We start from the raw sequence: 110,038 nt of genomic DNA on the forward strand, positions 1-110,038 counted from the left end.
GCCTTGTCCTCTCGGATTCTGTTGCATCTACTCCGACGACCGTAGTTCCCGAGCCAGACTTCAACATAAATCCAAGTCTCCCCGTGATTAAGCAGCAACAGCTCAGAAGTCTTCTTCGACGATACAAAGACTGCTTTTCGACGTCATCGAGGATTCGACAAACACCAGTCGCAAAGCATCGCATAATAACCGAAGAGTGCGCTCGACCACTACGCCAGAGCCCTTACCGAGTTTCGACGCGAGAACGCGAAGCTATAAGGCAACAAGTCGACGAAATGCTGCGCGACGACATCATCCAGCCGTCGAAAAGCCCGTGGGCGTCTCCAGTTGTTTTAGTGAAGAAAAAGGACGGAACCCTACGTTTCTGCGTCGATTATCGTCGACTGAACAAAATCACGAAGAAAGACGTATACCCCCTCCCACGGATAGACGACGCATTGGATCGGCTCTGCAATGCTAAATACTTCTCATCGATGGACCTCAAGTCTGGCTACTGGCAAATAGAAGTCGACGAAAAGGATCGCGAAAAGACCGCCTTCATCACGCCAGACGGCCTCTATGAATTCAAGGTTATGCCATTTGGACTGTGCTCGGCGCCTGCGACGTTCCAGCGCGTGATGGACACGGTTTTAGCAGGATTGAAGTGGCAGACCTGTCTTGTTTACTTGGATGACGTCGTCGTCTTCGCCGGAAATTTTGACGATCACCTTAAGCGGCTTGCGACAGTATTAGAGGCCATCAAGTCATCAGGGCTCACTCTGAAGCCGGAAAAGTGTCGCTTCGCTTACGATGAGCTTCTATTGCTAGGCCACGTCATCAGCAAATCTGGAGTACGCCCCGACCCGCAGAAGACAGCTGCCATTGCAAAGTTCCCGCAGCCAATCGACAAGAAGGCAGTGCGCAGATTCCTTGGCATGTGTGCCTACTATAGGCGCTTTGTCAAGGACTTTTCACGCATCGCTGAGCCGCTAACACATCTAACGAAATGTGATGTCGAGTTCAAGTGGGAAACGCCGCAGGCCGACGCATTTCAAGAACTCAAACGACGCATGCAGTCACCGCCGGTACTTGCACACTTCGACGAGGACGCCGATACTGAAATCCACACTGACGCCAGTAGCCTAGGCCTCGGTGCCGTCCTAGTCCAGAGGAAAGACGGACTTGAACGGGTGATATCTTATGCTAGCCGGTCGCTGTCAAAAGCGGAAGGCAATTATTCTACGACTGAAAAGGAATGCCTCGCCATCATTTGGGCTACAGCTAAATTCCGCCCTTACCTCTATGGCAGGCCATTCAAAGTCGTCAGCGACCATCACGCGTTGTGTTGGCTAGCTAACTTAAAGGACCCTTCAGGACGGCTGGCGCGGTGGAGCCTCAGATTGCAAGAATATGACGTCACCGTAATATACAAGTCCGGACGAAAACACTCTGACGCCGACTGCTTATCACGCGCCCCCATCGATCCCCCGCCGCAAGACGACGAGGACGACGACGCCTTCCTTGGAATAATAAGCGCGGAAGACTTCACTAAACAGCAGCGAGCAGACCCGGAGCTAAAAGGCCTCGTCGAGTACTTGGAAGGGAACACCGACGTTGTCCCTAGGGCATTTAAGCGCGGGTTGTCTTCGTTCACGCTACAAAACAACCTGCTCGTGAAGCAGAACTTCTCACCAGTCCGCGCCAGCTACCTTCTTGTTGTACCGTCAGCGCTGCGTCCAGAAGTACTGCACGCCCTACACGACGATCCAACCGCTGGGCACCTTGGATTCTCCCGGACGCTGTCGAGGATACAGGAAAAGTATTACTGGCCGCGTCTGACCGCTGACGTCGCCCGTTACGTCAAGACGTGCCGAGACTGTCAGCGGCGCAAGACACCACCGACCAGACCAGCAGGGTTACTACAGCCGATCGAACCTCCTCGTCGACCATTCCAGCAGATTGGGATGGATTTGTTGGGGCCGTTTCCGACGTCAACATCCGGGAATAAGTGGATCGTCGTGGCGACGGACTACCTCACCCGCTTCGCTGAAACTAAAGCTCTACCAAAAGGCAGTGCAGCCGAAGTGGCGAAATTTTTCGTCGAGCACATCCTGCTGCGACATGGTGCCCCAGAAGTCCTCATCACCGACAGAGGAACGGCTTTTACAGCAGAGCTCACCCAAGCCATTCTGCAATACAGCCAGACAAGCCACAGGAGGACAACTGCCTACCACCCGCAGACGAATGGTCTCACGGAACGCCTGAACAAGACCCTCGCCGACATGCTAGCAATGTACGTCGACGTCGAACACAAGACCTGGGATGCAGTCCTGCCGTACGTAACATTCGCTTACAACACGGCGGTGCAAGAAACAACACAGATCACGCCGTTTAAGCTGGTTTACGGCAGGAATCCGACGACGACGCTCGACGCCATGCTGCCGCACGTCACTGACGAGGAAAATCTTGACGTCGCTAGCTATCTCCAGCGCGCCGAAGAAGCCCGACAGCTCGCCCGCCTGCGGATCAAGAACCAGCAGAGGACCGACAGCCGACACTACAACCTCCGACGACGCTTTGTCGAGTACCAGCCCGGTGACCGTGTTTGGGTTTGGACCCCTATACGCCGACGAGGACTGAGCGAGAAGCTCTTGCGTCGCTATTTCGGACCGTACAAGATCATCCGACGTATTGGCGCACTGGACTATGAGGTCGTGCCAGACGGCATTTCGCTGTCACAGCGGCGCCGCTCACGACCTGAAATTGTCCACGTTGTGCGACTCAAGCCGTATCACCAGCGTTGACGAACTTTGGGACTTCGCATAACTGACCTTTGGACTTGATTTCTTTTCGTTGTTTTGTTACTTATGTTTAATAAGTGTCCTTTTGTGTTTCCCTCTCTGATATTTGTAGCATCGGGACGATGCTATTTATGAGGGGGGTATTGACACGTGTACTTTTATTTATCGGGCGACCACGTTCCGCCGCCTAACAAATCTTATCGCACAGCGCGGGACGCGCTTGCATGTATCCGAAGTTTCTGGAAAGTTATCGATGCTTCTATCCGCAGTCTGTTGTCGCCGAAGCTTATGTTATCTGATTTCATCACCTGACGCGAATGGTGTAGAACTTGTGGAAGGCACGCGGGTCCGAACGATTAGTCTCGAACATTCGACGACTGTTCTTTAAAAGCCGACGCGATTGAGCCGCTGATCAGATTTCCGACGATCGCCGACTGTGTTCGCCGCTTTCGTTGTGCTATAAGTGTAGCCTGTTTTGTGGGCACAAGTTCGCCCAATAAAAGTTAGTTTTCTCGTTCACAGTATTGCTACTGTGTTCTTCTACGTCACCACCACGTGACAATATTATGGATGTCAGTTTTCGCTCCGTGGCCACAGGTCGTCTCCTTCCTGACCCTCCATCCCACGGCGCAGCCGCTGGCGACAGCTATGCACGTCTCCTCGAAGCTAACAAGGTGCTCACACGGCAAGTAGGCCGACTAATGGCTGAGGTCCCTGCCATCCAAACGTGCCGGCTGCTGTCTTCGTCACGTCCTCGCCACCCCAGCCCCGGTCACTCTGAACGCCGTTCTCCTACTCCCGCTACGATTTGCTGCTGCTACCGTCGCTATGGCTCTCGCGCAAACCCGTGCCGCCTGCCCTGCTCCTACGCAGGAAATGGTTGCGCCGACCAATGACGGCGAATCCTGTTTCCAGCACCACATCCAGTCGCCTTTTTCCCGTCACCGACCGCTTCCCCAAAAGCCGCTATTTCGTGCACACAGTCGCCGAGATTTGCGTCCTTCCTCCTACGTTGGCTGAACGCCGACATCTCCCACCCCCCAATTGCCTCCCCTCTCCGCGGTCACCCGATCAACCATACGGACTTATGGGAAAAAGTTAGTGACTCTTCACATCGGCCTCAAACGTATTTTTCCTTGGATCTTTGTCAATGTGGCCGTGCGCCAGCCCATAATTGCAGCTGACTTTCTTTGGCACTGCAAGCTCGTCGTCGATGTGCGGCATAACCGCATCTTGGACTGAGACGAGCTTAACCATCCAAGGAGCTTACTGTGCCATCGGATTCCAACTTGCGCCTGCAAATTTCCTAATTTCAACACCCCACCTAGTTTTCTGCCGTCCTCGACTGCGCTTTCCTTCTATTAGCATCCATTCTGTAACTCTAATGGTCCACCGGTTACCTATCCTGCGCATTATATGGCCTGCCAAGCTTCATTTTCTCCTTAATGTCAATTAGAATATCAGCTATCTCTGTTTGCTCTCTGATTAACAGCGCTCTCTTCCTGTTTCCTGTTTCCAAACATTCTTCGTTACATCGCTCTGTGCACGGTCCTTAACTTGTTCCTGAGCTTCTTTGTCAACCTCCAAGTTCCTGACCCATTTGTTAGCACCGGTAGAATGCATTGACTGTATACGTTCCTTTTCAACTCAAGTTCCGCGTCAAGATCTGGCAATGCTTGTCGTATGCCCTCCAACCCATGCTTATTGACATGTAAATTTCTTATGATCAGACGCCCCTGCGAGTAATGGACCTCGGTAAACGTATTGCTTCACAGACTCTATAGGCGAACTGGTGATCTGGAACTCTTGTTCCCTTGCCAGGTTATTGAGCAATATAATTACCTTCTGCATGAGAAGCTTCAATTCCACTTTTGCACCTTCTCTGTTAACGTGCTCAATCATTTGTTGCAATTTGTCCCCAGCGTTGCAGAGCCAGACAATGTCATCTGCAAACCGAACGTTGCTGAGATATTCGCCGTTGATCTTCACTCCTAAGCCTAAGACATAACAAGCCGCAATGGGCTGTACACCTGTTGCGCTAAGGACTAGTGGCACGCGCTTCTGCCGCAGTAGCGTACTTGCGCAGCCATCCTCGCCCCCCACAAAAGCGCTCCTCCGTCGCTCGTCGCCGACAACCGCAGCCGCCGCCGCTGCGACTGTGACGTCAATGCGTGGAGGTCGTGGGCCCGCTTATCTGCCCAACAACACCTGGCGCGAGAGCAATTATTAAACTTAACATTTGGCAGACACTTAAGACTGCTTATGGGTGGGAATGTGAAAGCATTATACCGTTTGTAGACCTCGGAATGTCATCAACACACTCATTTTCCACACTCATGACGTGGCATCACCTCCTCCGCACAGTCACGTGTGCCGCCTAATGACACACGCAGTAGTCAAAGCGATGGCAGTGACGGGGCGTGTGCAATCAGGTACGAACGAGGCACACCTTCAGTAAGCCAGAACTGAGGAGCAGCCCCGGCTTCAGGGAAGCGTGCTCGTCTCGCATTCCGTAGAGCCGGGTCTCTCACCCAAATGTACCGTATTTTGTTTTCCAAACCACAGATTTTCATTGTTTGCAGGAAACTCCATGAGAAATGTGACATCGATCAGGGAATTTTTGGCGTGCTATTACCGCATTCGGCGTCGGCCATTTTCGGTTGCGGCGAAGTTTCGCCAAAGGCACGACCAACATAGACACCAAAAGCTTTCGCCTCAAAGCTACTGTAATACAAACATCGCGAACTGGTTTCCTCCGTTTCATTTTGTGTTCACTAGTTTTCCTATGTGCCATGAGACGTTGTCTTTCATTGTACTAATTTTAATATCTCAGAGTATGAATTGTGCTTTTTCTGGTCAGGTGCCCACCCATATACAAATGTTTTCTTTTTCTGTTGCGGCCGTTAGAAAGCGACGCTCCCGACGCCGTCGGACTTAAAAGAACGCTGATGCCTCAATGAAGAGTACGCCCCATCCGACACCTCCTCTTCTGCCCCCTAGGCTTGGGGCAATTCAATCTAAATCTGACAAGGTCATAGCAGAGAACAATACAACTTGGTCCTCACTACTAAAGAAACAGCCAAAGCCATAACAACAGCGGAAGTCACAACCGAAGGCACAGCTGATGCCACAGCTGATGCCACAGCCGATGCCACAGTCGGTGGCACAGCTGATGCCACAGCCGATGCCACATCCGGAGCCGGAGCCACGTCAAGTGATACAGCTGCGTACGGCTGTAGAGTGCACAGCATGGGTTCCTGACAAATTGCCCGAAGAAGACCGGCAAGTGGTTATGATGCTCCGGTTTCTGATGAATACTTTTAGAATGCTCCTAAATAACCTGCACACTCCGTCAGTGCGAAGTGCATTGCAAGTGCTGGATGCTCTCAATTCAGTACTTGCAACTCTTGAGTAAGCATCATGACTCATCCGCATCATTATATTTGCACTGAAATGAGAACGGCTGGGGTTTAGCTTAAACATATACTGCCACGCACTGCAACGTACTGCTGACGCCCACCAGCTCCATGGGCTTCACTGGTGACTTCAACGTGCATCACCAGCTAAGAAGCACCAAGATTAGCTTCAGACAGCAGAATGACGGCAGCGTAACGTATCGACGGAGCACTTGCTCTGACTTGACTGATTTCCAGGCATTTTGCTGCGTGCACAGACAGTGATCCCTCCATCCCGTTTTTCCCTTTATGTTCCCCTTTCCCTTCCTTCAGTGTAGGCTTGCATACCGGATGCTCGTCTGGTTGACCTCCCTGCCTTTCCTCTCTTTGCTTTCTCTTTTCTTTCAGTGTGTAAAACAATGTCAACCGACATTTTCACTTCTTTTTATATTCTATGTATTTTCTACGTCCGTATATTCTGTGGGGCAGCTTAGTGCATTTGTGGTCTGGGCATCAAGCATTTACTAATAAAAAATATATCGCGACACATTTGGAGAGTTTCGCTATGACTCACTATTTCGCATGGATAGTATGAGTCAGAAGCCTTACACATACCTGATACAACACGTATGCGCTTACATAAAACATAATAGTGAGGTTATAACAGGCATTCTGGCATTTTCCATGTACGCCACAATAACCTGGTTCCAACAATAAATTAACCATTTATGTTTCGTCAGTAGATTTTGCTATTACCGCGCCATTTCAAAATAATAATGTACTGCTTCTTCCTCACAGCACATTCTCACAAGACCAAATACTCCAGCATATTGAATTCGTCTACAATGCAATGTAGCACCTATCTAGGAATAGATCGGTTCTCTAACCATGAATAACGCCATAAAATCCAGCCAGCTGCGCTATTGTAGAGCTGACATCTGAATGTAGCTTAGTCGACTCACGTACACGTGATGTCCGAATGACGAAGCGGAAATAAAACAATGAGCGTGTTTTGCGAAAAAAAATAATATGTGATCTTGTTTGTGTGTCTGTCAGTGTCAAAAGCGCTATTTGCATGGTGGCATTTTCTAGAATCTTCTTCTAGAAAGCTTCTCCATTTTTGATGTAAGAAAAAATAAATACCTAAGATGTGTTATAAGGAGAAATTTTAGTTGCAAGCCGCAGTCTTTTCTATGACAATTACTGAGCGTTAAGCTCCCTATAGAGAACAACACCGTTACAAGCATTTAGGTCTCCAAAGCCATGCGCATCTTCACAACTGGTGAGTAGGAAGTTTATTACCAGATTTACATCTCAATGCGCTTGCTCTGCCGTAACCACGCAGAAACTGCTAAGTCAGAGTACACGCGTAATCTCACATTGAAGGCTAACACCTGCAACAACGGTAGCCAGACCTACTCTTCGACAATAAATAGACAATAAATAAATGTGCAAAGAAAATGCAAGAGTGTACACATTGGGAATTGGCACAAGACGCTTGTGGATATGGCTGGTTGCAATCAGAATCGTGCTCAACTCCTTGATTTCCGCGAACAGTGACGTCGCTCTACTGTACTCCGGAAGGGTAGCGCAGCGATTACGGCGTTGCTTACCACACTATTGATTGCAGGACATCCTTCGAGAAATATATGAGAAAAAGAATTTGGGATATTCGCGCTTCTTTCCTCACAGCGAAGCTCTGAATACTATTTCCGTAAAGGTTGTGCAAAGTTGGAAAGTTGCGTGGCACTCCATTATAGAATTAATGTTGACTTTTATACGACACTCAAAAAGACATACTTTTTTACGTTTTAGCTAACTAGTAATTCATATTTCTGCAGCTTAATGTCTGTTTCACCGGTTCCTTTTTAAGAGGTCAACTGCGAGGTGTCTCAATGTCGGTGTTTTCTGATAACGTTAGTTTCAGTTTAAATTATTTTGAGTGCGTTTGTGCCACAGCGTGTGTTACCACTTTGTTTCTTACTGACTTTCAATGCGAAACGAAAGCTTCCGTACGAAGTGCGGGTACAGTGACGCATAGGAAATGGCTTCGATATAGCGAAGAAATCGCTCCAAACATAGATAAGTGCATGGAAAGTCTTAGTTATGTTTTCAGTCCATAACCGACTATTTGGCCTTCCGAAGGGTGCGAGAGCTGTCTCATAAAGCTTCGCTGCCTAGGATGTATGGGTTGCTTCGACGGGCATACAGCTGCCAAGTTGTATGTGTTGTTTCTCCTGCCGTCTAATATGAATTTGTATATCATGTGGTTGTTGTCACCTGGCTCAATGTGAGCAGCTTTCTTTGAATCCTTTCCACTCGACAGTGATTCCTCATTGCTGGGTAGAGCGTAGAATACATCATCGTGGCTCTTATTGCCCTGCTGCGATTGTAGATTTCGGGCCTGGAATACTGAAAATGCCTACCCTAATGTGCAAAAGTTCAACAGCTATTTAAAAAAATGATGTCCATGCGCCCCCTCTCGTTTTGTAAGGTACAAGATTCGGTAATACGGGTATAGATCAGCGTCATTACTTAGCTCAACGTCACCTCAAGAGCAGGCAAGCAGCGGATATATACCGTCAAATGCTGGTGATGATTACTCTTGGTGAGATGCAATCAACCTTGCCACTACAACACATGGTGATCGCGACTACTACCACTGCAATGTCAACCCAGTAGCTATTGCTGAAATGTAACATGTGGACTAGCGGGAAAGCTTCTGTAAGTGAAATGCGAATACGAATAACGGGCTTAATATTTATGTTCATAGCAGCAACCTTTGGGAACAGTTTGACGAGAGCGACAAAGAAATACAGAGTTATTTCTTGACAGTAATCTATGCGGTGCCTACGAGGGTTTCCCTCTTGTGTGGTATTCGGCACAGTTTCAGCGATGGCTAGCAACTTTGCCCGTGCGAATGTACACCCGGCCACAAAACATTACGGACCGTGAGATGTGAGAAAAAGCTCAATATCTCCGCAACCTCACAATGCAGCCTGGTATTTGCATTTCGCGCATCGACTAGAATATGCTAACAACATTTTCGTATACAGTTTTACTGGCTACTACTACAAGCTGCCCGGGTATTGAACGTTTTCTGACATCGCGTGGTCCGTAAACTTTTGTGGCCGGGTGTACATAGATAGCTAGTGTAATGCCAATCATACACGGAGTCTTTAAATTGTACGTAGATGAGTGTCCTGCTGTGTTTTTTTCGAACACTGAGGTCAACACATACTTGTCTGAAAATGCCTCAATGTAGCGGCACCCACAGAACTTGCGCTATAGTTTAACCGCGCCGGTTATATTCCAGGCTTCCGTTTCATGCGGTTGCCCGAGACATGAAGCTGTGTTCATATGCGTTGCCCTCTGGCTATTGGGACCTGCAATTAAATGTAATTGCGCGGTAAACGATTGTGTCATTTATGGAGTGCCACCTAATCTAGTCAAGCCATCTCTACGCAAAGTCGGCAGCTTCCCAAGCATTTCGGGATGACACCAAGTTAGGTGTTGCGCGGTGCCCTAAATACTCCACAGAATTATTGAGGTCAACGTCTCTTTTGACTACAGACTGAACAAAAAGATTTCCGCGGAGACGTTTGAAATATGACGTATCTTACATGCGTTAGAATAATTTCCGAATACGCTTTCACAGTTTTTTATCCATCCCAAGTATGCTTGATCTACAAACTTCGAAGGTTGCAAACTTAGCAAGCAGGCTAGTAAAGTTGAAAGGCACTAGAGTATTGTTACAATTAAACAACAAGGTGATTTGAGAACGTAAGCAGAAAGCAACGAAAAAGTAATATACAAAATTCATGCTGTCGCCTATTGAATATCCGCAATATTACGTAACGCCAGGTAATATCAAACGCAATGTGGATTTCTCTTTTCTTTTCTAAATTCATATAAGCAGCGGAATGCATCCTAAATAAGGAAAAGTAAAGTGTCAATGAGTGCACAGCTATATAAATTTTCTGGCGCCTTATTTTAATGCCTTCTGGTGAAGCGGAGAATTCTGCGAATAGAATGTGCAGAATATCGGGCACTACAAGGGTGTTTTTTGAGTAAATTCAGAAAAGTGTGAATAATGTTCACGAGGGTTACAATTTGGGCTTGTTCGTAAGGCATATCAACATGTTGCAGGCCTATTCATGGCACCATCACAACTTTCATATTTGATCTCACGGCATTTAGGGAACATCTTATAAATAGTGCTTGCCATATTAGTTGCTGTAAGCGACGGCTCAACAGGTCAGCTGGAAAATATGTGCACTCATTAGAAACGTGTCCCATACTTTGCATAAGCTGCTGAAAACATCACGGCCTGCTCACCAATATACAGGGAAGACAACCTTTATGGAACACTATGAAAAAAAGTACATCAGTTGGTCCACACTAGTACCTGAAAACCAAAAATCACGTGTTCTTACGCTGAACCACCTGTCGCATTTCTTGCTCAGCGTCTTCCGTCTTATAGGTGCACTCTCTCTTATGGCACAATATGGTGACCTTATTTGAATATAACTAATTTAGGAGGAAATTCTGCATTCGCGCTTTTGTTGTGGAAACCTTCAGCAGCAACGCGAATGCAACTTGTAATCAAGCAATGAAGTCTTAGAAGTAAATGCAAAGTGAAATATATGCTTGCCTATGTGGTGGCGTCCCGAAATAACAGGAATATTTTCTTACAGCCAGTACACTCGTTCTGTTCCTGATCGCGCTTCCTCGGGATGTTTCCTCGCGATCGCTGATGCCGATGGCACTCCCAGCTGGGCTCTCCTCGGCAGGGTCTTCCGCGGGCGGTGCCGGTGCACTGCTTGAAGAAAGGTCTCTCAGCGAAACGAACCTAGCCATGGAGCGGTCCTTACAAGACGAACACTCCAAGTTGCCCCTGGTGGCTTATCCACCCTTCGAGTGAAGATGTTTGTTGGACGCACCTAACGTTCGCAAATATTTACTGCGAAATGCTTAGGGGGCTCATGACCCGTAAATAAATAAACATGCCTGTATTTGTGCACCTGCAGTGCATCTCCATTCCTTTTTAACGCATTTTTAAACACTTTCGGGGTCTGTCTGTCTGTCTGTCTGTCTGTCTGTCTGTCTGTCTGTCTGTCCGTTTGTCCGTCCGTCCGTCTGTCTGTCTGTCTGTCTGTCTGTCTGTCTGTCTGTCTGTCTGTCTGTCCGTTTGTCCGTCCGTCCGTCTGTCTGTCTGTCTGTCTGTCTGTCTGTCTGTCTGTCTGTCCGTCCGTCTGTCTGTCCGTTTGTCTGTCTGTCTGTCTGTCTGTCTGTCTGTCTGTCTGTCTGTCTGTCTGTCTGTCTGTCTGTCTGTCTGTCTGTCTTTCTGTCTGTCTGTCTCACGTACCTGGATTACGGCGTAGTCCGTGGTCGTAGGGTAAGAGCATCAGGCTGCTGTGCGGAGATAACAGGGTTCGGAGGCAGCCATGGGACCGCCTTGGGTCTCAGCACATGTCATCATCATCATCATCATCAGCCTGGTTACGCCCACTGCAGGGCAAATGCCTCTCCCATACTTCTCCAATTGCCCCGGTCATGTGCTAATTGTGGCCATGTTGACCCTCCAAACTTCCTAATCTCATCTGCCCACCTAACTTTCTGTCGCCCCCTGCTACGCTTCCCTTCCCTCGGAATCCAGTCCGTAACCCTTAATGACCATCGGTTATCTTCCCTCCTCATTACATGTCCTGCCCATGCCCATTTCTTTTTCTTGATTTCAACTAAGATGTCATTAACGCGCGTTTGTTCCCTCACCCAATCTGCTCTTTTCTTATCCCTTAATGTTACACCTATCATTCTTCTTTCCATAGCCCGTTGCGTCGTCCTCAATTTAAGTAGAACCCTTTTCGTAAGCCTCCAGGTTTCTGCCCCGTACGTGAGTACTGGTAAGACACAGCTGTTATAAACTTTTCTCTTGAGGGATAATGGCAACCTGCTGTTCATGATCTCAGAATGCCTGCCAAACGCACCCCAGCCCATTCTTATTCTTCTGATTATTTCACTCTCATGATCCGGATCAGCAGTCACTACCTGTCCTAAGTAGATGTATTCCCTTACCACTTCCAGTGCCTCGCTACCTATCGTAAACTGCTGTTCCCTTCCGAGACTGTTAAACATTACTTTAGTTTTCTGCAGATTAATTTTTAGTCCCACCCTTCTGCTCTGCCTCTCCAGGTCAGTGAGCATGCATTGCAGTTGGTCCCCTGAGTTACTAAGCAAGGCAATATCATCAGCGAAGCGCAAGTTACTAAGGTATTCTCCATTTACTCTTATCCCCAATTCTTCCCAATCCAGGTCTCTGAATACCTCCTGTAAACATGCTGTGAATAGCATTGGAGAGATCGTATCTCCCTGCCTGACGCCTTTCTTTATAGGGATTTTGTTGCTTTCTTTATGGAGGACTACAGTGGCTGTGGAGCCGCTATAGATATCTTTCAGTATTTTTACGTACGGCTCGTCTACACCCTGATTCCGCAATGCCTCCATGACTGCTGAGGTTTCGACTGAATCAAACGCTTTCTCATAATCAATGAAAGCTACATATAGTGGTTGGTTATATTCCGCACATTTCTCTATCACCTGATTGATAGTGTGAATATGATCTATTGTTGAGTAGCCTTTACGGAATCCTGCCTGGTCCTTTGGTTGACGGAAGTCTAAGGTGTTCCTGATTCTATTTGCAATTACCTTAGTAAATACTTTGTAGGCAACGGACAGTAAGCTGATCGGTCTATAATTTTTCAAGTCTTTGGCGTCCCCTTTCTTATGGATTAGGATTATGTTAGCGTTCTTCCAAGATTCCGGTACGCTCGAGGTCATGAGGCATTGTGTATACAGGGTGGCCAGTTTTTCTAGAACAATCTGCCCACCGTCCTTCAACAAATCTGCTGTTACCTGATCCTCCCCAGCTGCCTTCCCCCTTTGCATAGCTCCCAAGGCTTTCCTTACTTCTTCCGGCGTTACTTGTGGGATTTCGAATTCCTCTAGACTATTCTCTCTGCTATTATCATCGTGGGTTCCACTCGTACTGTATAAATCTCTATAGAACTCCTCAGCCACCTGAACTATCTCATCCATATTAGTAATGATATTGCCGGCTTTGTCTCTTAACGCATACATCTGATTCTTGCCAATTCCTAGTTTCTTCTTCTCTGCTTTTAGGCTTCCTCCGTTCCTGAGAGCTTGTTCAATTCTATCCATATTATACTTCCTTATGTCAGCTGTCTTACGCTTGTTGATTAACTTCGAAAGTTCTGCCAGTTCTATTCTGGCTGTAGGGTTAGAGGCTTTCATACATTGGCGTTTCTTGATCAGATCTTTCGTCTCCTGCGACAGCTTACTGGTATCCTGTCTAACAGAGTTACCGCCGACTTCTATTGCACATTAACAAGAGGGTGGCATGTCTTGTTCTGAAACTTAATAAGAGGTACAAAATGAAGGTTGTACAGGTCTACGCCCCTACATCCAGTCATGATGACCAGGAAGTCGAAAGCTTCTATGAAGACGTGGAATCGGCGATGGGTAGAGTGAAAACAAAGCACATGTGCGAGTGTGTTAATGGGTGCTACCCTTGAACGAACCTCTTTCAGGCTCACATGCGTCACTGTAGATGGGGCACAGGGTAGGCATCGCTGTTGCAAAGAACCGTTTGACGCCGACTTGGAGGACTAGGTGTGTGCCCCTCGGTCCACGCTGGTCTCCAATCAACCTCTTGTATACGAATTCGGGTCACTGGGTATATGCATGTAGGTCTGTGCCACCATTCAATAATGGTATTTTACGCCAACTTGGCTAACTAGCCGTGTTTCTCTGGAAATGTGCCATTCCCCGATGCAGATCGGAATAAAACCCCACATCACGAGGGTTCCTCAATGACAGCAAACCGACGCATTAGCAGGCTGTGCTACAAATGCACTGGGTGTTTGCCGAGTTCAAAAAAAAGCTTTTGCGCCAAGGCTTCAGCGAGCTGCGCCATGAAAGCACTGGGTATATGGCGCTCTTTAATGAAGTTCCCGTCCACTTGCGTCACTGAGTAGGTGACACTCGGTTTACGGCAAGTGAGGGAAAAATTCTTAGAGTTTGCATAGCCCAGCGCGCCACGCTTGTTCTGTCGGAGGCCACGTGCGACTTCGCGGCAGCGTCACCGGATGGCGAAGTTTGTCCAAAAAGAAGCGCGAGAGAGGAGCCCGGTCGCGGGCGTGGCGCACTTGTCAGCGTTCGACCGCACCGGTGCGCCATGCATCTACTAGGCCACGCGCACGCTCCGCGGTGGTTCTAGCTGGCGCCAAGTGTTTTAGGAAAACAAGAATGAGGAGTGAAATATGAGCGAAATATCCAAGCGATGGCGGCTCCGATGCTATCTGAATAGATAGCATTATTTTTTTTTGTCTTGAGGGAAACCTAGCGGGCGCTTTTCTCGCTTGAGCAGCATGAAAGAAATTCCACGTAACCCACTCGGCACAGTGCACCGTGCACAAAAACACATGCATGCTCACCAAACGGAAGGAGCAGACGAGAGTGTGCTTGTCCACTGCAAAACCACACCAGCCACCGCTATGGATCAAGAACCGAGTAAAGGCAACGAAGACGGGACTTGGTTTCTCGTGGCCCGAAAGCGCAAGAAACAGGTCTAAGCTACATCGAGCTTGCCACCCTACACCGAACCCGCACAGCAGGACCACCTACATCTAACATTGCGCATTAAGAGCTCGCAGCTGCCCCCGCTACCGATCGACGACGTGAAAGCGGTCTTCCGACAGAGAGATGGACTGAATCTCGGTGAGTAGCCGCAGCACTCTATAGCCAGAGCTACACGCACGGCAGCTCTATTAAACGAGAGCACGCTCCACCAGCTAACCAACCACATGCGCCAAGAGCAGAACGTCGCAGTGGTCAGCAAATATCACGAAGAACTAGCGGCAAAGCCGGCAGCTGATCAAGTCTATATGCCTGGAAAACAAGCAGTACGAGTCTCTGGCCTATGTGGCTGCTCCGGTTGCTTCCTGCAAAGGAGTCATCTCCAGCATAGAAAAGAACGCAACGCCGATAACGCTGATGACAAATATCCGATCACCGATGGCTCAGGTCTTGCATGCAAGAATGATTGAAAATTCAGCCACGGCCATCATCACATTCTCTGGCATTTGGGTTACCCGGTACATCTACTATTTCGGAGCAGAATACCGGTGCTACATTCATAAACCCACACAGCAGCTGTGCAGCGTGTGCCTCTCCACGGGTCATGGAGCGGATGTTTGCCCAACCCAGGATAAACCCCGGTGTGCTGCGTGCAGAGCTTCCAAGCCCTCCGAAGGACATGATTCCACGCTGAAATGTTTTCATTGTGGTGGTGAGCACACCGCCACTGACTATCGATGTCTAGTAAGGCAACGCAAACCCTTTAACAAGAGCCACGTGTTCCGAGAGCAGCAGAAAATGGCGGATCAACAACTCTAGCACGACAAGAAGTCCAGCAAGGTAGCGACATTCAACGGTGCGGCACCTACGACTACTGATGCAACACGTGGTCGTCCCCGCTACCGATCCAGGGTACACAGCCTCTACCAAAGTCGCAGTAGGTCCAGGGTCCGCAGGCCGTCCAAGGACCAGAAGCAATCACGTGGTCGAAGTCGATCTGGGAGCCGCAGCCTCACGCAGCAGAAACAGCTACAGAAGGAACCTCAGGCCGCGTAGACGAAAACGCCCGACCATCACACCAGGAAGGGGACAGCGGTGAGTTGGGGAGCGCAGCTTCCCCCTCTTTCCTCCTCTCTTCCCTCACATCCGTCCGCACAGTAAACAAACAAACAAAACAAACTGTGTCCTACAGCGACGCTTTCACTCACCCAGACACTCACACTCGCACCTGAGAAACTCCCTCACAATTCCTGCACCGAACAAGAAGTGTGCGAAATGATAGAGAAACTGTCGACTGTTTTGAGAGCGGAGATGAAAAAAATAAAGGAAGAGATCATGGCTGATGTCAAGCACATGCTACAACAGGTCATACAACAAGCCATGACTGGCATGAAACAATTCATCAGTGCAACTTTTAGCTCAACTTTCAGCCATCAAACAACTCACTTCCACATGACACTAACGCCACTCCAGAACCAAGAAGGTCACCCCCTTATATCCGTCCGGCTCGTACAACACCTGGTCTCACCAGCGAGGTGGCATCACAGTTCCTAGCCACACAGCCTCACCCACCAGACGTTATAGCACTTCAAGAAGTAAGTTGTACTCCCACACTCACTGGATACAATGCATACACCGACAAGCATGGCACCACCAAACCACCACTAGCTGCCACCCTTGTGTTCAAAGAAATCACAGTGATCGAGCACACGCTCAACAGCTCCCATATTCCGCATGTGCTCCTAGAAATTCTACGTAGGAATCAATATGAAACCAGTTTGTTTTTACTTAATATCTACAGTGCACCCAAATCGCGACGAGACGACTTCGGACAACTTTCTTCGGCCACCAGTAAACAAGCCAAAAATTAATTATTCTGGGAGATTTCAATGCGTCCCACCCAGCCTGGGGGTACCAAACAGAAACTCCAAAAGGCCACCGTCTAGCCCACGCCATGAACCTTCATCAATTCACTCTGCTGACAGAACCTGACGCACCAACCAGAACGGGCAACAGCGTAAGCAGGGATACCTGCCCTGACCTAACTATGGTCAAGGGGTTGACTCAATGCTCCTGGAACAACCTAATGGAGAAGCTGGGCAGTAAATACAGCATTGTAGCCACAGAAGTCCAACTGGTGGTCATAAGCACCCCAGAACGTCCAATTAAAATAACGAACTGGGACGCTTTCTGGCGCAACAGAACCAAATCTCAACAACACGACGTGCCATCTCTACACGAGTGGACACAACAGCCACAAGCAGATTTTAAAGCTGCCACTAAGAAACTTACTGCAACAACGGAGACACCGGATGTGGACAGACATCTGCTCCATCTCTGGGATGCTCGAAGAGGCCTGACCAAAGGATGGAAGAGGCAGCGGCACAACCAAAAGCTGAAACAAAGAATCGCCCCGATCACAGCAGAAGCTGAAGAGCACGCCACCATCTTCACAAACAGCAATTGACACAACCTTTGCGACCACCTTAATGGCACACTAAGTAGTTACCAAACGTGGTCCCTCCTCAGAGCACTACTAAGCCCAACGCACACAAAAACTCACACAACTAACACCGTCCGCACTATCATCCACAAAGAACAAATGGATGATGACGCGCTCCTCCAAACACTGCAAGAGAGATACATTGCTACAGGTCACCGGGAGTACAAAGACTATCCACACGAGGAAGAAAGCCAATTCGACGGTGACATTACAGAGACAGAAGTGAGGGCAGTCCTACACGGCATAAGACGTAACACGGCGCCCGGAGCAGACGGCATTCACTATGCAGTGCTACGCAACTTCGACGACCAGGCCATACGGCAACTCACTGAATACTACAACGACAATTGGAAAAACGGAACGCTTCCACAGGAATGGCGACAGGCCGATATCTCCTTAATTCTGAAACCCGGGAAACCGCTGTCCCTCCAAAATCTCGGACCCATTTCTCTGATTTCGTGTATTGACAAACTCTTCGAGCAGGTAGTTCTAAATCACCTGCAGCCTCATCTCCAAGCGAACCAATTCTTCCCCAATACCTTATTCGGCTATCCACCTGCGCAGGATATACTCCTACAACTTAAGGAGGATGTTGTGGATAGTCCAAGTAAAGCTCAAACAAGATCCATTCTGGCGTTGGACCTCAAAGGGGCCTTCCATCACATGACCTCATTCTAAACAATCTTGCATTTTACCGATGCGGAAAACGCATCTATGATTATGTCAGAGCCTTTTTATCTGACCGCACAACCACCATCGGCCTAGGTGATATTCGGTCGGATATCATAAACCTTTTCGGCAGAGGGACTCCCCAGGGTTCAGTTCTTTCACCCACCCTGTTGACCGTTGCGATGGCAAAGCTACCACCGCTCCTCGACAAACTTCCGAATGTGCAGCACGCCCTGTGCGCCGATGATGTTACAATCTGGGTGACCGCAGGGTCACACGGCGCCATTCAAGACGCACTAGAGGAAGCTATAAATATAGTACAAGAGTATGTAACAGCCGGAGGACTTACATGCGCAGCTGAGAAGTCGGAGCTCCTGATTGTATTTAAAAAACGCAATAAGGCCGATATTCCACCAGCCATCGCATTTCATCTCAATGGCAACGTTATTCCAAGGGTAGACAGAATACGTATACTAGGCCTTCACATACAGCACAACGGGAAGGCCATACATACCCTACACGTGCTCCGCCAACAACTTACCCGAGTAACGCACATGGACCGAGTAACGAACCGCCTACAAGGACTGCAAGAAAAAGACGTACTCCGAATTGTGCAAGTCGATTAACCTACCACCTTCCCTCTCATAATCTGACTGAGACTGAGATGCACCAGATGGACACCCTCCTCCGTACGGCACTAAAGGCAACGCTGGGGCTACCCCAACATGCGTCTGTGCAGCTTCTACTACGACTGGGGGAGGGGGGAGGCACAACACCATCCGCGAACTAGTTGAAGGTCATCTTAACAGCCAATTGCAACGTCTGCAGCGAACAATGCAAGGGTGCCACATTCTATCCCGGCTAGGATACCAAACACCAAGAAAACCACAACAGGAAAACCGAACAATTCTTTCACTTAGCATTCGCAACAAAATTCTCGTGGCCCCAATTCCCCGGAACATGCACCCTGACCGTGATAAAGGCCGAAGAAAGGCAAGCGCACAAGCCCTGGCTCGAATCTTTGGCGATGACACATCGAACACACCGGTCCTATACACCGACGTGGCCTGCTACCCACAGAAACGTGCCCTATGTCTGGCCGTACTAGATAGTGCAGACTTTTTGAGGTCTTGTGCCACGCTCACCACTGTGGACAGTGGCACGGTGGAAGAGGCTGCCATCGCCCTAGCCATCGTACACGCTTCAACCATGCTGGCACCAGATGGACTCATCACAGTGGTAAGTGGTTCACCGACCTCCTGCAGGACTTTGGTACAAGAGAGGGCGACACCCTACACACACTGCATCCTTACATCATTACACCCCACAGCGTTACGCAGGGTGCGTATCGTCTGGACACCTGGACACACCTCTCTCCATGGTAATGAACGCGCTACTGCGGTAGCCCGAGAGCTCGCTAACCGGGTGCCACTGGAAGAGCTGTCCAACCCAGACGACGCACCAACAGAACCACTGAACTACACTGAAACTCTACAATATTACAGAGGTACAAGGAGACACTTCCCTCCACCACGTAATTCCCTTAATCGAGAAGATGCCGTCGCGTGGCGACAGTTTCCAACTAATTGATTTCCCTGCCTCGTTTATCTTCCCCTCTTCCACCCCACGCAATATCCCTCATACTGTCCCTATTGTGGAGCAAAGCCCACAGTATATCATTGAACCTGGGAGTGCCCACACTCTCCGGGTTACTCCCCTATTCCTTCACCTTCATCTTCACCTTCCTCCTGGGAGACTGTGCTGACCAGCTCAGACCCGCAAGAGCAGCGACGGCTGATGCCGCGGCACGCGGAGTGGCGCGAGACAATGGGGCCCTGAACTAAGGGCTCCACCCTGCGAGAAAGTCGCCCAATCTCACGATGACAAATGTTTCTCTCTCTCTCTCTCTCTCTGTCCAATGCAACCAAAACGCAGACCAGAAGATCGAGAAGACAGCAAGATCAGCGATTGAAAACCTACTGGCTTATGCGCTGTTATTGATGTATCCCAACAGTTTGTATCGTTTATTTCTTGCAAATTATAATAATTTCAGATGTGTTTTGAGAATGCTTTAGTTTATAAATGCAGAAAGTTTTGCACAGCATACTGTCATGGCCCAGTAGGAGACGGCATTTAGATTTTGCGCGCTAGGTACACCGGTTGATCACGGCGTCCGTCTGATGGCGTCATCGTAGAATGGACCGAAGGTCTCCCATTGTTTTGCTATATGGCGACATACCGCCCCATTCTAGGACGAAAATATTTAGAGGGTGCTTAAGCTTCGCCTTTAAGAGTGGAAGGCAACAGCATTCAATGATCCCTAACTGCTTCTTACGCTACCCAGCAACTGTGGCTTACACAATACTAATGCTTACCGAGAAATGCTGGAGGCGAACGCTATGCACGAAGTAGAGCTTCCTGGTAGAAACGCGGCCTGTTGCATGGGCCGATCTCTGAATTAGTGCGGAACTGCGGCAAAAAATAAATTATATAATTTCCCGGTTTCTGTTATTGTTTCGCACTTTTAATATTTAAGTTTGAGAACGTGCGAAAGACTCTAGAGGCATGTGCTGGCGGTGTTTTCTTTCACGACATTTGTTTGTGGGCTGTCGTTCTCAAAATTCTGAGGAAGAAGTTTGTCAAGAAAGTAAGAGAAGGTACAGGCAACTTTATTGATAGAGTGGTATGGCAATATAACCCGCATGAACAGCCATGTCATATAGCAAGCCTTGGTATACATACAGACCTAAGTATCTGCGCAAATTTTGGCTCAGGAACAACGCTCCCGACGCCGACACCGGATCTTCAGCTACACGGGGCCGCTATCGCTTTAATATCGGAGCCACCTTTGTCAGAAGCCGACGACCAGCGCGCGAGCAGTGGCACGAGTGCGGTTACGGCGAGGGGCGCCGACATTCAACGCAGGAAGGAGAGCCTGAGCTGCGCTCTAAAAAGCTCCACGTACACCAGATTTTTTATAGCTTCGTAGTGCAAGTGTCGGGCGGCATTACTCACGACACCAGGTGTCACCTTTTCTTGAAACACAGAGCGCCATGGGGATAGGATAGGAGCGCGGTGCACCGGGGTATGTGGAAACGTGTAATGGTTCCAGGATTTAGTTTCGGAAATGCGGTTGTTTGCGTGAAATCAAGGGTACAATCAGGACTCGATGGCGATCAAAGGTCACTGGGACGCCTCGCATAGGGCGCTCACGGGAGTACAACAAATGGAGTTGTGTATGGTCATATGGGATGGAAAGATTTTGAAGTGAGGGAAGCTCACAGTAAAATTGATTATCAAGAACGGCTGATGCAAGAAAGTAAATGGGCTGTGATAGTGTTGAGGTATTTGTACAGAAAAAAGAACATTGAATCACAGTGGAGGAAAAGAACTAAGAAGATTACCAGCAAGTATGCGACCTGTATGGCGAGCAACATGGCAACAAAGAACGTCAAACGAGAAGTCAGAGAAGCTGAAATAATCTCACGGGTGGCGGCAATGGAAAAGAAACCTGCCATGAGTAACTACTTAAGAGGAAAAAAACGAAATCAGGAAAGAAACAATTCATGATAACTTCTTGAAGCGAGATCAGGATGCTTTAGAACACGCACCTATAAGGCGAGATATAAGAAGGAAGAAGCATGTGCTTGCTGCAGTAAAGCTAGGGAAACGATGGAGCCTGTTTTATTAGAATGTGAAGACATCTGCCCAGTGGTCGATTTAGGCACCACTGGCATCCTTGAAGCCCTTGGGTTCAGCGAGAGCAAGGGAAAAGTAAACATGTCCGCAATAGAGATTAGTAAGGAGCGATTGGAAGATTGGTGGAAGAAAATTATGGAAACGAGAAACAACGGAGGCGTGCAAAAAGTTTACAATAGGAGTTCAGAAACTTTGGTTATAGGAATTAATCGTAGTTCTCTCTTCTTGCCTTTTTTTCTTTTTTAACATAGGTATGACATTAAGCAATGTAATAGCAAATGCTTGGTGGCACAACCCACCGCCCCCGTTCATAGGGGATGCTTACAACATCCATCCATGCATCCATGCGGAAACTGCGGGAGACGGGACATGGGCTCTGACATTTGCGCGCGCTGGCTGGTTTTCCTCTGGGTTTCCTATTTGCACGGAAAGAGCGTATACTTATTCTCGGTCTCCGCACAGGAGCGCTTGAACCCGAGGGCACTCGAGGCGTTAAGGAGGTTTTCACGTTCTCTCGTGCTCTTGCTGCCACATGGACGAGGCGACGAAAACACGGTTTTGGACTACAGTATCCCTTACCGATTAGGAAATGACGGCTGAAGGCGTACGACGAGCAAAGTGCGTGCTGGCGATTAATTTCTCAAATGCGTTGATCTTTGATGCACACATATTCTACTATATTCTCATGGATATGTAGAAGCGGTATATCCCTGTTAAAGTTAGTCATGAGACCGGTAGAAAGTGTGAACAGTCACGAACCGGACCGTTTGATAGACTTTTCAACTATGTATATATGTAGTGTTGGCTTTGTCAGCGAACAAGCAAACCTAACTTGCAGGACTAAGTGTGGTATTTGAAAGGCAACTATTCAAGCTGAAGTGCTATTGAAAGTACGAACACATATTGATTGTTTTAGCTAAAGTGCAGCAAGCTTTAGGAAAAGTTTCACTGAGGAATAAAGAAAATGAGTGTGTTCCGCATGCGTTTGCGTGTCTTCGGCTGCATGGAGCAGGAAGTTGAAAGTTGAAATGAGTAATTATGCAACAACTTACTCATCATCTATTAGTATAGTACAGCAGTCGTCGAAGCAGGCAATATGATATTCAAGATCAGTAAGATTGAAATGGTAATAACCCCTAAGACACACACACACAAAAAAGCCGGGTGTCTCATCTCAACCGCACGTCGGTTTACATCTTTCAACCCACCACGCCTACGATCTCAGTGACTTCACACTTCAGCATTATGAATCGCCTTTTCCTCATTTAATCTCACAACGTCTCCGCCCTAACACGCAATCACCGTCCCACATTCGTGATCGCACTATTGCTGCCATGCCGTCGTCATCACGCTGTCGTTTTACCATCGTCATCATTTGAGTAGCGCCATGTAACTGTCCCCGTATGGCCGTCACCATACCGTCTTCCTCGATCAATCAACGTTGTTCCTGTATCGTCGTTCCATCGTAATCATCCCATAGTAATTAATTTCTTGTTGTGCCACCGTTGCGATGCCATGTTCGTCACTGCGTCGTCGTCAGACGGTCGTTATCATGGATCTCTTATCTCACCGTCGCGCTTATGCCATCTTGGTTATATAGTTAATGGTCTAGCTTCGTTATCCAACTTTCGTCATGCCATCGTCGTTGTATCGACTTCGTGATACAGTTGTCGTCATCCAACTTTTCTGATGTAATTCTTTTGCCATTCTCGTCATGGCGTCATCGTCGCACAGCACATGAACATGACTGAAGGACTAGCAATTAACAACAACGTCCACATTGACATGTTAGGACGTTGACGCCGGGTGATTCGGTGGGGCCATTGTGGTGAAGCACTATATTCATGATATTCACCGCATCTGTCGCTTCGGAAATTTTTGTTATTTTTTCCTGTGAAATTGCCGCTGAAATCAGAGCGTCATGAAGATACGATATCCAACCAGGGTGCTTTGACTTACGTGCTGTAGAACAATCTGTGTGGTATTTCGCTTCATAAGGATTACAGCTTCATCTGGGACCCCGAAAAACAAGGGCCGCAGTGTGTAGATAGCCGAGCGGAATAATCTGGCAAAATATAAGCGCACTCGTTTTTAATTTGAATATATAATGTTTTGCATGCGCACCCCTGCAAAACGTTGTCAAATTATAATTAACTTTTAGTGCAGTCGTTTGAAAAAAAAAAACTTTCTGTGGCTATTTCAACTTTATTTTACAGTGCATCGCCCGATCCCAAGAACAGCCGCACTGCACACTCAACACCCGCACATTCCTTTTATGTGGTTAAACTTATCTTCTCACTTTCCCTTGTGTTGTGGTTTGGTATCTATTTTTGTACTGTGCTTTTCCGTTAGAGTTGGCATTGCGCCGCCATTGCGTTTCCAGTGTCACCACTTATTTGAAAAGGTTTGTATTTGACTCACTATTTCATGTGTATTATGAGTCAGAAGCTGTAAAAATACGTGTGCGCTTATTTAAAACAGAATAAAGAGCCACAACAAATCCTTCTGGCAGTTTCCTAGTGCGTCACGATAACACGCTTTCGAGTGTGCATTAGTCCTTGATGCTTTATCTGTACATTTCACTATTGTCGCATTAACTTAAATATAATAGTGCACTGCTTCTTCGTCACAAAACTTTTTTCCATAGGACCAAGTGAACCAGTGTATTGGATTCGTCTTCAATGCACCGTGACACCTGTATTGTATTGTATGTTTTGCATTCATAAATAACGGCATATACTCGAGCCATCTGCGCACATATCAAGCAGACATCTGAATAGAGGACAGTCAACTCCCGTACAATTGAAGTCCAAATGACAAAGAGTAAATGGAATGACGAGTGTGTCCTGCCAAATTTCTTATATGGACCTATTTGTGGGTGTCTAAGTGCTAAAGGCCTATTCGTTTCGTTTTCTAGAAGGCTCCTACAAAAAACAATTTCATTTTTGATCTAATAAAACAAATTCAATTTATCAAGAAACATGAAAGGGAAAGTTTTATTTTTGAGTGTCAGTCGTCGTTTGGAGAATTACTGAGACCTAAAGGTACACTAAAGCGAAACAATAAATCAGTTTAGACTAATGAACGATTGTTTGAGAACCCTGTAGGCAGTCATCTCAAAAATATAGTTTGATTATTAGATGAGAAAATGAAGGTCCAAGTATCAGTATTTGAATTTCGCGCCGAAACCCAAGCGCCGGTACCTCAGCGCGACGTCAGGGATTCCAAAGTATGTTTTCCCAATTGGACCGCGTTGGCTGAGTAAAGGTTCCCGAAACTTGCCATGTTTAATATTTGGTTACTTTAGAACACAATGTGGTCAATCTGTACCCCTATATATAATTAGTAGGCCCTAGAAAATTCCATCAAAATTCAAGACGTCACAGCCACCAGGTGTGGGAACTTAAGTAGGCGTCGCCATCCGTATTTCTTTCTTGAGCTTTTTCTAGCTTACCAAATGTCTTACCGCTGTAAGACTGGTGTTTTTGGTGTTGTAGAAAGGTAATCTACTGACTCAGAAGAAATCATTTTTCAATTTAGCGTCCCTTTAAGCTTCTCGTAGAAAACAGCACTGTTAAAGGCATTTAGGACGCCAAAACATGCGTATGATGACAGCTTGTGAGTATTCTTGGGTGAAGTTTAATTCCAGCTTGGCCACTGAATGGTCTAACTCTACAGTAATCTCATAAAATCTGCTACGACAGACAAGAGATGCATATTCTTGGCTTAAGTGCTAAACGTCGCAGTTTCGCCCGAGAGGGAAAGGCATCGATTGCGATAGCAATCCAGGGGGTAGCCATATGAAGTAAGAATAGTAGTTTTATCGACCCTAGAAACTTGTAAGCATAAGCATACTAACTAAATTAACAAGCACGGTGTCGCGCGCGCACATGCAAGATGGGTAGCGCCGTAACTGTCAGGTTCCTTCTTGTGCTTGCAGCAGCGTGTGAGAAAATTAACTTGTGGCAATTTGCATGTCCTTTATCGTAGCCCCGTAGGGAATTGTAGTTGCATAAATGTTCTGTTGTGGCGATGATGCAAACCCACGAAGGCTGGCGTACGACAGCGTGTTGGGTATGAAATGTCTCCTAGGGAAGAGCTAGCTGCACAGTCTACGTCGGGACCCTGAAGTTGGGAGGTTGCTTCGGAGCGCCGCTGATCGTTATAGATTAAAGGTTACCAATTATATACGTCACTAGAGTAGAGAATCTTGTCTGCATGTTTTTGTTAAGCAGTAATCCACATTTTATCGAATAGTCCGCGTTTCCACGGCTCCTCTCTCCAAGGTCACCTATAGGAGAGCCGAAATATCGTCTCCGACTTTGCCATAAGTTTATTATTTAGTATCAGCACTTCTCGTACGTATTTGCCACGGCGTATAACACCACTTCGTTTTTTTTTGTTTTTTGTTTTAAAGATTTTAGGCGCAAAATGCAAGGCGCCGTACAAATCTCTACAAACAGGCTCGGATATAGCGAAATCTCTACGAAAATGGCGAAGCACAGCAGAGTGGTAGGTTGGCTTTTGCTTTGCTTCTTTTGCCGTCTAATACGAACTTGTGCGTCCTGTCTTTGCCACCTGGCTGAATGTGAGCAGCTTGCGTCGAGTTCTTTTTCGTCGACATTTATTTGTTTTTATTCCGTGGAGCGTCTCACTAATCACAATGACTTTTGTTACCCTGCTGCGACTGGAGCCTCTGGTCTGGCATACTGAAAACGTCTGCCCCTAATTTACAAAATCTCAACAGCTTTTAGTTAAGAAAAATGTCTCCGCGGCTGCTTTGTGCATGTCAGGAACTAGACTGCGTAATACCGGTAGATAAGCGTCGTTTGCTTGCTCAGCGTTACTTCAAGAGTAGTTAGGCAACGAGTGAGCGAACCGAAGTGGTGGTGACCATTACAGTTGTTGACGCGCCATCAATCCTGCCACTATGATACCAGGTGACGGCACGCGCTGCCGCAGCCAAATAGTTATTGCTGTAGAGCACCATGCGTATAACAAGTGAAGGCGAAACATTCGTACGCCGAATGCAAAAATAAATGACAGGCTTAATATCAAAAGCCCTAATCAGAAACTTTGGGAACATATTTATGAGAGCGAAGAGGCAGGATGGAGCTATTTCCTTACACGAAGCTCTGCGGTGTGCGCGCGGATTCCGGTCTAGTGAGGTATTCGCGTTGCTGCAATCCACAAGAAAGGACACCGACTGCTCCAAGAAAATTATCGACTAGTTTATCTACCTCCTATTCGCTGCAGATTGCTAAAGATGTCATCGTACATTTCATTACAAATTTTCGTGAATCCAATAATCTGCTATCAGAGTTTCAGCTTAGCGTTTGAAAATGTTTTTTAAATTATGGGGTTTTACGTGCCAAAACCACTTTCTGATTATGAGGCACGCCGTAGTGGAGGACTCCGGAAATTTCGACCACCTGGGATTCTGTAACGTGCACCTAAATCTAAGTACACGGGTGTTTTCGCATTTCGCCTCCATCGAAATGCGGCCGCCGTGGCCGGGATTCGATCCCGCGACCTCGTGCTCAGCAGCCCAACACCATGGCCACTGAGCAACCACGGCGGATTTGAAAAGGTTTGTCGGCAGTCATACAGCTGGTGTGTACCGTTCGATAAATTGGCTTAGCTGTTGACACAGGGCGTCAGATAGATCTATCTCTTTCTCAATTTGCGTAAAGCTTTCAAACGCATGCTATACTGCAAACTTAAAAAAAAAAAGAATTCAAATGTTGCGGCTTACCTGCTTTAAAATCTAATGGGATAAAATCTTAATTATCGCACATATCACAGTTTGTTTTAGTACGTGGCTGTTCCTCCAACGCAGTAATTGGTTCATTCGGTGTTCCCGAGGGAAATGTTCTCGACCCCACTCTCTTAATTGCACAATAATGACAAAACAACACCTGAGAATTCTGACATCCACATCCGCTTATTTTCGGATGACTGTTAATTTTTCAAAGTAGTGCACTGTACAAATGACCAAATCAGTTTAAATTGCAGCTTTACAGGTGTACGTGAGTCGTCCACTTCATGGTCCATCATGTTGAACTCTAAAAAGAGGGTGCTGCTTCGTGTGGCGAACAAAAACCAACCACTGATTGCCTCTTACTCTAATGATGATGAGCTCTTTAGAGAACTATATCAGCATAAGTACTTAGGCATCCCATTTACAAATGCAATCTAATGGTCAAAGCACATTACAAACATAGGGGCTAAACAACCTCTCCTAATCTAGGATTATTTATGCAAAAGTTCAGGTTGGAGCCTGCTGCTGTTAAACTCTTGGCATATAAGGCTTACGTTCTACGAAAACTGGCGTATGCTAATTTAATATGGGACCCTTTCAACAAGAAGGAGATACAAACTTAACGTTGTTCAACGGCGTGCGGTTCGTTTCATTTTAACAAATATAGAAAAACCGATTCGCGTTCTGCTCTCATGCTCCAAAATAACATTTCTAAGCTAACATTGTGAAGAAAGGGTGCTAGGTTGAAATGATAATACTCGATTTGGCATAGGTCTTTTAATAACAGGGTACACACATATGCTCAACCGTTCCAGACGCGCGCTCTACGTAATCGTCATGCGCACAATCTTTTCGCCTACATGTCATGCACCCGCCCCTTGTCGCTTTAGAAATTCATTCTTCCCGCGTACAATAAGTGAGTGCAACTATTTGTTTCATCAAATAGAACAGGCTGTGTTAACGTCATGGTGTTAACACAGCTTGTAGAGTGATACATTCTTGGCTTCGTTTTCCTGCTGTTGCTCAATATATGACGTTGTGTTCGTATGTGCTGCCCTCTAGATTATATGATCTTCAATTAAATGTTATCGCGTTGTAAGCAACTGTGCCGTTCACAGAGTACACCTCATTCGTTCAGGTCACATCTGTACAAAATCGACAGCTTCCGGAGCCTTTCTGGACTACACCAAATTCGGGAGTGCAGGGTGCAATAAAAACTCCACAGATCTATAGATGCCGAGCTCTTTCCAGAGTAAAGCTTGAACAAAAATGTTTGCAAGGCGACTTCGCAAATACGGCTTATGTTACATGCTCTAGACTAACTTTGGAATTTCCTTTTGCTCTTTTTGATTAATCTTAAATGTGCGTGATCTAAAACCTTCAAATGCTTCCAAACTTAGCAGCCAGGTTATTAAGGTTGCGATCTGCCATAGTATTTAGGCAATGAAAAAAGAAGGATCAATTTGCGTATTATTTTGGTACCGTTGAAAAATTATGACTCCCAGGATTATATCCAATATTTTAAGAGGCAACAGGAGAAGATAACCCCAAATGCCTAATCAACACAAATAATGTTCACGTGTACTAATCACATGTACTATAAATAACATGTTACACTAGGTCATGCGAAATCTGCGCGCGAGCTTTTCTTTTTTTTCATTTTTAGGCAAGTAATCGGTGGAGTACTATCTTAACTGAGCAGTGTGAATGTGGCTATACTGCTTATAATATGGTACCGGCCTATGTTAGCACCTCTAGGAGAAGTGGGAAATTCCCGGAATCGAATGTATGGAATATTGAACATTGCCAGGTAGTTTCGTGAGTAATTTCGGAAAGGTGCGGAAAAATTTGTCATATTGCCCAACCAACAAATTCAGCTAGCTCTGCTTTGGTGTACGAAGGCTTATTTAACACGCAGGAAATGGCCCGGATGCAGTCAGTATGTATGTGCTGGCCAAGTTATCAGCATCATTGAAGATTTTGTAATTGCTCTCGTGCTTGCCCAATGCTCCTTTTAAATAGTACTGGAAGTATTAGTTACTGTAATCGATTGCTCAATTCGTCATCTGAAAAATTTGAACACCGTTCAAAGTGCGCCTCATTCTTTGAATGAGCTCTTGACCGCACCGTTTCCTGCGGAGAACGATTTATTTGGCTGCAAACATTCAGTGGGCTGGCGAGAAAAAGGCCGTGGGTGCCGGCGGAACACTTGTAGGTCAGATGCTCTTGCGGTTGCGATGACAAATGTCCACTGAAACCGTGATAAAGCTTGTCGGCAACCGAAACCATCCGTTTTGCGTTTACACTACGACTATGTAAAATGAATGATGCCAAAAAACAGAAACAAGCTTTCTCTAGAAATCTGTTTCTATTAAAAGTTGGTTACAATTGTGCAAGCTTTCACAAGTCACTTCGTGAGGACAATGAAAAAGAACCGGCGTCGGTTGCGCGACTCTATTAACTGAAAACTAAAATCGCGTGCGCTTTGCCTGGATCACATATCGCATTTGTTGCTTAACGTCGTCTAATCTTATAAACTTGCCATACCTTAGGTCACAATAAAATGTTACTTATATAAAAACAATAATTTAGCAGAATTTTGCATCTGATAATTAAGCTTAGCAAACCTTCATAAGCCATGAGAATGGCACCTATATGGAAGCCATACATTTTTAAATATGAGTGCGAAATTGTGTGTGTACTTGGTCTTTGCCGCAGCAGCCTTGAATAAGAGAAACTTTTTCTTACAGCCAGTACACTCCTACTGCTCCTGCTTCTGCAAGTCATACCGCCTGGGAAAAGCACCCCCGCAGAATTACCGAAAGCTTATCAAGATACATATGGGCCGATGACAGTTTCTTCACGAGCTCTGATGCCGATGGCGCTCCCACCTTGGTTCACTTCGACTGGTTCTTAAGCGGGGGGAGCAGGTACAGCGCTTGAAGAGAGGTATTTTATCGAAACCAACGAAGCCATGAAGCGGCCCTTAGCAGAAGAACGCTCCGACACGGAGTCGGCCCTGGTTGCCTACCCACCATTCAAGTGAATATGTTTGCTGAGAGGCCCTTAGGTTCGAAAATTGCTACTGGTGAATCCTTGAGGTTGCCCTTGACCCGTAGACAAATGGTTTTGCCTGTATCAGCGCACTTGCCGTGTATCTCATTTATCTTCTCTTTGCTGCTTCTTTCGTTTCGCAATGTGCGCGTTACTAAATAGGAGGAACCCTTGCAAACTTCATTATTTCAATTCTTTCTGTTGCCTTACGGCTACAACTCCGGTATACTGATACAGAGCACAGGTTTTGGGCCAGAAAACGCGCGTCGGCATCATGCAAACGGACGTTACCTCCCACTGATGTGCGAAGATTTTTGAGCTCCGGGGTTAGCTGTTGAAGACGGCGGCTTGCTCGATTGTCCGGGACTACGTCGGTGTTCTCTTTGCGGTCCGGGCTGGGATCACGGCTTGTCGGGGGCGTCCCGTACATGAACGAAAAGCACCTCCACCAGATGTCACGTGGTGGTGACGTTGAAGAACACCATAGCAATACTGTGAAAGACAAAACTAACTTTTATTGGGTGAACCTGTGCCCACAAAACAGGCTACACTTATAGCACAACGATAGCGGCGAACGCGGTCGACGATTGTCGAAAATCTGATCAGCGTGTCAAGCGCGTCGGCTTTTATACAGCAGTCATCGAATGTTCGAGACTAATCGTTGGGACCCGCATGCCTTCCACAAAGTTCTACACCATTCGAGTCACGCGATGAAATCAGATAACACAAGGTTCGGCGACAACAGACAGCGGATAGAAGCATCGATAACTTTCCAGAAAGTTCGGATACATGCAGGCGCGTCAAGCGCTGTGCGATAACATTTGTTAGGCGGCGAAACATGGTCACCCGATAAATATAAGTACACGTGCCAGTATGACGATGATGGCACGGCGGCAATGCCATGACGATACTGAATTGATGACGATGGTGAAACGACAGCGCGATGACGATGGAACCACCTCGACGACATGCCAACGGCGGTATGACAACGAGCCTCACGAAGACTGCATGAAGACGACGTGGGGTCGGGGTAGAAAGCTTGACAACGACAGCACAATGATAGGCACTGTATGAAGACGACGTAATGAGAACGATGGTATCACAAATGCTGGGTCGCCCTAGAACCTCAAGATATTAGACAACTTTGATTACTGGATCGGGGCAGAAAGCGTGGCCACGATGGCATGACGAAAGCAAGGCCTGACGAAGTTGGACTGACGACCATGGAAAGATCACGACGGCACGACAACCAGCAGCACATACCTTGTTGCCGAAGCAGGGAGATACCTTGAGCAACTGGGTCGGCGTAATAAGATAGATAGATAGATAGATAGATAGATAGATAGATAGATAGATAGATAGATAGATAGATAGATAGATAGATAGATAGATAGATAGATAGATAGATAGATAGATAGATAGATAGATAGTCAAAGCCGTGCGCACGTAGCGTATGATGTGAACAAAAGAGCTGTCGCCAAAGTACCGAAAAATTGAAGTTTGAGGCAAGCGAATAATTGACCACAACAGCAGCAGCGTTTTCGTAAAACAGGTCTAAACTCCAGAAGCCGGAGCTGTGCTCGCAGCTGAGGGATGGCGATGAGGCTACAGAGCATGGCATTCATCTTGACTACAATCATGCCCATAGAAAATGAGACGTACTGGCTACTCAAGACAAAGAGAGGACGAGCAGGTCATAATACCATTTCAGGTGTTGCCCGGATTCTTCACAAGAACCACATCATACGTGTACCACAGAAAGATGAAACTACGGCGCATCTAGCACTGTTCCTAGAGCCTGAGTCCCCGTCCTCATTCAACCAGCCGCCGGTTCATCCGAGTTTCAGCCCTTCAGGACAGCCAGGAGTCTGCGCTTCCTGAGCGTCGCTTCATAGTTGGCAACAAGAAACCCCTTGACCCCTATGTTCCGCAGTGGAGTGTCTCAAATAAAATAAGTCCGGAGGGTTGTTGCAAAGCACGCCATAGCATGGCGATAGCCACGCTCTTCGTCTCACACTCTCCCCTGTAACCCTTACTCTTCTAGGTACAATGGCTCTAAATAAAGCGCTTCGCCCAAGCCATAATCTCTCTTCTGTTCGCACAATCATATAAAAATCATTACATTCTGTTAGCGCAGCTGCATTGCCGTGAAAACGACAGTAATCGTCCCTTAATGTTTGAAAAAGTGTCTGGTGTTGAAGGCTACTCTACACAATGGAATCTGCGCTACTTTCCCCAGTTCAACAGATTTGTAGTGACATTACCCATTACATTACATTACATTTTCATGAAGAATTATGAGGGGAACTCTAGCGCATACATGGACAAGAGCTACAACCATGACAATTCACGAGCATGGCTGTGAAGCTTAGCGGATTGTTTGGCAAAACTTTGTCGTCATGGCTTCCAATGACTTTGCGTCTTTGCAGATTGATAATGGTTAACAGAATATTGCGCCGTAAATGTCACCATTCACAATTATTACGTGAGACTGCAGACCAGTGTTGCGGAGTTACCACTCCGGATTTGGAATGACTCCGGGATCATTCCACAATTCGCGAACCCGGAACGCAATGGGAATGAAATGGCGACAACGGTTGTAGGAATGGAATTAGGCGCTTTTTGCCCGAAATGAAATGGGAATGGAATTACGTTTTTTTTTTTGAAAATGGAGTGCTTTGTCGTATACGCGCCGTTTATTTTTGTCGATATATACCGAAGAACCAACCCGCCCACTTTCAAACATTAGTAACTCAGAGCCTCAAATTTAGCAATAAAGCAGTATTCTTAAAATGGCTTGGCTGATTACAAGCATGGTACATGTATAAGCAACGCGCCTACTATAATTCTGTACTTTGAGTGAGTTGCTCGAAACTGAGTCTTGATCCTTCGCGTAACCGCGCTTTGTGGTATCCATTGTGGGGAACTACGGCAGCGGCATAGGAGACAGTCGGATTTTTGCCTCCCGTGTTGCGAAATATCGACGTTTCCCTTGTAGAAACCTTAAGCAAACGCACTCTTCTCTGCAAAGAGGCGGCTAAAGGCTTACAGTGTAGCCAGGAGAAGTGGTTCGCAATCACCTGGACTGACCCTCTTTTTTGATGGGTGCCCTGATAGACCCACGGTTTAAGTCTTGTGGTGTTCAGCTGCAACATCCGAGCAGATGCGTTCTGCTGTGGAGGGGAGGGGGCCTCTTTTGTTTGGGCAGGATAGTGCCAGCACCGCCGAAAATGCAGGCTCTGGAGCAAGGCCAAGCAGACTGATGTATAAAAACATCAGGCAAAATGAAAATTGCCCACAAAGGCAATACCTCTGGCATCATTGCAAATAAAATTTATCTTTTCCTTAGAGAGAGAACTTGCGTGGACACGCCAGCCGCTTTCCCTTGATTCCCGCCTCGCAAGTGCAGTTTTCACTGTGAATGCGACATCAGATGATGTGGAACGCGTGTTTTCCACGGTATTATTCCTGATAAGGACAGCGAAGCGAAATCGGCTGTCAAGCAACTCTTTGAAGCAGCTCATGTTTGTTAAGTGCAACGCATATTTACGTAGAAGGCGATTATTTTATCTCACCTTTCTTTTTTAGCCTTACCGTTGAAGCAGCCGTCATATACACTTCGAGTTTGAAACGACGAAGCATCCATTTAGCTCGTGATATTTTGTTGCAAGATTTCAATGAATAAAACCAAAATAAAGCTTCCTTTGTACACTGCACCGCTTGCTATCCTTATTGCAGCATTTAAAAATCACGAGGACGGCTAAGCAAAAATGCGCTATGTCGTCATTTTAGCATTAACACATTTAGGCGCAAACAATATTAAACATCACAAGCCGGTAAAACATGTTGACCATGCAAATAATATAGGAAGCGGCAGAACTGTCCCTATAGGAATTAGTAGAGTGGTTGTACTGCACGAGATATGGGCCTAAGCTACTGCCCCTCGACTTTGGTAACGTGTTTTGCGTATTTTTGCCCTTCTTTGCGCGCCTGATGACATCACCCTTTTGGTGCGTTCATCCATAACTTGAAAAAACTACCAAGATGCCTTTCCTACGTTGGGGAATTACAGGAATGGAAATGAACTTCGAGGCAATTCCCGGAGTGGGAACGGGCTAAGTTTTTTCATTCCGAGCCACTGAAATGAATGGAATTGCGGCAAGTTCTAATGGTCCGGAATGGAATTGGAATGGAACAGGGACGCCCATTCCGCAACACAGCAGTAGGCACTAATTACCTTGCAGTGCTTAAGAGTTTCAGGGATCTCAAAAGTTCAGAATGATTAAGCCTAATAGGTAGCTGCGCCAGAACGCTTGAAGCCGTATTTACTAAAATTAGACTAATCGAGGTATTAACCCTAACTCCCATGATGCTCAATAATCGCAGTGCCAGGGTTCTCTTTAAATATGTTCGTGCATGAGATAGTGGTAGAGGGTTGGTCACAGTTATGATACGCCTATATTAACTTAAACGGCACTGTACTCTGCAGCATCTATAGCCCTCAAACCAATAACTAAACGTACACTTAACTATACATTGGTTCATTCCAAGATAGTGCCTTCGACCGGAAGGCAGTATCTGCCTTCGACTGCCTTCTGCCAACTATCAACTGTCTTCTACCGGAAGGCAGTTTTCCTGGAGCCAAATATACTATCGGGAATGTGGCATCAAATGAGGGACTTGCTGAATTATGCGCAAAACCTGATGCTTTTGTGAAAAAAGCATGCCAATAGCTGTGTTGTCTTTACATGGGCAGTGCTATATAGGTCAAACGAATCAGTGTTTGACCTTCAGTGAATCTCGCATCAGAGAACTCATGGCAGCTGTCAGTGCTTTGGTGGGTGGTGGCCATCTCAGTCGCTATTGTCGTAGGTGTTCGTGTACCAGGTACTTTCACCGCCTGCTCTCATTTGTTGGAGCGGCTCCATTGGTAAGGTGATAGAGATAAATTTGAAGTTTTTTTCCATAAAAATGTGGGTGTAAGTCTGTGAGAACATATTCGCTTGCTTCCACCATAAAAAAAAGTGTTCGTATGTGGAAAATAACCTGCGTATTGCCTTGTTCTAATAGTTTGTGGTAAATTGGGAGAAATAGGAAAAAGTAAGAAGAAAAGAAGGGGAGCACCAAAAGAATAATTTATTGTCACCTTTTTGCGTCCACGTGCGTCGCATTGCATGAATAATATCCCGGTAAAATAAAGGTCAGTTGAAATCTTGCGTCGTATCGTGTGTGCTTCTTGTTCTCGGTCCCACGTTTTTAACAGTAGCTACAAATGATTTGAGTCTTTTGTAATTTATTCACTCCAAATGCGCTGACTAAACTATAAATATTAGTTTTCTTTTGCACATGGTCCATTGGCAAACGACTTTTATCTAATTTTACCGCCTGTTCCTGCCAGCTCACCCAATCTCCGCTTACACCGGTTACACCGGACCGACTCCCGCTCTGAATCCCCTCCGACTCTCTCATTGGAACACCTTACTCCTGCCCTCACTCTGCCATTGGAACAAACTTGCTCCGAAACGAGCAGAAAAACTTGCTCCGAGTCTGCCATTGGAATTCAACATTAGATTTAGGTGCACGTTAAAGAACCCCTGGTGGTCGAAATTTCCGGAGTCCTCCACTACGGCGTGCCTCGTAATCAGAAAGTGGCTTTGTCACGTAAAACCCCATAATTTAATTTTTAATTTAGCTCCTGCGGGGACGGTAGAGTATCCGCCTCCCGTGCAAGAGGACCGTGATTCAAATCCCGGGCCGCACAATTCTCCACCGGAAAATACCCCCCAAAAAAACCGTGTGTTGCGAAAATTGCACAAACAGGCCTGATCCCGGTGACCAGAACAGTAACGCACTCTCTCACCAGAGCAGGATTGGCCACCCTGGTGCAGTACTTGGCCACAACCTCCTATATCAACACAACAATCAAACCCCTGCCCTCAGTCCCCAGCAGCTGCGAAGCAACAGACCACGGCGGCGGTCAGACCTGCGACGCTGCAGAGGGTGCTAAGAATCCCTGGCTCCGGACAGGCCGCCATTGGAATATGAACCTGGCAACGTTTAACGCTAGAACGTTATCTAGTGAGGCGAGTCTAGCAGTGCTATTGGAGGAATTAGAGGGCAGTAAATGGGATATAATAGGGCTCAGTGAAGTTAGGAGGCCAAAAGAAGCATATACAGTGCTAAAAAGCAGGCACAGGCTTAGCAGAGAGACGAGAACTAGGAGTCGGATTCCTGATTAATAAGGAATCCGACTGGTAACATCCACGAATTCTATAACATTAACGAGAGGGTGGCATGTCTTGTTGTGAACCTAATAAGAAGTACAAAATGAAGGTTGTACAGGTCTACGCCACTACATCTAGTCATGATGACCAGGAAGTCGAAAGCTTCTATGAAGACGTGGAATCGGCGATGCGTAAAGGCAAAACAAAATACAGTATACTGATGGGCGATTTCAATGCCAGGGTAGGCAAGAAGCAGGCCGGAGACAAGTCAGTGGGCGAATATGGCATAGGCTCTAGGAATAGCAGAATAGAGTTATTAGTAGAGTTTGCAGAACAGAATAATATGCGGATAATGAATACCTTTTTCCGCAAGGGGGTTAGCCGAAAGTGGACGTGGAGGAGCCCGAATGGTGAGACTAGAAATGAAATTGACTTCATAGTCTGCGCGAACCCTGGCATCATACAAGATGTAGACGTGCTCGGCAAGGTGCGCTGCAGTGACCATAGGATGGTAAGAACTCAAATTAGCCTTGACTTGAGGAGGGAACGGAAGAAACTGGTACATAAGAAGCCAATCAATGAGTTAGCGGTAAGAGGGAAACTAGAGGAATTCCGGATCAAGCTACAGAACAGGTATTCGGCTTTAACCCAGGAAGAGGACCATAGTGTTGAAGCAATGAATGACAATCTTATGGGCTTCATTAAGGAGTGCGCAATAGAAGTCGGTGGTAACGCCGTTAAACAGGAAACCAGTAAGCTATCGCAGGAGACGAAAGATCTGATCAAGAAACGCCAATGTATGAAAGCCTCTAACCCTACAGATAGAATAGAACTGGCAGAACTTTCTAAGTTAATCAACAAGCGTAAGACTGCGGACATAAGGAACTATAATATGAATAGAATTGAACAGGTTCTCAGGAACGGAGGAAGCCTAAAAGCAGTGAAGAAGAAACTAGGAATAGGCAAGAATCAGATGTGTGCGTTAAGAGACAAAGCCGGCAATATCGTTACTAATATGGATGAGATAGTTCAAGTGGCTGAAGAGTTTTATAGAGATTTATACAGTACCAGTAACACCCACGACGATAAGGTGAGAGAGAATAGTCTAGAGGAACTTGAAACCCTACAAGTAACACCGGAAGAGGTAAAGAACGCCTTGGGAGCAATGCAAAGGGGGAAGGCAGCTGGGGAGGATCAGGTAACAGCAGATTTGTTGAAGGATGGTGGGAACACTGTCCTAGAAAAATTGGCCGCCCTATATACACAATGCCTCATGACCTCGAACGTACCGGAATCTTGGACGAGCGCTAACATAATCCTAATCCATAAGAAAGGGGACGCCAAAGACTTGAAAAATTATAGACCGATCAGCTTACTGTCCGTTGCCTACAAAGTATTTACTAAGGTAATCGTAAATAGAATCAGGAATACCTTAGACTTCTGTCAACCAAAGGACCAGGCAGGATTCCGTAAAGGCTACTCAACAATACACCGTATTCACACTATCAATCAGATGATAGAGAAATGTGCGGAATATAACCAACCCTTATATATAGCCTTCATTGATTACGGTAAAGCGTTTGATTCAGTCGAAACCTCAGCAGTCATGAAGGCACTACGGAATCAGGGTGTAGATGAGCCATATGTAAAGATACTGGAAGATATCTATAGCGGTTCCACAGCCACCGTAATCCTCCACAAAGAAAGCAACAAAATCCAAATAAAGAAAGGCGTCAGGCAGGGCGATACGATATCTCCAATGCTATTCACAGCATGTTTACAGGAGGTATTCAGAGACCTGGAGTGGGAAGAATTGGGGATAAAAGTTGATGGAGAATACCTTGGCAACTTGCGATTCGCTGATGATATCGCCTTGCTTAGTAACTCAGGAGACCAATTGCAATGCATGCTCACTGACCTGGAGAGGCAAAGCAGAAGGGTGGGTCTGAAAATTAATCTACAGAAAACTAAAGTAATGTTTAACAGTCTCGCAAGAGAACAGCTGTTTACGATAGGTAGCGAGGCACTGGAAGTGGTAAGGGAATACATCTACTTAGGGCAGGTAGTGACCACGTATCCGGATCATGAGACTGAAATAACCAGAAGAATAGGAATGGGCTGGGGTGCGTTTGGCAGGCATTCTCAAATCATGAACAGCAGGTTGCCACTATCCCTCAGCAGGAAAGTGTATAACAGCTGCGTCTTACCAGTACTCACGTACCGGGCAGAAACCTGGAGGTTTACGAAAAGGGTGCTACTTAAATTGAGGACGACGCAACGAGCTATGGAAAGAAGAATGATAGGTGTAACGTTAAGGGATAAGAAAAGAACAGATTGGGTGAGGGAGCAAACGCGGGTAAGTGACATCTTAGTTGAAATCAAGAAAAAGAAATGGGCATGGGCCGGACATGCAATGAGGAGGGAAGATAACCGATGGTCATTAAGGGTTACGGACTGGATTCCAAGGGATGGGAAGCGTAATAGGGGGCGGCAGAAAGTTAGGTGGGCGGATGACATTAAGACGTTTGCAGGGACAACATGGCCACAATTAGTACATGACCGGGGTAGTTGGAGAAGTATGGGAGATGCCTTTGCCCTGCAGTGGGCGTAACTAGGCTGATGGTGATAATGATGATGAATGGCTGTCGCGCCAGGTGTTGTTGCGCAGATAAGCGCGAGCGCGCGCTCAGTGCATTGCCGTCACAGTCGGAGGGGCGGCTGCGGTTGTCGGCGGCGAGCGATGAAGGAGCCTGCACGGTCTTGTGGCTCACGAGGATGGCCGCACAAGTACGCCACTGCGGAAAAAGCGTGTCCCGCTGCACCTTATTGAGGATGTCGCTTTAGTGCTACACGTGTACTTTCAACTGCTGCTCGTTATGTCTTGCAAGAAATCTAGCACCGATAGTATATAGCTTGATGCATTATCAATATGATTTACAAAAATTTATACGCCGATTGTGCAACTTCATGCATTACGAAATGTGCAGCAGGCTTTCGACTTCTGTTCGAAGAGTTTAGCAGGTGCCAAAACGTTTTCACAATGTTTTTGCAGAACTGTTTGGAAACAAAATAGTTCCGAAGAGGAATCATTACTTCGTCATGCTTAATTCTAAATACTTCGAAAACAACAGGTCGTCTTGCACCTCATTCCCCGCACCTGACTGGATGAAGTCAGCTGCACGTAAAAGAAAATTTTTGTATCTACTGACTGCTGCCAGTAGATGTTTGATCTGAAGCCAGTATTATATCTGCAAATATCGACAAATATGGAAAAAAAGCGCGTATCCTCTTCACAACTTCGTAACACAGGAATAAATAACTATATCAGAAATATGTACAAAGGCCCTTTTGTAACATCACAAGCAGACAAAACTGATGCAGCGCTTCTCAATTTTGCAGCTCACTACTAGTTGTGAGAAGAAAATAAGCAAGTCCTTACTTAAAATTGTAACATTGTTTATCTAAGTACTAAACTCATTCATCATACTTCATCAACTCATACACTCCAGATTCCCTAAGAAATGTAGCTGCGTTAGTGAAAAGAATTTTTGTGCAGCAGTTTTTTTACGAAAGTATCAATTTTTGTATCAAAATTGCAAAACTTGAGGCCTTCTGTATATTGTGCTTCATTTTCTCAGTAACTGAAATTGTCCTATTAAATACAGCACAATTTAATCAAAATGCTTCAGCGATTGCCTAATGGCATCATTTCTGCATCTCACACGTATGTGTGCAGAAAATTTGAAGTTAACTTCGGCGTAAAGTTTCTTCGTAAATACGCGAAAGAGCGTCTGCATAAAATTGCGTGTGGCAGTCGAGGCAAGTAATTTGAAAAGGAAGCTTTTGTTGATGCCAGTAACCCAAGTTTGAGAGTTTTGTTTTCTCTTGTACATGAGTGACTCGCAAAGAAGCTCGCATCTAAGGTAATGTAGCAACCATTTCTTAGTTCGCAGTGCTATACCCAGGTGCAGTTACCTCAGAGGATGTCATACGTCATAATTTTTATTCGCGTGGTGCTCTCCTAATAAATTTCCAGCACAACCTTCTGCAAGTGACAAGTACGTGTCCATAAGCATGGCCACAAATCAATGCTCTGTATGACCTGTGGGTTAGCTACAGCTGCAGCAGGGTGCTCCTTCGCACATGTAGCAAACCCGTTTCCTTCTGGCAGTGGTTCATTCTTCTATTGGCAGGAAGAAATGAAAGGCGTTTTCAGCTTCACCATTTCTAGTCCACAGGCCACGCATTACACATTTCAGCAGCTTCAGTAAAACAGAGGCACACAGACACGAAAACTGACCGGTGTGCTCGGAGAACACTTCTAGAGCATCTCGCTAGGAATCAAGTGTACGGGGGGACGCGGGTTGCTCTTCAGGTGAGGTCGAAGTAGAGTGCAGTACATGTCGAAAATGCGCTTCCACGACTGCGGAAGCGCTGAGGAAATCATGAGTGATATGCAGTCGTGGTTATGAAGATGTGGGCGTCCCGCGTGCTACTACCGGGCGACCAGTGTCCAGCACATGTTATGAAAACCATTCAACAAGAAACATATATAAAATAGAAAATCCAATTGTGTTTTGCGCATCGAAATACACATTTGCCCAGCAAGCCAGAGCAGTTCTTTAGGACATTGTCCATTCGCGGAAGCCGTACTGTACATAGCTGTAATTTGCATTTGAAATGTTTTTTTTTTGTCTAGAAGCAGCTGCTTGCGATGAACATTCACACTATCGACTGTGTGTCATCGCTTATGTTCTGCAAATATACGTCCTGCTTTCCTGTGCTACAACAGATGGTTTAGCACGCTCTATTGGAAGGGTGAAGGAATAATGAAGCGTTTATTGTCTTATAAAGAATGGAACAGCACGGAGAATAGGTACCTGACATGCTGCATTCTAAACGTGGATTTCAGATGACTGATAGTACAAAACCTTACTGTCCTACCTGCAAAGTGCAGGTTTACATTCATTTGTTGAATTTCTTATTATGCCTTAACTCTGCCAGTATCGTATAGAGCGAAAAATGTTTCCTTTTTCTATATTAGTGGAATACGAAAACCAAACCATTGTACTAGCAATTTTATTGACGAAACTTTTCTTCCTCTGTTGTGGGGTGATTGCTGATTCAACTATTCGTCATTCATTGCTTTTTATCAATATTCAAATTTGATCTACTGTGTCAAGAAAGCTCAAAAACAAGTTCTTCGTGGCTCTGGTCAACGGTACCACATCAGTGAGTGAGTAGCGTTTTGAAAAAAAAAAAGAAATCTTCATTGATAGTTCCATCTCGAAGCGGATAAATTTAGGACCATACCGCGAAAGCATGATTAAAATAAATACTACTATTTTGAGGTATTTGCGTGACGAAACTTTCATCTTTAAAAAATGTGTGGTTCCCCCGCGCTGTGAAGAATGGTTTAAACGATGCTTTATTTGGCGTTGAAGAACGCTGAAGAACACCGAAGCTGCTTATTGGCTGTTTGCAAACACAGACAACTTGACCCAGTTCTAGACATTTTCACTGGAAGCTACCCCGCTCACTACGAAATTGTTGCACTCAGTGCTGCGAAAGTTGCCCTCGATGATGAAGGAATGGCGACGATGATTATATACGTATGATGATTATACGTATGATTATATGATGTCGATGAATTGACGACGACGTATGGAATACAATGGCGTGACGACGGCGGAATAACCCCCAAAAAGTGTTCATGATAGAACAACCTCGATGCTGTGACTACTGCATGAGGACCATGTACTTATGACAACGGCTTAAATGCGATAAAATGAAGATGACTGCGTGAAAGTGATGGTCAATTTACACTATACCGGTGTATGTTTATGCTGCACTTTATATTTATGCGAGCTTAGCGAGCAGGCACGAAGGGTACAGACTGTAGGACGGTGATTGCGGGACAATGAGATTACCCGCGCTTTCGGCAAGACAACAACAGCAGAAACAGCAGCCGTGGGAAAGATGGAGGAAGAGGCAGCAAAGCCTCGCTTTAAAAATTATGGGCTGGATGTCAGGTATTACTGCGACAATTTCTTCCATATGCGTTACGTTAAACACGTGGTGTTGTTTTAAGGCTTTCATAAGCATAATTTAATTGTAAAGAAAACAAGACTTTTCTCGTCTTCAAACGTAGAGTAGCATAAGATTTCCGCCATGCCTCTTCCTGAAACTAGGTCATTTTGTCGTTTAGAAAAGGAGCAAAGCATTGAAGAGCGGTATAAGTTGTCACTGAATAACGCATTCAACCATACATTTATGATGGAAGCAATATTTTTGAGTACTTGTTTTGTTTGGAGGGCTATACCATTTGGCCTTCTTTTTCATTGCAGCGCACGGGCTCATTTTCTGTCACATATGGCAGACGAAGGCTTCAAACAGAAGATAAGAAAGGCTGTCGGCACCGTGAAATTCAAAATTATTGGATTCAAAAACCGTATATTTCAGTTCGGACTCGTAAGCCCCATTCCTCAGGAGCTGATGCCATTGAGAACCCCATATGCTGGTGCGGTGTCTGTTTTAGAACAGCCATTCTCGAAAGAAGGAAGCGAGGGCCCACTCTTCGACGAAAGCTTATTGGCCGACAAAGAAGAACATCCCGGCGTTGAACCGCTTCAAAAGTCCGATGCTGCAAATTTTTTGGTACAAGAGCTACGTTTTGAGAAGGGAGTTAGGACAAACTAAGCCGCACCAGAGGCGATATTGCCTATTAAGAGAAGCCTTATTGAATACCCGGTACCCCCAGAAAAAGTTCTTCACCAGAGGATGTATACAGTGGCCTAAGTACTGGACGGACAAAATGTGGCTTGAACTCAACTAACTGCTCCACTGCAATGCTCAGCTTCACTTGCACACCTAAGATCGATCTAACCAACTGTTTCTTCTGGAGCATTCAAAATATGAACGTTCCGAGAGTTTTTATTTCAGCCCGCTTTCTTGTGCGTCTACCTCTGACTCCATTTGTTGCCCTGAGTTTTGCTAATATGCATTGCTGCAAAATCTTAATCCCTCCTTGTTTTTGCAAGAACTATAAAGAAAGAACGGTTCAGAGAGTCGAAATACTGACATCTGGTGAAAAAAACTAAGACAAATGCCACGGTGTTCTGGCTTCAAACAACTTCAAATATACACTTAGTGCGTTGGTTCTGGCCAATAAAGACCAAGAAAGAGTTGTTTCTCGCAGACCTAGAGTCTCACTTGGACTCCGTCATGTTCTCGATTATCACTTTCATTGAACGTCAGTTTGTTAAGCCAACGGGTAGAACTTCCACTGCTCTAAAGAGGCGTCACATGAGATACTATTTCATGGAGAAGCGGAAGTATCCACTAATGCCGCCAAACAAGAATGCTGCCATCGAACAGTCAATACTGGCCAATAGTTATGTGATGCTTGGCACCTCAACTACATCAGTTTGGTTTACCAAAGGGTTGGTTGCACTAATCAGAGCATGACTTTGACATTCTCTAAGAGTGTCGGCCCAGAATTGATTTATTTAGGTTTTTGTATCGTTCAGCGAAAGCCCTTCATTTCTGGTTGAACTACTGGGCAGAAATGACGATTCCAACGAATTTTAATTGTTTAAGGTCTCTTTATATACCGTAAAGCAATGAAAAAACAACAGTACAAACCTATTTTATGGGAATTGTCAGTGCACATCAGTTGCACCAAAAAACCAAACAAAGGTAGGCAAATTATTTGATGCGATACCATGAGCCATTTATTATTGCCCCTGTACTTTAGTTTACAGAGAAACGCTATCTAACACTAACACCCAGCTAGGAGACGCATCATTACCGAAATTGTGCATAGGTCATCCACTCCCGGAGAATGATTTACTGGTTTCCAATTTCACGTGCTTACATGTTTATTATAACACGCCCGTCCATCGAAGCAAAACGTTCAAAACCACACTGACGCTGCTGCCACTTCTAAAATTACAAGAAGTTTCTGCACTGTTGAGAATAAGTTAACATGCATGAGTTACAATTACATAAAATGCATTGATAAAGTATCCAAAAAGGAGGCAAGCTTGACACAAGGAGGAGGAATAAACTTTTATTGTACAGCCAGCACTTTATGATGGCCGGGCCTAAGCCTCCCACGAAGGGACGTCGAGGGCTTGCCTCGCCGCCGCCTCGCGGGCATGCTGGGTCACCCAGGTTTGATCGTCGAGGGTGGAGCTGCCCAGAGCCTCGTGCAACCTCGACGAGAGAGTCGTGGTATTAGTCTGTGTGTACTGTGCTGGGCACTCCCACAGCGTATACGGAAGCGTAGCCGCGTGAATGCCACAGCACCGGCAGTTGGGGGTAGTGTAGACGTCTGGAAATATAGGGTGGAGGCGGGCGGGTGAAGGGTACGTGTTTGTTTGTAGCAGACGCAGGATGGTAGCCTGCGCCCGGCTGAACTTGGGGTGAGGCGGGGGGAAAGTTCGGCGACTGAGGTAAAAGGCCTTAACGAGATCGTTATAAGTTGTCAGATTGTCCCTGGTGTCCAACTCATCTCCAGTGACTCCGGCGCGGTTGACTAGGCCTCGCGCAATGGAGTTCACACAATGTTCACTTTTTTTCAAGCTTTTTTTGAAAAATGAGCATTGTGGATATATGTATCCGGCGGAAGCTTCCTAGTGAATGTTTGTAGTAGGCATGCTGGTTCGTGATCATTGTGGGTCATGTGTTGCAGGCATGGTGGTTGGTGGTCATGATGAATAGCGCGTAAGCAGGTTGCGGGTGCAGAGTGTGGTGGCATGGCGCACGGCAAACATAACTTGCAGCACCATGTGAGGCTGTGGATATATATATATTATATATATGCGAATGATGAGAAGAAAGGAAACGCGGGGGGTCCGAATTTTATTAGTGTTATCATAAGTAGCCAAACAAAGATATGGGAAATTACTTGTACTTTTTATTCGTATAATAGAGATTGAAAACAATAATGGAAATGAGAAGGAATGCAAAAAAAAAAAACCGTCCGCAGGTAGTGCACGAGCCCACATCATCGCATTAAGCGTGCCACGCTCTTACCATAGTGAGCTACCATGGAGACGTTTTCCCATCCACGTTTCGGGGTATTTATGTTCTATCTACTTGAACTAACCCTGGAAGTGTTAGCCAGCGCTACTACTCACAAGCCCCGGCGGCGGATGTAGAACATGCTTTCTGCGGCAGGCGTCCCGTGCGCGTGATCTTTTTGAGTGAAAACGACTGGTCAATACACCCCCACATGCTACCTCAAGGCATCAGTGCTGCAGGGTTCGAGACCCTCGCTATGCAATGAACTAGAAGAAAGAAAACCGCGGGGCCCGATTTTTATTAGTCATATGATAAGAAGGCAGCCAACAAAGACACCAAGAAAAACTTAGGGAAAATTAATTGTACTGAATATTTGAATTAAAATAATTATGAATAATGCAAATGAATATGGATGGAAAAAAAACTGACCGCAGGTGGCACACGAACCCTCGTCTTCACATTAGGCGTGTGATGCACTTACCAATTTAGCTAGCACGGCGTCATTTTCCCATGTACTTAGCGGGGTATCGGGTACCGAATATCGTTTTCCCACCCACTTTACGGGAAAGAGCGTTTCGGGACAACTTGTGTCACTAAACCAAAGTTCAAAACAAGAAGAAAAGTGTGGTTTTCGGCGATTGTCACAGTGGTATGAGGAACGGCCACTGTGCTTCGCAGGAGAACATTGAAATTAAGAGCCAGCACATAGTCGCCGCCAGGAACAAATGGGAAGCACTTGAAAGGCAAATACATGGCGGCTTGAGGCGGCAGCCGTAGAAAGTCTACAGAAAGTGAGCAGGGCTCTGCTGATTTTGCAGGACAGTAGTGGTTAGGCAGTTCAAGTTGAAGGAGGCGAGGATTCTGGGCTGAATGGTCCTATAAAATGTCGAGGTTTAAGATCAAGTCATGGGAACAACGTTCAAGAAAAGCAAACAAATTGGAAGTGCTGAAAGCAGCAAGTTCCCCGTGCCACTAATGGAGCAACGTGCACTATTCTCGGCAAGTGCACGGGCAGTACAGATGCCAATAATAATGGACGTTGCTCCATCTGCGACGTGGATAACACGAGATGCGGCAGCTGTAAGGACTTTCTTCAGGCGGGAACCAAGCTGGTTGCTCATTACCGCGATACGGGCGCCAGTATCAACAATCGCTGGGTCATATCCACCGTCAATTTCTACATCGACGATATTGCGTATGGTAGGCAGGGTGAGAGGCTTTGGCAGGAATGCACGCGTCTCCTCCTCTCACGCTTACACGCTGTATCTTGGAGGTAAGCTCTACGCAGCAAGTCCAAAGGTGCGGTCGATATGGGGTTGGTGCCTTCACGTGCATTTTGTTGTCTCAGCGAGTCCCCCCCCCTCCCGTAATGTTGGCAGTCGCATAATCTCTAGTTTCAAAGACAAGGTGTGAAGCGCTCGCTCGCCTTGTGACTGCGAGTTCGTGATCGTCGAGTGAGATCTGTTAATGTTTGCCTGAGCGCTCGTGGCACCGAGTAGAATACGAAACTTACCTCGTGCAGCTGGCTCTTTGCTATCATCAATGCTGAGCCTTTCTGGTGAAACTGTGACTTTTTCTGTTTTTGTACAGGACGAATACCTGTACCTTTTTACACTTTTGTTTTTAAGTTGTGGGCGCAGGCTGCGGGCAATAAGCGCGGTTAGCCATGGCGTCCATGAAATGTGGAATCGCGCGACATAACAGACGCAAATGTCGGACGCCGTGAGCCATGTCGATGAATCGCCCTCAATGCGATCTGCCCCGCACGCGCTGGCGTTCATAACCACGCTATATTTCTTGACCTTCTTGAAGTTTATTTATAAGCGCCTACTAATAAGGAACTACCGACGAGGGATGCTGTGAGAATTTGTGAAGTTGTTTTTAACGCTCGAAGTTTTATACTTTGAATTGACGAAATTCGCAATTTAACGAAGGTTTTCGTTGGCAGTAAAACTGCCTTATATTCAAGGTCGACTTTACTTATAAAGAATACCTCAAGCACTTATACGGCAATACAAAGGATAAGTTTTTACTAATCCTCCTCGAACAACTTCTAGCCATCGTCCAGCGGAAGACACACCTGCATAATTCGAAACTTACTCGAATGTTATCGTTGGTTCTAACTGTTGTCTATGTTGTCGCCTATTATTCTGTAATCAGATTGCATGCCCGACCCGAATTGTGTAGTACTCTCCGGAAGGCACGCGGGTACCAGCGATTACGCTGGAACTTTCGACGAGTCATGTGTAAAAGCTGACGGGCTTGAGCCGCAGATAAGATTTTCGACGATGACTGACTCTGTTCGCCACTATCGATGTGCATGGCTATTGTTAGTTTTCTCTAGGGAAAGGCTCACAGAAAAAAAGGGATACTTTCGAGATTCACAGTTGTTGCTACTGTGTTCTTCGCTGTCACATCAAAGTTACAATTTATGCATACGCAACCAAGCGGAACCAGGCCACGAGTGCACCACAAAACAAACCCGGTTCGACCCAAGACCGCCATGAAGGCTACTTTAGCCAGCCTGGTTTGGCTTCTGGGCCGGGCCCGGGTTTTCGAGCAGGCCCGCGCCCGTGCAGTGCTTTAGTAGCTAGGAAATGACGATGCTTTGTCCAGGATTCAGCCGCCACACTAATATGGAGCCTAACGGTGGCACCGAAACGTGTTGCTGGTGCTGAATGCTAGAAGGGCACAAAAATTATTTCGTGAGCATGACACCAACTCTTCGCGCTCGTCATCTGTTACCTTGCGTTATCGTAGCCGGTCAACGGGACATTGGCTTGTGGATATTTTTTGGATGTGTGAAATGAGCCATGGTGAAACTTTTGGTTTACTGTCCTGCTTAGGACGAGTGACTAGCACTTTTCGCTGAAAAATAGAGAAGCCCGACCATAGAAACAAAGTTGTTTTTGACTGCTGTCTAATATTTACTCCCGTATAGTGAGAGAGTACCTGGTTGCCGCACAACACTGCATGACGACAATAACAGCGTAAGCCGCTGTGAGTCGCAGCCAACAGCTATTGGTTGCTTCATTCGATTGATTTCTCAATTATGTATTCATGCACGAATTAAAGAAAATGTCTTATGGTTCCTTTGCACAATTGGTGCCTTTAATCGCAACTCCATTACATCTTCAGGCAGAAATATGGGAGCGAATCGCGCATGTAGCAAACCGTATTGAATGAAGTTTTGAGGAATTGCTTCTTGAAATGATATAAAACTGTTCACCATCTGAAACACAACTCGCTGCACTATAGCTTCGTGCCTGCCTGAAAAACTAGAAAGACCGAAATATTCTCCCTCTCCGCACTATACCCACAGGTTGAGGATTTTAGCGTAATCCGCGACCACGGATTACGATGCATTCGGGATCATCAAACTTTTCTTCACGCCATCTACTGGTTCATCCTAGTTTACTTTTGTAGCCATAGCCAGAACCGGCCAACATTACTCGGCAAGAAGCCTACCGAGCCGATGTGCTAAGTACGTTGAAACAAGTAGTAGAAAGTTTCACTTTATTGTAAAAATATTGTGCATGATTTCAAATATTGGTTACACTAAAGAAGTACAAGGGCCGTTTGTAGTTTCACTGTGAAGCGCACCCATTCAAGGAGGTTGCCAAAAATACACTCACGCCCGCCGGCACATAACCAACGACTGAATAAAAACCATACAATCCAAGGAGCCGTTTTATATCACGCGGTATTTTATTGAGGTTCGTGTACTGTTGTTATGATAATTAGTCGAAATACAAAGCTTGTACGCATTTTTTACTTCTTCCTTGTGATTTGTGGTGGCCATTGCAAGCCAGATATATCTATACATACATATATACCAAGCTTAAGAGTGCTCCTAATTATGTACTAGCAAAAGGGCTTACATAAACCCTGTATGCTGTTTACACAAGTAGTAGTGCTCCTAGTTATGTACTAGTAAAAGGGCTTACAAAAACCCTGTATGCAGGTTTGCCAGATTGGGCTATTAATAGCCAAATTAGGCAAATTTTTGTCCGAATTGGCGTCCGAATTTTCCTTTTGGTTATATGGCTATTTTCTGGCTGCATCTCTTTCCTGTGTAAAAAAAAGAGTAAAGATAGTTAAGCACAAATGAAAAGCACGCTGGTATCAAAATGCAGACGATAGCTGGTTAAAGAAATTGAGCGCGTCTGCTACAAGATCAAAATTTCCAAATTATATGTCAGAGAACACATATGCATGTAAAATGTCAAGGGTCGAGGCCTTTTGATAATTTTGATTAAGAAAGCTGGCCTCAGGAAGCACGTCTCCATCCGCGAACTAACGCTACCCGCGCGTGCCAGCGAAGACTGTTGCTGTCTCCACATATGAGCATTCGGCGTCCTATGTTTTAAGCACGAGATGCTTTTAGCTCCCGTTGACGGTGTGCCGCGGGTATTCGCCTTTTTCTAAGAAAGGCGAATATTCCAAGCCGAAAAAAATATGACATATATTTCTTTCTAGGCTATATCCTTTATTCAATGGATTTATTCCTAGAAGCTGGGATACAATGAAACGTTGATGTTTAAAAACAAAACCTATAGATTTAAAGCATTTTCATATCACGGAGAAATGGTATGTCTTTATATGAGCTCGATTTAAAGCTGCAATGCAATGAAGAAATTTTTTAATCTTGTTTGCACCCATGATGTTCCTTTGCTTGTTCTGGCTTTGTAATTGCTTGCATAAGAATTGGCCCGTTGCTGCCGGATATGTTAGATATTTCATATAATAAAGGCATAGGCACATCACTGGTGCATTATCTAGGGATGTGTCATCGATGCTTTCCTACTTACGACCACAAACGAGGAGCCTTGTTTCCCCCACACAACCTAAGGTCCTATAAGGTCACTTAGCGGTATTTAAGAAAGAAAAATATGTCTTTATAAACATAGCATAATGCTTTGGAGGTGAAAAAAAAAAAACGTTTCGTTTAGACGAACAACGGTAGCTATTAGGATCACTTGCTTTTTGACTGCTTTAACACTGATTGCAGGTTCTTGTGACATTTTTGCTACTCAGCGCTTTTGAAGTAATGCAGTTTGAAATTTTTCAGGAGTATGCGATATGTGAGAGAGGGTGAACTCACCCCAGTAATGGGAGCACGCTTCGCAAGCCACGTTTGACGGCTCAAAAGTTTTCAGTACTTTTGATGCCATTAAAAGGAATCTTTTCAATTTTTGTTTATTTTCATCAACCCTACTTCCATAACTTAGTTCGCTTTCAAAGGCGACCTGAAAAAGAAAGCAACAGTGCGCAAAACGCATTTCGGTGAGACATATAGCTGAAACAGATTTTAGTCGAAAACCTGTGGACTAACTACGGCCGGTCAACAGGGCTAGACTATCAGCACAGTGCCACGGCTACCGAGAATAGGGTGGCCTTTCACATTCACGCATCAACAGCTTGGTCTCCGAAATAAAGTTCATCCACTCACTCACCGAATCTTGGCACTCTGGGTCTCCAAAAATGTCGCTTAGGGATATGCGTCGATTCGTGGTCGCTACCGCGTTGTATAAGCAGCAGTGTGCGGGAAGGTGTTTCCTGAACCAGGGCCCATTGCTGCGCTGTGCAAGTTTTGTGCTTCTATCACGCGATGCTTGATCGAGTAGACTGCTTGAAACCCTTGCACCAGCAGCGGGTGGCCCACTTCCCGGTAGTTAAATGTGTGGGGCCAGGTGTGGGATGGGAATGTGTCGCAACACAGCGAGACCTTTTAAGTATAAACAAAAATGAGGCGGTGCCTTCTAGCTGGAAAGTGGAACGTAAACCGTTTCACGTGCTTTCAGCAGGTCTCAGTACTGCTGCTGTCTGTTTCAGTTTCCTGCCGGAGCTGCGGCTTCAGAACGTTCACAAAAGCTTTGAAACAAAATTTGTAGCGACTAAAAAAAAAAAGTTATTTATTCAGAATTTCAGAATTGCAGATTGTGCTTATATGATGCAGAGAAGTGGAAGTGTCAGATTTGGGAAAACTGCATTGCGTTACTTTCGGCAGTCTCCTCTCTTTCCTTTTTCCTCCCCTCCTTCCTATCTTCCATTTCTGTGTTGCTGTCACGTCCCTTCAGAAGAGTAGGCAGGCGTTGTGCCCCTTCCGTTGGCAGTTGCCAGCATGCTCCTCGCTTTCCCTTTCCTCTTAACTGTGTATATGTGTTCAAAACAAATAATAATAATAATAATAATAATAATAATAATAATAATAATAATAATAATAATAATAATAATAATAATAATGCTTCATCCAGTACTGCGGGCCGAACTTAACTGTAAAAGAAAAAATATTATAGTTATTTAAACCAAGAAAGGCATTCCTTAGGTTGTGTAGCTGGTTGAGTAATGCGAATATAATTATTTCTGTGCATGTGTTGGGGCAGCGACAGAAGTACTTCTTACCTGTATACTATAGAAGATAACCAGCCGTGGTCGCTTAGCATCTGGGGTGTTGGGCTGCTAAGCGTGAAGTCGCGGGATTGAATCCCGGCCATGGTGGCCGCATTACGATGGAGGCGAAACGCGAAAACACCCGCGTACTTACATTTAGGTGTACATTAAAGAACCCCAGGTGGTTCAAATTTCCCGAGTTCCCCATTACGGCGTGCCCCATAATGAGATTGTTGTTTTGGCACGTAAAACTTCATAATCTCTACTATTTGAAATTCTTGCAGGAAACTTTCATGACCATATCTTGCGTACAATAATAGGCTGCTTGGCAAGGTACGGAAATTTGCCCATGAATTCAATATTTTCCAGCTAAATTCGTCATTTGGCGACGGATGAGATTAACGCCGTATGACTAGAGGAACATTTGCAGGCTAATAAAAACAGAAATACCATCCTTCTTGAACCACCTTACAGCATTGCACAACGCATTTGATATGCGTATTTCTGGATAGGGATTATAATTCCGAAAAGGTGTAAGGACTTTCCTCGGTATTAGGAAATAAGGTGCTCACTCAGCCATCATTTCCGTTTCTCTGAGGCGGTTAAGCAGAGTTGTTTCGGTATGTTGCAAAATTATAAACGAAGCGATGCATGCAGAAGTTTCCAAAGTTTATTACAGGTGTCGGATAAATGGCATATTTTTGTCGTTTAGATTATAAACAAGCTTGGCTGAAAAGTGTACCCATCTTGATTTTGAGTCGTATGCCAGTCTAAAATTATGTGCCAATAAACAACCATGCCATGAGGATTTTATCCATTTACCCAGTTCGCGCTAGGGTAATACGTTGTTTTAACGCTATTTAAATGTGCTTGAAGACTCGAGTGTGCTCGAACGTGACCCATTTTATAATTTCCCTCCTGTCATGTTTATATCGTCTTAGGCAGTGGAAACGCCTCTTTTCTGAAACATTATTCGGTGTCGTGCACCGTTTATATTCTTTAAGTCCTTGGCACTTCACTTTGATAAGGCGACGGATTTCAGAGTGAGCAACTTGACACCGGACCAATAAATAGTGCAAGTGCACGGAAAAAGGCTTGTATGCATACGTACTAATAAACTCGCGCACTAGAAGTTTTTTGTTCAGCTGTTTGCCTGCGCGCTTCGTTTTGTGACTGCCTGCCGTTCAAGTAATATTATTAGCACTCAATGACGAGTGGTGCTTCTCATTTTTTTTTCATTCAATCACTGGAAACAATGCGCCTGGTGGCATTATCTGCATAAATGAATTAAAACGTGGGCATCCTGCATCACATTTATCGCCAAATCAATGTACCCATCAGATTATCTGATTTTTTTTCATGTTCTGAGCTGTTGGGTGATTCTAGTGTCAACAGTGCTCCCGTGCATTTGTATATTTAAGAATGAAAGACGACGTTGGCATGCCATTAAAGAAAGCAGTCCTGCAACACATAAACAGTAACTCAGGAGAGAAATACAACTTTAATTATACGCTGGAAGTAATAACTAGTCAGCCCTTGTACCCAATTATTGACGTAATTTAAGTCTGCAAAATATGCAATGCGATGATGGAACACTCAAGAGGAGACGATGCGGCATTACCAAAACAATAAATACCGACAGGTCCCAAAAAACTTGAATGAGCTAATCGAAACCGCAGAGGTTAGGAGCAGCTGTACTATTCTTGCCAACCCAGTTTGAGAAGGCGTTGTCTTGCTGCAAACTATATTATTATAGAACGCCCTCGGGGAGCGTGCCCCCCCCCTCCTCCTCTTGTTCTTTTTTGTTTTTCTTGCAGGAGCTTACGAACACGTCATTGTCCACATAACTTGCAGCGCCGTTATGCGTGACAGCATTTTTTGAAGCAAACAACGGCATGGCTGAACCATATAATCGCTTTGTTTTGTTTTTGTCGCCGCTGAGAAACTTATGGATCTCGTCTGGATTGGCTTTATAAAAGAAAGCATAACACACGACGCAAGACATACGGCTGCCAGGAACGTTCTTCCCTTTTCCAGAGCACTCTTTTTATCAATGCACGGCTACATTTCTTTTTGTCTCGTCCGCTGTGCAGAGGCACTCCATAAAGTGCACAAAGGAACCTGCTCTACCTATTGTAAAGTAGTACGGTACACCGATCATTACATACGTCCTCTGAGCAGTTACGCTTACAGCTATGTAACCAATAACAGTACAGAAACATTCATCTGCTCCCAGAAAGTGTACTTCGACAAAAATGACACCTCCGTTAAAGACAAGAAATTGCGCGGTGCACTGTAGCATGGCAGCAGGTAAGTACATCATGTGCAACGTGCTGCGGGCGCATTTTATTAATTTTGAACACCTAATACAACACAACAGCTACAGTTTCTTGTATGTAACATCTGGGCTTCTTGCAGAAGATGCCATCGACTTCTCAGACGTATCATGGTATAATTTCGGATGGTAACACCACAGCTTCTGCTGCTGGCTATGATACCAGTATGCCTTCAAAAATAGAAAAAAAAGAAAAATGAGTGCGGGTGCACCTCACAAAGCTCGTTATAGTAATCATGCCGGTGAATGAAAATCTTTAGGAATTCCCAGTGTAAGATACAAGATTAAAAAAAAATGAAGAACGGTTCCTTGCATGTTTAATTTTCGACGCACAAATCTTCCATCATAAGTTTCGGTGCCGCCTTCACTCCAACTATAGCGCGATAATTAAAATAAGTTTTCCGTCTCTTTTAGGAGTAAACTTTGTTGCCGCGTTCGAGGCATTTTTTCCGGCGTATGTGGCCTTTAATGCCAAGCAAGTTTAGTGGCAGGGTGTCGCCATATAGGAACGGTGCCGCGAAGGAGCAGTCTATAAGCGCAAAGAACTAAGAGCAAACAGCGTCACTGTTGCAAATGGCGAAACGAGTACAAACTCCCCACTTACACTCTCCCACTTACTTTGGCCAATGTGTATAAGAGATTATCACTTCGGTTCTCTACCAGCTCCATGTAACGTCGACGCCTCGACAGCAGAAGGTGCTCGATGTCTCTAGGCTTGCGGAACGCAAGCACAAGAGGGCTGAAGCCGAACATCGTCGATAACCCGACAAGACAGCCGAAGCTTGAGCCACTCGCTTAAAGTAGATGAGGTATGTTGTCCATGAACTAGTTACCGGGTAAACAAAGCAATACAAGGCGGCCATTTTGGAGCAAAGCCGGACCGCCGCCCCTCGGTGGCATGCGACGGCGAAGGCGGCTCGAACCGTTGCTCGCTCATAAGCAGCCGCTCATACTTGCTTAGAGAAGCATTTCGTTAATGGTGCCTTTGTAGCACCTGTGATCTCCTCAGGCTTGCCTTGTACGTTCATAGCGTCTAAGAGAGGTTCGTGAACCATTCTAGAACCACACTTCCCAACAGGCAACCTTACGTACTTTGGAGTGTGCGAGCTGCTGACCGTGTCTGCTGACAAGCAGCCACACAACATCTCACTCGAATGGCTTCACGTAGCCGCCAAACGCACCGCCGCCCCTTTCACCCCACTTGCCTCTGCTGAATGATCTCGGCGAACGGCGTACCTGACCTTGTGGTTTGGCTACCTGTGAGGCAGATATTTTCGAAGAGGCGAAGAGCGCCGAAGAACTCAGCACCCTCCCCATGGAAGATCCAGTTGAAGCCAACATGATTCTAAATCAAGAAACTTTATGTCTCGGACAATTCTACACACTTCAAAATCTACTCCGCCGACGAGAATCAGACATCTGTGAGCACATTCTTTGACGAACACGGCGAAGAGTTGTCATTTCCTGAAATCTACTTCAAGCATCCCAGCTGCATTCACGCCAACGTGCGCTCCATTGCCTTTAGGCACGCAACCATGGGAAATTCGCTAAACCAAACGACCCGGACTGGTGCCTTCAAATGTGCTGTATGTAGCGCTACGTAGCGGTACGTACCTAAGATTTAGCATTTGCACGGGACTCGTTACCTTTGCAAATACTAAAGGTTTTGCTGAGGTTACCAAGAATATCTAGGAGAGGTCTATATAACATGCATCTTGTGTATAATTTACTTCAAATAAAATAATTTCTTCGAAAACACAAGCTACCCTTAATTAATAGAATTAATACCGCGGGAACCATACTTGATATACACGTACACAAGCGATTCATGAGGCAATTACACTAAGAATGCCTCCATTTACCGAGATGTCAATAGTTTTCTGCCTGTTTTATTTTTCTGCACATTGACTCGAAATTTAATATATGTGGGGGCCTAACAAATATTGCGAGTACCTCCATTTTGGTCGATGTTCCGCAATTTTCTTTCATAGCAGATTTTGCTGTGGGCCTCTCGCACTTCGGATGACGCCCACCCCATGTTTACCTGGACGGCGGTGTTTGTTGCTGCTGTTCTTTTTTGCCCGTGTACTTAATAGCCGTTTTTCAAAAGCCACTTGAATATTCTCCAGTCTGAACTGCACTTCGTATATTCCGCATAGCACCAAGTAATCAAATGCTATCCAGCAAACCGTTACAGTTCTCCGTGCCCTTTAACTTCATACTCGCATATTGCACAACCTTCGAAACAGCTCCATCGTTACCCGGAAGCAACATTTGTGTAAAAAGTAAAATACACCATTCTAAAAGGATGCGCTCTCTAGCCAACATGTCTGGCACCATCCAACTGTTACGCTTAGTAACCGTTATCACTTCTGAATGGTGCCAGAAAGATGGGTTAGGGTGTGGATGCTTTGTCGTGCTCCTCTTTTTGATCAAGCTCAAAGTGAAACGTATGCTGGGGCCACGGCTACCGTCACCATACTGAAATTCAAAAGCATAATTCCTAATTATTTACAAAAAGTGAAGGTTAATTAAAGGGCGAAATGTCCATATATCCAGAAATCTGTCTCGGTCTTGCGAGCTCATCGTTCTGTCTCCAGTCCGTGACCAATATCCAGGCGTTTTCTATAAACTAAATATAAATGCTAAATCAGTTTATATTAACAAATAATTGTTCGGAAAGTGTATTCATGATAATTTCGCGATAATACGTAAATTATTCGTACAGAAAATGAAGGTTGCAGTTGAGTTTTTATATCTAGGCTGAAACATTACGCCGGTACGTCACTGATAGATCAAGGATTTAAAAAATTATTTTTCCTTAATTAGTACGCCTTGGGTTTCTACAAGTTGCAGTAAGATGTCATGTTCAAACTTAAGCACCAATTTAAAGACAATGTTGTACATATTTAGTCAATCAAGAATTACGTAGCTCCTGAGAGGCGTCGAAAACGCCCAAGCCGTCGCGGCATGCTGATGCAGGAGCTTCAAGGCGACGATCCTAATCGTAATTTCTTTTTTTTTTTCATTTGTGCCCTTACCAAGCCACTTGTCGCGATAAGAGGAGTTTTTGTTTATTCTAGGAAAATAATTTGCTAATGCAGCTGAATTCTTTTTGTCAGTGTTGGACGAACCATCTCGAAAAAAAAATATTGTGTGTATATTTTGATTTTCCAGTCTTGTATGCTCTCCCTTATTGAGTGCACAAGGTCTGCTTATCTTTACCTCGCCGTTTTATTGCGTGAAGTGAAGAAGGGCCACTACTTCACAACTGAAACTTTTGAAATAGATAATCATCTTATTTTTACCCGTGCAATGAGGGGCGCCTTTAAGTCTGAGGGACATGCAGGGAAGAATACGACAGGTGTTATCTTAGCCCGGTATGACGTAACATTTCTATTCCAATGCTATTTCTTTTCTCGCTTCGTCAATGGCTCAAGTGTCTATTCATCCCCGTTATCACCGGGATCGTGGTGTTGTAAATGATGTCTAGGAATTTATTCCAGCAATGAATATGGTTTAGCAATTTAGCGATTTAGCATCAGACATCGGACGTTTAGTTTTTTTCCCTACACCTTGGCATAATATTCCAGTAGCGGACAAATGGACAGAACATTCATGCTTATCTAAAAGGTGATCGTTAAAGTGTCGTCCAATGCACAGGGGAGCCATCTTTCCTGCTCTCAGTAACATTACCCAGTTCTTGCTATTTATGTTTTAAAGACACGTCACCGCCGTGAAATCCATGAAAATTCTTCCTCAGATCATAATTTCCACATTCCCCAAACATATAGCTTGCAATGTCTCTATTAGGGCATGCAATTGTACTCAAATTGATTTTTGAAATACACCTATCAATTTAACAAGAAATGCTTAGATATATTATTGAGTGTGCCGAATAATGTGGTTATGGAGGTGACTGTGTGATTCATTGTTGAATATTGTTTTTTAGTGACGGCGTGTTTTGTAGATTCGCGTAACTCATATTTTAGTAATCGAAGAGGCTTGCCCGCCTAAATTAGAATAGCAGTTGTGCAGAATGCATTGGGCGTCACACATGCTTGTCTCGCGTTGACAAATACTCAACACAACATAGCGCTGTACTTGGGAATAAATTTGTTAGGACAGGGAACATATGTTATGGAAATGACGTTGACCATTCATTTTTCCACAAATGACTATCTTACCTGGCATAAATTACTGCACCATGTTTGGCGTTCTGGCCGCACTAGAAAGCTATCCGCTTGTAAAGAATCCTAGTGATGAATTGGAGTTGCAATCCTACACCAATTTCAGAAGCGTGAGTTCTAATGAAAAGGCTGATTACATCGGGGATAAGGTTCGACAGTAGATTAAGCTAACGTATTGAATGTCCGGCGGTACATGAGCTATACAGCACCTGGTGCACGAGATTTAACTACTGCCTCAAACCGTTCGATTTGAGGCTCCTGGAATGAGTCCTGGAGTTCCTGATTGCTTCTTCAAGTCGAACACAGCCCTATAGTAGAAACAAACGTAAATATGATAATAGTGCGCTCGACATGTCTGCTGGGAAATGTGAAATAATACTGCGATTGATTTCTTGCCGCGCCTGCCTAGCACATGTGCTTCTAAGGATACCTGAGTTAGCTCTCTATCTTACGTATTGAGGTCTGCGAGGGGAAGTACAAATGTACAAATGCGTGTTGACCGCTAGAAAGTATCTCTAACTATAGCTTGCATGTTGCTCCTTGTTTATTCGTCACCACCGTCGTGGTGATCACCTTCATCATCATTACTAGCCTAATTTATGTACATATCGGAAGGAAGACCCCTCGCAGCGATCTGTGCGTTGTATGCTAAACAAATCGTGAACAAATGTTTTCCAGCACTTTAAACTTCGTGATTTCTTCCCTAGTTAACTTACGGCTTTTTATTTGTTTATTTTTAGTCACCACCTTGGCTCTTTTGGAGCTTACGTATGCAAGTCTACCCTCCCTGGCCGGCACCAAAGTGTTCGGTGATTACACATGGACAACACTTTCGGGAGTTGCTGCTGATCCTACAATCAGATCAAGCCTTCCTGTTGTAGCAAACGCTCTTCGGGGTGTTGACTTGGTGGCTCAAAGTACAGCGGGAAGCGTTTTCACAGGCATCATCGATGCTCTCCGCGGAGAGGTGGTAAATGCGTATGAAGAAATGCTGCCGACATATGAAGAAGGCCCCGTCACAGCACTACCTACAGAAAGGGCTAACGCCGCAGTTAAATTACTGGGAAGAAAAACAATTTTGGATCCACCTGCTAACCTAAACCAAGCACGCGCTATCGCAGAGAGTTCCTTGACCGGACGTTCGGGCTCTTCAGAACGTTGGCCCCATGTCGAAGAGAGAGCCTGGTACAACTTTTTCAAGTCTTCCTCCGGAGGAAAGAAGAAATCATTGATTGAAAAGATAAAGGCGGCAGCGATGCCAGCGTTTCCCTTCAACTCTGTGAGGCGTCAAAACAGGGGCCCGCTAGACCGATTCAAAAGTATCCTGAGCGGGTAAGAAAGAATAGCCACTATGAAGGGTATTGTACGACCTGAGAAACGCGAGGCTGTTACGGTGGTGCGGAACTGCCGTCGCTAAAGACTGTCTACACGCTCTGGCTAGAACCCTGAACTTTGCTTGTGCTATTGCGAACGGGCATTCTTGATTCCGAAACTTCGTATACTGATAACTAAGTGAAATAAACTACTTGATGCTCGCTGCAATAACCTTTTTTGTCTAATTGTGTTGTCTCTTTGATCTGTTCTCTCACAGTTGAAACTTTACAGAAGCTCAGAAAAACAAGTTACCTAAAAACACATGTTTTTAAGTAAATTCTTAGCCTTTAGCGAATGAGGTTAGTTAAATGGAGAGGGACCGTAATTTCTGTCCCAATGTACATTGGGATAAAAATTGCAATCCATCTCTCTATTTAATAAGTGTACTTCACTGCATATTTCTTTTTCTAAATACATAAGCAGCATTCTTGGTTTAAAGCTCCTACACATCTATTCACATGAACATAAGTATAGAGTTAAGAAAGATATACGTCTTTCATAATGTGCATATTTACTTCGATGTATAATAAAAGCTACTCGGATGAATTTACCAGGAAACTTGTTTTTTAGCTCTACGTGACCTACTAATGCAATAAATTACCATTCCAATGCCAGATTGTCCGTTAAACACAGCTTATTTGGTGCGTAGCTTCCGAGATAGAAAGGAGGGCTGCGCTACGAGTGATGTGTGGGGAAAGCTCAATGTTATTGGCCTAAATATGAGGACTGGAAATAACTACTAAAATCATAAATAAGTGCCCTATGCGAGATGCCCGCAGTGACTTCAGCGGCCCTAACCAATACTCCTCGTTTTTATATCATGGATATGGCTGGCCGGTTATGGGGAATGTGAGAGCAATGTTTAAGTGAGTGGGCTAATAAGGTAAGCGAGCTGCTACGCCCTTTTTCGTTTCGCTCTGTATTTTATATCAGCGTTCGCATTGAAGGATCCTTACACTGTTGCTAATGAGAAAATGCGCAATACACCAGTGCACAGCGTCAATTTCATGCCGATACATACCGCTTACATTATAATATAACCGATAGAACTTTAAGAAAACGTTATCTCTCGAAAATTTCCTTGTATAACGATAGGTTGTCTCTCAGTGAAGACGCTGACGCAGCAGATATAGAATATACTACGTCTTTTATATTTTATGTCCCATATTTTTTATAATTAGAAGGATAACCACGTAACAATATTGTCACGCTGTAATAGCGGTGACGAACACAGTACCAAACTGTGTATCAGGAAACTAAATTTCGATTGTGCAAACATGTGGCCATAATAGCAAGCGCCACTCAAAGCACAACGGTAGCGGCGAGCGCAGTCAGCAATCGTGCAAATCTGATCTGTGGGTCAAGCCAGTCGGTTTTTTACATCACTCGTCGAAGGTTCCAGTGTTGTCACTGCATGATGACCGCGCCTTTCCGAAACTACTGCACAATTCGCGTCGCGCAAACAGTCGGATTACAGTAGGTGCGGTGACAACAGCCACAACAGATGCAATCAATGAAAACCTTCGAGTAAGTTCCAAATCATGCAGGTGCGTCTTCCGCTGAGCAATAACCTAAAGTTGTTAGCGGGTGAAATCCAGTCCCCGAGAAAAGGATGAATAAGTACACATGTCAATGATGCCATCTTAAAAAGCTTCTTACCGATGCTACGAACGAAAGAGGAAAAGAACACATAGTAAAACACACGCAGCAAAGAAAAGCAAGAACGTGCAAAGAAACAGCGTGCCAGAGTTCGTTAGCACTCGTAAAAGGGTTTAAAGAGCACAACATATATATATATATATATATATATATATATATATATATATATATATATATATATATATATATATATATGTGTGTGTGTGTGTGTGTGTGTGTGTATGTGTGTGTGTGTGTGTGTGTACTACTTCAGGGGTCGCGAGCACTGCTGCTGTGGTTGCATAATGCCGCCTGCCAGGACCTCATAGTCCAGTGCGTTAATGCGTCGGATTATCTTGTAGGGTCCGAAACAGCGTCGCATTAGTTTCTCACTGAGTCCTCATCGGCGTATTGGAGCTCAAACCCAAACACGGCCGCCGGGCTGGTATATCACATAGCTTCGTCGAAGATTATAGCGCCGGCTGTCCGTCGTTTGCTGGGCTGTCATTCTCAAAATTCCGAGGAAACCTTGCTAAGAATGCAAGACAAGGTATAACCAACTTTAGCAATAGAAGAACTTTAGTGCCATACAAAATATCTTTCGTTCACGGGACGCCAACGCCGGCTACAGTCCAACGGCAGCACTGAATTTTCTACGACACGCGACCCCCAACCCTATCGCGGTAATACCGTAGAGTAACATAGTAAATTGCAAGGGTTGGCACTCGCGCCGTTTCACGCCGAGCTGCGGAGTGTTGGAAGCTATGTTTAGCAGAGACCAGTAATACACATTTTGAAAGGTAGAGAATGGAGAATCGACTGGCTTTATTCAAGAGTAAAATCAGGTTTGCCGAGTGACGGTGCTGAGGCCCCTGTCGGACAGCCGCTTCGGTTTGATCAGGGGCAATTACCTATGCATTATTTTTTTTTATCATGCGCAGCAACGAGTGGTGATGCCAGCGATAACAGTGACGCGGCAGTGTTCGAGCTGCGAGGCACGTTCAAAACAATGACGAAGTTAGAAAATAAACTCATATGGTTCGTTATGAAATGGGGCCTATGAACACGTGCCCAAGGCTCTATGTTCATTTATTCAAGAAATTTACGCGCAGTGGCTTCTGAATGATATGGTGCGCAAGTTTTGCAAAATAAATGTGGATATTTCTAAAGCCACACACGTGCAATATTTGCAGTGCGACAAAAATGTTCGCTCTCTCGTCCACTGTAGCAAGCTATGTGTGCTCGAGCGTTGTTAGCTGTATTGCATTGGGCTGAAGGCACGTGTTTCCATGTTCTAATTGTGTATGGCCTCCTTACCGTAGAAAGTTTATTTGTTTCTTAGCATTTGTAACAGTGGTTCCTTGACATTAGATCAGAAAAAATATGATACATGAAAGAACGTAGCATCTCCATTCTAAAGCTTTGAAGGCTCCAGTACTGCTTACCCGAAGAAATGTAGCATCTACATTCAATAGCTTTGAAGCCTCCAGCGTTGCTTACCTTCAGGCTGTCATTCTACGTATTGCATGAATCTCCACTGTTTCTTCTTTAAAATACACTCTACAGCCAAAGGACACAGTTCACATTCAAGGGCAAATTTCTAAGCACCAGATGGATGATTGCAAGGCTTCGAAGACAGCAGATGAAGACTCCCAACAAAGTTGAAGAGCTTGATTATTTAGCTGCTTATTGAGGGATTCATTGGATTACATATTTGAGGTGAGCATATTAGTGCGTGCCCAATTGCTTTTGTTGCCATTTTATTTTAGCATGCACCATTCACATAATTTTGCTACCTTAATTCACCCCCCTTCGCAGAAGTGCAACAAGCCGCCCCATATTTATTGTGTCTTAAGCAATCCCATTTTGAATAAATTAGTTTTGGCTTGTCTGTGTAGTTCTTTTTTCAGTGAGTGGATAGTTGTAACACGTCTTGTGTGTGTTATTAGGTTTGTGTAAAGTCTATAGCCATCACGCCATTATTTTCCGACTATCCTGGATTACATGCATTTCGCAGTCTCTTCTTTTGTTCATGTGTTTGCCCCTTATCTACCCATCTTGCATGAACACATTGCTATTGTTTCGGGGATGTTGGTAGCAGAGAAGATTATATTTACAATATATATACAAAATAAGTCAGGGTAGTTGAGATGGCTGACCACCAACAACACGCAGCATCCAGCCTCCCGCGATCTTCCTCTTATTCTCTTATTTCATCCTTCCGCAACAGGATCCCCGGGTGGTAAAGCGCCGTGTTGGCGCATGGTAGGCGAAGAATTGCGAGCGAAGTGTGGCTTCAGCCGCGAAACGTGAATGACGTCAACAGGTGTCGGACTTGAGGAAGCATGGAACTATAGCGGCGCAATCTCGTAATTTACGTCGGTAACTTGACGTAGTACATCATAAGGCCCTGTGTCGCGAGATAGAAGCTTCTGGGAGAGGCCAATACGACGACAAGGTGACCAAAGGAGCACCCGACCACCTGGCGCGAACTTAACATCACGATGGCACCAGTCATGATGCTCTTTTTGTATATGCTGCGGGGCTAATAAACAAGATCGGGCGACTTGACGTGCCATGTGAGCGTGATCGATGACTTCACGAGCGTACTCATTTGCAACACGTCGCACAGAAGGGAGGATGGTGTCAAACGGCAATGTTGGGTCACGACAATACAAAAGATACAATGGTGCATATCCTGTGCTGTCATGTAGGGACGAGTTACACTGGAGCGTCACGTAGGCCAGCCTGGCGTCCCACTCGCGGTGATCGTTGGAGACGTATATCGACAGCATCTCTGTGATTGCTCGGTTGAGACGTTCCGTAAGGCCGTTCGTTTGTGGTTGGTAGGTGGTGGGCAGCTTGTGCTGAGTGGCACAACAGCGGAGGAGGTCGTCGACAACGCGAGAAAAGAGCGTGTGGCCGCGGTCTGTACCAGTCGAGGTGCACCGTGGTGGAGAATGACGTCGTACAGCAGAAAATCGGTGACGTCTTTTGCGCAACTAGTCGGCAACGCCTCTGTTATCGCGTAGCGTGTCGCGTAATCAGTAGCGATGGCGAGCCACTTATTCCCTCTAGTCATCGTCAGAAAAGGGCCAAGCAGGTCAAGGCCTACGTGAAAGAACGGTTAAGAGGGAACTTCAATTGGATGGAGTCTTCCGACAGGTGGCAGGGGAGGTTTCTTCCGACGCTGACACAATTCGCAAGTTGCGACATAGCGACGCACTGAGCGGTAGAGACACGGCCACAAGAACCAGCGTTGTACGCAGTCATATGTACGCAAAACGCCAAGGTGTCCTGGTGTCGGGGCATCGTGAAGTTGTTTGAGAGCGACGGATCGCAGATGACGAGGAAGGACAAGGAGCAACTCAGGGCCGTCAGGGTTGATATTGCGGTGGTAGAGGATGCCGTCGTGCAAAATGAACATGCGGCACGTCGCGCCAGTGCTGCCAGATTGGACTCTGGCGATGATGGACTGTAAGGATTCGTCGCGTTGTTGTTCAGCGCGTATGTCGGTCATGTCAGTAAAAGCCATCACGCGGGTGCCCGGATCATGCGCAGCAGAATCAGGGGGATCCTCGGGGTGACGAGAGAGGCAGTCAGCGTCCGTGTGCAGTTGTCCAGACTGTTAGTTGACAACAAACGAAAATCCCTGGAGCCGCAAAGCCTAGCGACCAAGCTGGTCTGTCGGGTCGCGGAAGGGAGACAGCCAGCAGAGTGCGTGGTGGTCTGTAACGACTGAAAACGTGCGGCCTCACAAATATGGCCGGAACATGGCGACAGCCCATACTAAAGCCAAGCACTCCCGCTCGGTGATGGAGTAATTTTTCTTGGCAGGTGACAGCGGGCGGCTTGCGTAAGCTATCACGCACTCGGTACTATTCTGCTGTTGGGCGAGAACAGCGCCGATGCCATGGCCGCTTGCGTCAGTGCGGACTTCGGTCAGTGCAGATGGATCAAAGTGGGCAAGTCTGGGAGGGATGGTCAGAAATTCGATGAGAGCGGCGAATGCTGAAGCCTGCTCCGGGCCCCATGAGAATTTTCAGCTTATTTCTTCGATGATCAAAGACGCTGGGAGGATTACGTAAGCCATCATCTTTCCCAGGCGAGATTTCGAGGAGCCACGAAGCTTTTCAATGTAGCACAGTCATCGGGTCACCGAATGTAAAGAAAGTGGACACGAGGATAGAGTCAATTCAAGCACTCGAAGACTTCACTTTCAGTGGGAGCCGAACTCTTGAGTTTGCGTGGAAGTCGAACCCATGACGTTTGGCATTAAGTCGAATTAAGGCACTGGTAATTAATATTGAGGCAATTAAGGCAAAGGAGTCGCACTCTCAACCTTTGGTGGGCGTCAAACTCACAATATGTGGTCTTAATTACGGTGAACCTTATTAAGGAACCGTTAATTAAAGTAACGTCCATTAAAGCACTCAATCCCACGACCGTTGGTGGGCGAAAACAAGGCATAATAAGTAACAACGTATTCGAATGCGAGTGTAAAGTAATTTATTGAACGCCTCTTGAGCGCGCAGGCTTTCGCCTTCATCCTCTTTGGCGTATGCCAAAGTGACTGCCAAATTTTTTTTCGCTCCCATGATCGCCGAGTACGCTGGTGACGAATCTGTTGCTTCTTGCAGCCCTGGGGGCCTATACGTACAAGACACTAGGGTGGTTCTAACACTTCCTCGCGAGATCCTGCGCTCAGGCTTGTCGCCTTCCGATGTGGAAGGTTGGGTGCAAGTTGCTCGAAACCGGTCAGACCTCCATAACTTCCTGTCACGCATCAGGAACGTGCGTCGTCTTGGTTACGAATTTTTTTTTCTCGTTTACATTAAAAGCGCCACATAATATTTTTGTCGCCCACGTTTCTTACATTAAATGGCCTACTTCATATTACTACTGGAGCTAATCTAATGGACAACTAATAAGTTTAAGAGCGATTCCATATTATTTGTGCACACTTGTGCTTCCATGTACAGGCCGCGTGCTATATTTTGATAATAATATGGTTACGAAGCCAACTCATCCCGAGTGAGACATTATGCCTGGTGCCTACGACTTAGAAGACGGGTCTGTGTGGTGTGCACGCTGTCCACCCTCCTGGTAGCGGCCGTGTACCTCAGTATATATACATTTAAATAGTCACGCCTCGGGCATCGTTTTGCGTAACATCTTTGTGCTCGAGGTGGTGGTTGCTCTTTGTACCCATCACGGAGCTCCACAATGGTCGCCTCATCGCGGTTACCACCATGTCACTTGGTGCCGGAACATTGTGTTCGCCACCTGTCTCTCACGTGGCTCCCACCTACATAGTTCTCCCCCATGACCATGATCCTCACGTGTTTTAAGGCTAGGATGGAGTTGACGTCGACAAATGGCTCAACCTTTACGAACCTGGTTAAGCCCACTGCAGGGCAAAGGCATCTCAAGAACTTCGCCAACTGCCCCGGTCATGTGTTAATTGTGGCCATGTTGTCCCTGCAAACATCTTAATGTCATCCACCCACCTAACTTTTCGCCGCCCCCTGCTGCGCTGCCCTTCTCTTGGAATCCAGTCCGTAACCCTTAATGACCATCAGTTATCTTCCCTCCTAATTACATGTCCTGCCCATGCCCATTTCTCTTTCTTGATTTTAACTAAGATGTCTAACTCGCGTTTGTTCCCTTACCCAATCTGCTCTTTTCTTATCCCTTAACGTTACACCCACCATTCTTCTTTGCATAGCTCGTTGCGTCGTCCTCAACTTAAATAGAACCGTTTTCGTAAGCCTCCAGGTTTGTTCCCCCTACGTGAGTACTGGTAAGACACCGCTATTATAAACGTTTCTGTTGCTGGATAATGACAAGCTGCTGTTCATGATCTGAGAATGCTTGCCAAACGCATCCCAGCTCATTCTTATTCTTCTGGTTATTTCAGTCTCATGATACGGATCCGCGGTCACTACCTGATCTAAGTAGATGTATTCCTTTACCACTTCCAATGCCTTGCTACCTATCGTAAAATTCTGTTCCCTTTCAGACTATTAAACATTACTTTAGTTTTCTGCAGATTAATTTTTAGACCCACCCTTCTGCTTTGCCTCTCCAGGTCAGTTAGCATGCATTGCAATTGGTCCCCTGAGTTACTAAGCAAGGCATTATCATCAGCGAATCGCAAGTTACTAAGGTATTCTCCATTAACTCTTATCCCCAATTCTTCCCAGTCCAGGTCTCTGCATACCTCCGTAAACACGCTCTGAATAGCATTGGCGAGATCGTATCTCACAGCCTGACGCCCTTCTTTATTGGGATTTTGCTGCTTTCTTTATGGACCACTACGGTGGCTGTGGAGCAGCTATAGATATCATTCGGTATTTTTACATATGGCTCGTCTATGCCCTGACTCCGCAATGCCTGCATGAATGCTGAGGTTTCGACTGAATCAAACGCTTTCTCGTAATCAATGAAAGCTATATATAAGGGTTGGTTATATTCCGCACATTTCTCTATCACCTCATTGATAGTGTGAATATGGTCTATCGTTGAGTAGCCTTTACAAAATCCTGCCTGGTCCTTTGGTTGACAGAAGTCTAAGGTGTTCCTGATTCTATTTGCGATTACCTTAGTAGATACTTTGTAGGCAACGGACAGTAAGCTGATCGGTCTATAATTTTTCAAGTCTTTGGCGTCCCCTTTCTTATTAATTAGGATTATGTTGGCGTTCTTCCAAGGTTCCGGTACGCTCGAGGTAGTGAGGCATTGCGTATACAGGGTGGGTAGTTTTTCTAGATCAATCGGCCCACCATCCTTCAACAAATGTGCGGTTACCTGATCCTCCCCAGCTGCCTTCCCTCTTTGCATAGCTCCCAAGGCTTTATTTACTTCTTCCGGCGTTACTTGCGGGATGTCAATTTCCTGTAGACTATTCCCTCTGACGTTACCTTCGTGGGTGCCACTGGTACTGTATAAATCTCTATAGAACTCCTCAGCCACTTGAACTATCTCATCTGTTTTAGTAATGATATTGCCGGCTTTCTCTCTTGACGCATACATCTGAATCTTTGCCTATTCCTAGACTCTTCTTTACTGCTTTTAGCCTTCCTGTTTTCCTGAGAGCATGTTCAATTCTATCCGTATCATACATCCTTATGTCAGCTGTCTTGCGCTTGTTGATTAACTTGGGAAGTTCTGTCAGTTCGTCTAGCTGTAGGTTTAGGGGCTTTCATACGAACGAATCAGCGCCAAGTAAAGATGGGACTTAACCCGTTTACACACAAACTTGCTTTTTTACCTCGATGGCCCACCGCGGGTGTGGTTCGAGACGCACGATGTTGACATCACAAGCTGGGATTCTTTGAAGAGAAGATGCGTGCCATTTTCGGCGACAGCACTGGTCGGCAGCCTTCTGTGCGGAATGAACTGGCGACTCGTGCATAGACGTCTACCGAGTCATAGGTCGCTTGCACTCAGGACGTTATCGCTCTTTGCCGAATGGTTGACCAGCACATGGCCGAGTCCGAGAAGCTTTGTCATGTGCTGAAAAGTGTTGCCGACAAAACGTTTAACCTGCTGATTTTTACCAACGTTGATACCATAGGTACTATTATCAAATAGTACCAGCGGTTTGAACAAGCCAAGAGCCGCCGTAGATCCCACAGATTCACACCGCTCCCCAACACTGCCGCAACTTCATCGTTTGATGCAGTTTTCCCGCCGCCTATCTATGACAACGTTGCGCGCATTGTTAGTCGCGAGAATGAAGCTGCGTCCAGCACCTTTTCAACCTCCCGTATTCGCAATGCCCACCAGTGATTCATCTCCGCCATCGGTGCCCCTCATCCTGACTGTATTCCGGCTGGAGTTTGCAAATCATGAACTTCCATCAGCGTGCCCACAGACTCGTGCTTATCCTCGGCCTTATTCCACCGGCACCGCTCGACACTCCCACACTTGTCCTTGGCACTTCCGCAATTCTACAGAGTAGAGAACGCCCGATGAAAAGCCCGTCTGCTTCTTCTGTCATCAGGCCGGGCACATTGCTCGTGATTTTTGTTGCCGTAAGACCTACACACCTCGACAAACTTTACTCATTGTGGTGCGTCATACTCCTTCAACCTGTTCAGCCGCTGCCTCCCCTACTTATTATTCCTCTTCCTCCCACGCGCCTCTTACGTCTGAAGCCCTTCCCGTTCACCGCTTCTGCCACTCCCCGTCGCCTCAATGCCGCCAATCCCACTCACCGCAGCCTCGTGGCTTTTCCTCGCCGACCTTCTCTTTACCCTAGCAGCCAGAAATCTAGATCATGCTCCTTATGGAGGTGAAGCTGCAATTCCATCGCCCCCTGCAGATCTTCTACTGACACACCCACTCACCATAGCCTCCTAGGAATAAAATTCGACAATGTTCCTGTAACCGCCCTCATTGATACTGGCGCACATCTATCCATTATTAGTGCTCTTTTCGCCACCGCCTGCGGAAGGTTATGATGCCATCTGCAACATAAACAGTAGGTGCCGCCAATGGTGGTGCTGTTGAAGTGACAGGAATGCTTACTGCTCCGCGTTTACTCTGACCCCCTGATGCAGTGAAATAAAGGTAAAGAAAAAAATGGTGAAACCAGTACCCACTGGCCGTACGAGCACTGCCAGCCGTCACACTGTTCTTTTTGCCATCCTTGCTCGCTACCCAAGTGACTTTGTACTTGGCCTTGAGTTTATTTCCTCAAAATCGGCCTTAATTGATTGTTCTGCTACACTCTCCCTTCATCTTCCTCTTCAATCGGATGCCTGTGGCACACCCGTCAGCCGCTTAAGCGCAAAGCTTTTTTGCGCCTACCACCTCGAGCCGTCATGTGTTTGTCGTCGCCCCCTCCCATTCCGGACGATGATTATATCATCACTCCTATTAGTGACTTACGACTAACGCGTAATGTCATTGTGCCACATACCATTGCCACAATGGCAGATAACTGTGTGTCTCTCCCACTCTTAAATTTTGGTCTGAGCCTTCAACTTTCGTCCCACAATATGTCGCTTGCCCAACTCAGGGCTAGAACAGATAATGGCGTGAAGGTTGTCGCCATAAATGCTCCTGAAGCTGAGGTTTCCCGGTCACCATGCTCTGAGGACACTATTTTTTGAAAAATGGTGTTGTTCGCGCCCTTACAGGGTCGTCTGCCAGGTCACGGACGTCACCTTCGAGACTGTTCCCGTCTCGCTTACTGTGCCACCTACGATCGCTTTCATTGACATAGTTCCCGTCAGCAGACTGAAAGCATACCACCCTCTTTCTAATATCAACATTTAAACGTCACTGAGGCAGCGCTCCTAACGCTGGGAGTAATGTTACGAAGCTAACACATTCTGAGAAAGACATTTTGCCTCGAGCAGACGACGAATAAGACGGGTCTGCCTGGTGTGCAAGCTACCCACCATCTTGGTTGCTGCTGTGTACGTAAGTTTAAATGTATCGCAAATAGTAACGCCTCGCGTCGTTTTACGTAACATTTTAGAGCAGTAAACGAAGTTTCTCCAGCCTTCGTAGCCATGTATCAAACGAACTACGTGTGAGCGCATATATGACCTATGTTACAGAAAATTTAGAATAGGTGTCACTGAACGCAGTAATACCACGGTAACTGTTTTTTCTTGTATATTGTAGATTTTTTTTTATTGTCCACCGTCTAGTAGTTGCATTGATGCCTCGTCACTTGGTAATAAACAATTCGGAAAACATGGGCTTCAAGTCTGAGTGCCGTCTTAGTATAATTAGCCGACTCAGGCACTTCACATTTTAATGGGTCCAAAGACGTGATTCCTGGCCCTAGTCGTCACATTTTGATCTGTCTGCTTGAATCAAGCCAACACGCTAGATTATTACGTATTCTATGTTGCGGAAGTCAGAGCTGGCTTTTCCTCTAACAGAGTTTTTCAACAAATGTTTTATTTCTTTATGGTATGGGTTTCATTCTTTATTTTGAAGGTTTTCAGCCTTCCCATGTGCGAGAATAAGGGATTAGTTTTCTGCTGACTAGAACCACTGCTTTAATTCAACATTACTCGAAATTTTCGACCGAAAGGAGGAGCGGGCGTCGGGGGCATCGGCGGCCTTCTTGGTGGTCGCGTAGTTGGCGTCGAAGCGGTAGTTGGTTGCGTTTTACAAGGTGGAGCTGTGGTCGTTGTGGTCTTGGGTGGCGACGGCGTTTCTCGCCATAAAAGGCAAGGGTTATATCGGCCTACACAGACGCACTCGTAGCGGCAGCAGTAGCCATGACCTGCATGGCACCATGGCGGGAGCTTTGCACGAATATGAGGTGGAAAGAGGAAGAAGAGTTAGCGAGCAACTTTCTTCTTAACAAAAAGGATACAGTCATGCCCCATCTGATGTGACGTGTACACGCTGATTATGCGTGATTTGACCAAACAAAAGAAAAATAGTTATTTCTGATCCGACGCCTTTTCGCCATTAGCCCTCGGCTATTGGTAAAATGTTATCGGGCTGCACCCACTTCACCTACCTGTCACGCGACGTCACAAAACCGCGAAACCGCGACGTGTACGCGTTAAAGATGCATTATTATGCCAAACAAAACTTAATTTCATTCTGAACAGCCGCAGGTTGCCCCGTTCCGAAAGGAACAAAAGATGGCTACCGCCGATCGCTCAGGCGCTGGCTACTCGCGCCTGCCGGAGAGCATGAGTTTATTTTCGTACAATAAATCTTTTTGCGTGGCCGTGCAACGTTTTCGTGCAGTTTTGGCACATTTACAACCTCGCTCTGGCCACTCTTCTTTGCTGAGGATTTGCTTTAGTGGCATTCTTATCCTTCCGTTGCATGCCGCCACGATTTTCGATCAGCCGCCGCAACCTAAGTAATCGTAAGCGGACCAATCGCAGACGCCGGCACCACCCTGTTCATCCGGTTATCGATTTTCAGTGCACTGGCTCGACCCCATCGAATCCCTCCCCACTTGAGCGTGCTCCACACCTATTGTCAGCCAGTTAGATAAGAAAAGCCGCTCAGTGTAGGCAATGTTATTGGTTTTTCAAACAAAGTGACCTCACGAGGAGAAATTTAGGTTGATCCGTTCAGACAATCGTGCGGGTTATCGCCCGATGCTTGCGTCGGCGGTTCCGGAAATTTTACGTCAGGAAATTGGAATAAAAGCATATTGGAATAGTTTTACGTTATAGAACCCTTTGACTTCTTAAAATTTGTGGGCACTGATTTGTTTTGTTCAAATATATAACAGCATTTGTCGTACAAGGAAGCAAATTAACATGTTTGTTCTTTTAAGCCAGTTTAAAGAATCAAACGTAGAGGATCGTTTTCTAATGTACTAATTAAATCAGTTGAACTTAATTCCGTTGACTCGGAAGGCGACATCGTACCACAAGCAATTTTAGAGTTGTGGCACTCCGAACTGTTCCAACAGTTCTAATAGCATACTTGTCTGATTGCGTCGTAATGTTTGAGTTTGCGGATCGTTCTGTAATGAAATGAATGAAGAAAATGAAGTGTGGATAGATCAAAAGGCGCCAACGTACAATGACGATTAAAATTACATCTTTGGACGGCAACAACTTGAACCCTGACATTTATTCAGCTTTATAGCATCCAAAATAAGTTTTCATAAGAACATTTCTCAAAATTTTCGGATATATTTGTATATGTACAGCTACATGCATTGTAGCTTCAAAAAGGGGAGAGGGGTACAGAATGTCCTGTATGTGACTGTGCTCAATTATAGCAACAGGACCAAGTCTTGAGACCTGCTGTGTAGCAGAGCGCAACGTTGGCTTAGATAATGTTACACAGTTTCTTTCTTTTAATTATGCAGCTCTGCGTGCAAAAACCATTTTCTTATTATGAGGCATGCCGGAGTGGAGGACTCCGGAAATTTCGACCACCTGGGATTTTCTAACGTGCACCTAAATCTAAGTACACGGGTGTTTTCGCGTTTCGCCCCCGTTGCTGCCGTTGCCGGGATCCAATCCCGCGACCTCGTGCTTAGCAGCTCAACACCATAGCCACAGAGCAACCACGGCGGGTGCACAACTTCTACGTGCGAGACATCATATCAAATAAGTCGAAGACAGGTCGGAAGAAGACATTACTGATGTAACGTTCTTGTTATCTGTCTTCAGCTTTCCGCACTATCTCGCCCTTCAGAAGATCGCACTTTAGCTTTTGGTTGATTATTTATTCATCTCCCGGGTTGTCCATGCAGTGAAACCTATGTGTGTTTTGTTAGCTAAAATACCTTCGTAACCAACGTGCTGGAAAATATTTCTAAATTACGTGGTAAATTTGTTTTAATGGTGTTTCTTCACGCAAAAAAATTATTTGCCACAATCTCCATCGTCTCCGATCACATATTTCAGTTTGTGGCTCTGAGATGAACAGTGGTCAAACAAGCGATGTTGCCAAGGCCAGCGCATCGACAAGAGGATTCTTCTTTATCAAAGTACTAACAGCAGATGCTCTTGTTCTGGCACAGGCATACCTACCACCGAGTACTACTGGAATCTTAAGGAACCTGAAGGAACCTACCGTGTGCCGCCGGGGGCAGTGTTCTGACTGGTGTTGCAGAAGTCAAAGCGCGCTCTTTTAACCAGGGGGTGCATTTCCTTCCACGAGGACAGCTGATATTTTTTACAAGTACAGCTCCAGGAGGGCACATGTAACTGGCAAACGGAGGCCTAAAGATAGCACTCGAGATTAAAATAAATCCGGTGGAGCAGGATCTCCGGGGCTCTAAAGGAGTAGCGGGGTGGGATCAAAGCTTAAAGCAGGGTGCTCCGTGAATTGGTGCCGCTGAAGCCCGAGCATACCAGAGAACGTTCGCGTACAAAATTGGCTTTCCGCGACAGCAGACAGCCAGTCTTATAAACCCCTGGCAAGCGCAAGCCTCGGTCAGCCCCAACCCAGTTGACCCTTTTCAGGGCGATCCCGTGGGCGCTGCCATGTTTCATCACGTGACGACACGGCTATTGCTTCCCTCAGCTGCCGCCATTGCCTCTGTGTTTACACTGGATGTACATGACGTCGTCACGGCTCTGCAAACCTCTGTTTCAGCAGATGTCGCAGACGGTGACTAGGTGGACGACATGCGAAACTTTCGCTGTAGTTTCAAAGGACATGAAAGTGCTTTAGGAGTTCCTTACACTTTGTCCAAATACTTTCTAATATCAGAGCTTTTCATTCTCAATCGTGCAAATTGTAGTGAGTCGAACAAGTGGAAGTTGATCAGACAGACCTACAGCTGTCAGGTATCGATCTAATCGCAATTTCCGGTTCAGTTGTTGAAGTTTCATTTGTCTGGACGCTGGGTCTGCCACTGCACTCGTCATCGTGCACTTCTACGAGACCATTTCTGAAGTCTCGACACCATTTTCTGGCCTTTCCTTCACTCATCAGTGTAGGTCCATAAACTAGGCACAATTCTCCTTGAATATGAGAAGCTGATGATCCTTTTCCGTGCAAAAATTTCATTAGAGCCCGCACTTCACAACAGGCGGGAGCAATTGTCGTCTTCATTCAGAAGACTACTGGGCCAAAACAATAACTTCATTACCGTCCCGAAGAATCAGCAAATGCGATTGCGCAAATAAAGCTTTAATTTGACATGTAAATATTTAAGTATAAGCAAGCGGCCCCCACTTTTTGAATAACCTTTGTATCTACAAGTGGGCTCCCGGCCCGGTGCTCAGGTGGCTATGAGAGTTCCACACTCTTGGAAGAACAGCCATCTATTATGAATCTGGTGGCATGTGAACACGACAATTCTCTTTTGCAACAAAATAACGCAAGATAGGTGTTGGCGGTCCCATGCCACCGACATGCGCATAGATTGCTGTCGTTCGAAGCGTCTGCAACTCCCGGAGAAGTAGAGCACTTGGTCGGAAGCACGCATGCACCTGTTTGACCATTAGGCACCAGGTGGCAGCACACGCCTGTCTGCCACAGAAGCAGAGGTTGCTCGACTATTTGACCAAAGTTATGGTGGGACAATGGGCGCCCTGAGGCTTTCGCAGGTCTCTATAGGGCCTCGTCTCAAGATGAGAAACGAGGCCCTTTTGATTTGTCTCAGGCCTGGCGGCACTTCTCAAGGCCAATGGCTACAGAGGTATTGCTTGTATGACAAATGTGAATTCAAATCACCAACTTCCTGTGGACCTGTGTTTTGTATGACTTAGCGATTGGGTTTACATTTGGCGAAATAATACTGTAATAGTGAGAGTGTGTTCAGGTTTTGCTCATTGATCAAAACAAAGGAAAGTTTAAGATTCTGAGGTGCATTACTCGGCGTAAACTGAAAACATTGAGCAGGACTTCAATTGCTAGTGGCTAAAATAGAGAAACAATCACGAGAATAAAGGGGCGAGGAAGACGGAGTGAGAGCTTCACGTACCTTGCATCTTGCTCTGTCCCTTAGGTCCTCTCCACATATGGGAAATGCCTATTCAGAACATGAGTTAATAATTGACGCTGGGTAAGCTCTATATTGAGGCAAGTTCTATGAGTTCTTCATTGAATTATGACCAAGCGAAACGCTCATTTAGCTGGACTAAAATAACGCCGGCTGCTTTAAGTGTTTCAGGGTTCCTCAAGCACTGGAAAAAATGTAATATAATTGTTGAATTCATAAAATTTCGAATGTATTTGCGTGCGAATGCTAGGCACAGGCCGGGGAGATGTTGGCACAATGGACTTTTGACACGTACTAGGCTTGGTGTAGTATACTACAAACAGAAAACTGGCCTCGCTGCTTGGTGCTGCCATGCACATTGACAATGAAGACACTATGGAACATTGATAATTGACTCAAAGAAAGGGACGTGTTTAACGCTAGAAATTGCACAAAATTTAGAAAAAATTTCGAGTGGCTTACGATTGCAGCGCATGAATCTGACTATAACTTCAGCCTTCAAGTATGACTAAGATGGTAGTATGAATATATGTGGTCAAAATTGCATAATTTTAATGTAAGATGTTGCATACTCTTTAACAAGAGTAATGACCTAAGAATATTTTTTGTGGATATTGTGGAGAATCCATGTAATGACATAGCAAATAGAAATCAAATTTTTGTGCCATTAGTTGCATCGCACTTTTCTTGTTGTACAAATATTCATACCTCAGGCCCAAACCACATCTACAAGGTATTTCTGGTATAACGCATAACGACAAATGAAAAACTGCCATGTCATCATTGCTGACAGAAGGCGGCACGTCGAATATACAGTTAAAGACGGTAATGCGTTAAGCAAAGTGGTCACGTGTGTGAATACCCTGCAGTTAAATTGAAGTTGAGTAACACTTGATAATCATAGGGCTGAAATAACGCTTAACTCAGTGTGCGTGTGCTTCATTCTTATTTCGCTACTACGGGATGAAATTGCCAACAATGTGGAGGTCGTGCCTGAAGAACCTCGCAAACATATTTTACCCTCAGCAGTTCTAGATGGATAAATGCCTTTGTAAACACAGAAACGTCGTTAAAATTGTCCATTTGGCTCCCTAATAAGAAAGTTTGCATCTTTTGCGTGAGTGCGAATTTAGAGAACACATTCTAAATTTATCGCTTGTTTGTTAAGCAGTTCTGTTTTCACCCTTTCGTTGCAAACAGCACCGTGACAAACACATCAAAAATTCTAATACTACCATTCAGATAACGGGATACTCCTTTAGTTACAATTAGCCACAGCCATGAGTTTTTTTCCTGGCGAAGCGCATATTCTTGGGGAAGGCGCTGGTGAGAACGTGAATAGAGTCCTCATACATGAAAACATTAAAGAGGTAATAATATTGAAAAATCAGTTAGAGAAAAAGATATCAATTCCCAACCTTGTCTTTGGGCGGTTTCCACACAGGAGCGTGGTGGTGGAAGTGTCCATTGATGCTCTGAATGCACATGATAACTGCAACAAATAGAGATTATGTCAATCGCACTGTTCCATGGAGCAGTTAAATGCTTCCTGGGATGCGACACGTGACACATTTATACGTCACTGTATCTGTTGTAACACACAGAACACAATGTGGAGGTTTTAGCTCCTTGATGCGTAAAATTATATAATGTCGATATATTCGAGCTGTTACACATTCTCGAGTTCTTCCCAGGCCAGCTGTCGAGGCGGTGCTTTTCTCCTGGGTAATACAAACATCAATTCGCCACTGTCGTTGTCCATACAGTCCAGTGGCCTATAGACACCCATAGAAACTCTGTGACACCGTGAATAATGTGCCTGATAAAAAAAAACTGCACTCAGTCATTTTCTGCGATGCCGTCTAGTGCCGCGTGACGATATTTAGAACTGCAACGCTAACAGCTGAGAATGGGGCGCTCCTGTGGTTGTGCAAGCAGTGATGTAAGTCAATACTTCTAAAAGTTCACATCTTTTACTGAAACCTTCCCGCCTGTACGAAAGATTTATGAAGAGACAAAGTTTACAGCAAACTTTGCCGCAAGAGTCCCGAAGTTTTCGGGCCCGTTAAGTCGCTTTCAGTGTGGTGAGTATTGTGGAGGAATGCCTATAACAAAAGTCGCCGGGAACAGTTGCACTTTCAGAACACTCCTCGAAACAGCAATAAATGTTCGTAGATGTTACACAGTGTGTCGGCCGTCGCCCCCCCCCCCCCCCTGCCTTCGTAACAACATAAAAACAGTCACATGAGATTGCAAATGCTCAAATGAACTTTCTCGGAGGCCATGAGATGCGTTCATGGCTTCGGAAAGTGCAGAATCGGCCTTTAGAGGCTCGGACTGTCGCTTTAAACAAGTCTATCCAAAGCATACCTAAATATTTAGCGACGCTACCAAAATGTCAAAAAATCGGCATACGTAGCCATCGTGCCGTTTCGAAACCACTCACCACTGAACACACACAGGAAAACTTTCACTGACGCCGACTGCGTCATTGGTTGTTTCTTGAGCATTTCACTAGTAGAAAACCTGCAGTGAGAAAAATATTGCTAGAAGGGAAAGATCAAAGAGACTAATTAAAACAGCATTTATGTGGCGGTGCAGTTATGACATATCAATTCGGGTTTTAGAAATGTTTCCAATTTCATGTGATGCTTTGACGCGCAACCAAACACTCTGATCTCGAGATATGCGCAGACCCGATTTACCTTGGAGCCTTCGCTTATTGCGAGCTGATGCGAGTGAACAATCATCCCAATTTTGTTTCACTCGCCGACTTCGAAAGCAGGCAGGAAGACAAGCGTAACTTTGTGAGCCAGCTGCACCTGCTGCTGAGCAACCGAGCACAAGCTGAGAACAAAAACTTTTATTTTCCTTTTGTGTGATGGCTCTTAGCCTGAAAGCTACTTGAATTGTGCAATCCCCTGGTGAGTTCTTTGTGTGTTGCGTGGGACGTGATACGAGTATGCGCGTCGTGTATTCAATGCTCCGACAATGCGATACACACGATGTACCCTGCGGTGTGTGAGAAAAAAAATAATACTGAATGCGCTTGTCTTTCGCTTTCTTCCCAGCCACTCGGTTTATTAACCACGTATTGTCCACATGCAGCGCGAGAAGGCATGCTAATTTTGCTGTGCCTGTATTTACTTAGGCTACGCAGTCAGCAATCATTTTTGCTTGTATCTCGCACTTTATCTCGATGAATACTTCTTTATGCAACCGAGCCTTTTAAGAGTCTGAGCTTTTGTTGTATTTTACACAACGTTTATATTTGTACGCCGATTGTTCACCTTTTGACATTAGGCACACAGAGATGTTTATACAACCACCACTGATAAAAGGTGTTCCCAGCGGCATTCACGGCGTCACCAGATGTTGCGTTCGTATAATAATGTGGTGGAAGGTCGTGCTCGTAGATGCGCTTTTCAACAAAGCCTAAAAGGAAATACTGAAACATTTTAGGGGAGTCGGCTAAACTTAGAATGGTTGCCGTCTTCCAGAAGGAAGTAGTCGGTTATTATTCAAGTAAGTGAACAAGAATTGAAAATAACGTTTCTCTTTCTTTTTGTACGTGTCACGAAGCGGGATTTTCGCAATACAGCTGTTCATCAGGAAATGTTCTTGCGCTATAACTATTTATAGGCTCATATATCAGTCGATCAAGAGCATGTACCCATTAATATCGAATGTAACCGGCGAATGGGAAACAGCCCTACCGATGGTATAGCTTTCTGAATATGAACCTATCTGTAGGATATCTTTTGTCTCGCACGCAATGCATTACAAAAATGCAACAAATATTCTACAGATGCCTCAAATAAGCCCTCTAGTGACCCGAAACAAGTGGAGCGATGTGATGGTGGCACCAAATTACGCGTTATGAATTTTTGTCGGCAAAATTTACTGAGGAGCAGGATGCTGTGAAATACCGTTATAATCAGACACAGTAGTGTAAACCAGAGTTATGGTTTAGCCTTTATTCTTATATAACGCATTCAATGGCCATCATGAGCAGATTTTCTGGTGAAGCTAGTATAGTGCGACTAGAAGCGTTCGGAGATGCTGTAGCCGGGTTTCAGCGGTATTCCGAATAAACGACATCACTCAAAGACAATAAATTCAAATGAAATGGAGACAGACCGCGTGCTAAGGGCTGTGTGCGGACAAATCTGCAAGTGTGTGGGCATCTGTGAGCTGAATTATGATTTCTAAACGCTTATTGATTGACTATTTTAACGTGGTATGTGAAATGCTTGGATGGTTCATCCGCTGAGCAGAGAGAACCAGAGTGGTAGCAATAGTACATTAAAAAAATGTGAATAATGACATCGGCGGCCAGTATCGAAACTATGAATTGCACACGTTAATTGTTGTCCTTGCAGTAAATTAGATTCGTAAATGCTCCATAGTTTTGGAATAATACCTGTTGAACGCATCTAAGTTGGCCCAATCCTCTGAAACGAGTCAAGGTGCCACAAAGCTGCCATTTTAACGAAATAGATGACGTGTGGGCAGTTTCAGCAGCTTCAGGTATTTACTCATTTATTTAAGTCCTGACATAAGCACCTGAAAGCATTATAGGGGAGTTATCCGCAGGGTTTCCATGAGCTAGGAAAACATATTACTGAGATTAACGTTCGGTTGAAATAGGGGCCATGTTAGGTATGATGCGTGGAGACGTGGTTATTTCACATTAACTGATCTCGCATATTTCTCTACATTTATGCTATAAAGAGGCTTCGCTGTAGGTATTTACGATGCCTTTAGTGAAAAAACCCCCGCCACACCCATAAAAAATATAAGCTAAACTGAAATGAACGTGGGTGTGGAAAACTGACTTCCTGTAAGGAAAGAGTTCCTCCACCACTGAACAAAAGCATCACACGGTAGGCAAACGTTTACCTTCCCAGTGTTCCGAAAGACCTGGCGTGACATCAACTTTAGATGAAGTACAAAAGTGTGCCTTCATCAGGGTGATTTGTGGAGAAAGTACCACGTTGATTACCTAATTATTAGCTTTTCAAACATTTATTGAACACTCGCTCTGTCTCAAGATTCACTTCTTGAAGCTGGTCCTCACGACGTCGTTGGGGAGACAAACTAGTCATTTTGTTTCTATATCGCAAAACAAAGGCGCTTTTAAAGGTTGACATGCAAGCAAACCATATTTGTAGGGTTTCCTACAGCGTTTTCAGTAACTAGTGTTAGTAGAACTTTTTCATCGCTTCATGTGGCAGGGAGAGTTGGAACAGCAACTAGTGCGAAATCAGAGGCAATGAAATCAAATGGTACGATAGACAAGCGATAAAAAGATTACCGCTTGTTCTTTGTTCCCTCTGCTGTGGTGCTCTCTTCAACTACGTTTTGTTGCAAGTAATATTACGCATGGAATGATGTCATAGTGCTTTCTACGAAATATGCAGAATTTATCCTGACGTCCAGGGAATAACTGTACCTGTAATGGAAACATTAATTATTAAAAGTACCAAAATAATGATAGTAAGCGGGGTAAGTGAGAATAAATAAAGTACATCATTTAAAAAAATAGTGTTATGGATGAAAAGCGTTATTTAGTGATTTACAGCTGTCTTCCCAAGGAGCGCAATAAGTTAAAGCTATTTAAAAAAGTTTCTATTGCAATTCCGCAATCAGCCCTTCACGATTCGTCAAACATTCTTCAAGCCACCTCAACTTCCCCTGTCTGTCACGCGACGTGACAAAACCTGCGATAGGTCCCCATCGGATATGGTGTGTACAGAGTGATTGTGCATAAATAAGCAGCCGAAAAAAAATTATTTCGGATTCGGCATCTTTGCGCCATTAGCCCTCTGCTAGGGGTCAAATGTTTTCGGGCTGCGCCCTGTCTGTCACCCGACGTCACAAAACTGTGACAACTCACCTCGTTAAAACGAAGTGTGCGCATTGAAGATGCAATAATATGCCGAACAAAACTGAATTTTTTTTTGTAAATAGCCGGACACTGCCTCTTTCTGAAAGGAATAAAGATGGCAGCCCGCCTATTCCTCAGACACTCGCTACTCACACCTGCTGGAGGGCATAGATTTATCTGCGTGGAAACAACTTTTTGCATGGCAGTATAACGTTATCGACCCCTTTCGGCACAGATACATAACCATGCCAACTCTGCTTTGTGGAGGATCCGTTTTAGTGGCATTTTTAACCTTCCGTCTCACGCCGCCACGATATCCACTAGCCACCGCAAGCCAAATAAGGGGAAGCAGACCAATCGCAGACACCGGCACCACCCTCCTCATCCGGTTATCTATATTCACTGCACTGGCTCCACCCCATCGAACCCCTCTCCACTTTAGCGTGTTCTTCATCTCTCGTCGACCAATTAGTTGAAAATCGCTCGATGTAGGCAATTTTATTCGTTTAGAAAGCAAACAAAAGTGACCTCCTATAAACGAGGCGAGCGTTTGATTGGGCTCTTGAGACAACACTGCAGGTCACCGACTGACGCTTGTGTCGGCGGTTGAGTAAATTTGATGTTAGGAGCTGAGAATAAAAAGAGATAGGAATAGTTTTACGTAGTAGGGCCCAGTTTTCCAATAAAACGCCCCGCTGAGGTAAGATTTTAGTCGCAACAGAGGGCATGTTATGTGCTATATGTGGTCCTATATGATCCTAGAAGCCAACAATCGTGTTTTAGGTGGGCTTCCATAGTGACACCGTGTTCACGAGAAAAAATTATATATGCGGGGTGTGGCTCTCATGGGGGAAAATATAATGAAAATGGGTACATGTAAGGGGCATGCTTGAATGGAAAACTTCTCTCTTTTGAGATAGTTGGAGGTTGAAGGATTCAAAGTTTTTAAAATAATTTTTCGAGCTCGGTTCAATAGCAGGCCTCCTGTAGCCACAATCACGTTTACGCCGTCGAATTCTCCATTACTCCCTGTACGCCCTCTGTGGTATAAAGTTTGTAAACAGGGATGAAGTGCCTCAGACAGTCTGAGGCACTTCATCCCTGTTTACAAACTTTATACCACAGTGTGCTCTTCCATCTGTCAGCCCCTTTCTTGTTTTTGGACTCCCTGTACGCCCTGTAACTGCACTGGTAGTCGCTGGAAACCACTGTAAATGAGCGGCTACCTGCACCTAATTTAAAAATAGATGCACAGTACGCCGGTAGGACGCTGGGAGCTCAGCATGGACCAGGCTAACGCATTTCGCATGTAAACAATGCGAGACGTACTCAAGCATACTACGGGCAAACATTTATATGAGGAAGACACGAGCACACTTCTGGCCGTTGCGTGGATGCTGGGAGAAAAATTTCTGCCCCCCTTCTGTCTAATGCACACGAATGGGAGAGTGGGCTAGCTACGCTAACGCATCGCATGTTTTGGACATAGTGGTTTTTTAACTCTGATTTATTCCGCTACTACAAACCACAGCGCTCCTTCCTCACATATTGACGGATTCAAACTGCCAGCAATGAGCAAAATGTGTTGGCGTAATGAATCGGTGCTGAAATGAGGAACGAGGCGCTGCAGCAGGATCTTGGTAAGCCACGAATTTTATTGAGGCGAGAGCCTGAAGGGGATTGTTGCAATGGCTCATACCAAAAAACAAGCGGCGTCTAGTTGAGTGGTACAAACAAAATTATTATCAGGAATGGCTCATAGCCCCGTAAGCAATCGAAAGATGCAACGGCTAAATATGAATGAAGAAACAAAAATAAGAAAAACGAAATAAAGAGCGAAAGAAAAAAAGAACGCATTAATGAAGGGAACAAAAAAAGACAGTTAGAAATAAAGAAAGACGTCAAGAAAGAGAACGAAAGAAAGAACGAAGAACCTTGAGGTAGTGCATTAGGTTCTCGCACGCATCGTTGAGGAGGTCGACCTGCAGCGCTTACGCACACCGGAACGTTTAGATCACACTACTGCTCCTTTTGCCTTGTAAGCAGCCTAACCCCTCCGATTGTATGACTTGATGCGTTACCACGTGTGCAGCAGACATTCGCCTGCACGCGTTACCTGAGTGCAACATGCCGCCGAACTTTCTTTTAAATCTTGGAGCCAAAAGTTATCATGGAAACATGTCCCACATAACACTTTGCCATACTAAGAATAAACGAAAATTTACGCAGGTGACTTCTCCTCTACTGACTACATCAGCTGTATCACCTATTTTGCATAGTTCAGAGGTAACTCACATTTGCTTCTATACTAAAAAAAGAAATCAATGAAAGGTGTGAAGCGTCGTGGTACTGTTGGTTAGCGTCTTCATTACATGCTGCTGCACTGCATATACTAATACGCTTTTTTGATAAGTGTTAACGACCCTGTTAAAGTTATTTTTGAATTTTTACTTACCCAGGCACGCACACATTCGTGTTGTTCTTCGGAGCGACGTAACGCGTGTAATACTGCCACAGACTAAGAATCAATGTCATTTGTACTACGCGTGATCGAACAACAAAATGCGAAAAAGGCGAAGCGAAATCCGAAGCGGCACTATCAGTCGGATCTATTTACCGACTCATTGTCAGACCCGCACCTGCGGGCACGCGGACTGTTTTATGCCGGTTCTCGGCAGGCGAGCCATCTGAGTTGTACGAATGAATCGGGGCACTGCAAAACAGGAAATATGAGCAGGGTTTTAGCTGTGATAGTTCCGCCATCCGTCGCAGTAACGATAAAATACCCCTTGAAGGACGTCGTGTCATTAGGTTCTATTTTTGATGAGTTGACTAAGGCAAGTGTTTTCACCTCAGCAACTTTTTGAGACTTAGGGCCAACGGGTGCTCTGTTGCGTTTGGCTCTTTGTAATTCAAATCATAGCGCACGCTGATGAGAATGGCTCAATAAAAGATGAAAAAGCAAATGTACTCCTGACTTTAGGAGTTTCTGGTTGTGCAAGCTCTTACATTAGTGTAAATGGGGTAGCCAGCAATCTAGGAGGAAAAACTCATGGACCTCCATTCACAAGAAGCTCCAGTCCTAGAATCGGTCTTAAGATAAAATTTCAGCCAATCCTTTACTTGGCTTGTCATTATCGAAGGTGGCCAGCCAATTGCAATGGACACTTACAGGCTTAAATATTTCTCAGTACGGCCCCTCATTGATCCAGGCGTTTACTTGCCCGCAGAGACTGATGCCAACTTTTTTTTAGAATAATATCGTGCCCTCCTTGTTGGAATAATACGATAGGCAAAATGCACTATGCTGTAATACAATACTATGGTCTAGCTCTGAAATTTCGTAGAAAACTAAGTGTCGATGAGCATTAAACATTTCACGTTGTGGGGCGTAAAAACACAGTTCCAGCGAAATATACCGTAGCACTTGGGCATGCACTTTGCACACATTGCTACTTCGTTATGGCGTGCCGACCCTTGCGAAATAAAAAAAAATTAATCCGTTCTCGCATGCCGTGGACCTTTTAGCTACCGTTTCCCTGTTTTTTAAAGAAAATCTCTCTTAGCGAACGTCCCCTGCTTTCGTCGTCGTTATTGCTCACATGCCGAATAGACACGTGCGTGATGCCACGTTTGCCCGAGAGAATGTGCGCATGCGCCGCGTTTCGTTAGGCATTGGATGCAGGAATTGAGCAGAAAACATATTGGCTGGGCCGTGGATACCGGAATGAGATGGAAAGAAATAATGATATTACCTGTATTTCACACCATACTTCTTTTCGCATACATCTGTGCTAGCGATTCTCCTCTCCATAAACATCACCTTCGTCCTCATCACATCTCTACGGTGAGGTCTCGCAGTACGCGTTCACGCCGTGAACTGCTATCTGCATTTCGGCTTAGACTGTGACTGATGTAGCTAGCAAGCATAGCTAGGTTTGCGCGTGAAAGTTGTGACGGGTATGGTGCATAAGCATATACGTTGTGTGATAGATAGAAGTCACATTAGTCTTCGACAAATAAAAAAAAATGCATCGCTGTCGTCCGTTCAGGGCATCGCTTGCAGCGTGCTTCAACGCTAGGCCGATAAATTCCCCAAGGATTCGCTGCTCGGGAAGGGTGGTTCTGCCGGTCAGCCATCCGGCGGAAGAGATATGTGGGAGAGCCGAGGGTATGCGAAAGCGGGGTGGTATTGGATGGCGTTGTCATATAATGTGCGATGTGTTGGGAGGATAGATATCACGGTTATGACAGCGAGGGCGGCCTTCAGTAAGTAAGTAGGCCGTGGATGAGACGCTTCTGCGCCGCAGTGAGCAGGGTGTTCGTCTGAGTTTGTCGGATGAGTGCCCTGTTTTTCCTTGTAATATCCTTGCACAGCTGAGCTGCGCTTTCCCATAAACGGGCACTATTGTGATGACTGGGTAGGTGAAACGATTAGATTTGGTCGGGGGATGTTGTGAAAGAGGACAACAAAGACAACTTTGGGTATCGCATACATTTGAGTAGCCGCTTCAGGAAAAAAACTTCAATTCAGAGGGATTCCAACAGGAGTGTTGTATCTGTATATATTTTGCGTCCGTCCCTGAAACATAACCAAGCTTGCCCTGCACCATCTAGTAATAAGTGCACATAGGCATGTAATGGGTAATAAATTTTCTGGCTATAGTAAGCAGCTTTGTGCTGTTGCACTAGTAGGCTTGGTGATAACATTGAAAATTATATGACATTAGCGTACACAATGGAGTGTTGGGGGTGGTTTACAAGAATTAGCGACGACATATATATATATATATATATATATATATGTATTCCTGAGACGAAACATTGGTGGCTGCAGCTGTTTATTTTATTTTCAGGTGTAGCCTGGCCTATGTCTGTAGCAAAACGAAGCTCACAGACAACCGGTGCTTCGACCTGACAGCTCTCAGAATAAGTGAGAAACATTCGTTTCCAAATTTAGGCACCTTTTGTTGTGCGTTCTGCGCGTCAAAAGACAAGAGCTATTGGCTATCTGAATTGAAACGACGGCGGTACTGCCCGGCCTGGCGACTTGTGCACGACAGTATGGAGCGAATTTTCTTTAGCTTCAGAACAATAGAAATAAGAAAATATGTAGAGGGGTGACCTACGTGCATTGCTCTTTAAGCAAGCGCTGTGGTCGAACATCCAGGAAGATTGTATGCACAAATTCTGTGTAAAGCTCGAGATTACGGGCGATATGCTCTAACGCGCAACTCACCATATATATATCACGAAAGGCAGCCACTCAATAGACACAACACATAATAGAATTCGGAGTGGGACATTCTGTACGAAATACTTCTATTGCCACTTAAGAAGGACCAAGCGTCTTGTGTACTTATGCGAGGAGGCTAAAGAAGTAGTAGAATGTCTACTTTTGCACGGCTGAAAATTGCATTGCAGCTATGATTACGAACCTTTCTTTGTCAAAGTGAGTCATTTCTCTCTCTCTCTCTCTCTCTCTCTCTCTCTATATATATATATATATATATATATATATATATATATATAGAGAGAGAGAGACATATATATATATATATATATATGTTTGTGTGCGTTTCCCGTGGTCGCTCCGGTTATCATGTTCTTGTGATCCTCCTGTGGATCTTTGTGCGTGTCGTCCTTTTCATCAACAAGCGTCCACATGTGTACGTCAACATAAACCCTCCAACGCTTGTGAAGTGGTCAGAAGAAAATCTTTTTCGTTGTGTGTATGTGAACTGAGGAACTGCTGCCATTGTAATATATTAATCCGTTAGCATACTTAGTTTACTTCATGCGCTTTCTGAGATCTATCTATCTATCTATCTATCTATCTATCTATCTATCTATCTATCTATCTATCTATCTATCTATCTATCTATCTATCTATCTATCTATCTATCTATCTATCTATCTATCTATCTATCTATCTATCTATCTATCTATCTATCTATCTATCTATCTATCTATCTATCTATCTATCTATCTATCTATCTATCTATCTATCTATCTATCTATCTATCTAGTGCATTGGGCTGTTCTACCAACAAAAAATATTTGACGCCAACCCTCTAACCAGCCTTCATCACTAAGTATGTACACACGTGTCGCTCTGCAGCGAGCCTCATACGTGCCTCTTTCGCGTCACTGTATATATGGGTCTGCATAGTGTTCTTATCCGGTTCTTGGGTTCGTGGTTCGGACTCCGGTGTCATCAAGGGGGTCGATTGTCTACGCCGCTGGCGCACCTGAAAAGCAGTATCTGACCTGCGCCACACCGGGGTGTCGTACTAACTTGCTGGCTAAGCTAATACACGTCATCATTCGTCTATATTGCCGAGAATTGATTGTTCGTAAGGAGATAAGGTCGCGAGGTTGAAGACACGAGAAACAGGTTTATTTTATGCATATTTTCGAGTTTGGAAGTACAGTCCATGTCGGAAGACGTTTGATGTCTGGTCTCACTACGTATTCGATCAAACGCATGTCAGCACACATGCCAGCCACACCTGTTGTCACCAAAGATGTCCGTATTGAAAACAGCCATTTTCTTCAGATAACGAGACGAGGGAGTTTGCTGACCGCGTCCAGGCTAATCAGAGGGACGTACTGTTCACAGCACTTCGCGCATGATAGCACCACCTCGCTGGATTACGTCTCCGATGTGCCACGTCCGAATCCGCCTACGGCGCAAGCATGGCGTAATTGGAGAATCCGAAGTAGATCGCGTTCCCACAGAAGTCTTCGACGTGGGCCCTTGCATCAATTAATGGTCTCTCCATGATGGTCAGCCCGAAGCGATTTGAGAAACCTGCCTCGAGGGTCGTTAACATTGCGCAGAATACTGCGGCGGCTGTCACCACGAAGGGAGCTCCTTTGTTGACCCGTCAACAGTCGGTGCCGGGCACTGTCGTCGTCTAGGCGGACGATGGTCAACTGGTCCGTTCGTGAGAAGCATCGAAGGAATGGTCATTGCCATTTTAAGACATAACAGTAGGTACGACTGTTCTACGCAAACTTGGAGTACTAGGTCTTTGAGACTTAGTCTGTGTCCAGAACGGTACTTTCTTCGAGATATTTTCAGTTCCCTCATTACACTCATATTGCTAGATTAGTGTGCGAACACACACTTCGCGGCTTCTACGCCGTTTGCTGGCTACGTTAGGGATTTACTCTTCGTCAGCGCACCTATCTTGAACTTTTTCTATTTTGGTGTACTTAGCATTATAATACTGCAGTGGCACTTTCAGCAACAGTGCCAAAATATTGTTACGGTAAAGGGAACGAAGAAGTTGAACTGGACTAGACGAAGACGAAGTCTGGCAGTTGCCTGAACGCCATATACGCCAGTGGTAAACATACGTTATTTTACACTCGTGGGCCTGCTTTCTTCCTGTAACATTTTGGTGGAAGGTGCGGGGTACAATCACGGAACTTCGCAGCGGACGTCATCTACCTGCCGCCACAATGGCGAATCAACTGACACAAGCGACAACGCCTCAGCAGCCCGTGCCAGTGGTCATCCTCACTCATCCGCGGGACCCAGGGACATATTGTGGCACGGACAACGCTGACGTCGAGGACTGGCTTACGATGTACGAAGGAGTGTGCGGCAACAACAGGTGGGATCCAACAATGATGCTAGCAAACGGGATATTTTACCTAAGAGGAACTGCGAGGCAATGGTATGACACACACGAAGCTGACCTAACGAGCTGGGATGTCTGCAAAATAAAAAATGCGAGACCTGTTTGGCAGACCTGTCGGTCGTCAGCTGGCGGCAAAAAAGAACTTACGTGTCACGCTCAAACGCCCACAGAATCCTATGTCATCTACATGCAGGATGTGCTGGCTCTCTGTCGCAAGGCTGATAACATGACCGAGGCAGACAAGATTGGTCACATATTGAAAGGTATTGCAGACGATGCCTTCAATCTCCTAATGTGCAAGGATTGTGCCACTGTGGACGCAATTATAAAGGAGTGCCGGCGCTTCGAACAAGCGAAGGGCCGCCGCGTCGCTCAAGCTTTCGACCGATTGCCCAATACCGCCGCGACATCTTGCGAAATCCCGCCGCGGTTCGTTCAGCCCACAGGACCGGAAGAAATCGCGCGCATCGTTCGCCGTGAGCTTGAGGCCATGGCTCCGGCTCCCGTTCGTTCTGGCTGTCGGGAATGCGTGCCCGCTATCTCCCTTATATAAGCGGTCGTTCGGGAGGAAATAGCAAGTTCGGGCATTCCATCTCTCTGCTCGGTCCGCCATACAAACACCTACCAGATTTCTCCGGCCACTCGCTCCCAGACGCAAAGCTTTCCGCCCCCTCGTCGCAACCCAGCTGACTGGCGCACAGCGGATGATAAACCTATCTGTTTTAATTGTTCTGGTATTGGACACATCGCCCGTCATTGCCGCAACCATTGGTCGTCGCCTCCTCGGTGGTCGTCTCAGAGTCACTACCGCCAAGTACCAGACAATCGTACTTTCTCGCCCTACACGCCGACTAGGAACATCAACGCCGACCGTGCTCCATCAAGATGCAGCCGCTCCCCGTCTCCGCAAGGTCGTAGGTCCCATTCGCCTCTCGTTCACCGCTCTTCGTCCCCTTCTGCAACCGGTCGCTTCGCTTCGGGAAACTAGGCGGTGCAGCTCCCGGAGGTGAAGCTGAAACTCCGACCCGGCCCACAGGTCCTCTGTTGACCCTGCCTACATGTGGAAACCTACTGGACATTGAAGTTGATGGCGTTCCTGTTAGTTCTCTCGTTGACACAGGAGCGCAGCTTTCAGTTATGAGCGCTGCTCTCCGCCGAAGGCTCAAAAAGGTTCTGACCCCTGCCGTACCGTGCACTGTGGGAGTTGCCGATGGGAGTACTTCACCTGTCCTTGGAATGTGCACAGCACGTGTGAACATTGGGGGCCATTATACCGTTGTCCTATTTATCGTCCTTGAACACTGTTCACACGACCTAATTCTCGGCCTCGACTTCCTTTCGAAACACTCTGCCCAAATTGACTGCTCCGCAGGTGTTGTACAGTTGGATCTGCCGCGTCCTGCCGACGCAACAACTTGTGCTTCACACCGCTTATGTTCTGCTGAGTTTGCAAGGCTGTCTCCACAAGCGGCTACAAATGTACTCCTGACGCCCTGTCCTCCCGTACCTGATGGCGAGTACGTCGTGTCGCCGCTTACTGACGTGGTTTTGTCGCGCAATATTGCCCTACCGAGCACCTTAATCCGCATCCGCAAAAACTGCGCTCGCGTGCCCATCCTCACTTTTGGATTTTCGTCGCATGTACTGCCCCACGGTATCGCCATAGCGCATATCACTCCTTTGGAAGAATTTGAGATTTCTTTGACCTCTGAATCCTTCGTCAGTACCAACGGACCTTTGTCACCCACTCCTCCGTACTCGACGCCTGCTGACGATGTTTCTAAGATGATCGCCCCTGACCTTCCTTCCGAGCAAACAACAACTCTTCGTCACCTCCTGTCATCTTTTCGGGACATCTTTGATTTGGACGACCGTCCACTTGGCCAGACATATGTTGTCACGCATCGCATCAACACCGCTGACGCCAGCCCCATTCATAGGCGGCCATACCGTGTCTCCGCAACAGAACGGGCCATCATACAGAAAGAAGTAGACAGGATGATGGACAAGGACATCACTGAACCTTCCAGTAGCCCGTGGGCATCACCGGTTGTTTTAGTAAAGAAAAAAGACAACTCGAGGCGCTTCTGCGTTGACTACCATCACCTCAACAGGATAACAAAGAAGGATGTTTATCCCCGGCCGCGCATTAATGATGCTCTAGACTGTCTTCACGGATCCCAATACTTTTCATCAATTGACCTCCGCTCCGGCTATTGGCAGATTAGCGTCGATGAGATGGACCGCGAGAAAACCGCCTTCGTCACACCGGATGGTCTGTACCAATTTAAAGTCATGGCATTTGGATTATTCAATGCACCATGTACATTGGAGCGCATGATGGACTCTCTCTTGCGCGGCTTGAAGTGGTCTACATGTCTCTGTTACCTCGACGATGTGATTGTGTTTTCGCCGAACTTTGAGAGCCACCTGCGGGGCCTCACAACCATACTCTCCGTGTTTCGCAGGGCTGGCCTTCAGCTAAACTCCTCCAAGTGCCATTTCGGTCGCCGTGAAATTAACATGCTCGGCCATCTCGTAAACGCCGCCGGAATCCAACCTGATCCACAGAAAGTTCACGCCGTGTGATATTTTCCTGTACCTTGTTCAACAAACGATGTCCGTAGCTTTCTAGGCTTATGCTCTTATTTCCGGCGATTTGTGAAAACTTTTGCCGCCATCGCTCACCCTCTCACTGACCTTTTTAAGAAAGACGTCTTTTTCTCTTGGGGACCACTGCAGGAGAAAGCCTTTTCTACCCTGATTGAGCGGCTTACAACTTCCCCAATTCTGTCACACTTTGACCCTTCTGCGCCCACTGAAGTACGAACAGACGCGAGTGGTCATGGCATCGGCACTGTCCTCGCTCAGCGGCAACAGGGCCAAGACCGTGTTATCGCTTACGCTAGCCACCTTCTTTCCACGCCCGAGCGAAATTACGCCATTACTGAGAGAGAATGGCTCGCGCTCGTATGGGCGGTCGCGAAATTCCGGCCGTACCTTTTCGGTCGGAGCTTGTGCGTTCGTAAGCGATCATCACGCCCTCTGCTGGCTCTCCTCTTTGAAGGACCCAACTGGACGACTTGCACGTTGGGCATTGCGTCTACAGGAATATACATTTTCTATTATGTATAAGTCAGGGGGCCTGCTAAAGACGCTGACTGCCTGTCCCGCAATCCCGTGGATCAACCGGACGATACCGATGCAGACTCGGACATCAGTGTTCTATCCATCTCCGGCTTCCTCCATATTGGCGATGAGCAGCACAAAGATCCTGTTATTCGAACACTTATGGAACGCCTAAGCTCCTCGCCCTATGACCCGTCCCTCCGGCTGTTCACCTTGCGTGATGGAACTTTGTACCGTCGTAGCGTTCGTCCTGACGGCCCGGAGCTCCTCCTAGTCGTTCCCAAGCACCTTCGACTAGCCGTGCTCCAGCAACTTCACGACGCTCCTACTGCTGGACATCTGGGCATCACTCGTACATACGACCGCCTGCGGCGCCGCTTCTTCTGGCCCGGCATTTATCGCTCTGTGCGCCGTTATGTCGCTTCTTGCGACCTGTGTCAGCGCCGGAAGACGCCTGCAACGCCTCCCGCTGGTTTGCTTCAACCAAATGATATCTCCACAGAGCCTTTCTTTTGTGTGGGCCTAGACCTCCTTGTCCCCTTTCCAATTTCTATCAAAGGCAACAAATGGATTGCTGTAGCAACCGATTATGCCACTAGATATGTCATCGCACGAGCGCTACCAACCAGCTGCGCTACAGATGTCGCCGACTTCTTACTATACGACGTCATCCTGCACCACGGCGCCCCTCGCCAGTTGCTGATGGATCGCGGCCGCTACTTTTTATTGAAGGTCGTCGATGACCTGCTCCGCTCCTGCTCTACAGAACACCAGATTGCTACCGCGTACCACCCTCAAATGAACGGCCTCACCGAGCGACTCAACCGCACGCTAACTGAAATGCTGGCCATGTACGTTTCCGACGATCACCGTGACTGCGACGTCGCTTTACCATACATCACTTTCGCATACAAGTCGTCCCGTCACGACACTGCCGGATTTTCACCATCTTACCTTTTGTATGGCCGCGACCCCACCTTGCCCTTTGACACATTGCTACCTTCCGCAGTACCATCACCCAGCACTGGTTACGCTCGCGATGCTATTAACTTAGCCGCCCAGGCCCGAGATGTCGCCCGTCATCGCCTCACAGTCTCGCAAGCTTCTCAAAAGCGACGCTACGACCTTCGGCACCGAGACTACCATTTTTCACCTGGTTCCCTTGTCCTTCTCTGGACGCCTTCACATCACGTCGGCTTGTCGGAAAAACTGCTTTCCCGGTATTCTGGTCCGTACCAGATCTTACGCCAACTGTCCGAAGTGACATACGAGATCACCCCAGTCGGTCAGCCTTCAGTGCATCGCAACGTCACCAGCGATATTGTTCACGTCGCCAGGCTTAAACCCTGTGTCCCCCCATTAAGTGAGCCTCTATAACTTGCACCGGGATGGAGCTACTCCACCGGGAGGGTGATGTTACTGTGAAGGGAACGAAGAAGTTGAATTGTACTAGACGAAGACGAAGTCTGGCAGTTGCCTGAACGCCATATACGCCAGTTGTAAATATACGTTATTTTACACTCGTGGGCCTGCTTTCTTCCTGTAACAGTATAAAGCATGTTGACAGACTTGCGAATAGTAGCGCGTCACATTAGAGAATGCTGTCTCAGGATTGACAGTGGGGAGGGAGGCATTAACGGTATCTTTCTAACCTCAAGCAACATGCTACGGAAGAACTCCGCAGGTGAATGTCTAACAGATACCAGTGAGAACCCACATTGTTCTAGCTGAGAGGGAATAAACGTGTTATACCTGAAATTGACGCATATGCAATCGCGTCCTATTTCACTCGTAGTCAGAAAAGCCGAAACCAAATTTTACAGCGATAGCGGGACAATACTATCTGCGGATGAGTGGCAGCGTTAAATAGAAATTTCGTTGTTGCATCTGAAAATTTAGACTTGAGTTTTACTCTGTAGGGGTCTGCGAAACAAAATTGAATGCTTTTGGGATGTCACACTTCCTCGTGGTCCTGCTTATTTGTTGCGCACAAGGAGTGTGGTGACGCTGCGATGCATGCGTACAGCATTCCTATTAAAATTATTAGCTCACTTCAACCACTAAAAGTGTTAGGTAAAGGTGGCTTCATCAATACCGTTTGTCGCTGCATTTCTGGAATGCTAATAGCATTCACGTCGGTATTTAACGTGAGATAGACTATACCAGCAATTTTACTTCTGCACTTTAAATAATTGAACACCTCCTTTCCTACTTCCCTCGGGTTCATTTTCTTTTTGCTTCACGCTGTTGCAGCTAAGAAATTAAGCCGCAGGGTTCTCTTGAATTGCAATGTCTGTTGCAGGGATGTTGCCGCTCCATGATGTCACACAAATGCTTTCTTGTAGAAACACACGGCGGTTTCTAAAACAGCGATCAATGTGTTTGGCGGTAAGCACAACGTGCTGTCAAAAAACAAGCAGTCCGCATATGGGTGGCGACAGCTGTTGATACACCATTTCCTCTGACGGTATTTCTGCTAGGAAATCTCGTTCTACGATGTGCTTTTGGAGAGTGAGTTTACAGGTTATATTGTGCATTGCTTCATGCACAGTCGAAAAAAAAAAAACAGCAGTAAATATGCATGAGCCAGAAAAAGACGAAATTTTGATGACCTGCTTAGTTATTGCGCTCAATCCGTGTTAAGAAACGTACGCAGGGTGCAGTTTTTGCCCCCATGCACCTGTTTCATATATCAAATAGTCACAACTTATTTTCAATTTATGCTGTGCGAACACAGATACTGAAGACACGTAGTGACCCACAATCCTGACAAGATTTACGGCAGGAAGCCGAAACCCGACTCCATCGTCAAGCAACAAAAATTGGAGCTGTCGAAAGTGTGCAGGAAACGGTGCGCCAAAGAAAACGAGGGCAAACTCTATTGTCGACCAGATAAATAGAGATCGCGAAAGCGTGTGTAGCAACTTCTAAAGGCGTGGTTTGTGTCGAAAAAAGAACAATGACTTGGGTAAAGCTATGGCTTCTATTTTATGGTAAGTGTAGCCTCAGGAGTTCATTGCTAATTTCTATTTATTTGCATGAAGAGGACAAGTTGTCCTTTTAAGGCTTCCTGAGCAAACCAGAGAAGAGTGTCTGTGAGAAAATTTATGATATACTTTTAAAGGTCAGAATTTGTGCAACGTAAGGTCAGTCATTAATATATATACAGCGGAGGAGACAACACAGTGAAAACAATGCCTTGACTTTTCTGCCAGTACTTTTCATCCTTTACTCCTTTTTATCTCGTGATTTTACAAGGCCTTTCTCTGGGAGCTCATTTATGTGTCGCTCTATGTTTTCTACATTGACTTTATAGGTTGTAGTTTTCAAGGCATTTCAACGACCTTTCGTTAAACATATCGAGCTCAACTCATGTCAATATTGGCAAACATATGGCACATATGGCACACGTATTGTTCAATGAGGAAGATGTGACGAAAAGTGTGGAGCTACATATGGTGCAACTCCGCCTTCGCGAAGTGCGGCGATGTTATGTTGCACATATTCATCTTGTTTATGTTGTCCGCAATAATCTTCTTGCCCCGTAAATTCAGATCTCGTCATTTTTTTCTAATCGTCGCACGAAATCCCATTAGCAAGAACTCCATATTCTGGCTATGCTTCTAGCGCAATGACTTGCTCTAGAGGTATAGCCACAATATGGAGTTTTGTTAAATAGATCTACCAGAAGTACAAATGCAGGTTCTTTATACGTAATCCAACAATGAGGAGTTTTATTTTTGTGAAGTATATTTAATTGCACAAATGAATAAGACGTATGGATGCTAATACTTACAACATTTTCCGTTGAAAACTCCAGGAGGCGCGTAATTGATAAGATTGCAATAATTCTTCTATATTATATCGTTTTCAGTTTACTGTCAAGCGCTATGTGAGGATCCAATTCCACAAAACAGAACCAAGCGTACAGTGTACCCAATCTGGAAGCCACCGGCGAACAAGGTCATACCAGCAACACTTTCTTGACAGACCACTGGCAAACATATTATTTGCTTGTTAGGCCTAATAAATATTCTGAACGTTCCGCTTACATTGCTTAGTTCCCGTTCAGTACAGATTTGTAAAGGCTATAAGATGCGCCCTTCTAGAGTTGCTCTACTGTTTATGAATTAAGGCCGTAGGGTTCGATGTAATAGTAAACTTGATGTGTTCAGTTGCTCAATAAATAATTGCTCAAAGACATTTTTTTTTGAGGGGGGGAGGTGCAAGCTTTCATTATATTTCCTTTTTAAATGAAGAGATCATTAAAGATGACAGTAATAAAGTTAATAAATAATGGGCAGCCGTCATACTTCAATTAGCGACATAAATTCTGGAAATATAAAAAAAAACGTAATCAGGTCGTTCATGGTGGCCTGACCACGCAGTGAGATAAAGATACATAGGAGTGGCGACTCGCCTGATAAGGCGTTCGAACTTGTGTTCTGGCGAGCCAGCTGCCTCGTGGTGGAAATCACAGACGGCGCGATATATTGTAGCTAGCACGCACAGCTGCATCGCCTGCAGCGGCCCGATTGTGGAGTGGCCTGTAGCGAGGCATAGTAGGCCTTTTGCTTCTTGACTATTTCGTTTGTTGTGATATGTGCGCATTACAACTGCAGACCGTGTACACATATGTCGGCTCGCGCCGACATATGTGTACACATCCCCTGCCGAAGTGCGCGGGATACTTCGTCGCTCTTAACTGGATAAAATTGACTACTGTAACTGCGGCTGTCGTCGTAGCAACTAATAAACAATACGATTATGCACGTTGACACTAATTTACGAAAGGTAAAATTATTAACGAGAAGCTGTAAACTGCCTCACGTTTGTGTGCATTCAGACTGTCAATGAGAGAAGATATATCTACAAACTTGCTTATTTCAGCTTCTCTCCCTATCTTGCCTGTGTTTATTTTCTCCAATTTGAATCATGTTCCGGCCTCTGTCGCCGCGTGCTTCAGCTGGCATGATATAATTTAGTACGAGTCCTGGCACCAGGTGCAGGAGAATAAATCTTGCAGATACAATACAGGCTTCAGGTGTGTTTACCATGCACGACGCCACTTAATTTGGCTAATAATTTGAAGAGCGCGATAACATCTGTAAGGGCAAACGGCTAGCCCTCAAGGCCATCAGCACACTTTTGTTCTATGATGAAACATTACCCCAAAAGAATGCAATTTTATTCAAGTCATGGTCGGTAGTGTAGTAGCATACTGGCACTCAAGATGCACAAAGTATTTCTTGTTGTTTTCAATTCATATTACTGCACTCTGCAAGCACTATCCAAGTCGAGATATCGATACTGCTACGTCCAAACAGCGCGCTGTTATCGCCTTTATTGCCGCTAGCAATTTTCTTTCATAGGCTGCCGTTGGATTGTTGGTTTTCTTTTTTCGTAAAATTGTTCCTAAACCTTTATTAGCACCATATAACAAGGACCCCGCAACGCCGATGTTACTAATGGTGGCAAGAAAGTTTTTATTGCAGGGTTTCAATTAACCTGTGGCTTCTTCTGCTTTCAGGCTCATGACCTATGTGGGTTTGAACTGAAAGACAATGCCACATGCAAGGTAAAGATGACCTCAACCTTTTTCTCTAAGTTGATAATCTTCCTCTATCTATACTTCATTAAAAATATGTAAAAGATATGCAATGCCGGGCCGAAATCGGTAAATAATTTATAGAATCATATATGCCATATTTAGCCACTTCCGAACGAGTGTTGCGTATGGTTACTATTTTAAAAATATCATTATTGCGTTGCTTTGTTATTGCGTGTTCTGGCGAAATTTCTGTGTCTTCAGCCAGCACTGAATGGCATACCGTACACGTCAGTTGTTTAATTAAAGCAGCAACACATGACGAGGAAAAAGTACGAGCCGGGCTTATGGAGTATCTCCAGTTACAAACCTGGCGCACGTGACATAAAGCAAATTAAATGTACACACATGGTTATCATAAAGCAAGAGCTGTCCGTACAGATTCAAAGCGAGCCATAGGTGGTTTGGGGTGAAGCCTGCTTCCAGTATTCTGCCAGGTGGGTATTCTCCGTATTGCTGAGAATGTTCCCACAAAAGATTTTTTTTATTTGAATGGATTATGCCTACTACAACGTGTTTTCTACATTTAGATAGAAAATAAACATTTTTATTTACATGTATCAGTCATAAACGGTTTATTATAACAAGAGAAGTCATATAAAAACAAGTTGTATCAAGGGCGCTCGATATCATCTGCTTTATTTGTGTCCACTGCATCGCGAAGGCTTCTTTCAGCAATTCAAATTCGCAGTGGCTTGCGCCAGCTCACAGCATCTTATACCTGCAGGTTTCTGAATTTCATCACACAACACAGTTTTCTGGCATTCTCGGCTGTGCTTTCCTTCCATTGGCTCCCAATCTGTAACTATAATAGAACATGGTTTCATCTGCCCCACGCATTACATGGAAAGCCCAATGCCATTTCACCCTACTGCTTCCTGCCTCTATCGCACCAGTGTCTTGCGCTCTTAACGTCATGCCTATAATTTCTAATTACATAGCTTGTTGCGCTGTCCTTAAGCTCTTGTCAAGCTTCATTCTTAACCTCCAAGTTTCGGCCCCATATGTTCGTACCGGAAGAATACAATAATTTTGCGATTTGTAATCGAGGATTGCGGTAAACTGCCAGTGATCACTTGGTAACACATATAAGAAACACCTTGATATTCTACTGTTCTATAGTTTTCAGATTTCATCAGTAGTAAAAGCAGTTAAAGGGGCATTAAAATACTATTTGAATGTAGCACAAACATGTTTTCGGTCTACTCTATGCTGTTCCACCGTAAACCCATGAGAATTGTAATATGCAACCTATCTGCAGCCGAGAACGTGAAATCCTGCGTGGTTGTTTGTTTGCCTACTGCTTTGACTTTAATATCCTCACTTTGAATCTGCCGTCTGCTGTGTCAGTGATGAAGTTATAATTACGACGACCCACGTACGCCTACCATTGGGTGACTGCTTATGGCAATGAAGTGCGAAAGGGAGTGAGATTAGGATAGTTAGTCATTGTGTTTGTGGCAATAGGCGGGCGTGCTATTACGTTGCTTGAGTCGGATGTGTGAAGAAGCGTCGACTCTTTAAACTTGATCTGCGAGTCGAGCACGTTAGACATCTATAAATTATTCGTCGAAGATTCTCGTGTTACCACTGGTGCTCGCGTGCCAGACTGAAAAGCACTGTTCGTGTCGCGCATGCAACCATATTACACAAGGCTTAGTGGCAACATGGGCAAGAGATGGAATCGGTTACAACTTTCAACACAATTCCAATACATGCAGGCGTGTCTTGAGACGTGCGATAACTTTAACCGTTTCTAAGCTGGCGATCAGAAAAACATAAACGAGGAAGCGCGTCAATATTGAGCTGCAGCGTTCGTAAATCAGTGGTGGTAACGTGGAAAACATCGTAAAAATATAAACTATATAACACAGAAACTAGAATACACTGTTGTATTCATATACAGATGGCCGCTTACACAGTGTTGTTAAAATTTCTCTGAAAGCGTTTCACCATCGCTACTTATGTCCTGTTGTCCAATAATTGGAGACAAGGTGAATCGATCGAGGAACTCATCTGGAAAACGCATTGTTTCGTTCATCAACAATCATTGTTGCAGTTCTCCGCTAAATACATTTCGTCACCCCCATGAGGGGCCTACCCAAAACAAATTTAATAACAAATTCAGGTTCCCTGTAAGCAAAATGTTGCCAACATTGCTTTTTGGTATTTTCTGCATTGCAACGGGGTATTCACAGTTGCGGCAATCGTGGTCGTCAGGCGACGTCTGGCTACAGGTTCGCTCAGAATAAGCTTACTCTGGAGTGCATGTAAGGCTCGGTAGTTACAATGTAGTTAGCACGATTAAAATTTTTCACGTAAAAGGTCTGCCCTTAACTGAGCGAGTGTCGCAGGAGGGATTACTAGATGTTCAAAAGAAAATGTGTCAACTGTTGCTTTGTTACTATTGCAGTCAACATTGGCATTGCTGGTTGATAAACGCTCTCTTAGGCTGGCTCGAGCCGAGGTAGACTGTGCAATATTGTGCTACTGGTGTCATGCAACTGTGCTGTGGAACGACGGGTTGGGTTGTAACCAGCTGCTGGACTAATTCTACAGCTGTTTAAACAACGCACTCAGTTTGCGCACATAGTCAGTGCCAAGGCTGGTGGTCGATATCAACAATCAGTAGAGTAAGTACGGAATGACTCACGTTTCAAAAGGATTGTAATATCAATCTGCTTTTGGTATCAGTCCTCTTCTCTACCACCTCGTAGTATAGGGTCGCAGTGAATTGAAGAAGGCATTCTTATTCGACGAATTTTTGAACACGCAAGGATACGTTCATTGCCCAGCATTAAAAGAAATTAAATTATGGGGCTTTACGGAGTAAAACCACAATGTGATTATAAAGCACGCCATAGTGTAGGATTCCAGATTAATTTTGACCACTTGGGCTTCTTTAACTTGCAGCTAAATCAAAGTACGAGGGTGCTTTTTTTTTTGTCGCTCCCATCGAAATGCAGCCGCCGTGGCCGGGATTTAATCCCGCGACCTCATGGTTAGCAACACAACACCGACACTACTAAGGAACCACAGTGGGTCCCAGCATTGCCGAGTAGTAAATAGTGCCGTTTAAGTGCTTTGTATTATTGCTTAACTTCAGCCGGTACAAGTTGTTGCTACAGTCGCATGCTGAAGTACTGAGAAGAATAGGTGCTGCATCTCTGAGGCAGGTAATAAAAAGGATGTCCCGTTAGAGATATGTGCGTTTTTTTTTTACTTCAACATGCAATAAAAAGCCATGTTAAATTATTTCGAAATCGTGCGCTCTCGCGTCATTGCGCTTGTGCAATAGAAAGCATGTTTGCGCCCAGATGGATGTGTGCAATCAAGAATACTGATTGAGGATAGTAGAAGCACTAATTTACATTCGTATTTATCAATTTAAGCGCCACTTTTTGCAAGTTCTTTGTCGCTATGATTAAATACCAAGTTACGCGCTTATGAGTGTGGGGCGCTATGATTTCTGTCGTTGCACTAATTATGCGTTTTCATTTGAATACATGTCAACGCCAGCTGCCACCGTGGTGTACTGGAGGCATGGGCAGATGCTGTCGGTACGAGTGCGTCTGTCATTCGAGACTGAACCCATGCGCCTCTGGGAGATGGACACAACTTGAAGGAACCACGGCAGTGCCTCCGAAAATGTCTGGACAGGGAGGGCAATGCGCTCTGCATTGCATACGGGAATGCTTCAACAAGTGCATGCGTGAAAAGAAAAAGCCGGACGAATGCATAAACCATTGTACTCCCGATTGCCAGCGTCAATGTGGTGGCCGATGAAAGCAACAATAAAAATAATCAGGTCATCGACCACTCGTGCCATAAGGATGTGCGTGGAAGAGACACTAGTAAGGCTCTTCCAGCGTCCGTACCATCGAGTTAACAGAACTCCCACAAAGGAGAACTCAAGACCCGTTTTCTCATTCATGCAAAGTGTCTGCTACACGGTGGTTTCTATTTCCGGAAGCCGCAGGAAAGCACATGATCATATCTTTATCGTTGGGTGCATTGAATGCTATTCTGCGAAATTCCCACGTGCCAAGCAATCATAGCCACCGAAACATTATTCTTTCACTGGGTCCGCTAATACTTCACTAATTAGTTTCCTTATTACAAAGAGCACATCAGTCGCCTTTATAAATTTTCTGTTTTCCTAATGATTATTGCCGCTGCTGGTCGTAACAATCGTTTAATAAATGACAGGACAACCAGCTGATGGCAAATTATACAAGTGGTGCACATGAGGACGGACATCCCTTCTTAGAAGACCAGGTCTTTGAAAATGACCTTAGCTTGCAGGGTCACGGTTTGTTCACTTTTATGAACCTTAGAGAACCCGATGACTAGTTGCTACATGCGGATACTTCAGTTTCTCGCAACATCCAGATGAAAAAGTGCCCTAATACATCTCTATGGAAACCGTTTGAAAGTGTTACACACAATACTGTGATGCTGAACTATAACTAGTTTCAAATATAGCTGTTAGCGCTGGTTATTATAGACACCGTATGCTACAGTTAAGACATATTTTTCTATAAACTGGGCTGTAAGACAGTGTCATCCAACTTTTTCATAGTAATTTCTTGAAGGACTGAAAAGCTGAGGTATTACAATTTAGAGGTACTCAGTTGAAAAAAAATTCGCTGATTACCTTTTATATTTTTTGTTAGAGCACCCTGGTTACACAGAAATAAGGTATTTGCCAAACGGAAATCCCAGGTCTGTCGGTACCTTCAAGATGTAATCCCCATGAAGTTCCTATAAAGGAATGCGGCCGAAATCACATAGTGATGACTGTCGAGGGTAATGCAAACAGCAATCAAGCAATGTAGCCACAGGCCACATTCCTGAAGTCCCGTTTATTTACCACTTGTAGTGGTAATTCTTAGAAGTTCTTTGCTTCGGCTACATGTCTTGTGCCCGAGAAGCCACAGGTGGACAAGTGCCTACCACCCACATACGAATGGTCTTACGGAGCAGCTGAAGAAGGAAGCAACGCAGGTCATGCTGTGTTGAAAAGTCCTTGCGTGGGTTTTCTTCGTCTTTCTTTTTTCTCGCTCCTTGCTGTCTGCTGCCTTTTGGACCTTCTGGTTATTAGAACCAGTCAAGTTGCTTTTGTAGCAACTTTTTCCTAATGCCTTGGCACTTTGTACTACTTGTTTTTATGAATAAAAGTATATTATTATTATTATTATTATGATTATTATTAATAATATTATTATTATTAGTAGTAGTAGTAGTAGTAGTAGTATTATATTAAGTTGGTTTGCGGAAGCAACCCCACGATGGCTCTCGATGCGATGCTGCCACACGTCACCAACGAAGAGAACCTCGACATCCCTGCCTATCTCCAGCGTGCCCAAGAAGCCCGACAACTCGCCCCGTTGCAGATCAAGAACCAGCAAAGGGCGTGGAGCCGGCACTACAATCTTAGTTGACACTACGTGGAATAGCAGCCCGGCAACCGAGTTTGTATTTGCACCTCCATACGCTGACTAGGACTCAGTGAGAAACTTTTGCGATGCTATTTCGGAGCCTAGAAGATCAGCTGACGTCTTGGCGCACTGGACTACGAGGTCCAATGTGGGAGACGATTAGGTATTTGTGATTGCGTAATGCCAGACGGAATTTCGTAATCACTGCTGCACTGCTCGCCACTTGAGGTAGTCCATGCTACGCGCCTTAAGCCCTTCTACAGCGCTAACGAACTCTCCGACATTGTACCTTTATTTGGTGGCTATTTTGCTTTAGAAAGTGTACTTGTTTTAATGTCATAATAAATATATGGACACCACAGGCGCATTATTGCCGTCGGAGTCGCCCTGTTCTTCCGTATAAAGTCCAAGGGCGATAACACCGTCATAGCACGCCGTATGCGTGAGTGAAAGCTTGCGACGTAGAGCCGAAGACCGCCGCTCAATCTCGCGCGGGTGAAGAGGAAAGCGGTGAGGAAGCGCGTCGTCTTCCGTCGCTGGCAAGGAACAGCAGGGTGGTGGGAGGTAGGGTGTTGTATTTCGGCTGCAACTGCGTATGCTGCGGCCGCGCGGGGTCGCGTGGACTTCATCTTGAAAGCGATCTGCTTTGTAGGCACAGTCTAGGGTCGGCGACGGCTTGTAGCTTTGTGTGTGCTGTGTTCTCGCTGCTTAGTTTGCGCTGAAGCGATAGACAGCACGAATGTCACATGGCTCGTTGCTGCTGCCACGCTTCCTCACGCCAGTGTTCTGAAAGGGAATGTGCGCGGTCATCGAACGTGATGTGTGCATGTTTGTCAGTGCACGCTGACACTATGCTCGTTAATTTAGTTAGTAAGTGAGTGTCTAGAAGTTTATACGGTTGTAATTAAAGCTACTATCCTTACATATTATGGCTGACTGTAAATTTGCTGTAGGAATAGATGCTTCGCCTTTCGAGCGAAACTGCTCCTTCTTTCTTGCTCTCATGTTTTTATCACCGTGATGCTGCTTTTAAGAAGGGCTGGGGGGGGGGGATTGACGCGTGTATTTAATAATGCTTTTCTCAGGGACCACAATTCACCCTCTGACAACTTAAAGTTAAAGCTAAACACAACACGCTACGGAATGATTAGAAACTTACAAGTATGTCACCGTTGTTTTTATCTATTGTCTATGTTGTCGCTTAACACTCTATAGTGAGATCGCATGCGCGACTCGAATTGTGTAGCGATTGCTGGAAGTCACTCTGCCGCCAGGATTGCCCTTTAACTTTCGACGAGTCGTGTATAAAATCCAACGAAGTTGACCCGCAGACCAGACTTCGCAATCTTTTATCCTCGCTATTGCTGTGCTCGTGTGTTACTCGTTTTGCTGGGCACAAGTTCGCCCATGAAAGAGCTAAGTTTGTTTCTCACACTATTCAATCTGTGTCGTTCTTCGCCGTCACTACAGCGTGACAATATTGCACTTTGCGGTGAATGGCTGAACAGAAGACAAATACAAGAAAACAAACTGTTTTCTGTCATAAAGCGTTCCTGCTTCTACAAGCTTGCACATCAATTTAAGTGCGGCAGGCAGCAAACTAGAAGGAAAACGTCGTGGTGGGAACCGTAAAACTGTATTCACACGCACAAAAAAAAAACCACTATCACTAGAATTGTTCTCGAGATAACATTTCAGCCAATGATTTAATGTGCCTGTCATTATCGAAAGCGGCCAGCTAATAACAAGGGACACTTACATATGAAACTCTTCCTCAATATGACTTTTATTAGTCCGGACGCTTCCTTGCTGGCAAAGAGCGAAGGCGAGGTTTTTTAGAATAATCAGATAGGCACAAGACAATGTGCATCGATCACATCCCAGGATCTCGCTCTGAAATTTGGAAGAAATGATTGGTCAGTCGAAAACGTTCTAGGTTGTTGAGCGTAAAACACAGTTCACAAGAAGTATGCTATGACTCTTGGGTGTGAACTTCGCACACAATACTGCTCACCGCATTTAATAATCACCGCATTTTCACCCATGGTGCCCCCCACCCCCCTCCCTCACTCATTACATCTGGCAAGTTGTGCGCCTTTCAACTAGCGTTTCCTTTCTTCGAAATAAATGCTTCCTCACCGTTCCGGCTGCCTTGCTGAACAGGCGCGTACCTCGCATGGCGTAGCACGTGCGCGTGATACCACGCTTGCACAGGGAACGTGCCCATGTGCCAGGTTCTGTTAGGCATTGGACGCAGGAAGGAAACAGAAAAGATAATGGCCAAGTCCCCGTTAGGTTATGGATACGGGAAGGAAATGAAACAATAACAGCCTGACACATCCTTGCCTTCCGAGTCATATTTCTTTCAGGAAACGTCACCTTCATTCTTATGACATAACTGCGGACATGTCTCGCAGAGTGCTTGTACATGTACTGCTCTTTGCATTTCGGCTTAGATTGCGAATGATGTAGTGCGTAAGCGTAAGGGCATAGCATCTCTATAGCGGGTACGGTGTGTAGGCATAAACATTGTGTGGGACCACAAGTTTCGCAAACTACAATAAAGGACAAGCGTAGGTATCGCATTTAGTAGTAAAGTATTTAGGCGTAACTTGAAGCAGCGCAAGAAAAGATGAGGACAGCAATCTAAGCAAACACGTAACGATTGTCGTTGCTGTAAAACGTCATTTGGTTCTATATACCAGCGTGTTGAGCTGCTGCCAACCGCAATTTTCGGCCTTGTTGCTTCCGTTCCCAACTGGGTTCCACAGGGTCGGTACCCTTAGTCCAGGGCTCTGTTGGCCGCAGCCGCCTTGTGAACTCGCTGCACTGGACCGATTTTGTCTTCGCGGTGGTCGCGGGCCAGTATTGCTTCCGATTGCTCCGCGCTTGGCTTTGTAATTATTGGAACCGCAATTGCTTTCTGGCGTTCCCATGTAGCGTGATAAAGGGTTCATATTGAACGCGGGGCATTTGTCGGCGTATCGTGAAGAGGAAATTTTCTTTAGTATGTATAGGTTGCGCAAGGTGCTTGCTTGAAGTTGTCTCCTGTCCACTGGCTCTGTCCAAGTTAGAGAGTTACGTGGGGATTGGTATATCTTTCCCATCCTTCTGTAATGTGATAGAATAGCCGAGTGTTCCTTGGGGATTGGCGAAGGAGCTTCTAAGTGGGGTTGGCTAAGAGCTCCTTTTGAAGTATAGCCGCGAGCAACCCTGCCTGCCTTCGTGTTCCCTGCTATCCCTGCGTGTCTGGGCGTCCATATTTTCCTGTGCTATACTGCGGTATGTTGTCCAGTAGATTCTACAGTGTCACCAGATGCCTCGACACGGAGCAGGGTAAGCGTACACGCAATTACTTACTCTGCCCTTCAGAAAGTTTCGGCACGACTCTTGTGAATCAGAGATTAGGGGCCCTATAACGTAAAACTATTCCACTAGGTTTTTATTCCGCTCTCCTGACGTCAAATTTGCGTAACCGCCGACGCAAGGATCGAGCGGTCATCCGCAGGGTTGTCCGAACAGACCAATCAAACGCTCTCCTCGATCATAGGAGGTCACTTTTGTTTGCTTGAAAAACGAATAACATTACCTGTACTGAGCGGCTTGTTTTATCTAATTGGCTGGCAAGAGGCAAGGAGCACGCTTAAGTGGAGAGGGATTCGATGGGGCCAAGCCACTGCGCTGAAATTCGATAACCGAATGAAGAGGGTGGTGCCGGCGTCTGCGATTGGTCCGGTTTTCCTTACTTAACTTGAGGTGGCTGGTCGAAAATCGCAGCGGCATGCAACGGAAAGTTAAGAATGCCGCTAAAACGGATCCTCAGCAAAGAACAGTGGCAGACCGAGGTTTCAAAGGTACCGAAAGTGCTCGAAAACGTTACACGGCCACGCAAAAAGATTTATTGCACGAAAATAAACTCATGCTCTGCGGCAGGTGCTAGTAGCCAGTGGCTGAACGATCGGCGGCAGCCATCTTTTATTCCTTTCGGTACGGGGCAACCTACGGCTATTCAGAAGAAAATTAAGTTTTGTTCGGCATAATAATGCATCTTTAACGCGTACACGTCACTTTGACGCGGTGAGTTTTCGCGGTTTTGTGACGTCGCGTGACAGACAGGCAGGTGAAGTGGGTGCAGCCCGAAAACATTTTATCAATAGCCGAAGGCTAATGGCGAAAAGGCGTCGAATCAGAAATGAATATTTTTCTTTTGTTCGGTGAAATCATGCATAATCAGCGTGTACACGTCACATGATAGACTGGTGAAGTGGGGGTGGTCCAAGAAAGTTTTTGAGCATTCACGGAGGGCTGATTGCAGAAATGGAATAGAAAAGTTTGGAATATTCTTGCATTATAGCGCCATATGCTGAGCGATCGTCCGGCCCTAAAGCCCTCCGCCACTGCTACAGCGACCAGCTAGCTCCTTAATTCGTGTTCTCGTCTTCTTTGCACTCCTTGAAGTTGTATTCAAGATGAAGCAGTTCGCCAAAATCAAGTGGTTACTCTTTAAGTATTTAGATAGTCGTTTCCCCAAAAAACGTCACTTCATACAGATTCCAACATGAGCCTTGTCCCTTCATTTCTTTTTTCAGTTCCTCTAAGCATAACCCAACTTTCCCAGCACCACCTGGTAATAAGTCACCAGAAGTATGTAATGGCTATTACAATTTCTGAGAATAAACAGCTTTGTGCTCTTGCGTAAGTTATGCTGGTGATGACACTGAAATTTAAATCTGAATTTCGCACTGACAATGAAGTTTTGGAAATGCTTTACAATAATTAGCCCTGAAAAAAATATATATATTCGTTTCTCTTGTAGAGGGAATATCGGTGGCTGCAGCTGTGTATCGTAAATTGTTGGATATAGCTTTGTCAATTTCTTCGAGAAAAGAAGCTATGTCTAGCAAGTAACAGGTGTTTTCAACTAGCGGCTCTCAGAGTGATTGAGAAAGATTCTGCTGCAAAATTTAGGCAACTTCAATTGTGTCAGTTGTGCCTTCTGTGCGTGAAGAGACAATAGGTATTCTCTATCTGGCTATAGAAATTGAGAAGACGCTTGTATTGACCACTATTAGCAGTTGTGCATGACAGTACAGCGAGATTTCTTTAGCTCCAGGAGAATACAAACATGTAAAAAATGGAGGAGTGACTTGTGCGCATTGTATTTTAAGCAATCACTGCGGTCGAATATCCAGAAAGACTTGATTTACAAATTCTGAGGAAAGCTGTAAATTATGGGCGACATTATTTAACGTGGCATTCACCATACTCATGAAAACCCGCAACTCAATAGAAACAATTCAGACACTTCTGAGTGGCACATCCCAATACTAAATGCTTCTATTGCAACTTAGGAACAACCAATCGTGCTCTGTGCTTTTGTGAGGAGGCTCACGAAGTCAATGAGCAAGAATTATGTTTACCATAAGAGGCTTCTCAAGAAGGTATACGTCGGAATAAGAGGCCAATATCACGAAATGAAATCGGCATTCCACAAACATCATGACACTTGAAGGACAGCGCAGCATGTCCATTAGTATAGCTTCTTGAACAAGCGCTAATATCTACAAGGAAAGAAAGAATATCATTGTAACTACGATTACGGTGATCTATTTGTGAAGGTAAATAATTTTTTATAATTTTTATGCATATGTGCTCCATGTGTTCATTCCTACTATCATGTTCTTGCCGTTCTTTGTGTGTTTATGTGCGCCGTTCATTCATCCAACAAGAATGGCTCTGTGTACGTCAACGTGGACACTCAAATACTTCTGAAATGATCACATCCATCCATCCATCCATCCATCCATCCATCCATCCATCCATTCATCCATCCATCTGTCCGTCCGTCCGTCCGTCCGTCCGCCCGTCCGTCCGTCCGTCCGTCCGTCCGTCCGCCCGTCCGTCCGTCCGCCCGTCCGTCCGTCCGTCCGTCCGCCCGCCCGTCCGTCCGTCCGTCCGTCCGTCCGTCCGTCCGTCCGTCCGTCCGTCCGTCCGTCCATCCGTCCATCCGTCCATCCATCCATCCATCCATCCATCCATCCATCCATCCATCCATCCATCCATCCATCCATCCATCCATCCATCCGGCACTGGAAGTTTACCATTATCATTGAAAAGCAAGTCGTACAATCACCGCATTTTACCAATGCTGATATGTGGGGCTGAGACTTGGAAAAGAAGCTTGAGAACAAGTTAAGGACCGTGC

General features: G+C 45.5%; 1 protein-coding gene and 4 long non-coding RNA genes across 16 annotated transcripts; 4 read left to right on the forward strand and 1 right to left on the reverse strand.

The window, feature by feature from the left end:
• The first annotated feature begins 7,232 nt into the window (after positions 1-7,232).
• On the forward strand, positions 7,233-11,198 carry LOC129385440 (uncharacterized). The gene is made up of 2 exons (XR_008612967.2): positions 7,233-7,457; positions 10,873-11,198. It is a non-coding gene; the product is annotated as an uncharacterized lncRNA (long non-coding RNA).
• A 30,453-nt stretch (positions 11,199-41,651) lies between these two features.
• Positions 41,652-43,667, forward strand: LOC140219298 (uncharacterized). The gene is made up of 2 exons (XR_011895466.1): positions 41,652-41,979; positions 43,091-43,667. It is a non-coding gene; the product is annotated as an uncharacterized lncRNA (long non-coding RNA).
• Positions 43,668-54,227: 10,560 nt separating this feature from the next.
• Positions 54,228-60,233, forward strand: LOC140219299 (uncharacterized). The gene is made up of 2 exons (XR_011895472.1): positions 54,228-54,473; positions 59,429-60,233. It is a non-coding gene; the product is annotated as an uncharacterized lncRNA (long non-coding RNA).
• LOC129385695 (uncharacterized) lies at positions 54,495-84,661 on the reverse strand. 10 transcript variants are annotated; one of them, XR_011895471.1, is made up of 6 exons: positions 84,459-84,643; positions 81,431-81,568; positions 78,560-78,639; positions 77,532-77,605; positions 76,096-76,143; positions 71,701-71,977 (listed from the first exon to the last, which is right to left on the reverse strand). XR_011895471.1 is itself a non-coding variant. In XM_072289078.1 (5 exons), exons 1-5 carry the CDS (start codon positions 84,536-84,538, stop codon positions 54,544-54,546), a joined length of 408 nt encoding a protein of 135 aa, XP_072145179.1. In that variant the 5' UTR covers positions 84,539-84,657; the 3' UTR covers positions 54,495-54,543. The 10 variants fall into 10 exon arrangements, 5 of the variants coding, with proteins under 5 accessions (XP_072145179.1, XP_072145180.1, XP_072145181.1 ...); XR_011895468.1 differs by having other exon boundaries at positions 78,560-78,659; positions 84,459-84,641; XM_072289078.1 differs by lacking the exons at positions 71,701-71,977; positions 81,431-81,568 and adding an exon at positions 54,495-54,669 and having other exon boundaries at positions 84,459-84,657.
• A 3,923-nt stretch (positions 84,662-88,584) lies between these two features.
• Positions 88,585-102,208, forward strand: LOC129385439 (uncharacterized). Of its 3 annotated transcripts, none has more exons than XR_011895473.1 (4): positions 88,585-89,003; positions 96,659-96,747; positions 98,315-98,362; positions 101,912-102,208. It is a non-coding gene; the product is annotated as an uncharacterized lncRNA (long non-coding RNA). The 3 variants fall into 3 exon arrangements; XR_011895474.1 differs by having other exon boundaries at positions 88,585-88,999; XR_011895475.1 differs by lacking the exon at positions 88,585-89,003 and adding an exon at positions 95,583-95,777.
• Positions 102,209-110,038: the final 7,830 nt, after the last annotated feature.

This window comes from Dermacentor andersoni, chromosome 7 (genome assembly GCF_023375885.2).
Source record: "Dermacentor andersoni chromosome 7, qqDerAnde1_hic_scaffold, whole genome shotgun sequence".
Classification (NCBI taxonomy): Eukaryota; Metazoa; Arthropoda; class Arachnida; order Ixodida; family Ixodidae; genus Dermacentor; species Dermacentor andersoni.

Coding starts and splice junctions, on each gene's coding strand:
- LOC129385695 (XM_055072653.2), bottom strand. CDS start 84,538: ATGACATTGATTCTTAGTCTGTGGCAGTATTACACGCGTTACGTCGCT. Junction 77,606..78,559: donor TTTCCTGTGTGTGTTCAGTG/GTGAGTGGTTTC, acceptor TATTTGTTGCAG/TTATCATGTGCATTCAGAGC. Junction 76,144..77,531: donor GGAAACCGCCCAAAGACAAG/GTTGGGAATTGA, acceptor TGTTCTGAATAG/GCATTTCCCATATGTGGAGA.